This window comes from Amblyomma americanum, chromosome 1 (genome assembly GCF_052857255.1).
Source record: "Amblyomma americanum isolate KBUSLIRL-KWMA chromosome 1, ASM5285725v1, whole genome shotgun sequence".
In the NCBI taxonomy this organism is placed as follows: Eukaryota; Metazoa; Arthropoda; class Arachnida; order Ixodida; family Ixodidae; genus Amblyomma; species Amblyomma americanum.
This window is the reverse complement of record NC_135497.1, coordinates 102,683,972-102,823,869: the sequence shown is the minus strand read 5'-3', so window position 1 is coordinate 102,823,869 and position 139,898 is coordinate 102,683,972. Positions and strand designations below refer to the sequence as shown.

General features: G+C 47.1%; 2 protein-coding genes, 1 long non-coding RNA gene and 1 pseudogene across 4 annotated transcripts; 2 read left to right on the top strand and 2 right to left on the bottom strand.

Annotated features, from left to right (window-relative positions):
• Positions 1-20,391: 20,391 nt before the first annotated feature.
• Positions 20,392-21,735, top strand: LOC144134656 (uncharacterized). The gene is made up of 2 exons (XR_013315196.1): positions 20,392-20,517; positions 21,235-21,735. It is a non-coding gene; the product is annotated as an uncharacterized LOC144134656 (long non-coding RNA).
• An 18,344-nt stretch (positions 21,736-40,079) lies between these two features.
• On the bottom strand, positions 40,080-52,318 carry LOC144112970 (ATP-binding cassette sub-family A member 17-like). Its single transcript, XM_077645823.1, has 6 exons — positions 52,143-52,318; positions 49,766-49,970; positions 48,666-49,024; positions 46,158-46,331; positions 45,087-45,309; positions 40,080-40,521 (listed from the first exon to the last, which is right to left on the bottom strand). The coding sequence occupies exons 1-6, from the start codon at positions 52,316-52,318 to the stop codon at positions 40,276-40,278; spliced, it is 1,383 nt and encodes a 460-aa protein (XP_077501949.1). The 3' UTR covers positions 40,080-40,275.
• Positions 52,319-58,381: 6,063 nt separating this feature from the next.
• Positions 58,382-76,818, top strand: LOC144113374 (uncharacterized). Its single transcript, XM_077646425.1, has 2 exons — positions 58,382-58,749; positions 76,396-76,818. The coding sequence occupies exons 1-2, from the start codon at positions 58,402-58,404 to the stop codon at positions 76,588-76,590; spliced, it is 543 nt and encodes a 180-aa protein (XP_077502551.1). The 5' UTR covers positions 58,382-58,401; the 3' UTR covers positions 76,591-76,818.
• A 3,904-nt stretch (positions 76,819-80,722) lies between these two features.
• Positions 80,723-138,358, bottom strand: LOC144113369 (conserved oligomeric Golgi complex subunit 4-like; annotated as a pseudogene). Its single transcript, XR_013310750.1, has 14 exons — positions 138,149-138,358; positions 137,544-137,619; positions 133,966-134,080; positions 124,165-124,266; positions 123,995-124,070; positions 123,010-123,185; positions 105,029-105,091; positions 104,858-104,914; positions 97,568-97,714; positions 97,412-97,504; positions 93,438-93,537; positions 86,475-86,603; positions 83,418-83,509; positions 80,723-80,964 (listed from the first exon to the last, which is right to left on the bottom strand). The product of XR_013310750.1 is annotated as a conserved oligomeric Golgi complex subunit 4-like (transcript).
• Positions 138,359-139,898: the final 1,540 nt, after the last annotated feature.

Here is a 139,898-nt window from a genome sequence, read left to right as displayed (position 1 = left end):
TTTAGCATCGGATATGACATCACGGAGGGCGAACTTTATGATTGGACAAAGAGTAAAGGTATTGCAAATTGTGTTAATAACTAGAGATACGTTTTGTCAAGTTTTTGTGTTTTATATTACATTAACAAAACCAACTTGTTTGCCCTAGATAAAAGCACTGTAAAGCAAGTAAAACAAAAATACACCACTAGAGGCTCTGGCTACTTTTTGCATCGACGGACTTTGCGCCTCTCTGTAAACATCCTACGACCTAGCACTAACACTTCTGGGTACTCTCTATGTATCTGAGAGCGGCTTTGCAGAGTTGATCCGATCGAGCCATTGCACTCTTTAAGCGTTCGTTTCGGTCACAAGGAATGATGCGTTCAGTTCACATTTAGCAGACAGTGCGCATCGTAAGCTTGTGGAGGATCACCGGGCGGTGGCGCCAGATGGCGCCACGCTTTCGTCAACAGCGCGCGCTCCTTGCTCGCCGTGACCAACCAGCGCGCTAGGGGCGATGGTTGGCGGTAAGCAGTAGAGGTACGCGCTATGCTAAATGTGTCTGATATCTTGCGCAGGCTGCCACACCATCGCAGTATCTCGCGCTCGAGACGGGATCCATAAGTAACCATGTTGTAGCTTATGGAACGGTTGTTGTAACCATACAAACGGCGCCGCCAGCCTTGGCATGAACGAGTTACAAAGAACAGGCAACCATGGAGTGTAAACTTTCGCCACGTGCTAAGATAGGCTGTTTTGATTGGTCGCACAGTGTGTCGTCATTGGGAGAGTGAAATGAGAATGGGAAGCTCCCGTTCCTATGCATCGATTCTCGTAATTCTTTTTGAGTCATCATCTGTGTGACATAAAGAATCCATCTGAAGTGTAACTGGCATCCGTTCAAGCGGTGTTTCGCAGCCCCTTTAACTCTATTATGTATACACAGCAGTACTAAACGCGCGCCGTAAAATGCTACTCTCGGTTAAACCGCTCGCTTATTCGCGCTGGAATTTGACGCAGAGATGACGTATGACAGTCTTGGTTTTTAATTATGTACTTTCCTGATTTGATCAGAATCAGTTATAAATCAGCGTTATCTGTAGCACTGACGACCCCCCCCCCTTTCGCATAGTGCGCGTGGTTCTGCACCGCAACAGCCTGATGTGGCCTCTACCAATCAGCCTTCGTTGTCCACCGCGAAAACCCTGGGTTCGGTTCGCACCCAAACCCAAATGAACCCAATTGTATATATTTCGCTCAATTTTATTAATTCTTTGCTTCCATCGGGTCCGTGATCGGGTCTCATCGCGCATGGAATGGCGACAGTTATGTCAAATCACGTTGATAATTTTTGTTACTTTTTTTACTCCATTTTCCCTCGGTTTTATAAATTGTTAATCTATTCCTGTTTTCTTTTCTCATAATGCTATTTTTGTATAAGCATGTATTATTGTCTTTTTAAACTTCGTTGTGCCATGCCAGGAAATAACTCGGTGAAAAAAAAAACCCTGCTTGCCGATATGTTTGTACCAGGGGTCGAGGGCCCGTCAAGCTCCGTGGCTTTTTCTCTCGACTCCTTCTCATACCTGACAGCATGAATAAAGATTATTATTATTATTATTTTCATCATTACCCGGAATTGTCACCTGGCGCCACCGCATTAGAACTACAGTGCTAGAAAAACACGCCCCACGAAACACGCAACTTTGAACGAGCCGCAAGGCATGCTAGGTACTCCGATTTCCCGGTCTTTCGGCGAGTTGCGTGTATATAGCGCTTTGCTTGAAATGCGGAATTGACAAGCTTGGATTCGTCTCTTCATGCGTTAATACGCACGAATCATGGAGGAAGGAAAATTTAGTTTTCCTTTCTCTATGGCGCGAATGAAGCCGTAAAAAAGGCCAGGATGCTGTACGTGCATTATTATGTCCGCGCTCGACGTTCCGTTTTTGAATTAATGGCGAAAAAGCGTTGCAAGTGCGAACGTTTCGGCGTGCGTCATCTGTTCGCGCAGAAGTTTAGAACGCTTCAGTCACTTGCTAAAAAGTTCTCCTGTTGTTACTCGGCTGCTGCATTCATTAATGTTAGGGAACATATTTCCGGGAGGTTTCGCGCTAGCAGGCGCTCAATATATATGGACTACCAGCAAACTGAGTGGCTGCGACGGCGAAGAGCTTGCATCATACAGATCCCCGGAGGACTTCAGGTACTTTTTCTACACCAGCCGCGATGGCCTAGTGGTTAGCGCACTCGGCTACTGAGTCGGAGGACCCGTGGGCACCGCGGGTTCAATCCGGGACGCGGCGGCCGCGTTTCGATGGCGGCGGAGCACGAAAGGCGCGCCCGTGTGCTGTGCGGTAGAACCGGACTAAACTAATCTGAAGTTCTTCACAAGTTTCACACAACTATTTTGGGTTTTGGGGAAAGGAAATTAATGGCGCAGTACCTGTCTCACATATCGTTGGACACCTGAACCGCGCCGTAAGGGAAGGGATATAAAGCAGGGAGTGAAAGAAGATAGGAAGAAAGGTGCCATAGTGGAGGGCTACGGAATAATTTCGACCACCTGGGGATCTTTAACGTGCACTGACATCGCACAGCACGCGGGCGCCTCCGCGTTTCGCCTCCATCGAAACGCAGCCGACGCGGTCGGGTTCGAACCCGGGTACTCCGGCTCAGTAGACGAGAGCCTTTCACACAACTGCTGCAACGTTTTCTTGGCTCATGTTTTCTTTTTTGGCCGCTAGATGGTGTCGAATGTGCGCGATGTGGCGTCGTCTGCCTGCTCTCTGCGCGTCATTTCGATCGCAGCGCATCTAAAGTTCCGGAATGGCTCAATCAGACCATCGGTCTCCTGCAGGTCCTCATGTTTCGCCACACCAGTGCCTTATCCTAGTCGAATTCATGAAAAGGCTTCCTTGTCTAGTGAAAGGATTTTCGGTGTTAACATCGGAGATAACGAAAGCTGGTAAAGCGCTGTTGTGGCGTGAGCTTGCCGCAGCTTTGAACGATGAGGGGCCCGCAGAGAAAACAGTGGAACAGATGCGCAACTTCTGAAAAAGTAAGTTTACAACTCTCGCCACGACGCAGCCGTCGTGGCCGCCGAACACAGGTAAGCTCTATGATCGAGTATGTGCCTCCGCTGTTGTGTACGTAACAGGCGCCTTAATTGTGACTCATAGGGGCACCGGCGGCCGACGTTTGTCCGGGCTACGGGGCCGCATCCTCGCCCTCATCGGCCACTCAAGCGCCGTAGGTGTGTGCGGCGGATTTTTTGACGAGGTATGTTCGACAAAAACTGCATGTTTCCTGATATCGATCTTGGCTGATTAGAAAATTGATTTCTTAGGTCTGCAACTGATTGCAAGGCCCCTGCATGCTGAGACCGGTGGCGATCGGTTGACCATTTGATTAGCATGACGAAAGTAGAGAAGTTTGGTCATAATTTTCCCAGAACCAAAATCTATCTGCATGAAAACAAAAATAAGACATACATGAGCACATCAATTTTCAATATATAAAAACATGAATAGTCCAATCGTTAATTATGCTTGCTGTGAACAATGGTCAAATGTATAGGATATAGTAAAGAACACATTAAAAAGGTAAGTGTCCAAAGCCCGGTCGTAAGACAAAGCATATATACAGCAGCACACATTTTTTAATAGACTAGCGAGGTCAAGATGCATTAACTCCCACAGAATACATAATGAACAGCGTCCATTTTCTGTTTTGACTGTCCACAAAAAAGTCACCTGCTAGAAGGTCTGCGATTTACATTGAGTGACATGTTTAGAAAATGCTAAATAGATTATCTGCTCAAAATGTGCTCGCAAATATGGCTTCAATGCATTACAGTGTGAAATATTGTGAATGTTCATGTACATTCAGTGAATTTGTCTGGTTCTTAGATCTAATCTGTTTGTGTTTCATTTACTTTTTGCTTTGCTGCAACACTCATGTGACTAGTTGAGATTATTTATGTTGAGAGCAAAATCACAATACCGATATTCATTGTGGTCATCTTGTGCACTCAGGATAGCAGTCCACCACCTTCTGCTGCGCAGTCGCTGGATGGGAGCACTTCATATCCCCAGCGCACTTCCCCATCAGCTGCTGATGTGCAGCCCGTGATGTGCAGCGCACAGCCTGCTGCCCAAGTCACGTCCTCTCGGCGGCAGTCCCTGTCCCAACATATTTCTGTTGGGGAACAGCCAGGGATCGAGTGGCTCGTCACGTAAATTCAACCATGTGAATGGCTAGTTACCAGTGGTTACAAGCTTCCCTGCTGCACGTCATTGTGTACACTGCCATCTGATGAGAAGATCTACACTGCAGCAATTGAGCACTGCAAGAATGTCTTTTCTGTGTATATTCACCGCGTTCGCTGATGCTCGTCGCGATATGCTCGCGGCCTACAGAGAGCTGGGCCTACTCCCAGACTCGCTCAAGACACTACTGTGGCCGCAGGGCAGTGCGCGCACCCGTGAGCGAACAATGGTGAGCCTCTGTGCATTTCTCGAACAGACGGTACAGACGGGCTTGACGTCCCGTCTGTTCTGCGCCAAGTAGTGATGCGTTGTGACGGAACGCTCCCCGTGCACTACCTCGGACGCTTAACAGCTGGGCGCCCCACCCCAGCTGTTGTGTGCAAAGTGTTGTGCGCGTGTGTTTTTTATTTTTATCATTTTCTGTACACGCGCACGACCTGAACAACTTTATTTTGACTCTTTGTAAATATTGTATATATGACCCCTCCCTATGTCCTTTCTTGCTGTCCCCTCACCTCTTTTCATTTCCCTTTTTCATACTGCCTTCTATCCTTTATTTCTACTGCCCCAGCTCAGGTGCCGCCGACGCAGTGATGGCAGATGCCGGGGTGAGCAAAAATCTTTTAACTTCCTTTTTATTTTATTTTTGATTAAACACTTACTACTACTACTACATATTCTTAGGTTCAGGCCAGCAGGAGCGGCGCTCACCAGCACGCAGGCCAGCTGCAGAAAATTTTCCCGGCATAGCAGCTAGACATGAGAAGTCCTTGGAGTTGGCTTCCGAGATCAAGTCTGTACGTACACGTTTTCCTATTTACTACATTCTTGTTAGCAATGACGAAGAATGCAAAGCCAGATGATGCTTAGCCCGGTGATGTTTTGCACTATGTGCTGACGTGCTATGCAGAGTTCACAGAACACAATAAATAGAGTTATCTAGGAGCATCGGCCTGGCTGCAGCTTGGCAATGCAGCAGATCATGATGTTGAATGATGATTGATGTATTTCAGTTTGGGACAGACATCTTAGCATAGTCTGGAGAATAGCATGCAACCCATGCATTAGCAAACTTTTGCACTACCTGTCTTGCATAAGATTGTGAGCTAATATGCAGGTCCATGATATCGGCATTCTTTTGCAAACAGGAGTTACAGCAGCTCAAAGATGTGGCAATAGTCGCCACAAGCTCACACCGACTGGTCGAGACCGCCGTGGGCCAGTCTGCGGCCCTGCAATGCTTGGCTGCCGCAGCAGAGGCACAGGCTGATTGCCAGGCCGCTGCGCTGGAACGCAAGACAGCAATTGCAGAGCAGCAGCTGAACAGCACGGTTGCATCCCAGGCACGCCTTGTTGCTACAGCTGAGCGGCAAGCGATCATAGGCCAGCTGAATGTGCAGCAACTACAGCGGCTTGCCGCAGTTGCCAATGGTGATGCTGCACCTCCGGGAGGGCAGCAACTGTAGTTAAACAGCATCTTGTGGGTTTCGTTTCCTATTTGATTTTTAATATGCTATATTATCCAAAAGAAAGTTAGTACAAATATTTGTTATATACATTGTGGCGACCTGCCCTGCAGCCCCCCGTGTTTGCTTTCCCGCGAGGCACCGTGCAGAAACAGTATAACCTCGAGGATGAACGCATTCCCTTGTCAGTTACATTAACTGGCAAGAGAGGGCGCCAGCGTCGCTGTCCGGGAGACTGCTGAAGCCCGCGCGCTGGAGATGGGGGGCTTCGGCGAAAAGCGGAGCCGCGAGCGACACATCCGCTCGCGGCTCCGCTCTTCTCCGGCGGGGCGAGGAAGCGACGGGGAGACAGGCTCCCGTACTCGTCCCGCCCGGCCTTCGGAGTATATATCCCTTGCCCTAGCGCGGGCGAACATTCGCTAGGAACCTAGCTGGTGAGTCGGACGTCCTCGATTCATTAGCGTACCTTGTTGCTAGCAGGCGTTATTGTTTCTGTAGCAATAAATGCCAGTTTGTGTCAGACAATGTGTCGTTCCTTTGTTCCCTCGGAGCAAGGCCCGCCGTGGTCGGCGTACGCGATCACGGGGTGGGGTCAGGGCGACTTTGAACCGTGTCAGCCGCGATTGAGTGGGGAGAACGTACTTATCTCCCCAATTCAACCCCACAACATATAGTCAAGAGTCACTACCTCATTATTTTACATTATCACGTTACTACTCTCATTTCACTTTAGTATGTTACTCCATTTGACTGTGATAACTTCACGGTAGTGTGTTGCCAAGATTAATGGCAAGTCATTCATTTTATTTAACTACATCTTTTCACTTCTTTATAATGTTTACCCAGCCAAAGACACTGCATGCAATGATTTTGTAATGATGTGTATTTACAAAGAGTATCTTTGTTCATATTATTTTTATACGCACCCCAGATTTCATCAGTGTACAGTGCAATAATTTTTAGTCGTGTAATGAACATTGATTGCATTTATTTCATTTTAATCTACTGCTACCTTAGTCAGACACTGTTATAATTTCATAATGATGCCCACCTGGAATGATTACCTTCTGTTAATTTTACTGTGCTATTTCATTTTACTTACCATACAATTGTGTCTTGTTAATATGACCCCCAGTAATATGCCTTACCTTATTTGTATTAATATGCAACTATGTATCCCAGAAATTATCAGTGCTATCCTATACTGGTTATGTGTATAAGAGAATCCCCCAAGGTGGAATAGATTTGCAATAAGAGAGTAATCACTCATTAGCATCACCCAAGGGCATCCATATGACTACAAAGGAAAGCTGTACAGCTTGCACATAAGATTTGCAGTTAAGTAAAAATCTGTACTAGTCCAGGTTTCGAACCCAGGACCGCCACCTGTCCCGGGCAGCTGCTCTACCAACTGAGTGATAAGTGCCGTGTACCCAAGATCATGTTATAATAGTAGCAACGATGAATTTTATATGTGCTATAGTACAATTTACAGGCATGGTAATAAGGCCAAACCGGGGCTTAAGTTTCAGTACATGGCAATTGAATCAGGAAATCATGTAAATCAAACTTTTCTTAGATGTCATTATAAGAGCAAGAAAATATCTCGTCTGGCTATTTAAGTGGAAGAGGCACATTTATTTCTTTATTCGGATACCTAGAGTATTCTTGTGGGCATTATTGTAGTGGGGGGAGCAAATAAACAGCTTCAGAGCAGATAACGTTAAGCATGTTTAGCATATTTGGAATGCATCCGGTGCAAAGCAAGCTGTTCACATAGATGTAGAGCTCGCCCAAGCACATAAGAAATGAAATTCTTGGGTTCAGACACATTTCAGTATTACAGCTGCAGGAAATTTCAGGAAAAAAAATGGCTGTGTCTTGTTCCCTATAGTTGGGTTCCTTTTACCCCTTTCTCTTCCTTGATGTCAGCCCGAAGGGGAAAGGTAGAAGTTGTTGGATGCCGACGTCTTGAGGTTCTAAACTTGCTCAGTCACATTACTCGTGGAACTTCAGGAAGTAAACTGTTTAATCACACATAAAATAGTTAAGACAGAACGGAAGGTACAACAAGGAGAACAACTATGTACATAGTGATTGATCCGCAGAGTGACCAGACGAAATCAACCCCCGGTCCCACCAAAACGTCTTCTTTTAATCCCTAAGCCCCCGCCCTCAGTGGGGACACCAACCAATTAGGCCAAACACAAGCACGCATCCAATCAAGGACCGGGGAAAGGAAAACACATCCAATAAAACACATGGGAGAGGAAAACACATTGAAAAAGAGACAGAGGAGCGTAAAACACGCCCAATCAAAGATTGGGGAGAGGGGACAGGTCATTGTCACGAATACTAACAATTCCCCTCTCGGATCACTCCATCCTCCCCCGCGGGGCGGCATGATTACTCGCTTAAAGAGCATGCGAGGGCCGCACAGATTGTCGAAAGCCGTGCCACTTAAGGCGCCATCGCTCCCCAATTCTTCCTGATGCCCCACGTGTACAGGAAGTGCCTGGCAGTCATATGGAGCTGATAAGCGCTCACAGTGAACATGAGGAACGCGTCTTCAAAATTTCCTCCCAGCCATACACTGAACGACCGCCGCCCGGGTAATGGCCTTGGGCAGCGTCGCCGCGGTAGGGATGAAAGGCGACGCGCCTTCGTTGCTGCTTCTCGGAGCGGGGCTGCGAACAATGGGGCCCGGCCAAGCTGGGTCGCCTGCGCACCCCGAACTCCCCTCCGTCGCCGTCCGCTTGACTCGTTAGTTCCATGTGGAGTCAAAAGGAAATGGATCACAGCGTACGCACTCTTGTCCACATACAGGCGGCGTTCCGTACGTGATTACTTGGGGCTCCGGATGTGTCCAATCCAGCCGCGCACGACACCTATGTTCGCTACCGCAGTGCATCCAGCTGCATTTTCCGTGTGTCTCATAGTTGCCTTGTTTGCACTGCTTCATTATTGCATGGCTGCGTACATTATTTTTGTTTCACAGAATTCACAAAGTGTACTTTGCATAGGTTGCTAAATGACTGGAATCATGGTAACTGTGACATATTCCAACTGCTGGCAGCCATGCGTCTTGTCATGGACTGCCAGCCAGTTTTATAAGGCTGCAGCTTCACGTAGTGACCTTTTACCGTGACAGTACAACTTCTGCTGTGATTTTTCTGAATACAAAGGTCATCAAAGCTACCATCTCTACATAACGGAATTGTAGTTGGGCAGCATTTCCCTATAAATTGAACAGTTCAGTATAAGAAAGTATTTTTTTGGTTACGCACATTCAGCATTTTTACTTCAACGGTGCTTAAGAAGGCTATATTGACAGTGAGTCATTTGCACATAATAAACAACCACAAGGATTGTGGTAGAATTAAGGTGTTTTGTTTTCAGGCACCTTTATTTCTGCCACAACCGATAGAGGATGCTGACGAAATCCTCGGACGAGCTTGAGCTTGACAAGCTTCTGGGTCCCATAACATTTTAGATTGTAACAGCAGCAAGATTAATATGGCAATATATAGAGAGGCAAAAAAGAATACAAGCACACATAATCAGAATAAAGAATGATTTGTAGTGACAAAGGATGTAATAATGATGTTTATTATCGCCAAAAAATGCATTACAACACAAATAGGCCAGCCTAAGCCTTCAGCTCGCTTGCATGACCGTGCCCGAGTATGGCACACGTGGTGAATCAAGTACTACAGTGACTATGGGCATATCGAGGTGAAAGGGGGAAAAAGGTGACAGGATATGGAAAAAACGGTTACATTTGACTAGTCTACTTAAAACAAAACAAAGAACTGAAGAGAAAAAGTGTTGTTAACTAATTTCACCATTGCTGCTTCAATCACTTCATATTCGGAGGTGTCAACCACCGAATAAAATCAGTTGTTAGTTGTGCTTGTCATGTCGTGCTCTTTTTCTTGTGTAATTCTTTTTTGTGCACAAATTACCATGCTTTTACTAAAACTTCTAAGACCTGAAGGCGATCATGGTGCCCGGGTTTCAGGTCTTAGAAAAATTTTAGTAACACCTTAAGCCCGTGTTTGCAGCATTATGCCAACCGTATACTGATAACTGTGTACTGTGCGATTTTGTTAAGGTAACAAATGATCGTTAAGAGTAACAGAGTGAATTCCAAGAGAAGACAAGCGTAGCAGGGGGAGGCACAGGGCTACGTGGGCGGATGAGATTAGGAAGTTTGCAGGGTTAAAGTGGCAGCAGCTGGCACAAGATCGGATTAATTGGAGAAATATGAGAGGGGCCTTTGCCCTGCAGTGGGCATAGTCAGGCTTATTATGATGGCAATGTGCGGTGTGAGTGTAGTACATTAAAAATTCTAGTATGTCAAAATTAATTTGGGGCACTCCAATGCAATGTCTCACATAGCCCATGTGCAGCCTCAGCTCATTAAACCCCCATAGCACAGCATACCTCGTCCATTTAAGTTGTGCTAGCATTTCTGAATAATTAATTAGACTAATAGAAACTATTATTGACCCATATTTTGTTAGATTATAGCAAATGGCTTTACAAATTAAAATCTTACCTATTGGGAAGACATAACTTTCTCTTTACTGGATTAAGATGAGGCTAAAAATAAAATGTCATCTCAAGACAAGATAAGACAAGATGTTTGGCGTGTCGGTGATCGTATTCCATAATTACAGTGTGATCATCTAGACACTGGAGAAAGGATACAACACAGCACTGTGTTGTATGTTTTCTTCTGTGTCTTGTCCATTACGCTGTAATTATTAAATACTGTCATCTAAACTGCTGTAGGCATTAGTGTGACGGGTGCCGTCGCTGCCTGGCCAGTTGCCTCGTTAACTGCCGACGTACGCGCCTGAGATGTGCAGTGTACTGGGCACGCGTCAGAGAAAAGAGGTGCACGAGGTGGCTGCACACCTCCTTTCCTTTCACAAGGGTTGAGCAGCTAGAAGATGGTGGCTGCACACCTTGCGCAGCAGTGCCGTCTTCCTGCTAGTCACCTGAGCGGCTATGGTCGTCATTGCTGCTCCACGAGCTGTCAACTGCACCACCCTCTTCCAGGCACAAGTTGTGGAACGCTGCGCATGCTGCTATTATGGTAGCAGCACGCTTGGGGCTGTAATGTAGAGTTCGGTACCGTTACAGGCATCGAAACATGCTTTTCAGCACCCCAATACAGCGCTCCACAACAGACCTCATTGAGGAATGAGCGTGGTTGTACTGCCCTTCAGGTGTTTGTAGACCGGGATGCCCCGCCAAGAGAGTCATTAGCCATGGCTTCAGTGAGCAGCCGCTATCCCCTGCAGAAAGAAAAAGGGGCATGCTTAATATCTGTGGTTGCCTGTGTCACGTAAAGACTGACCAAGCAGCCCCTCCTCAGAGATCCGATGGCGAAGCGTAGAGTACTTCCAGCCAAATGAGTTTTGGCTTAAGCCTGTTCAACGCAGGTCAATGGCCAGGATTTTGTTATTGGCATTGGAGACCTGCAAAAATTTACAAAATAGCATGAAGATCAACACATGCAGGAGATGATTACTACCTCCGAAAAACCGCCTATAATGTGCACTGCAATTTACGTATAATGCAGTGTACTGTCAGGTCCACCTTGTGAAGCAAGCTGTTCACTGAAAGCTTCCCCGTGCAATGCTGTAAAGAGGTGATAACTGCTTCAATAGCAAATGATGCATGCACTAGCCTTCCTGAGTGCACAATGACAGATATTGCCGATACTAATTTAATTAGAACACGCTACCTGGGTGTTCTCTGGTTTATAGCTGCAGACAACATATTCCTATGCAGAATGAAACAAAAAATGTAAATATTCTTGCAGTATGTGATATTGAGAGATTTATGCACAGCACTCAGTATAAATGATTTCTTTCGCCGCGATAGGCGATAGGTTAAACATATACGTTAAATTCGTAGCACAGTATATGTCTACTATCATTCCCTGCTACGCAATTACTGCTTATGTACGCAAACAATGGGAACTTAAAGCATTCGTATGCATGGAGGCCACGCGGGCTGTTGCTACTTGCGAATCTCGAATACCATTCTGGACGCATGTATGAATGCAGACGTGAACAGCACTCGCCAGCATCGTGTAGAGGGCATAGTAGCCCTTGATGGTCATGAAACTCCGAGTTTCGCCCGGGTTAAGGCCCCTCGGAGCGCTGATAGCAATCAGCGTCCCATCGACACAGCCGACAACCCCGGGGGTCCGGCCGCGCTCCAAGAAGTCAGCCACGGCATGCGCTGTAGTCGAAGGAAAGGACACCCACCCTTTGCGCTTGCCAACGCGGGTGATGGCCACAGCGTGAAGGCTGCGGCTGACCGAGGATTGCGGGAGCCGAATGGTGACCTTGCTGCCGACATATGTCTGGTAGCTCCCTGTCGCAAAGAAGCGAAGCGCACAGAGCACTTTCGCTTCTGTTGTCTGGCCGGTCGACCCCTCCGTCCCAATCTCTCCTTCCAGATCAGCACACAGCCTGCGTGCGAGTGCCTTGGTCAGCCGAAAGTGTCGGCGAAAATCCACCGGCGTGGCAAATGCATCGTCCGGCTCTTCATGCTGCCTTTGTCGATTGCAGCCGCAAAGTGCCGCGAAGATGAACGCCGTCATGGGTGCCGCCATGTTTGTTGACAAGCAGAACTCCCGGTTCGCGCCGAAACGAACCTTCCGTCCACGGTTCCTAGCTGCATTCGATTCATTGCTGGTTCACGGCACCAATTCTGAGAAAGTGCCGCTGGTGCCAGTGCGGTGCAGAACAAATTCCGTGGTGCAGGTGCAGCGCGTCACCAGCGCCACGCCTCGTATGTGCGACCGTTTTCAATCGAGCTCGTGCAGGCAGGTTTTTTTGTCTGCTCACCGTGGAGGTGTTCAGTTCTTGCGTGCATTTTTTGTGTGCATTCGCTTCCATGCCTAACGAGGCTTGAGTCGGCCATGGAGTTGGCCATGGTCGACGACGACGACATCGCATAGTTCTTGTTACGGAGTAGTTCTACTCTTCCCACAGTGAATACGAGGAAACCGACTCCGTGTTTTCATGCCGCTACTCACTTGCTTGGGCCGACGGCAGTCGAATTCCGAAGTGCTGTAAAAGCGTGGTCGCAAGCCATTTCAATCACAAATTTGCAAGGCTCTTCAGACACTCAGAAAGACGCTCGAAGATTTTTCGTCACGCTTGAATTCAAGGCCTCTGCATATTTCCCGACGCCTATGGGAGGCCGCCTGGAAATCACCGCCGAGAACCCGCCTCGCTAATTTAGCTCTTTATAAGCAGTGATAAAAAAACAGTCCTTCAGCAGTACCAGAAGCCTTCACAGCTGCTTAGCGCTATCCCCGGCATCCCCGTAGCCGCAGCAGAATGGCCAGGCAGCGTCAAATCGGCAGCATATGCATGCACGCTTAACGCGCAGGAGGCACAGGTACCGGTGCCGGTTGTAGCAAAACACGCTCGGATTCGCCCTGCCCGCAGTTTGCTAACATCCCACACACCGTCGTAAGTTTCGTGTGAACTCACACGCACACGGGCAGCCTGTCACAATTAACATAGCAGCTACTGCACAAAACGCAGAAATTTGCCAACTGTCGCGTAGGTTTCAGCTCCATTTTCTCGCAGAATGACATCGAACCCGTCGACTACAGCGAAAACGTCCCTCAATTCTTGTTCAATATTCACGGGCTAACACATGCGTCGTATGCGCGTCGTCTGCTGAAAGCCGTCTGCACGTGCACTTCTTTTTTGCACCGCCTTGGAAGCTGGTGCCGCGCTTCCTTGCACAAAACGGCACCAAATTAAAGCTGCACACAAATAAATTGCGGGCGGCGGTGCAGACGGCGCTGGGAATCGAGGGCTTGGTGCAGTGTACCATGAACTGGTGCAGGCTGTGCAGTGAACCACAGATGAATCGAATTCAACCCCTGTCTCGGCCGCTAAAACGGACCCTTTCGGTTTCGTGGCCCCGCCCCGGGACGTAAACGGAAAACGCAGACCCTCCTCCGGAAGTCATGCGTCACGCCGGCATGACGGCGGCCGGCCAATTAGAAGCGACGAAAGGAACCAGTTGCCGAACGGAAACGTCGCTGGATCTGGCCCCTGGTTCCAAGATCGCTCGGGACAGTCTGGCCGACTCGTCAGGGTAGAGTTCCAAATACGAAACGTACTCTTCTTGAAACACCTGTGAACAAGATCGTTTGTCAGACCCCGCAGGGGGGCGCCTGCAGCTTGCAGGCGTCGCGATGGTGAGTGGCGACACCGCGGGTTCCCGAGCATCCGCAGGGACATCCCCGCAAGGGGATGATGGTGAACTGTGCATCACCACGGACCCGAGCACCCGCGCCTCGCCGTGCGTGGCATCGCCGTGTCCGGGGAAAAGGGGATCCTGGTGGTTGAGCCGATGCCGAGCGTTTGGACCCTTAAGGCCCCTTGGCGGAGGCAACACACCACTTTGGCCCCAGCTTCCTGCAGACGGCACCTCCGGCCTGACCCGACCGGGGGGAATCGGCAGTCGCCTTTTCCTATCCTCCTCTTCATCTTTAACTTTCCTTTCTCTGTCTCACAACTCTCCTATATCCTACTCGCTTCTTGGTTTTTCCTTTTTTCCTGGTGGCGAGGGTTAACCTTGTGTGACCAACTACCCTGAGTTGCGTCATATTTGGTTATAGTGGAGGTGTACAGCTGGCGTGGGCAGGACTTGTCCCGTCCCCTTGTTGGACTCCGTGGTGGGTGGCTGGCACCATGACCGAAAAACAAAGTTTTTTTATGGCTCCCCAACTTTCAAAACCTGATCGCTCTCTCAAAAGAGGGCGGAACGAGGCAGACAACTTCTTTTAAAAAAGAAAAGTAACTTTCCCCAAATATCATGTGATCCACAGTGAACAACAAGATAAACAGGCAAGAATAATATCCCCCTTCCTTGTGTCAAAGTGCTTGACTGAAACCCTGGGCATTGGCTATAAGCTGTCAAAAATGGCCAGCGGCGACTTATTGCTCGAACTGTGTGACAATGTCCAGCATTCTAAGCTCTCCAACCTAACGTCCATAGGGGAAATCCCGGTCTCCGTGTCTCCTCATCGCTCACTAAACACTGTCCGAGGCGTAATATCGGAAAATGATTTTCTTCACATAACTGAAAAAGAAATGCTCGAAGGGCTCATCGACCAAGACGTCATAGATGTCCACCGAATCAAAATCCGGAAGGACAACAAGGAAATAGACACAAAACACATGATCCTGACGTTCAACACCAGCACCCTGCCCGACACAATCGACGTGGGATATTTGAAAATCAATGTAAGACCATACATACCAAACCCTCGCAGGTGTTTCAACTGCCAAAGGTTCGGCCACGGCTCACAGAGCTGCCGCGGTCGTAAAACTTGCGCAAAATGTGCCTCGAACGATCACCAGTCTGATGTATGTGACGCAGCCCTGTGCTGTGCAAACTGTGAAGGAGAACATGCTGCATACTCCAGGGCGTGTCCGTCCTGGAAAAAAGAAAAAGAGATAATCACCATAAAGACAAAAGAAAACATTTCTTTCAAAGAAGCGAGAAGGCGTATTGCGCTAACAAACACATTCTCCTTCACAGCAAAACAAAACTTCGCTGATGTGGTGCTCAGGGGCGTAGCACCACACAGCACTCCGGCACCTGCCAAGGCCGCTCCCACCGAGCCTATGGCAGGGCCATCCACGCCCCAGGCAGGGTCAGCGAAAGCTGCCCTGTCACTGCCAAAGCAGGGACCGCCGGTCCATGGGTCGGCATCCCGCAGGACCTCCCCCCGTCGGGAGAAACCTGAAACTAACACAACCGCGACTGCGCGGTCCTCCAGCACCTCTGTTGAGGTGATGGATACAACACCCACTCCGCCTCCATTACAGCGGCGGAACAGCTCTCGTGAGCGAAAAAAAGACAGGCCCCTCATAACGGGCCCACCACATAAGTAAATCCCCTTTCATTTTCTCTCAAAAACACAAGCATGGCATTTTTAATTCAATGGAATTGCAGAGGACTTATGCGGAATTATATTGACATAACACATATTTTAGGGTCAATGTTACCCATAGTTTTATGTCTTCAGGAGACCAATCTTGGTCCACAACATGTACATATCCTGAAACATTATCAAACTTTTAGACGCGATCGCGAGCAGGCAAATCGACTCTCAGGAGGCGTCGCAATTGTCGTCCAAAGCGGCGTCCCTGCTCGAGAAATCAAGCTCAATACAAAACTTGAGGCGGTTGCAGTCAGCATCGTCAGCTATAAAACACTAACAATCTGTTCCGTATACATTCCTCCACATTTTACATTAACAGTCCATGATCTAGAAGAATTGATAGATTAACTTCCAGAGCCATATCTGGTAGTTGGGGATTTTAACGCTCACTCCCCTTTTTGGGGAAGCGAGCGCTGCGACTCTAGGGGGCAAACAATCGAAGATTTTATCCTCTCAAATAACATCTGTCTTTTAAATACAGGAAAAGCAACTTATTGTTGCCCAAGCTCGGCAAAAATGAGCTTTCTCGATTTAGCTTTCGCATCACCATCGCTTTTTACCGATTTTAAATGGGATGTTTTAAATGACCCTCTGGGAAGTGATCACCTACCTATTATCATCAGCCTCTCATTGTCTACTGCAGTCATCCCCACAAGACCACGGCGCTGGAAACTTCACCTCGCCGACTGGTCACTTTTTACAGCTAATGCCACACTAGAAAAAGAATTTTGTGAAGACCTCACCATCGACGAAATTAACGAAAGGCTTACTACATGCATAATATCGGCCGCTACACTAGCCATACCACAAACAACAGGACTCGTACACAAAAAACATAAAGTATGGTGGACACAAGAATGCACATTGGCAAAAAAACAACAAAATAAAGCTTGGGGCTCTCTGCGTCGGTATCCCACAGCGGAGAACTTGATTGTCTTTAAGAGGGCCAAGGCCAGAGCGCGATTCGTTCGGAGAAATGCCGAGAAATCCTCGTGGCAGAAATATGTGTCCTCAATAAACTGCTCAATAACCTCAAAAAAAAATGTGGGAAAAGGTTCGAAGATTCAGTAGTGACCCTACCTCTTTCACACTCCCTCTACTGACTACACCCGGGACACAAACATCATTAGAAGAACAGGCCAACATACTAGGTGAGCATTTTGCTGAAGTTTCCAGTTCGTCCAATTACACAAACACGTTCCAGAAGTACAAAGCAATAGCAGAAAAACAAAAACTTCCATTTGCAGCAGGTATGAACGAGGACTACGATCAACCCATCACACTCCAGGAATTGATTAAGGCATTATCTTCTGGTAAAAAGACAGCAACATGCCCAGATAATGTGCATTACGCTATGCTTGCCCATCTCTCTGAGGCTGCCGTGCAGGCATTGTTGAAATTCTTTAACAAAATATGGACAACTGGAAATATACCTGAGGAGTGGAGGAAAGCAATAATAGTACCTTTTCTGAAACCCGGAAAACAACCAACAAGTCCTAACAATTACAGACCGATAGCCCTCACCAGCTGCATCGCTAAATCTTTCGAAAACACCATCCGGGAGGCGTTCATCCACAAACAGCACTGTATCGGGGTCTTCTTCGATTTGGAGAAGGCCTATGATACCGCGTGGAAGTTCGGCATCCTCCATGACCTAGCAGAGCTAGGGATCCGCGGCAGGATGCTGAACTGCTTGAACGACTTCCTGACTAACCGCACATTCAGAGTCCGTCTGGGAGCAACTCTATCAATGACATTCACCCAAGAGAATGGCGTACCCCAGGGATGCATTTTAAGTACGACACTCTTTATAGTAAAAATGAATTCTTTGGCCAAAGTAATCCCTAAGTCCGTAATGTATTCAGTTTATGTAGATGACATACAGATAGCATACACTTCTTCCAACATACTGTCCTGCGAGAGACAAATACAAATCACACTAACCAAACTGGCTGCTTGGGCAGAGAAAAATGGATTCAAGTTCTCCCCTCAAAAAACAGTAGCTGTTTTGTTCTCATTACAACGAGGCCTACAGGTAGATCCCAATCTGTGCTTGAATCAAACCACACTGCCAGTCAAACAGGAACATAAATTTTTAGGCGTCACTTTTGACAAGAAGCTTACATTTCTGTCACACATTAACAACCTGAAAAAGAAAGCATCCCAAGCCCTCAATATATTAAAGGTACTCTCGCGAAAACGGTGGGGGTCCGATAGAGCATGCCTATTGCAAATATATCGCTCCTTGGTGCGCTCCAAGCTGGACTACGGGTGCGTGGTATATGGTTCGGCAAGAGCATCCTACTTGAAACGACTGGACCTTGTTCATAATCTTGGTTTGCGCCTATCAACTGGAGCATATAGAACATACCCGGTAAGTAGTCTTTACGTTGAAGCTAATGAGCCCACACTAGAGGATAGAAGAGTCACACTAACATGCACGTACATCCTAAAAACCCGTTCTCTCCCTAAACATCTCTGCTATCCCATTGTTACCAAGTGCCCATCTAGGAGATTATTCAATAATAAACCACATTTTATCAGACCACTAATAATGCGCTTTGAAGATAAATGTGAAGACTTAGCAGTGCTGGACGCCCTACCTAATATTGCACAAAGACATGAATATCTACCACCATGGTACAGCCTTCCTTCCGTGTGTGACTTCACACTGACACACGTAAAAAAAGAGAAAATACCGCACGAGCACATACTACAAGAGTTCTTTGCACTACAAGAAAAATATGACTTAAACTGAATTTTACACTGATGGCTCAAAAACAGAAAGTCATGTCGGAAGTGCAGTAATTCAAGGAACAAATGAAAAAATGATACGATTGCCACAGTATGTATCGGTATTTACTGCGGAGTGTTATGCCATCTTTGTAGCTGTAGAACAAATAGTAAAACAAAACATAAAAAATAACAACATTTACACCGATTCACTGAGTATGCTAAAAGCGCTGCATTCTACAAACGCTGCTGAACCCATAATAGGAAAAATCATACATAACATAGTTAAAATTACAAAGCAAAAACATAACATTATATTCTGCTGGGTCCCTAGTCATGTTGGAATTTTAGGTAATGAGAGAGCAGATGCTTGCGCAGCACAAGCTAGAATTGGCCATATAAAACAAGTTAACATACCACAGAGGGATTTTTCTAAATTACTGCACAGTAAACTCAGGAATAAATGGCAGATTGCATGGGACGAACAAACAAACAACAAACTACATTCTATAAAACCTGTTTTGGGAGAATGGAGATCATGTACACATCAGGAGCGTTTCATAGAAGTTATTTTGTGTCGACTACGCATTGGACACACACACCTTACTCACAACTTCTTACTGGCAAAAAAAGACAAACCTCTCTGCGAAATGTGTGGCGATGAACTCACGGTAAACCACATTTTAATTGTATGCAAAAAACTGGAACAACTGAGGAAAAAATATTTCACAACATTGTACAATGAATACATCCCACTACATCCCATGTTACTTTTAGGAGATCAAGCACTGGTTGATTTTTGAAGCATTTTTAAATTTCTCAGAGAAGCCAATGTTTTATACAAACTTTAGATATAAAAAGCGTAACCTTTAACATAAGCTCTAACCGTGTGTTTGGCGCATCATAGCCTCAGTTGCTTTTGCGCCATTAAAATCAATATAACTAACTAACTAATTGGAATGATCTCGTTCAGTGCCCGTCCAGAAATATTCTCAGTGGATGGCGTAAAGCAATGGTGTGCTGAATTCTATAAATGCAATACACAAAGGGCGAGGCAAAACTATAGCCCGAATTCTGAAACTCTCCTAACCTTAGACCATTTTCCTACCTTCCGCAGGGAGCCCTTTATGCTCCCTAAATGTAGTGCGACCCGAGAAGACCGTCACGAATTCTAAAAGCTTCCTTTCGCCTTCCCTGCGGAAGGAGTGCCTCGCCAAAGGAAAAGGACCGAAGTGACTGCTGGTTCCGAGGATACGTTCAAGAAATGTAAAAAATTCTCAATTAATTGCCAAGGTAAACTGCCGACACCGTGAAATTTACATTTATACTTCTATACCTGAGCATAAATTCAATTTGTTTTGTTAACAGGTTAAAGTTTTTTCAAAAGCTGCATTGGGCAAGAAAGCGAACTGAGGCTGGCAACTCCGGTAGCATCTGAGCGCCGGTTTTTTGGTAGTTTGGACCTCGCTTCGTTTTGTTGGTTTTGTACTGTGCTTGCATTTGCTATGCCAGGGAAGCCGTATTTCAGTGTAGAAGCAAAGGTTTTGCTGACTATTTTGTAAAAAGGTACAGCAGCGTAATCGAGTGCAAAAAAAAAGAATGCTATTTCCCTGAATGCGAAGGCAAAAACATGGGAGCAGCTGTGGCTTCAGTATAACAGCATGCCGACGTGCACCCACGGCAAATCAAACTAAAATAATTATGGGATAATCTCAAACAATAACTGAAGAAGGCGAAGGCACAGCAGACCAGGAGCGTGATGGGCATAGGTAAATTTTCTTTATTCTTTTCTTCCCTCATTTCTTCTCCCGGAAAATGTTTTCTTCCCTCAGAAAGTTGCAAGTATATATTATAAAGTTTTGCAGGCAGCGGACCACCGCCTGAAATATTGGATGACAGCCTTGCCCGAATCAAGGCACTCGTGCCGCATGTGGCGGTGCGAGTGCCAAATCCCTTCGATAGCAACAAGCCATCGCAGCCGGCATGCCAGCCAGCCAGACCGTCACCGACATTACTGGCGGCATGGTGCTAGGGAACGCGCAGCCTGAAGACAGCGACGGTGGTAAGCGAAACATCGTTTCTACTGCGACTACCACCGTATTTGTGGTTCTGCGGCCACCTTAGCGTGCCTCACTGCTTCGTATTGAATGCTCGATTGCTGCTAACGGCCAGTGCAGTTGCGATCGATAAGCAAATGGCTTGCTGGCCTCCCTTCTCGACATTACCATCCTCAACTATCACAAAACGGCTCGACCACACATGTGCTCTGTTGGGAATCAATATTTACATTTTTTGTTGCTACTGTGACTGTTATGGACATTTCCCTTTCGTGGGGCACAGTTTGCACAATCAACACATGAGCGGAATATGTAAAAAATAATAGTCTATTCCTTTGCCACTTTCCTCAACTTGCCAACTCTTCCACTGCAATATAGTACTCTGCTTCCAGGAATGCAGACAGCTGCTTTCCTTTTTCATGAAGAGCTAGTAACACTGTGTGACTAGGCAAACACCGTATGCCTGCTCTGAATGCACACTATCAAGCTCCCATTGCAACACAGCTGCGTGAGCTTATTGTGTTCAAAAAACACTGTAGAGAGTTCATCATGCATTATGTGCCATTAAGGCGGTACAGTATAGACATGCACTAGCATAATTGCTGCATTCATTTGTTCTGAACATGTGAGTTAGGTGCCATGAAGTTTGCTTTTCTTATGTGTCATTTATTGGTTTTGTTGTAAAACATAGTGAAATGTTTTATCAACACTCTTTTCTGCAGAATTCGTGATGAGCCTAGGCTAAGGTGACCAAGGAGGTTTCCTCGACAGTTCTGGTCTGAGCTCTCCAGCACCCCCTCTTAGCCATAGTGGGCCATCAACAGACGACACGGCCACAAGGGCTTCATGCAGCCAGAATACAGAAGACGGAGGAGCCCAGCAAGGCTCTTCATCTGAGGCAGTGGTCCGCCGTTGACGCAGCGCTGTCAACGGAGCTGGAGGCACGCCTTCGTTCTGCAGAAGATGAGCGCAGTCCGAGGCGCACTCAGCATGAGAAGGCAGAACATGATCAACGATGAGCATACCTTGAAAGAAGAACGCTACGCTGACGAACGTGGAAACGCAGTGGGTTGCATAATATGAAGGTTCAAGTTTTAAAAGCCAAGGAACAGGCTCAGAACTTGAAGCGAGAAAGTATGCTCAAAAAGCTGGAACTCCTTGCAGCAGGAGGCAATGCTGAACCTGTCCATATGCAGCATACTGAATAAAGTCATTTTCATACAGTCATGTTTATCTGTCTTATAAAATCAGCACTGTCTGACTTACTGGCATTAGGTTGTAATATGCAGCATTATTCGCAGTTTACCTCTACACAGTGTCCATATAGCTGTCATCTTCACTAGTGAAGCAACGCTGGATAAGGTGCCTTCGATGCTGGGGGCCCAAAAGTGAGTCGGGTTCAGGCAAATCCACACTTGCATCTTCAGGCTCTGGCTCATCGTCATTAGGGATGGGATCCTGCAAGGTACAAGCAACGTTATGCAGTACTGCACATGCCATTATTATTGCAGCTGACCGCTCTGTTAGCGTTTCCTGCTTTGTCCTCAGGAAAGCAAAACGTTTCTTCCAGACTCCAAAAGCCTGCTCAATGGAATTTATTCTTCTAATATGACTTCTGTTGTACCTGCAAGGAACATGACAGAACATGACCTTGCGCGTGTTTCACATCACTTCAGCCAAGTCAATTCTTCCTTACCTTTTCTCTGAAGTTGTTCGAGGGTACCTCAAGGGAGTCATCAAGAAGGGCAAACAAGTGTATCCTTGGTTACCAAGGAGAATGCCATTTACTGCCTCCTGCTCGTACATGACTGACACCCTGATGTTATCAAAAATTTGACTCTTGGACAGAGACAGGCAAAGAGAAATTATGCAGCCAAGACTCTACAGCAATGGCCACAAACCAACAAATGCTCTTCTGGACTTTTTGCACATTGGCAAGAAACTCGAATTGTGCTCTTGTCAATTTCGCAAGTTTCGAGAAAGGGCCACTCACCTGCACGTTTATAGAGATGACTCCTCTTCTGTTCTTGAGCACTTCGGCATCATCTCCAACGGGGCTTTTTAATGGCGCATGCGTGCAATCGATGCACCCCGTAACCCCGGGGAATCTTCCGATGGCATGGACCCTGGTCATGACAGACCTCGTTTCGGCGGCGTTTGGCAGCCGGACGTACTTCGGATAAAGACACAGCGAGATCAGCTGTGTCACCTCTCAGATGCTTCGGCAGACAGAAGGTTGAGACACACACACACAAGTTCACCTACAGCAGTTTGCATGGCACCTGTTCCCTAAAAACGCAATGTGATGAGCACCTTCAATAGAGCAGGTAGCGGCGCTCCTCTGCTATCATTGCTTGTATGCATTTGAAGGTCTGCCAGTATCGCGATAACTGCTCGCTTTGAAAAACGATACGGGGCTAGGAACTCCGCTTCACTCTATAGTCCAGCGGTGGGTTCTGCCTGCCAGTCAGATGCCGGACTGGAGTCAACGTCGGAGGCTTATTAACACTGCCGTAGAGAAGGTCGTGTGCGCGTCGAAGGAACCTTGCGTAGCTTTCAAAGCTGTCTCCATATAGATATCGCACGGTCGTCATTCTTCCTGCTATGTTTCTCACAATATCAGCAAAAATAGCACCCCCCCCCCCGCCAAAAAAACATCCACGGGACGATACCAACCGTCAGTAGACTGCGGCCATCTTAGCTGCGCACGGCACTAGTCCCACGGCTCGGCCATAGCCTCCTCTCTGCGTATCGCGTGCAAAACCGTGCGGGGAAACACGTTCAGGTAGAGGAGCGGGGTTTGGAAACGTGAAGGTAGCTAGCTTGCCGGCTCCCTTAGCGTGGGGAAGCACCAAGAAGGCCCTAACTCGGGGCCCCTTAGTAAGGGACGTTTCAGAAGTGACATCAGGTCTTCTTACGGTGCGTGAAGTGCCCTTAGTAAGGTAAGGAGAATTTTAGAAACCGGGCCTAAGTCACAATCATTATTGTCAGCCCAGCTAACCCCCACTGCAGGATTAAAGTCTCCTTTATCTGTCCAATTAACCCTCTCCTATGCCCACTGTGGCTACCTTATCCCTGCAAATTCCCTAATTTTATATGCCCACATGACTGATATTCTGCTGCCCTCTGTTTTGTCCGCCTTTTCTTGGAACACTGTCTTACCGTAAGGAGTCACTGGTTAGAATTTGCCTTCGCATTACGTGCTCTGCTCATGCTAATTTCTTCTTGATTTAGGCTAGGATGCCTTTAACCTTTTATTGGGTGCTATAAGTTTTGCATAAAAATGTGTATGAATTCTGGCCACGTGACTTCGAAAGAACAAATGAATACTTTTAGCACCATTCACAACCTCGTGTGTCAGCAGTGCTGAAAAAAGTGGTTCAGATGTGTCCCCTATGTGCCATAGCCACTCTTAAAACGTGGTACAAAAATTACCCTCGGGTCTATAAAAACAACAACTGAAACATGAAGGCCAACATACAAAAATATTTGTAAATGAAAAAATGGCTTGGCTCTGGTTGAACCTACAGGCCCATTCGCGTTGAAAGTAGATTTTTTAATGAAAATATGCAAAACATTGGATACAGATCGGGACACTGCATGTTGCACACTAACGCCCTCTGCTATAAGCTTGCTTTCTCTTGGAATCCACTCCGTTACCTTAAAGGGACACTTAGGAGAAATTGAAGCTGGCTTGTATTGATACATTACCAGCTTCTAAACACAAAATCACCACTCTGAAAACAAAGCTCGTGTAAGGTAGAAAAGAGCAAGAACTAAAATATAGGTATCGCCACCACAGGCCAATCTCGCAAGCAAAAGCGTTATGATGAAATAGGAGAAAAGACACCACAGATTTCAGGGGCTAACAAACGTACATAATGGTTACGTGTTTGATTGATATTGAAGTATATAAGTTTTGTTTTGGAACCACTAGTGCACTTTTATCACCAGAGGAAGACTGAAAAAATAGCCTGAATGTTGGAAGTAAAAAAACCTGCAATTGGCAGTGAAACAGGAGGCCAGCTGAGTTTCCTGTATGTTTTGGGGTGCACAGCTATATGCGTTCTGCGTGCCCTCATGTTTTCCTTATGCGCCTCGATTTACAAGCGCAGAGCAGCAGAGGACCTCCAACTGCCTCTCTAAGTGCTCCTCGGACGAAGTTGGTGCAGCGGCACGCAACTGCGACAAGGATGGTGGATGGAAAAACTTTATTTTCGTCAGAGAGCATGTGTGGACGATTCCGTGTCAGATGGCCATCAACCCATGGCTGACGGCGACCTGGGTGGCCCACTCCACGGCCCTGGTCTGGACGACCGGGTCTGAGCTGGCCAACACGGCCTCCCACTGCTCGAGGGAAGGATCACGCATAATGTCCGCCGGTGGCGGTGCTATGCTACAGCTCCATAATATGTGGTCATAGGTTGCCAATTCGTGACACCATTTGCACTCCGGCTGAATGTCCGGGTAGATTTTGCTCAATACGTATGGGTTGAAGAAACATCTAGTCTGCAATCGTCGCCAGACGCATTCCTGCGCCTTCACCAATTGCTTGTCCGGGGGTGGGTAAATCCTCCGCTCAAGTCTGAAATGATTAGTAATGTCATGAAAGGATACCAGCCCATCTCTCGTGGACCTTCCCGGGACGTCCAGCTCACCTACTCGGCTGACGAAACCTCGAGCATTCATGTGAGCCGTCTCGTTCCCAGGGTTCCCAGAGTGTGCAGGTACCCAGACAATTTCCGTCTCCGTAATCCCTCGCTCCGTGGCCCGATTCAGCAACCGCGCCGCTGTGACAGATATTCTGCCCCTCGCCAAATTTCGGATGGCTGTTTTTGAATCGCTGAAGATCAGGTCAGCATTACTACTAGTCATAGCTAGTGCTATCGCCGCTTCCTCAGCAGTTTCTGGGGAGCGGGTTTTGACTGATCCAGAGGCGATCAAGCGTCCTCGCCCGTCCACCACCGCAATTGCAAATGCATCCTTGTCCTTATACTCGGCGACATCTACATAGATTGCCCCGTTGTACTTCCTGTACTTAGCATGTAAAGCTTTGGCTCTTGCCTTCCTGCGGTCCTCATGATGTATTGGATGCATGTTCTTGGGCAAAGGTTTTATGTACAAGCCCTTGTGCATTTCCCGCCTCATCTGAATTTTCGTGTCACCGGCTGGAACGTCAACTCCAATGCCGATCCTTTCCAATATGTCCCTTCCTGCTTTTGTTTTTGAAAGCCTACCGAGCTGCATCACCAAGTGCGCCTCCCGTAGTTCTTCTGGGGTGTTGTGCACCCCTAATCCCAGCAGCCTTTCGGTAGACGCATTTTGAGGCAACCCAAGGGCCGCTTTATACGCCTGCCTAATCATAGCCTCCACCTTTCCTTTTTCCGCCGCGTCCAACTTCAAATAAGGCGTCGCATACACTATTCTACTGAGCACAAATGCCTGCACTAGCTTACACAAGTCTTTTTCCTTAACACCTCTCTTACGATTGGCGATTCTCCTGATTAGCCGCACGGTAGCATTGACCGTATTTTTAAGCCTTTGCAAGGACTCGCTATTCTTCCTGTTAGTCTGCAGATACATACCCAGGATCCTGATCGTTTGGACCTCAGCGACCGGTACTCCCCCCACTTTCACCTCTAAAGGTGGTGGCGGCGTATAGTGCCTCGCATGTATCCCTCTTGGTTTATCCCTCAGAACAAAAAGCTCGGACTTGGGCTGAGAGCACGAGAGTCCTGCTTCCTCTGCTAGCTCCTCCACAATATCCACCGCCTGTTGTAGAGTTTCTTCCAACTGTGCGTCACTGCCTCTTGTTACCCATAGAGTAATGTCATCCGCATAAAATGTATGTTTAAGTCCCGATATCCCTTGCAGCCTGGGTGGTATCTTGATCAAGGCGAGATTAAATAGGAAGGGCGATAATACCGACCCTTGCGGTGTCCCCTTGCCCCCCAATGGGAAGGGATCCGATTTCTTTTCTCCGACTACAATCTCCGCAGTCCTACCCTCCAGAAACGATCTGATGTACCGGAAGGTTCTACCCCCCGGTCCTATGTCTGATAGGTTCCTCAATATTGCCTCATGGGTAACATTGTCAAAGGCCTTAGTGAGGTCGAGCCCCAATATAGCCTTGGTGCCCGTGCCGTACCCAGGATCAACCACGTCTTTTTTGAGCTGTAACATGACGTCCTGCGTCGATAAATTAGCCCTGAAGCCAATCATTGTTTCAGGTATCAACTCATTGTCCTCTACATAACCCTGAAGCCTGTTCAAGACCACATGCTCCATCAATGTGGCCAAGCACGACGTTAGCGAGATGGGACGCAGATTCTCAATGCAGAGCTTCTTCCCTGGTTTAGGAATAAATGTAATCCTAGCATGTTTCCACTCTGGCGGAATCTCCCCGGCCGCCCAATATTTATTCATCAAATTCGTGAGTGCCCCCACTGACTTGAAATCCAGGTTCCGCAGCATTTTATTAGTAACCCCGTCCGGACCCGCTGCTGACGTGGTACGAAGCTGGCCCATTGCAAACTCCACTTCCGCCACCGTAAAGTCTGCATCCAATTCAAGGTTTTCCTCTCCCGAGTAATCCGGCAAGCAACCGCCCGCCTCTCTGTTTATGTAACGACTTCGGAGTTCATGTATGAATTCCCCAATCGTGCCTTGATACCGATGCACTAGCCTAGCCATTTGCCCCTTTTGCGCAGATTTGGTTGCGGCCGGGTCTAAAAGGTGCCTCAACAACTGCCATGTTTTTTTGCATCCGAATTGCCCATTCATCCGGTCACAAATCTGCCCCCACTGTTGACACTGCAATTCTAATGTGTAGGCTTCGATTTGTCGTTCTAGCTTGGCCATTTTCCTACGGAGGACACCATTATGCCTTTGTTTCCTCCACCTCCGAAGGAGACTCGCATGTGCTTCCCACATGTGTAACAATCTAGAGTCAGCCGTAAAGCCCTCCCCCTCCGTCGGAACCTCTTCTGTGGTACTCTTCACGGCCTGCTTGAGCGTGTCAATCCAGGCTCCTAAGTCCTCGATTTCCCCGTTCACTATGTCATTCCTGTATTGCCGAAATCGGTCCCAGTCCGTCACTCGAGTTCCTTTCACCGTGTCTTTGTGCTTAGCAGCACTAAATATCGTGGAAAGGATATAGTGATCACTTCCCAGTGGCTGTCCCGTGTTGACCCACTGTGCATCCCTGATACCATTCACAAATGTGAGGTCTGGAGAGGTGTCTATGCTTACGCTGTTGCCTATCCTGGTATGATCTAGCGGGTTGTTTAAGATCGTCCATCGCAGGTCCTGGGCAACCTGCCAAAGCTTATTTCCCTTCGGGCTGGCTCGGATGTAGCCCCACTCCGGATGAGGCGCATTGAAATCTCCCACCACGATGAGTTGAGACCTAGCCGCTAGCCGTTGCGTCTTTATCAGAAGGTCTGGCAGGCCCACCCCCTTATCTTTTGGAGAAGAGTATACATTAAGAACAAATAGACTCTTATCGTCCTTTCTTTTGGGCAAAATCTCCAGCAGGACGTAGTCCTCCCTGCTGCTATCTATGGTATGCTGAATCACTGTGGTGTTGCGATGGACTAACACGGCCGTGAAGACGCTCAATACGCCCCCTCGATCAATCTCTTGTGGTGTAAATGTCTTAAATCCTGGTAATTTCACCGAGCCGCTAGCCTCCTGCAAAGCTATAATGTCCGGCTTACTATCCAGATTTTGTATGTGCAACTGCAGGTTCCCCCGCTTGCGACAGAAGCCCCTGCAGTTCCACTGCCAAACCTCAATTTGCTGGCGAGGGGCCATGGTGAAGCCCTAGGTTCACTAACATCGGTTCTTGGCCGACTACGGGAGGCAATCTAACCTCTAGCATAGCATTTAGCTGTTTAAACATGTCCATTACCTGGGTCTGGAAAGCCCGCATGTCATTGGTGAAGGCGTCAAGACGCTCCTCAATGTTGCCTAGTCTAGCTTCTATCCTGTCGACCCGGCGATCCAGCCTATCCTGTCTTTCTTCCAGTTTTCCTACTCTCTCCGCAAGGGTAAGCATGTCTCTCTTAAGACAAGTGACTGTAAATACTGGCTGCGGCGTGTCCGCCGCCGAAGTTTCTGCTACTCTCTTTGCACGAGCTCCCTCATCTGCCGGAGGTGGCCTTTTGACCGTCCCCCGATTCTCCACTTTCTCCACTTCCATAGCTGTGTTATCGTCCACGCGAGAAGCGTTCGCCTGCGCCGCTTGCTGTGGGGCTTGGGCCAACGGCGTCTGTACCCTGTCTACTCTGCCGGTTTTAAGCACGCGTTCCATCTCTGCTATCCTAGCTTCCATCTTTTTGATAGTTGCGGCTTGCTGCAGCACCTGCCTTTGTAGCTCCTTCTCTCGAGCAGTCTCATTTTGGGAGCCCGCGTTGGGCCAGCTCACCTTTTTCCTCGTGGCACTTGGGCTTCTTCCATGACCGGAACCTTGCCCTCATCCTTTGCCAGGCTCGGGTCCGGGCAGTGGCGGGAAGCTGACCGGTCCCTGCTCTTGCTATCGCCTCTCGCACCGCTAGATGACCGCTTCCTGGGCCTCGAACGCCGCTCCTCCTTGCCCGTTTGGCTCTTGTCCTCGTTGCTCTGCTGCAGACCCGTCGGCTGCTGACCGGCTAGGCGAAACTTGCAGTTCCGACTTCCCGTGCTGTGCGCCCCATGACACACGATGCAGTCCGGCGTGCAGGTCAGCGACTCTCCCTCCGGTGGTGCAGGATGTTCTTTCCCGCAGCGGCGACCCAAATTAGTCTTCGGACGATAGCAAACGTCCGCCCGATGTCCCACTCGTCTGCAGTTATAGCAGGTCTCGACTAACTCTCTATATGGGATCACAGCGTACAGACAGTTCCAATAGATGACTTGCCGGGGAACACGCTTCCCCCCGAACGTGATCTGAATCGCCTTTGACTTGCCCAAAGGTCTGGCATCCAAAATTTCCATGTCTTCATTCCTCTTCAAGAATCCTGCGCGAATTTCTGCCAGTGGGCATCCGTTGTACGCATTGTAAATTACTCCGCGCACAGAATTCTCCGGCGCCGCCACGTACGCCGAAACCGCAAGGTCACGACCGCCCAGCTTGAGCGTCTTGACATTCGCATATGCCCCACTACGATTCATACACGGCGTGCTCACCGTCATCGTGTTGTTTCTCTCATTGACCCGCACCAGGCCTTCTTCCACCGCAGTCGCGTTCGTCAGCTTCGCTGCCGCTCTCAAAGCATATCCGAGCTCCCTCGGCGTCACTATGCTCAAGTCCCAATTCTTGGGCCGGCACACAACCTTGAAATCCTTGGCTGGCATCTGAAGAAACGGTCCCCGTTTCTTCCACACCGGCGCTTTCCCCCGCTTGACTTGGGCTGCTCCGTGCGTCTGGCGCCCGTCGCTGCCCGCCTGTTTCTCGGTAGGCCTACTCTCGGTGTGGTCCCCGTACACAGTCTTCTTGAAGCGATCTTGCGCCTTCAAAACCCAGGCCCATTCTCCCGCCTCGAATTCTTCGGGCGTTATAGATTCTCCCTCAACGGAGTACTCCATCATCTTTAGCCTCGCAAAGGCCCACTACCACAAGGCACGGCCCTGGAGCCCGGCGCCGTAGGCGTCGGCTCGGCCTATAGATTAGGCCTAATTGTGCCGCACCGTGGTCGAGTACAAATCGTGAAGAAAACCCCTAAAAGGGGGAACACTTGCCAAAATATGGTGTCCACAGGTACAGGGCAACTTCCTGCAGACGATTCCACAAAAAGCAAGACCAAGGCACAGCGCGTTCCACCGAAAAACGGTCTCAAGGCGGGAGCTCATGCGGAACACGTCCGCTCAGCGTCCGCTCAGCGTCCTTCCTCCTGCGACAAGGAAAAAGAGCTGTGTATAGCCAATGTTCAATGCGCCTCCACTTAGCAAACGCGCGGCTCGGCGTGTTCGCATCAACGTACCAACACGCTAGGCTGCATAACCAGCCCTACGAGGACTATCACAGAATTTAAAGGTATGCTGCATTAAATTGCGACTTTCTATCTAATCGCCATATTGGATTATGTGCTATTATCTAAAGTTGCAGTCTTTATTTAATGTGTTTTTACGCGGATGACTTTTTTTTGTTGGTTTTGTGCGGGCGCGCCAGTTGCTGCCCGCCAAGGCGGGGGGCGTACGTGACGTCACACGTCTCGTGGCGGCCTGCTCCCATCGCACCGTGTTGGCATCGGTTGAGCTGTCGCGCCTGGAAGCTCAGAGTTGGCGGCATGGAAGCGTGAAATGGATAGAAAGTTACAGCCCAAAAAGTGACAGTGGGAGTAACAATTATATCATTCAGATATCGAAATGACCATGGACACGACTACGACCCCGCCGCCTCATCGAGCGACGACGAGTAATATGACCCAGGAGGATGGCTTATCGCCCAGACGCGCGCCCTTTAGTGGCAGCTGTGCATATTATAATACAATTTGATATGACCCCAGACCAGTTTTCCTGAATTAGGTATCAAAAGATGCCCTTTGCCAAAGATAAATCTAGGCATCACCTTCATTTATTGCTTCAGCCAAATAAGAGCAGGGGGGGGGGGTGACAATATCTGAAATAGGACTTATACATCGCGTAAGCAGTGCGAACAGCGGAGTGCTCGACATATAAAGGCAGCTAATTTAATTGCATTGACATAGCGAAAAAGTATGCAGCACACATTTTTTTGTGACTAGAGCATTGTTACTACGCTGCCAGACTTCCATAACTCCCACGAACGGGATCTGGTACGCGATTCTCGTGGTATAGGCGTTTTAGTAAATTGTCTACGTTGCTTTCTGATGGCTTCGACCATGAGCGAAGAGCCTCTCCGCTCATTTTTCTTATATTTGCACATCCTCTCATGAAAACACTATTACAAGATATGTTCATTTACTAGCCGTTCATGCATACACATATATTGCCTGCGGGCAGTTTGTTTGCTGAATGTACTGCAAATAAGGAATAAGGGAGATAAGAGTGTTTATAATCTGTATGACCAACCAATTAGATAGCATGTGGTTAAAAGAGAAAACCCCGGACCAGGACGAATTGTTCTTAAACTGCGAAGTTTCTGAGAAAGCTGTACAGCTTTCCTGTGTAGCTGTATGGATGCACTTGAGTGAATGCCACTGAGCAATTACTCCCTTATTACAAATCTACTCCACCTTGGGGGATTCTCCTAAATATTTGACCAGACCCTGGCTTTCTCCACGGACCTGCGCCTGCCCAGATTCCATGCTTCAGATCATATCATTGAGATCTGGCGGGCACTCCTCGTTTTCCTCCAGGACCTGGAGGCGTCACTCGTCGGCGGTCGGCTCCGAGACGGCTACAAAAGGCGCACAGTCCCAACCTAGCTGCTCAAAACAGGCACATTTCCCCCTCAAATTTCCTTGATAATACCTCCACCCCTTCCACCGCAGTGCCTTCGCGCGTTCTAATGTGGAATAAACGTGGTTCTATTCATTCAATCACGTATTGAAAGCTAATGAGCAAATGCCTCTTTGTCTAAAATGACCGGATGAATTATTGGGAAGGGGGGGGGGGGCTGTTTCGGTAGCAGTCTTTCGCCGCTCCATTTCGCTGGGCGTTCCTTCATCTTCTCCCACTTGACACTACGCATGCGCATACTTCACGATCTCGCAGTCTTTCACCGGCGGCGTGAAGCTTGGGCTCCTGCACCTCGGTAACCGTGCGCGCCTGATGTTTGGCGCCTTGTCCAGCACCAAGCCGGATCTCCAACTTCGGCTGGTGACCCGGGCAAAGGACGTCGCGACTAGGCACCGCCAGGACGCCACAACCGGCAGCCTGAAAGCCGCCCGCAATGCTGCTGCGTAATTTCCCCTCATTTTAGGCCTTCGTATCAATAAACGTTTTTCACCACCTCTGCCCAAAGCTCTGGCCGCGGACGCGATCGGTGTGCTAATCTAGGCCGCGTGGTCTTGCGGCGTCATCACAACTTGCCCACAGGATTGCTAGCAAACTGACCACCGTGGCAGGAGGCAGTTCAGTCAATGAGTGGCCGCGAGAGGTTACTAAGAAAGAGGAACACGGCCGGATCACTCAGATCCCAGCCGCCATCGCAGTGCAGTGGCGCATCGCTTATCCGCAGCACCACTGCGCTAGGAGTGCTATGAGGACTCCCAGTGATCTATGAATGTAAAGCGGAGAATGACCAATTCCCCGTACATGTGCATTAGCCCATTAACGATATCGCCTCATACCCTTAATTAAGGCGAAGTTTAACTGTCCCTCCAATTTTTTTCCTATTTTATCCGTCCCACCATAGCATTTCTCTACCTCAGTGTCTCGAGCTCTAAGCCGAAAATTGTTTTGCGTACAACACTTAATTGTTTTAGGTCTAAGTGCTGGAAGGTAGCTCCGACTAACAATATTGTCATGCTGCCATACCAGTAGGTAATCGGTCGCTTAAAGACGGCATCAAGAGTCACATCTTTGAGGTAAATGTTGTGGTCACATTAGAAGCCGAATGGTACAAAGCTAGTTCGGCATACAGTCACCTTTCATTCACTTGCTCCTTTAACCCTTCCCTTAGTTCAGGTGTCAAACGATATATGAGACAGATAGTGCGCCATTTCCTTTCCCCCAAAAAAACCTATTATTATACAGTCACCGCTAAGAATTGGGAAAAATATTTGTGTACCTGCGTGTGTCGACCTTCTTCGGGTCGCACCAAAATCTTGAGTCGTAGTACATCTTGAGCACGGGCACTCCTATGACCCTGTCTTTTGAAAACCACGCGCCCCAATACTCGTAATCCTAGACGCATGCAGACACGCTGTACGAATTCGCATCACAGTTTCGCTCAGGATAAGGTGAGGCAAAAATGACGGGATTCTTCTTTCACAATCAGCAACACAACTGTAAGCTAAAATGAACTGGGAGGTGAGTGCAAATTCATATGCACATAAAAAAGCATTCCATGGGCTAGGATATCCACTTCTTCCGCAGAGTGAATAAGCACCCCGCCCTTTCCTATCCTATACAGAATCAACCACAAACAGAGTCAAAAGATTTTATTAAGGAGAGTGAGCTGCATTATAGCGTAATCACATGACTGCTCTAACAGGGACTCTGGTAGGCGAGAATCAGGCTAGCGATGAAGTCAAACGATTTATTGAGCAATCCTATGCCAAGTAAAAACATATACACTGTACTGATGGGCGACTTCAATACCAATGCAGGCAAGAAGCAGGCTAACTAATGGGCAGTGGGCGACTATGGCACCGGCTCTAGGAATAGCTGGGGGTGATAGTAGAGTCAGCAGAAAGAAAAAAATTACGTGTCACGAATATTTTCTCCCACAAACAAGAGAACAGGAAGTGGACGTGGAAGAGCCCCACTCTTCATAGACTACAAGAAAGCATTTGACTCGATCGAAACCTCAGCAGTCATGCAGGCCTCATGGAATTGGGGTGCAGAAGAGCCTTATGCAAAATACTGGAGCCACAATAGTCCTCCATAAAGACGGCAATAAAATTCCAACAAGGAAGGGTGGGAAGCCCGCCACGGTGGCTCAGTGGTTAAGGCGCTCGTCTACTAAGACGGAGTACCCGGGTTCGAACCCGACCGCGGCGGCCGTGTTTCGATGGAGGCGAAACACAAAAGGCGCCCGTGTGCTGTGCGATATCAGTGCACGTTGAAGATTCCCAGGTGGTCGAAATTATTCCGGAGCCATCCACCACGACGCCTCTTTCGTCCTTCATCCACTCCTTTATCCCTTCCCTTACGGCGCAGTTCGGGTGTCCACCGAGACATGTGAGGTAGTTACTGCGTGATTTCCTTTACAAAAAAAATTCAGAAGGGTGGAAAACTCGATACGGGATGTATTCTGAGGCATGGATTGGGAACAGTTGGGGATAAGTGCTAATGAAGAGTAGCTTAGTAATCTGCAGTTCGCTAATGACTTTGCTAAGTCACCCAGTGGATGAATTGCAAATTATGATCTATGACTTGGGCAAAATAGAACGGTTGGTCTAAAATACCATGCCGGAAACTAAAGTAATATTAAACAGTCTCAGTAGGGAACAGCAGTTTGCGATTGGTAATGAGGCGCTGGAAGTGGTAAGGGAATACATCCATTTGGAGCAGATAGTGACCGAAGATCCGGATCGCGAGTGAAATAACTGGCAGAATGCGGAATGAGGTGGAACACATATGACAGGTTCTCGCACATAATGAATGGCAGTTTACCAATATCCCTCAAGAGAAAAGTATAAAACAGCTTTATCTTGCCGATACCTACGGGGCAGAAACGTGGAGGCTAAAAAAGTTTGGGAGACACCAATCTCCGCCTTTAGGGGTATTCATGATGTAGTTAGCGACAAAAAAGACCAAAGTGAGAGAATAATAATAATAAATGGTTTTTGGGGAAAGGAAGGGGCGCAGTATCTGTGTCATATATCGTTGGACACCTGAACCGCGCCATAAGGGAAGGGATAAAGGAGGGAGTGAAAGAAAGGAAGAATGAGGTGCGTAGTGGAGGGCTCCGGAATAATTTTGACCCCCTGGGGATCTTTAACGTGCACTGACATCGCACAGCACACGGGCGCCTTAGCGTTTTTCCTCCATAAAAACGCAGCCGCCGCTGTCGGGTTCGAACCCGGGAACTCCGGATCAGTAGTCGAGCGCCTTAACCACTGAGCCCCCGCGGCGGGGTAAAGTGAGAGAGAGACACAACACGAGTGCTTTTTCGCAACTAAAACTTTAATGGAACAATACATTATATGTACCCATCTCGTGAAAGTGAATGAAAAGAATCATACACGATAGCATCAAGAAAAGCATACATGAGATGGGGGTGCCCAGTAACATGATAAATGGTGCAAAACCATCAAAACTTCATGACAAAAATCACAAAAAACGAAAAGCAAAACAACACAAAACATAGGGAGGGAAGGGACGGAATAAATCAGTTCTACATGTGGTCCAAATATGCCAGTTCTTTTGCTGTTAAATAAATTGACGGTGCTCTTATGCATGTATTTCCCTGCCTTGAAATATAGAAAGCCTCCGTGATTTCGTGGTGAAGTCGTTTTTCATGAGTTGATAAAATTTCAGCTTGCGCATAAAGGGGATTACATTTTTTCTTACGCACTGGCTTACATTCCGGGACACAATCGGGCTTACAATCTTTACATCCACGACAATATAAGGTGGGTATGACACGACAACGGTTTCCTCTAGCCCTCGCAGACAAGAACACTGCTTCCTCTTTCACAGTCAAAATCAATCATCAAAGTCTACAAGACGCACGTATAAAGCCCCGCTGTAACCAACACGCACGAACGTGCCTGCATGGCGTAGCGGTAGCCTGTTTGACTCGCAGCCGATGGTCAGGAGTTCGGTTCCTGTGTAGGCTACATAGGTGTTTTTACTAGGAATACAGCGATGAGTGCTTCGTAGTAGCTTGAGAGGCGACGCCTGTAGCGTGCGTCGTCGTCGGCTCCGTGTTAATGTAAGGGCGAGGAGAAAACATTGGAGGACTTCCATGCTTGACTTATAAATTGACGTGATAGTGTGTCATTTGGTGCGTCATCTGATGCTGATGAAAACTCTTTGTAATTTTTTTAAAGATTCTTTACTAAGACGACGATATACAGCGGTACTTAGCATCTGCAAACATTGGCTTTCCATTCTGCTTCCAGTCAATGGCTTCGGCCGATTCTTACGGCCCTGCTAGCGTGACAATGCAGGGAGGGGACTATCCCCTTCCATCTGCCATACATCCTCCGCCCCGGAGTAAACTGCTGCGTCGCAGTACACGTGCTCAGCGTCGGTTGAAGCAGTCATGACCTCCGCGTGCCGTGACGGAAAATCTGCGCGACGTTGCGGTTGGTTTGGGCCCATATTTCGCGGCACGGGTAACAGGCCCACGGCAGTGTTCCCCCAGTGCTGTGGTTTATCGGCGGCAGCAGTGACATGTCCCGCCCCATGTGAGCAGGCAGCTGCCGCCCCTGTCAGGTGTGTTGGAGGCGAGGTATATGGCCGGCATGCGCGGCTTCTTTGGTCTGGCGGATCGGGGGCAGCATCGAATAGCTGTACAGCTGCTCGGCTGCCGCTTTCGGCGCCCGGTGATCAAGTGCCTCGCGATGAGGAGTCTCCACTGGACCGCGTACAGGTCGTAGAAGCATGCTCTAGAGCACACGAGACGACAACAGGGCGGTCGCGAGTTGAGCAACGCCAGTGCCTTGCCTCCCATTCGAGAGATGATCCTCCGGATGAGCTGGAGCTTCTTGTACACACTAAACAAATTCTCACCCTTAAGGGTGCAAGTCAGTTTGTCCCCGGACGAACACCCTTTACACCCAATTGGGTGCTTGAAAAAGGGCGCTGAGAAAGGGTGCAGGGGTCAGGACCCTTAAAAAAGGGTGCACAGCAATAATAATAATTATTATTGGTTTTGGGGGAAAGGAAATGGCGCAGTATGTCTCATATATCGTTGGACACCTGAACCGCGCCCTAAGGGAAGGGATAAAGGTAGGGAGTGAAAGAAGAAAGGAAGAATGGGTGCCGTAGTGGAGGGCTCCGGAATAATTTCGACCACCTGGGGATCTTTAACGTGCACTGACATCGCACAGCACACGGGCGCCTTAGCGTTTTTCCTCCATAAAAACGCAGCCGCCGCGGTCGGGTTCGAACCCGGGAACTCCGGATCAGTAGTCGAGCGCCCTAACCACTGAGCCACCGCGGCGGGTAGAGTGCACAGCAAGTAGTTCAAAAGTGGTAGTAGTAGCTCTATGTTCAAAAGGGTGCAAAGGTTGCACCCTTACTGAAGGGTGCTAGTTTAAACATAACACCCTTCAAAATGGGTGTTGGAAGGGTGCTCTGCATTGATTCTTCGAAGAAACAAAAGGCTACGATTGATGCACGACAGCAAATGTGTCCATATACGTAGAACAGTCGAACTGCAGACAGTGCTGGTTGACAGGTAACTGCTGGCAACTGATATTTGGACCGATATCCGCGCATGTCACTTGTCACGCATTGCATAATGTTCTATAGCGACAGTTGTTTGGATCACAGTGCATATCTATACAGCATCATTCGAGGGCCCCTTCATGCACACATGCATGTGTACCATGAGCTACGAAGGCTGTGCAGCCATATGTCTGAGGAGCCAGAGCTGTATCCTCCGCACTCCTATGGGGCTTACTGCGCGCTATAGCGGCAATAACCGTATACGGTTCTTGCACGACGCGCATGCGTAGTCAGGACTGCGAAGAACAACGACGTGCAATCTGGCTTGAGCGTCCTCGCCGATTTAGGCGTTTAGTCCGTCGCAGCCTCCGCAGAGGAAGGACGCTCGTGACTCGATTGACCAGTATGCTGTGAGTGGCGTGCTGGGGCCTCCTCAAAGTTGTTTCCGTCGGTCGCTACGCTGCCGTTGGCTTGGGAAACTTACCTGCCGGGGAGCGTCGATGTATCACCTCCAGTCCCGCGTTGCCACGTGCGGGTGGAGCTCGCGTCAAACTCATCGAGTAACAAGAGACACCTTTAGCATACCGTGCTAATGTTTCCGGAGTGCCTAGGGCACGCGCGTCATCAGCGCGCATGCGCAGATCGCCTTGAGAGCGCCAGCTGCGCGCGCGCCTGCCGCATTGGGACCAATCAGCGTGTACGTACTGGCGGAGGGCGGGCTCTCGATATTCAGGTAACGGGCACAGAGTACAATTTATGCTGAATGTTTCCTACGTCATGCAGAAGCTCAGGCGAAGGACATGACGTGTTAAGAGTAAACAGAGCTCGCAAGCGGCCTAAGGACAGTAAACAAAACTTAGAAAAACAATCAGTACTCTAAAAAAGTATCCTTCCCATAATCTGTTTTACCTTACGGACATATAACCAGGCATTTATTCGCGACATTCAGTACTGTAAACGTCCTGAATCTTTATAACTACAAGTAAAATATTACAGAACTGAACAAAAATACCACCTAAACACAATTTACCACTTAACCCGGCTCCAGCATTTCCAGAGTCCATACCCACAACTTCACAAGCCACACTGGACTTTACCTGCTGTGCGAACTAATTACGGCCACCAAATGCTTAGTGACTCTCGGTACTTTTAAATAGATTCTTTGATTCAAATATTGACATCCTTCATGTTTATCTTTTGACTGTTCGAAGTTTCATCATTGAAAGCGTTCCAACCATTATTGATCATGAGCAACACCACCTAGGCTTGAGTGTGAAGCCCTGTATTGTGTGTTATTCTTTGTATTTTCCTTTAGTTTTTCTACATGTAGGTAGATGTATGTGCACAGTGGAAGTGTGCCATTGCTTCAAAGGTAGTGAGAACCTGGTCAGACATTAATAATATTGTTATTACTGTTTTTATTATATTTTTAGTTTTATTATGAATATGAGCCGCTGCGGTGGCTCAGTGGCTATGGCACTCGACTGCTGACCCGAGACGTGGGTTCGATCCCGGCCGCGGCGGTCGAATTTCGATGGTGGCGAAATTCTAGAAATCGGTGTACTGTGCGATGTCAGTGCACGTCAAAGAGCCCCAGGTGGTCGAAATCTCCGGAGCATTTCACTACGCTGTCCCTCATGTCCTCAGTTGCTTTGGAACATTAAACCTCATGAACCAAAGCATTATTATTATATTTTATTATTACTATAATTCCTGTTATTAGTAGTAGCAATACAATTCACCAATGGTGTCATAGAGCAACATTTTTAGAGTTTGGTTTTCCATCTTTTCACCCCCTTTTCACCCACACAGTGGTACTATACGGCATTTCTGGTGCTCCGATTTTAAAACTGAGCATGTTCCTCAGCACCCGCTTTGTTAAGTCTCCCGTTTTTGGTTCCCTCGATCAAAGACCAGATACGGCGAGGCTAGACGCTATGTAGTTTTCAATGACTTGCCGGTTGAATTTTTTTGCTACTTTTATAAATGTGCTAAAAAATCTACTTCATTTGATTTGAATACTGCACGCTTGTATTTCATTTACGTGTGTGTCTGTACATTCTGTTCACCTGTCAGGAACATGTGAACTTTTTGTCGTTAAATTGTTTGATGTATTCTGAGTGCAAAAAAAATTTGTTGCCGCTCCAACTTGCCGGGCCAAGTTCCACAAGCCGCTACTGGCGTATAAGAGCCATGATGAATATTGTAATTACCTGCGGCGGCAATGAAAATATTACATTTTTTGCAGTTTCATACCGTAGGACAATCCTCGCCATTCGAAATATGGGGCTTTGTAGTATACTGCGTAGTTTTGCTCGAAAACAGGGCACGCCACAGCAAAACCCTTATAAACACGTTTTATTGACAGTCTACAGATCTACAGACTTCTTATAGACTCTAGTGCTTTCCTATAGATATTTCTTTTTGTATATTAATAGTCTACAGACTGTGTAAGACAAAATTCTATTAAAGTGTATGGCCATACATCTATAGATTATCTATAGACTGTCTATAGGGTTTGTATTGCCTACAGACTGCTCTCTAAGGTTTGTCAATAGAGACTCTATAGACTTTATAGACCGAAGTCTATGGACAGTCTGTAGACTGTCTAAAGAAGTTTTTGTTAGGGAAGCGTGCTTTCATTACGGGAGGGTGAGAAATTGCACGTTTTGACAGCCAAAATGGGGGGGAGGCGAGAGAGGGCTAGACGCTGGAGAAGCCCTGTGTAAGAGCATCACCCAGAGGTCACGTTCAGGGGCACACAAGAAGTGAATATTGTTTTCTTATTTCGCCTAGTAGGTGCGGCGGGGCGTCTCGACGCGCGAAGGCAGTCTGCTCAGGCCTCCGCTGAGGTAGTTGTGTGGCCGCACACCCGTGATGAGGATCTGGCGCCGCGCCAGCCCCACGAAGATGTGCTCGAGCGTGATGTCGCAGACCGAGAACTCCGGCAGCTCCTGGTTGCTCTTGAAGGCGACCATCTTGGTGAAGAGCTCACTCCAGCTCGTGTACGTTTTGCCCACGCGGAAACTCATCATCCCCTGGGGGAAAAAATTGCTGAACGTTCATCATCATCATCACCAGCAGCAGCAGCCTGACCACGCTCACTGCAGGAGAATGGCTTCTTTCTTACGCCTTTCCAATTAACGGTGCTCTTTGCCAGCTGCCACCCCCGTATACCCCCCCCCCCCCCACCTAAATTTCTGCCGCCACTGCTACGCTTGCCTTCTCTTGGACTACAATCTGTTACTCTTAAGGCCCAGCGGTTACCTTGGTTTTGCATTACATGCACTGCCCAAGCCAATTTCTTCCTCTTTATTTCGACTAGGACGTTAACCCTTCAGGTACTGCGAATTTCATTCAGGAACCCAGTAGGCACTGAAACTCTCTTGGACGTCCTGTGGACGTTCAGAATGTCTCTAGGGCGTTTGCAGGACGTCCAGGGAAGGTTCAGTGCTTATTGGGGAGCGCTGGGGTTGTGCGGAATGGTGGGGCCAGTCGGAGTGCTAGTAACTCTGGGTATGAGGGCACACGGTCGCTTATCCATTCATACATATTCACGGACCCATCTATATGAAACAGGATAAAGTCATCAGTAACGACATGGTGTTTGGACCAATCAGTGACTGGAACTCTAGCCCAATTGCGTGTCGTGTTGTCACGATGCCATGCGTGACTTCGCTCCATTCTCACCAATCATACTAACTTTTACACGAAGCCATGCGTAACCTAACTCGAATGTGGCCAATCAGCCACACTGTACCAAGACTGCATGGGTGACTTCACATTGTTGCGACGAAGCAGCGTGACGCTTTGCACCTGCTGCGTTATACGCCGACACCGACGTAGCATAAAATTCACCTAACGATTATGGTACTCGGTAATGCGTTAGCGCAGCGCAGCTGTTATGGGTGAAATGAAATCACTACTTTGCGCAGGGACGGTATTTTCCCGCATAACCATTTTAAGTTATTAATGGTCATTCTTATGTCAATGCCAACGTTCTTGCTTTTTTCGGATATCGACGTTTAAATCACCGATAAGTAGCATGGAGAGAACACGGCCCCTTATGCAGCCTTGATGATGACGTACCAAATCTGAGAAGTAATAAGAGGCACCTGAGAGATCACGTGAGCGTTGGCGTCAGGTTCCTCAGAACTAATGAGAAGCGTCGAAGAGGCCACTGAGTGATGATGTGAAAGGTGTATAATCACGTGATCGGCCCGTGATCACGAAATGCGAGTGACAATGATGTCTTACTCAAACGACGCCGCTCACGCCTTGAGTGAGCCATCAGCAGCTGCGCTGCGGTACGAGAAACGTGGTGTTAACAGCTGTCGCTGTAAAATTCGGCGGACTTTTACCCTCGAGGTAATACGAATTTCAGTGACATCTGGGGTTTTGCGAAAGGCATGATATCAGTCCGAGTGTCTGTTAACTATGTGTATGGGTGTGGGATGCGTGCTGGGCTTATGTCGCTATGTACACGTAGAAGCAGTATTAAAGGGAACTTGGGAGCCCGCGGCGATGCGGGCCGATCGAGTACCAGTGGCTGTTATAAGAACTTCAGGTAAGCCCCTTCGCAGGCAGGACAATGCGTGCGTGCAGTGTTTAGGGCAGTAAGAATTTTAAAAAGTATCTCTGATTTCAAAAGCGGAACGCCCACTGAGAGAGTCATGGCTGTCACGGATAACGGCGGTAGTTGTGGAGTGGGAGGGGGCGGGGGGCGACTACAGCAACGATGATAATGCCGAATGAGGCACAGACAGCTATTGCTGTAATAGTTCGCAACAGATCACCGCGCGAGCTGCCCAGGTCAGGCTTCCTTTCGCATACGTAGGCCCTTTGTTTTCGGGTTGAGGCCAATTTTCTCAACCAGAACTTATTGGATAAACGTTGGGCCCGATTTTTATTTAAAAAACACTTTCCCGAGCATGTAGCTTCAGTATGCAATTAATCGCTCTAACTGGCATTATAGAAGTTTGTGTATAACTATTAACTTGTGTACAATTCAGTATGCTTGCCTTATTAAACTGCTGGCGGTTATGAACATGTACTCTTGTTCCTGTTTTTTGAAAACACCATTTGTACCTGAATTTCAAGTCGAAAAGAACAGACAAACTTCACTTCTGAATCATGAAAAAAAAGCTAAAAAGAGAAGGTCTATGAATAATATGCTTTCTGTTTAAAAGTTGATTGCGACCACGAGATATTGTGCTAGGCCGCCGCACAGTGGAGTGCTATACTGTCTTCCTTGGGAGGAGGGCTACAGCATAGCGAAGATGCGCGAAGAAGATTCTTGCCACCAAGATGTTTGGAGAGCAGGTTTGCTCTATGACCGAAATGCAAAGCCCAGGAGTGAATCCTGCGGCCTGCCCAATTTTGAACAAGACCGTATATTCAATAGCGCTCCCTCGACCGACCTGAAAACTATTCTTCGCCATCGAAAGACGTGCAGAGATAAATATGGTGTACGGAGCGCAGGCAGGGCCCAGCAACAAACCCCGTGTCCTGGAAACTTTTGAAAAATATACGACACGATCAATAAAGTAGCACTAAGAAGGATATGATAGCCTGCATATGCTTCCTTCCCTCGACAAAGTTGGAGGCCTACGTGCGTTTAATTGGGCACCATTTCGGACCCAATTCTCGCTTGCATAGGCACACAGGTCATTTACTGCTCGCAGGTTGTGTGGTATAGATATAGGTAATTACAAGACATTCGGGTGAACTGGTTGCTTAGGCTGCGCGGTCAGTGTGCAGTAGCTTTGCACCTCAACTCTTTCCCGTTATAAGAGCAGGTGTTGAATGGTGTCTCTGCCACAGCCAGGTATTGAATATGGTTACGGCCTCCGATCTCTGTGGATTGATCACAGGATAGCAAGCTTGAGCTTTGCGGAATCAAATTTTTCTCGGATAGAAATTTATCCCATCGAAGCCTGGATGTAGAAGCCTGATTCTCGTAGGAAGGATAGAGGCAAAGCCTGTCGGAGATCTGAAGGCGAACCACGCAGGTGTCGAGGGAGTCATTCTCGAAGGCGAAGCAGAAACACTCGGAGAGAAGTTCTGAACAGCGTAAAAGGCAATAGTAGGAAGTGCGGCAGCAAGGCACCAGAAATATCGACAGGTTGGCTGTCGCGTATCCTCTCAAGTAAATACCATGAAATGAAGATCCAGCGCATTTCCATTCCGTGAACGATACAGTGCGTCAACTGCAGGTCTTGTCTCGTGGCTGGTGTGAAAGCTTTTTAAGCGCAAAGCTTCACTATACGCTAGGTAAAGCAGTCGTCCCGTAGGCCGGAGAATGACCTTGAACGACCTTCAGCCCAACCACCTTAGCCGTGTATGACAATATGTGGCACAGTTGTGATGTCGAGCCCCTGAAATTGACCCATGACCTTTATTTGACCTCTGACCTTTGACACTGGGTGACGTTTGGGTCACGTTTGACCTTAAGAACATCCAATGGGGTGATGTGAATCCACGTGATGACATCCGACGGGGGTGTCGTAAGACCATGTGATACACGTCACAGCCACGCGGTGGTGTGGGTATAATAGAACAGCTGTCGCGAGCGTGTAGAGGAGATGCCATGGATGAGCCTCAAACGCTTAGCAAGCGTGCTTGCTTTTTGCTGAATTCCAGGAATTCCAGGGTTGGCCAAGTTAAGCCACTGACAATTTTTTTAACTGGCGATCTTTGCTTCACAGCTCCTCATAATGCAATCTATATACAGGGTAACAATCACCGCGAGCGGAAATAGTAAATTATTTGCAGGGTGCGGTAACTGCTTGTTCAAACAAAGAAAAGTAAAGTACAATTGGCTTGTATTGAGTGGCTTAAACAGCGATTTTCGCTCCCATCTCAGAAAGCAACCCAAAAGCCAACACACGCCAGGAGAAAATGACAAACGGTTTACGTGGCGTAAATATTGAAAAAAAAAATGACTGAAGATGTTCAATTAAAAATGGAATATGTTATCTTACGCGTTCAAAAGCAGTGCTATAATGCATTGCGCCGCACAGAATCGGGGAGATTTTGATTCTTCCTGTAAACAAAAGTGACATGAAATGGCTGATAGGATACTGTACTATACAACGTTACTACATAACACCCATTAACAACTGGAACTGTTCACGTCATAATTGTTCATTACGCTGCTGATGTATACTGTACCGGCCAGTGTTTCTCTGCCTTTTGTTTTCGTGCATTGTTTCTAGATTACCTGAGGGTATTGTACGTGCCAGGCCGTCATCTTGCTGTTTTCTCCATATGAAAGGAGTCGGGACTTTGTCGAGCTGTTTCACGCCAGTCCCGCACTTCTGCTTTCAAGAGGAAACAACAGCTGCTTGATTAGTATAAGCGCACTTAGCGAGGAGAACCTCGCTATAACGAAACGCTTTGTAATGAAATAATGGATATAACGAAGGAATGACGATTCCCCTTGGAAGGTCGGTCAACACGAGCGATAACGAGGCTACGGCTATAGCGAATAATCACCAGGCCCCCTATAACTTCGTTATAAGGTTCAACTCCATAGTTATGAAGCCAGAAGGAAAGAAGGGAGAAGAATATATCACAATGGGTGGAGGTACGCGGGGTGCACCTTGTAATTGTAACCGAAGCTGCACTGGTGGAACTCCTCCTGCATCATGTCTACGAGGATGCGCTGGAACTGGTAGTCGAAGCGCCTCTCCGGCGGCAGGCGCAGAGTGACGATGTAGATGCGGCCGTACTTCTGGTTCATCTGGAGCGCGTCGCCCAGCGCCTCGATCTTCCCGGCTTCCATGACGGCCACGCGATCGCACAGAACTTCGCAGTGGGACATGCTGCACATACAAGCGACGCGACGGTTCCAGGTGCGTTCCGGCACATCGCCTCTTTTCAAATGGGACGGATTCACAAGGGTTCGTCGTGGTCAGTGTAGAGTCATATTGTGGCCCTTGCAGTCAGGCCCTGCCTGTTGTATTTCCCGTACTCAATGCCCTTATCTGTGCTCTCGTTTAGCAGACAAGGTTGAACCACCGCGGTGTTTAGGACTCACGGCGTTCGTCCACTGAGGCTAAGGCTGGAAAATGGAATCCTGGCCTCGGCGGCTAGATTTTGATGGAGGCACAATTCGAGAACAGGAATATACAGGTTCAAAAACGGCAAGGCGGTCAAGATTAATCCGGAGCCCTCCAATAGCCATGTAGGCCCTCGGGACAATAATCCCGTGGGCCTACATGCAATAAAAGACGGTAAACAGGGAATGAAGTGTACAGAGTCGATCACACTTGTCTAGAGCGCTCGGGCAGTGTGCATCAGAGCAAATGAAGTGAAATCTTTTCGCACCTGCTTTGCTAGCGGCAAAGCGCTGGTGCCTGTGAGGTTCACGTGTCTATTCTGCTGCTCTACAGCGCAATCATTATCAGTGAAAGTCAATACCTGCTTTAGAATTCTGCTTTATTTTCCCCGGATGGAACCTATCGAGCACTCTAGACAAGTGTGATCGACTCTGTACTCTATAGCACTCCCTTTTATAAAAGGAAGTATTGTACAGGACAGCTTACTCCTTTTTAATCGAATATAGACGTATTAATGTTTAGAGTGCACATATCCTATCATACCGTGCCGTAAATCTCCCGTGAAGGAAACTTTGCGGTGGTAACCATGCGTTGACGGACGCGGGCCTTACCGGTGCGAGGTCATGATGATGGACATGGCCTGCGCTCCCTTGAGCACCTGCACCATGCGGATGATCTCGTTGCGGTAGAGCGGCTCGACGTCCGAGTACGGCTCGTCCAGCAGCACAACGGGCGGCACGCCCATCACCGCCGCTACTATGAGCAGCATCTTCATTTCGCCGTGGCTGCAGCACCATAGTTTTCAAGCGTTGAAGCCTTTGAGGCGAAGTGTGTGACATATGAAATTACAGAATCCTTATGTCGGCCCTGTATATACAGGGTGCTTCAACTAAGACTACACAATTCTCAACGATAGGCTTTTGAGTTATAACAGTGCTTTTTTCGGCATAGCATTGTCAACGGTGTAGTACATCAGCATACAACTAAGACGTGCTAACTAGCAGGTGGTTAATATTGAATAGTTAACTTTTAACTATTACTGTTAGGCTTCTTAATTATTGAGAGGTGTGTATCCCACTGTAAGTAATATCCATATCAGATTTTAAAAATTCCAAGACGCGGTTATTCTCGGCGCTGTGGCCCAAAAAATCATGGCTACATCGCGCCAAAATGCATGCGCTTTCGTGAAGCTTGCAGGCAAAGCAACCTCTCCAGTGCACATAACTCGTCGAAATAGTCCAGATTTGTTGGACCACGGCGCCGGTCGAGGGTAACTTGCGCTTTCGAAATTCTAAAATCTGATATCCATATTACTCACGGTGGGCTACACGCCTCATAATTAAGAAGCCTAACGGTAATAGTTAAAATGTTAACTATTTAATATTAGTAAAACAGCAGCTAGTTAGCACGTCTTAGCTGTATTCTGATGCACTACACTGCTGACTATGCTTTGCCGAGAAAAGCACTCTTCTGCCGCAAAAAGCCTCTTTTTGAAAATTGTGCAAAGTCTTAGGTGAAGCACCTTGTATATCCAAACGTCTGCTGTCACTCGACTTCCGCGTTAACCCATTTGTTTACATGGTCGGCAGTTTCAGTTGCATCGCTAGCTTCATGCCTCTTTCTCTGAGTCTAGAATATGAATTCTCTATCGTAAGTTATTTGCGAGACGTCAGTCACAAGTGTGGTTATATTTTACATGACCTTGTCTGGCGGTAGAGAACGAAACGAGTGGAATGTGCAGCATACTTTGTAGCCGTGCAAAGACATGCAACCTACTGACACTAGAAAACGCCTTCCAGAAAACCCGCAGAGAAAAAAACAGGCACTATTAGGATAGGCCGAAAACATTTAAAAGATCTCTAATCCAAAAGGTCTCGAATAATTTATCTACGAAAACAGTTTTATTGAGGTGTCAAACCGTGGGCATAAACAGCGACTGCACAGCTGATAAGATCAAAGTTTCAAGGTACAGAGCTGCAGCCAGAGGCTAGAAGAGTATTATATAATCTCATGAATAAGCAGCCTTAGTAACCACCCGAGGCCCACTGTACAGTCTTCGAACCACTTTGAAGAACTGCAGACAGTACTGCGGTCACCTCGGCCATTGCTCGGCCATACTTGCAATGTCCTATACCCTGATACTGTAACAACTGACAAAGTCGCGAAAACTTGCCTCTGCCTGCATCATGAGTCCGGGCTTGTAAACACTGGATTCAAGGTCACGAATTATGCTAAAGATACGCTAGGGTTGCCGAGAAAGTCCATTGTTCATCATTTTCATCATCCTTCATCGTTTTCTTTCTGGAATAGCTTACCAGTGGAATTTAAAAACACAAGTCCGATATATATGGATACAAAAAGGACCTGAAAAGTCTAATTGTTGATAACAATTATTAAGCTGGTTTGCAAACCTTACAATTAACTGCACAGGGTAAGAATAGCGCTTTTGTGAACTGTGCATTACATGTTCCAATCGCAACTTTACCGATTACTTTTTTCTTGATTGTTTCTTGTTTTGTATTGCATAACTTCTTTAACTATATACTACTTGTATAAGCCTATGTTTGTTTGCACATACCTTCTCTTTATTAACTGTACCGCCGCCTATAGCAATAAATGAACAAATCTTCATTGTGTTTTATTATCGTTTCTGTGTATCATTATTTACTACAGTTTCACTTGATATAGGAGGTGCCAATACAGTCGATCACTACGGGACCTCCTTCTGTATAAATTTGTCGATGTTATTTCTTTTCTGTACCAACAAATTAATTCTAATTCTGATTGTCAAGACGACCCAAGGGGGCACTTTTGTGGTGTTGCGCGAAGCCAACAAAGGAGCCGCTGCCATTATAGGACTACTGTTCTCATATATATATATATATATATATATATATATATATATATATATATATATATATATATATATATATATATATATATATATATATATATATTGCCACTGCATGGTAAAGGCTGCAAAAGCGCGAGTGACTCCTACACCTATCGAGTGACATCGTTACTTCAAGATCAAGAGAGATGCATCACATACAGGGCTTTGTATGCGGAATATACTGGGCGTCTATTAGAAATATCATTGACGAGTTTGCGCGGCACACCTGCATTTATTAATCATCTGGTCTTCTTTGAGCCTCCCAACGAGGGACAGTGCGCCCAGCACAGCCTGGCGTCTCCACAAGACACCGCGCAGCCTGGCCATCAGATCCAGCAACTCGCCCACCGTGAGTGCCGGCATGTTCGCCTCGCTGATGCCGTCCGGGGCGTAGCCGATGCACTGCTGCAAGGCGCGCAGGTCCACACCCAGGGAGAGGGCCGCCGTGTGGGCTCCACCTCCCGTGGGCACCTGGAGCCCCACCAGCACCTCCAGGAGCGTGCTCTTGCCCGAGTTGTTGATGCCCACCAGGCCGAGGCACTCGCCGCGATTGAGTAGGATGCTAACGCCATCCAGGACCTTGGCCTAAGAGCGCAGTGCACGGGCGTTGCCACAAGTGACGCTGAATACGATAGCGCTGGATGCAGTGGCGGTTACGAGGAGGAATAGTGAAATTGAAAAGTCCAAGAATTCTTATCAGCGCTGTACAGTGGTTGCTACAAAGACCATGCAAGTTGCCGTCTACTGCACGGAACGCAACGTGAGACAATCCAGGCATTCAGAAACGCATGCTGACATTGTTAGCACGTGCCCCATGGCAACAAAAATGCGCACGAAATGCTGTGGCAATTTTTTGTATAAGTTTTTTCCGGTTATATTTAAGCCTGATGCTCTGACTTAATCTGAAGCTCTTTTGTCTTTGTTGCCTACCCTCCATCCGCCGCAGTGGCTCAGTGGTTAGGGCGCTCGGCTACTGATCCGGAGTTCCCGGCTTCGAACCCGACCGCGACGGCTGCGTTTTTATGGAGGCAAAACGCTAAGGCGCCCGTGTTCCGTGCGATGTCAGTGCACGTTAAAGTTCCCCAGGTGTTCGAAATTATTCCGGAGCCCTCCACTACGGCACCTCTTTCTTCCTTCTTTCACTCCCTCCTTTATCCGTTCCCTTACGGCGCGGTTCAGGTGTCGAACGATATGAGACAGATACTGTGCCGTTTCTTTTCCCCCAAAACCAATCATTGTTATTGTTATTATTATTATTATTATTGCCTAGCCTCCTCTTGTCAAGTAGATACCAGTGAACTCTCGCCACCAGCATTGTGCGCTCACCGGGGTGATAAAGCCTACGGCCTTCTGCATGTTGCGGATAACCATGGCAACGTCCTTGAAAGCCTTGGTTCGGCAGACCTGGTTGACTAGGTTCCCTTCCCTCTCGACTTCGGGGTCCATGCTGACGGCGACGAGCCGGGGGCCCCTCTGCTGCTCGGGTGCCTCGTCGGACTCCTCGCCACCATGAAAGCGGCGGGCCAAGTACCTGCCCGCCGACCAACACGGGTTAGGCAGCCACAACTTTTCCATGCCCACGTTGGTTATCCATCGCACAACTTTTCCATGCCCACGTTGGTTATCCATCGAAATCACGTATTATGCGACAGCACAAGATCCCCATGTCCCCTGTCCACTGCCGGTGTCACACTTTGCCACCTGCCTGCAAGGTTGGCAAGTGGGTGAAAGGGAGAGAGGGAAATCCCCCTCCTCACTTGTATGGTGTGTGCTGTCGTGCATGGCAGCTCACAACTAGGTTCTTGCACGTGCTATCGCAATCTCACAGCTAATCGTAATTAGGCATTCTGAATTTGTTTTTTAGACGCAGAACGACAGCACAGGAAAAAAAAAAAACTTTGCAGGACAGAGGGCTAACAACTCGGGTTTTTATTGACAGACCATTTGATTTTATACAGCAGCTCTTATCAACAAAGGGAAAGAAAAGAAATCGCACAAAAGACACATCAAATTAACTGAGATCCCTCGAGGTGGTTTGCATAGTTCCAATGCTGTTGCTGCGCAAGATATTTGAGTTCTTTTTTTAAAAAATAAAACTGAGAGATTGCTGACATACGTGTTGCCAGCTTTTTTAATCTGACCAGCTTCTGTTACCCCTCTGCCTAGTTGCGTCTTGGACCTGCGCAACACTGCGGTGTTGCTCAGGTGCCAGAGCAGAGCGCAGCACTGCGGCGTTGCGCTCTATTCTGTCAGGTTCGTTTTTTCCTGTGCTGTCTTTCTGCGCTTCAAAAAAAAAAAACAAGTCCAGTAATGCGCCAACAAGCCTGTAAAAACGTCCTCGTAATTAAGCATCCTGCAAGTGTTTCTTGCATCGTCCAAGGACATGTGTCCTTATGTTTCAGCTGTTATGCTGTGTGTGAGGCACTTTACAGGTTTGCTGCAAAATGACGTGCACCAAGAAAACTGAACACTGACTGTAGTAGAAAGTCGACGCCGACTAAACAGGAGGTTTCTACACCAATAAAACGGGTTAATTATTCATTGTTTGGTGGCATACGGAGTGTGCTGAACAGGCTTAAGAATTTTTTTTGTCAGGAATTCAATGATATATAAAGCAGCGTTACATTTCACGAAAGTTATTACTGACAGTGAAGCTGTTAGGGGAAAATACGGAGAATGTTTTTTCAGCACCAGTTACAGTAGTGTAAATAATTTTTCAGGACTCTAGGACTTCGCGTACTGCTATGGCGTGCTATATACTTTCGAATGAACTGAGCTCTTATGATTTCAAAAACAAATAAAATTAGACTGACGCACTCCGCGTCCAGTGCGGTTCTGAGCAAGGCTGTAGTAGTTACGAGTTTGTCAAAGCATCAAACTCAGTTGTCGGCTTCCTGCGCATCGTTTCTTGCGTACCATTAGTGGCTGCGCGCTCAGATGCGTATAGTAAAAAGCCTTATAAAACCGTCGCCTAGCCAGAATTATATCCGCATACTGCACCTTTGTTGTATTACGTTATCATTAGAGGGCTCTGTGCAGCGGAAAGGGCGAGCTTTCAGTGGCAGGTGTAGCAGGCGGCAACCTGCCCACCAGGCTACGAACGAGCTTAGCTACTACTTATTCGAACTTAGTATACCACCACGGATATAATGAACCTTAGTATCCCACCTCGGATAAACCGAACTTTCGTGTCTGTACCTCGGATGTAATGAACTTAGTGTGTTGACATCGGATACAGCGAAACTAAATGTACCACCTCGGATATAATGAACTTTAATGTGTCAACATATAGGATATAACGAAAGTTGGCTGCTAATGCATTGAAACGATCCACTGCGGATCACCCGTCTGTGTGGATCGCCTCAGAATATTTTATTTCTGCATGAAGCTGCCGATATGATCGTTCACAATCTTTTGTAAGTTTTCTATTAGACGCCGCAATCCGATACCACATAGATTAACTTTCCATGCTTACTGTCTGAGAGCTATTTGTATATTTCCAGAGGTCTCCAAATAGCAAGTTCCTGCGCGGCCGTCGAGTTATTAAGCCTATTTTGTCACGTGCCGTTCAAAAAGAGTTCCATAAGAGAAAACACGTCTAAAACCTTAAGAACTATCTTGCTCGCAAGGGTTGGCCATCCAGTTTGAGGGCTCCTTGCTTTTAACATAAGCTCGTCTCAACTATCCGACGTCCGGTGCTCACCAACGCAAGTTGTAGAAGGCCTGCGCATCCGCCAGCGAGAGTATGGCCGGGTAGAGCGTGCCCTGGATGACCATGCTTACGGCCTCGTAGAAGCCGGTCTCGTGGAACGGCTGCAGCGGGTACAGAAGGCGGGCTGTCTTGTTTTCAGCTTTTGCTGCGATGTACACGGGCATCATTATGGTCGCTAATAGGACATCATGCGGGAGCGCTACCGATACTGCTTCAGGCTACTGCGCCTGTAGATGTGGCGTTGTAACGTGCACAATGTACGCCGCTGCATGGTTAGCAAAACAGGATGTATGACTATGTTTCTCATTACTGCGTTCCTCAGCACCTCTTTTTGCATCAAGCGTGGCTAAATTCTAAAAGTGAGTTCGCAGTTCAAACAGAGGCGTCGAGTAGTCACGTGATCTTTTTTAAAATTTTTTTTTGAGTAGTCACGTGATCTTCGAATGATAAGCTGACTTGGACGGCTGCATCCTCGCGTTGACGCCATGGAGCAGGGTCACGTGTCCTGCGCTGGTCACGAACATCCACGGATACAGCGGATATGATCTTCTAACAGACCCGCTGTAAACAGTTCTGTGCAAAACGCAAATACACTCCGCATTTTTTTAAACAAAATGTGACGCCCTCTAAAGAGTGGCGAAAATCCGTCTGCTACTGGTTCAAAAGAAACGAACGAGGGATATGCAGGCGCAGACTGGTTACTCGGGAAGCCAGCTGCGTCTGAGTGACAAGTGTGTGACTGACAGCTACCGCCATCTGTCGCATGCTCCTGTCACTAACATGAACTACGCATGCGCAGTAAGAGCAGGCGGTTTCATTTTCAAGCAGTAAAGCTGAGAAGAGGCGCGCATATGCGCAGAGCGGCCTTGTGAACAAAGGAGGAATAGGGCGTGGGATGTTGGTAACCAGTACTGCCATATATATATATATATATATATATATATATATATATATATATATATATATATATATATATATATATATATATATATATATATATTGATACGGGAATAAAAGAAGAGGCGGAGAGCGAGCGCGAGCGGCGAGCGCGCGGCTCTAGCACGAGGGAGATAGAACGAGAAAGCTTGGCCACCGCCGGTCGTGCTTCACCGGCTCTCCTCCGTACTGCTGCTATATTTCTCTGGGCGGGCCCGTGGCCACCCCGTGGCATCCCACACCGTAATATTTTGGGTGGCAGCGGTGGGATCATGCCGCTCACCCGCTCCCAGAATCAAGCACCCGACGTGCCAGACGACAGGAGTCCACCACCAGCCGATAGCGCCGACGACGCGGCGGCCGGCGCCGCTAGACCTAGGCGCTCGGAGAGGCTCGGAGAGGCTCGGCTCTTCGCAGCAGCCGGACGCCGGTGTTGAGCGCCTCCTGGATACAGTCACCCAACGGATGGACGCATGGGAGGCCCGTCTGACTGCCCAGGCTGGGGAGATGGAAGCTCTCCGGCGCGAACTCCGTCGCCTGGTGCCAGCCGAGCCGAGCACAGGTCAGGTGCCTTTGGGCGTCCCCGCCGCCGCTGTTTACGGCTCTGCCGTCGCTGGGCCTGCGGTCGTGGCCGCCAATGGCGTGCTCGGCGCCGGTGCGTCCTCGCCGCAGTGTTCGTTGGACGTTGTGGAATTGCCCACATTTGACGGCACCATCTCGTGGGATGCTTACCGCATCCAGTTGGACGGTATTGCGGCGGCGAGAGGCTGGGACGAGCAAATGAAGGCATGGATGCTCGTTGCAAAACTGAGGGGCCGCGCCACCGAGCTGCTGCAGAACGTGCCGCCCGACCAGCTGGGCTCTTACACTGTTCTGGCGGGCCTCGTCGCCGACCACTATGGTGCCTCAGGTCAACCCCGTGTGCAGTACCACCGCCTGCGAGCCCGCCGTCAAGAGCCCGGGGAGACGTACCAGGACCTCGCCGCCGCCATTGAGCGCCTGGCTCTGCAGTCGCTGCCGGGAGCGCCTCAGAACGCCGTGGCCCTGGTCGGCACCGAGGCGTTTGTCGACGCCATCCGACTCCCCGAGGTGCAGCGCTTGGTCCGCTCTGGCCGTCCTGATTCCGTCCGCGCCGCCATGGCGCTCGCCATCGAGGCGGAATTGACTTTGCTGGCCACGCGGGGGTCGCCACCGTCTGCCGAGCGCAGCGTCCGGGTGCAGGCTCCTCGGTCCGCAGCCCCAACTGCGGCCTCTATCCGACGCCTGCGTAACGACGTCCGCATGACCTGCTTCCGCTGCGGCCTGCGGGGACACTACGCGAGGGACTGTGCCGGCCCTCCAACGTCGGGAAACGATTTGGCGGAACTCCGGGGGCACCGTTCCGCCGAATCCACCTGCACGTCCACGTCCACGGCCACGTCCGTCCCCACACTCCTTCGTTCTCCGCGTCCCCTCCTTTCGTCGGCTCCGATTACCACTGATGCTCCTTACGTGCTCGTCGACGTCGCCCTGCTTGACCGGCACGTAAAGGCCTTGGTTGACACTGGAGCGGCTGTCAATGTACTGCACAAATCGTTTGTTGCTAACGCGCCCCACCTGCTTCTGCCAGCCGCCAAAACCCGGCTCTTAGCTTTTAACGGCACCCCTGTGGAGCAAGTCGGACGTGTCGTCGTCAACCTGACAGCACTCGGAAATACCATCTCCACCGAGTTTGTTGTCGCAGACAGCCCTATTTGGCCAGTGGTGCTCGGGTGCGGGTGGTGCCAGCAAGCCGGAGTCGTCCTTAATTTTACTAGAACCAAACCACGGGCGAGCCGAACTCTCTGTGGGCCGGGCTGGCTTAGCCGGGTTTCCAGCCTCGGTGTCGCCCTGTGGCAGTCCCTGGTGTCGGCGGCCAAGCGTGCCTCAGCATCTCTGCGTGACCTCGCGACGAAGTGGCCGTGTCGAGTCAAGCCGTTCGACGTCACTACCGTGACTGTGGCGTCCGCCGTGACCCTGCCACCGGGTGCGGCAACGTGGGTGTATGCCAAGCTTGACAGTCCGGTGACAGCAGACGTGCTGTTCGAACCTATCCGGTGTTCAGCTCCAGCCCGTCAGATGACCTCCCCTCGAAGCCTTCTGCCTGTGCTCAAAGGAGAGGCCCACGTATTTATACTCAACATCAGCAGCGTACCTCTCGCGCTGACTCCCGGCACGCAATTGGGTACAGCCTCAGTTTTGGACCCCGGGTCACCAGTGGCGTCTCTGCAACCTGAAGCCCCGCCTCGCCACCCTCCAGCACCGGCGATCCTATCATGGGAAGAATTTAACTTTGGACCCAGCCTGACCTGCGCGGAGCTCGCCTCTCTGAAGACCTTGCTGCTCGAGCATCGCAGTTGCCTTGCTCTCAACGCCGGTGAACTCGGGTGCACTTCCTGGGCTCAACACCGGATCAACACCGAAAACCGCGGGCCCGTTCATCACCAACCTTGCCGTGTAGCGCCAGCCGAACGGAGAGTCATCCAGCAGCACGTGTGCGACATGCTTGACCAGGGAATCATTGCCGCTTCTTGTAGCCCTTGGTCCTCCCCTGTCGTCCTTGTGCGCAAGAAGGATGGAACATTCCGCTTCTGCGTTGACTATCGGAAGCTAAATGCTATTACTAGTTGCGACGTGTACCCGCTGCCTCGCCTCGACGATGCGCTTGACCGCCTGAAGGGGGCCCGTTATTTTTCCACGCTAGATCTGCTCTCGGGCTACTGGCAGGTGCCTGTTCACCCCGATGATGCGGAAAAGACGGCTTTCGTGACTCCCGACGGCCTTTACCAGTTCAACCGTATGCCCTTCGGTCTCTCGAACGCTCCAGCCACCTTCCAGCGTCTCATGTGGTGTGCGATGTCAGTGCACGTTAAAGATCCCCAGGTGGTCGAAATTATTCCGGAGCCTTCCACTACGGTACCTCTCTCTTCGTTTCTTCTTTCATTCCCACATTCCTCCCTTCCCTTATGGCGCAGTTCGGGCGTCCACCGAGATGTGAGAGAATTACTGCGCCATTTCCTTTCCTCAAAAACCAATTTTCCAATACTATACTGCTTATGAAATGCGGCGTTCGAAAATTACAAAACACAAAGCGTATTCGGCAGAACTGGTGGTCAAGTTACCGAAATACAAAATTTTTCGTGAAGTCGATTTCTCAAGTGGCCTCATCTGTATTTCCTGGAACCTCCCAGCAGTCTAGGCCATTTTCCGTAGCATAGGGCATTTTCCGTTGCTTTGACAAGGAAGCTTCCCCTAAGTGCAAAAAATTAAAATTAAATAAAACCGTCACAAATTTCTTTCTTACACATCTGAACGTCTTGGCCAGCAGCAGGACAGGCCGGACCAAACAAAGCTAAAATATGGCATAAACAGACTCTACATCGAAAACCTGCGCACCTGACACGACGACAGGATTTTGACCGGCGGAGTGGCCAATTTCTATGCACCACGGCGGCATTCACACGAGCGCCGATTAAGTGATCGACATCCGACAATTTCTCCGCGAAAAAGCCGAAAAAAAATTAAAACAATGCAACTTTTACGCAGAAAACGTACGTACGGACGTTTTTCAAGTTATTTGTCTTATTCGCAGCATAAATATGCACCTCCCTTGCAACCCTTCCAGCCAAGTTATGCCGCGCAGCGACGCATGAAGCTGCCTTAATGAACAATGGTTTAAAATAATGACACGACCGTAGTTTCCAGTAGTGTTCCTGTATATGCTCCCACAGGGAGCAGAGTTGCGCGTCTGTTTTCCCTCGCCGCTCCGAACGCCATTCGCCGAGAGGCGGTCACATGATTTTCGTGACGTGAGGTGTTCAACTTTCCGCGGGGAAGCTGACTTCACAGGCGCAGTGCCGAGCGACCACTCGGCAGCTCGACGCCTCACGTGAGCCCACGCTGTCGGCTATATTTCACACATTTCCTGTGCACACCTGTGGCGTCAGGTTTGTGGTTCTGCTGTGGCACTGAGCCACGCAGATGTCAGCTATGACTGCGTGCAGTTCGCCAAACTGCAGCAACCGCACTGGAAACGGCAAAGCGTTTTACGAACTGCCATTTGGAAGTTCGGCGGCTGAAGTGAGTCGGCGATTAAAGTGGCTTTGGAGAATAGGAAGCGCGCCCAGTTATTATAATTTAGTAACTCAGATGAAAAGATAATGCTTTTTAATAAAAATTGGGAAAGCTAATAGTATCAACGTGAAAAAATACTTTCAGGGTCCTTTAAAGATTCGTCATTTCACTGCATTTAGAAACTGGGTACATTTTGTGAAATGCTTTGACGTAAACAATTGATTTTGAAATTTGTTCTTTAGGTCAGATTCGGCTGTTCAATGGAGTCTGCTTGCCTGCAGAAAGCTGCAGTCATTTTAATGTGGTCCTAAGGAGATGCGTTTTCGTATTTTCCGCGCATAACTTGCAGTGAACACGTGACGGTGCTAGTTGTGAAAATGAAAAAAAGTAATTTATCGCTATACTCTCTTTTTTTTTCTTAATACGTTCACCGAGGGAGACAGGACAGACGCTATCCCATCAGAAGCGGGACTGCTTGTTCATCTGAAATTACGTGTTCCAGAAAGAAAAAAAAAAGCTCGCAGGCCGTTACTGTTAGTTTTTCGTCAGATTGTGATGACTACGATTTGCTGTTAGCCTCTGGCATTTTTTTCATGCTGTATGCACCCCCTCGCCAAATCGCAGATTAGTTTTTGGCGCTAAAAACTGCGATGGAGGGCAATTTGTACGCAAAAAAAAAAAACAAGCCCAAGCGCTATACGCAGCGAGCCCATGAACGCTGCCCCTGTAAGCACGAGCAGTGGCTTTCCCGCACAGCTTGGAACATGATGGCGGACCTTCGCGCAACTCTGCTCCCTGCGGGAGCATATACAGGAACACTAGTTTCCAGTACATCTCAACGTCCCCCTACATTGCACGGCGTGAACGAAATTCCATTACACGCGTAACGGAAGGTCCTCGCAATCTACCCACGAGAATCCGCAACAGCCTGCCGGCGGCAAAGAGATGAGTGGACACCTATAGACCGCCGCTAGTTTAGCCAACTGACCGCCACACATTCTTAAAACTCTTCTCCATTGACGGAAGGCGGACGCGTAAATAGTTGCGATTTGCAGACTGGGTTTTCGCAGCGGCTCCTTGGGGGCACGACCGCCCACGGCCGCCGCCGCGCGAAGCTCCTCTCTCCACACCGCGCGCGCACGCAGCAGCAGCAGCTCGGGTCACGCCGCCGCGCCACGGGGGGCTGGACACGACGCGCATCGCGAACGCCATCGTGGACGAGATGCTGCGCGTGTTCCGGCTGAACGCGGCGCTGGTGCAGCGCCTGACGCCGCTGCGCGTTCCGGGCGAGCTGCGCTTCCCGGGCGGCCGCGTGCACGACGTGCGCGTGCTGGGGCTGCCCGCGCTGCAGCGCCACGGCGACGTGGCCGCGTCGCTCAAGGGCGGCGTGCTCGGCCTGTCGGGTGGCCTGGGCCTCGACGAGCTGCTCGTGCAGTGCCAGTACACCGCCGGGCCGCGACGGCCCCTCCAGCTGGCCGGGGAGGTGGACGGCCGCGTCACCAACCTCACCGCCCGCATGACGCTCGGCGTCAACGTGGCAAGGGCCACAGCCTCCCTGGACGTGTTCAAGGTGCGCGCTTTCCGCACACGCCGCCGCAGACATGCACAGGCCCAGGCGTTTGTTTCTGGATGCCGGTGAATGCGGTTCCATAACACGATGCATTTGATAGCCTTTAACTGCAGGGACGAAATGTCACTCAGGTTGCAGCACAATAAAGGCTGATTGCGAGAGTTTCAAATAGGAGATAAACATCGCAATCGCTGCCAGTACTACGCATGGCGTCGAGGCAGCGTTCATCACCATCATAATTTATTTCTCCTTGAAGGTTCCTTTAGAGACATTACATAAGGGAGGGAGGCAGGGGGGGGGGGGTCAGGAGTATCAAGCGGTCATACGTAGGCTTACAAAATGAGAAATAATTAGCAGAACAAAAATATTATCAAAAAGGGCAGCAACCAGGGACTCCGGACCGTGGGGTGAAGTGGTCTCCGCCCCCCCCCCCCCCCCCCGCCCTCCCATCATTTCTTCAGTGGGGGCAGTGCCACCCAAATCTCCAGCTGCTGGAACTCAGATAAAATTTCTGTAAACGTCGTTAATAACGCACAGCACAGTGGGGCTCCGTAGCCAGTCATAAAGCATTTCGTTTGGGTAACCTAAAACGACCATTTCCCAACAGAAGTCGTTGATTGACTGACCCTTTTCATGAGCATGGCTGGCAGGATCGAAACAGACTACGGGCAAACTTTTTAATGCACTCAATGACTTCTCTATAAAGGTGCCCATTTCAATTTAAGTATTATACGCATTAATCAATACACCTTTGAACAATGCAAAATAAGAAAAATATTTAGAAAAAGTAAATTTAATAAACCTTTGAATGAAACGTGAAATAAATGCATAAATAACAAAACAAACTCAGATTCTTGCCCCTCCCGAAGCCACACACACACTAAAAAAAGTTCTCGAGTTCCTGGTAGAAACGTCAAATAATCAAGCCAAAACAAAATATCGCAAATCGCGTAGCAATATATAAAAATCGAAAGTAATGCAGTAATACAGGGAAATTGGACTGCAGTAAAAAAAAAAGTGGCGAAACAACTAGAAACACAGAAAAAATAGGTGATATAATGCAGTAACACAAGCAGATCGGATTGGCGGCAGAGGAGCGCGAGGGAAAGTATACAGCTTCTGGAGGTTGAACTCAGTTAGTATAGTTACCTAAATCTGGAATGATTATAAACGTTTTCGGGAAGGTTATTCTATTCTTATATGACGATGAGAAGGAAATATTTGTTTAAGGCGTTAGCTGACCTGTGCAAAGGATGCGCGCTGAAGGAATTAAATAAGCGACGAGATGAGCGCAAAGGAGTTGCCGTTGTTGTTGTTAGTGGCTCTTTATTATTAAAATAACAATGGAAGGAAAAGGTGTTGCTAGCCGCGGCATCTGCCATCGGAACCTGAAGCACATGGGCTGCGACTAGCGGGAATAAAAGGACAGGGAGTGGACAGGGAGACGGAAAGAGGGGGGAGCGATAGTAAGAAAGGATAAAATAAATAATACGGAATTAAATGCGGGATGCTGCGCCGCGCATGATAGGAGCAATGTAGCAAGTTTGCGCGAAGTGCAGGAAAGTTAAATTACAACTGGCGCGAAAGGCAAAGCACTGAATTTGTAGCGCCCTCCGTCCGTGCCCTGATCGCTGTCGGCTGTCTTTCCCATCGCTCGTAACTACTCGTAACTACCGGAGCCGCAAAGGCCGTCTGCGCGGGTGGTGTGCGTGTGTTTCTCTCTCGCCGCGAGAGAGGGAAAGGAGGCCCCGAGCGCGGAGAGCCAGAGACGAATAGACTCAGTCTTTGTTCGGGAGTCACAGCTCTCAGTCTGGTTCTCGACCCGCGCTAACGTCCCAACAAATTTTTCAGCGGAATGCACAGCTTTAAGGTCGAGAGATTATTTCATGTCAGTAACGCTGCGCCGAGATGTATGCTGAGAATTGATGAAGCGTGCTGTCCGGTTCTGTACGGCTCCGAGCGAGTGAATCAAGTAGTCCTGGTTAGTGTACCATATTGCTGATGCGTGTTCCCGTTTAGCGCGATTGTATGTTTCATATGCTAGTTGTCCTATGTATGGAGGGTACATGTTCTGGAAGTGCTAGCTACCATACAGTTTGGTGATGTGATACATCTAAGCTAATTTGGTCGTTACCTCAAAACCTAGGTACCTGTATGAGCTTGTTTGTGACAGCAAACAAAATCGATCGGCAGCAAAATGCAGGAGTTAAAATAACTACCGGCTTATCTCTGAATATTATAGGAGCCCCTGACTAACTGAAGGCAGCTAGTGAGGCATCACACGTGTTTACGTTCTGACGCTGACGTAACGTATCTGGCGTAAACAAAACAAATTTGTGGGGTTTAACGTCCCGAAGCGACACATGGCCCATGAGGGACGCCGTAGCGGAGTGCTCCGGAATAATCTCGACCACCTGGGGTTCTTTAACGTGCGCTGACATCGCACAGCGCAATGGCGCATTTTGCGTTTCGTCTCCATTGAAACGCGGCCGCGAATGAACACGTGACGTAAAAGTCGGAAGTGTTTACGTTGCGGTGGACGACAGATGAGCGGCGGGCATGCGGCTCTGTAACCCCAGAGCCTAGTATAAGCGACGCAACTATAGAACCCCCCCCCCCCCCCCCCCCCCGCCCCAGTTTCTGAGGACCCGCGTGCACGGAATTGGTTCGCCTTTTCACACTGGACGCTAATATAGGTGCGTTCATGTATGCCCGGTGTGGTCAGACAGGCACGTGCGAAGAGCCGCACACACAGACATCTTTTTAGTGAAGAGCCGCAATATAAAGGGGGCGTGGCAATTTTTTTGTTTCCGAGTAATCACGCGCACAACCTGGACACATTTCTTATTGTGTAAATAGCTTGTACATACTACTTCTCCCCCTATCCTCTATTGCTGTCCCCTCACCTCTTTCATTTCATTTCTCCATTCTGCCTGCTGTCCTTTATTTCCGCTTCCCCAGCTCAGGTGCTTCAGTATCGATGGCAGATGCCGGGGCTAGCAAAAATCTTTTCCTTCCTTTTTACTATTATTCTTAATAAAACCACTACCACCACCAGTTGCAAGAAAACTGGTGGCAACAGTGAATCCCACTCATGTAGCAATTGCTCCCTGTGCCTCTGCATTGCGATGCCCCTTTCGTGAAGCAAGCAGCTTGAAGTTTGGCTGGACCGGCTGGACCATAGAGGTAATATCTAGAAAGTATGAGCTGCACACATAATTTTGCGGCTTCTCCGCAGGATGGCGCCAACTCGCAACAGCTAGAGCTAGAGCTATAGCTAAGGTGCGAGTCAAGCCAAAAGGGAAAAGACACAAACCCAAGAGTTCGTGGGATGAGGAGGTCAAGAAGGCGATAGAAAAACGTTAGGAAGCGTCCAGGGAGCACAGATATTCCAAGAAGAGGGGTGAACCAGAAGCTGAAGTAGACAGAAAATGGGATACCTTCATAAAGTGTAGAAGAGAAGCATCCTATTTGATTAATGAGAAAATTAGAAGAAAGGGTGTCCAATGGATGTCAAAAGTAAATAAAAAGGATAGAAAAGCAGCTCAAAAATTCTGGAAACATCTAAATACGATGAGTAATAAGACTAGGCTAGGGCAAATGTTTATTGTTACAGATCAGGGTACTCGACTAGAAGGGGATAAAGCATTTAAACACATGATGACAGAAAAATCTAAAGAAAGAAATGTTGCACATAATTTATCGAAGGAGGATAGACCGGTTACTGCAATTGCTTCACTTGAGCAAAGAGAGTGAGAAAGGGCAGAGAAGAAGGTTCCTAGTGGCACGTCGACAGGACCAGATGGTATTCGATTATGTTTATAAAGCAGCTAGGACCAAAATCCAAGCAAACATTAATACAGGTAGTGAACAAAATGATAGTGGATGGCAAAGCCCCCGATGAATTACGATTAAGTATAATGAACATGATATATAAGGGAAAGGGGGACAAAGCTGACATAAGTAACTACCGTCCCATAACAGTGACATCTGTGGTTTACAGGGTGGTGATGTAGATTATAAAGGACTGACTGCAGGCTTGCGTGGAGAACGAGGGGTTCTAGGGGAGCTACAATATGGGTTCCGGAAACAAAGGAGGTTGGAGGACAATCCGTTTTATTTGACGCAGTGTATAGAGATTGCTGAAAAGAAACACAGGCCCCTATGGCTAGCATTTCTGGATATTAAGGGAGCCTACGACAATGTTATTCAAGAGGATTTGTGGGCCATTCTGGGCATATTGGATGTGGAAGATGGTGTAATTAATCTTTTAAAAGATATAAGGGTAAAAGAGTGTTTATAAAATGAAAAAAAAATGTATCAGAGCCTATAGAGATACAGCAGGGGCTTAGGCAAGGATGTCTTCTGTCTCCGTTGTTGTTAATGTTGTACCTGCAAGGGTTAGAGACCAAACTAGAGAGGAGCGGACTAGGTCTCAACCTTTCTTTTTTCAAGCAAGGAGAATGGATTAAACAGTCATTACCGGGACTAATGTACGCCCATCATATAGTGCTAATGGCCGAGAACGTGGAAGATGAGCAGAAGTTGATAGACATTTGTGGTACAGAGGGAGATAGATTAGATTTCAAGTTTAGTAAGGAAAAAACTGCAGTCATGATATTTCATGATGAGGGCGACGAGCATAGAGTACAGGAGTTCACGCAAGAAGTAGTGGATGAGTACAAGTATCGTGGGGTGTGGATAAATAATGGTGCTGAGTATGAAAAATATGTAATGAATAAAGCTAGTAGGAATGCAGCTGTCATGAAAAATAGGGCACTGTGGAATTACAATAGGTATGAAGTGGTAAGAGGGATATATAAAGGCGTGATGGTTCCCAGCCTGACTTTCGGCAATGCAATCCTGTGCATGAGACCAGAGGTTCAAGAAAAGTTAAAAATCAAACAACGCGGCGTAGGCAGGCTAGCTTTGGGAGCACATGGCAATACACCAAATCAGGGGGTACAGGGTGATATGGGATTTGAGGAGCGATTGAGAAAAATGGAGGAAAAGCAGTGGGCTAGGAATGTTTTCAGATACCTGTACATAAGAAATGTTGACACGAAATTGAGAAAGCGAACAAGAAAATTCACAAGAAAATATCTGGACAGCAGTAGGGGGCAAATCAGCAATTATCGGTCAAGAAAAAGGTTGAAGAAACCGAGATAGCTCTGTGGAAAACAGGGATGCTGACGAAATCGGCACTGGGAACATACAGGATCTTTAAGCAGGAAATTTCCAAAGAAAATATCTACGATAATGGTAGGGGAAGCTCTTTTTTGTTTGAGGCCAGGACGGGAGTTTTGCGGACTAAGACATATAGAGTCAGGTACCACGGGATAGACACGTTGTGCGCTGCGTGCGGAGAGGAGGAGGAAACGGCTGAACACTTGATACTTTCCTCTAAAGGGCTTCACCCTACTGTGGAAAGTAGCGGGGCTGATTTATCCAAAGCATTGGGGTCTAAGGGCAGTGAAGTAAAAGTAGATTTTAAGCGGGTAGAAGTAACCAAGCGAAGGTTATCTGATTAGTGGCTAAAATCAAGACAATTAAGAGTAAAATTTCACATGTCATGGCTAGGTGGCTTGAACCACCGCCCGATTTAAAGGGTTCAGCAGCCGTCTGTCCGTCCAAGCCTGCGTGCTTCTCTTCTAGAACATAAGGGAAGCTCTCTTTAAAGGCAGAAATAGGAGGGGGTACAGATGCCAGAGAGTCGCGAGCCGCACTTGGATCCGCGAGGAGCAGCATGCGGCTCGCGAGCCTAAGTTTGGTCACCCATGGTGTATGCAGTGTGGCTCAGTGGTTAGAGCGCCCGTCTATGAGCCGGTGTACCCGGAGACTAGCCCGACCGTGGCGGCCGCGTTTCGATGGAGGCGAAACGCAATGCAAAGGCGCCAATGTGCTGCGCGATGTCAGTGCACATTAGAGATCCCAGGTGGTCGAACTGACACCGGAGCCCTCCACTACAGCACCTCTTTCTTCCTTCTCTTCCTCCTTATCCCTTCCTTCCGGCGCGGTTCGGGTGTCCACCGAGATATGTGAGACAGTTACTGCGCCATTTTCTTTCCTCAAAACCAAATTTCCAATTTTAAACGTTCAAAACGACGATCACGGCGGCCGCGTTTCGATGGAGGCGAAAGGCTAACACGCCCCTGTGCTGTGCGATGTCAGTGCACGTTAAATATCCCCAGGTGGTCGAAATTATTCCGGAGCCCTTCAATACGGCACCTCTTTCTTCCTTCACTCTCTCCTTTATCCCTTCCCTTGCGGCGCGGTTCAGGCGTCCGCCGATATGCGAGACAGATACTGCGCCATTTCCTTTCCCCCAAAGGCAGTTTTCATTTCTACAACGTTCAAAACGAGCTCTCGATGTTTCGTTCTGTCAATAGCAAGAATACAGCGGTACAACCACAGCCCCAGGAAATATGTATTTATGCCAAGAGGGGTCTGTGACAACCTCATTCCAGCCGCAAACACCAACTGCGGCCAGTATGCTACTAGTAGCTATACTGGGCGCGAGCGCCACCACTGGAGTGAACGACGGCTCTGGAATAGATCTTGCGCAGAAGGTACGATTGGTACGATCACGATCGAGGCTCTTCACTGCGTCAGAAATGGGAGCTCGACAGAACTGCTGCGTTTTAATATATGGAGGTTACGTTGTTCTCTCTCTTTTTTACCTGTTGTCGAGTACCTGCGTTACATATTTTCATCTTTAATCGTCGCGGTACCAGCTCCAGGTTATGTAGTCGAGGGTTTGACGGCATACCGTCTGGTCAGGAATCATGTTGATGCAGATTGCTGGTCACTGGCCAAAGTCCAAAGATAAAAAGACGTTTCGGGAGCACTACGGCTCCCTTGTGAACAAGGGAGCCGTAGTGCTCCCGAAACGTCTTTTCATCTTTTGACTTTGGCCAGTGACCAGCAATCTGCATCAGCTCCAGGTTATGCTTTTGGCGCGGGGGTTTACTGCTTATTGCCTCAATAAGGTTTTTAGCATATATGTAGGAGACGTATTAGCCTGGACATGTACCAGCTTAGCGGTCATCTATAGCGCATGCGCAGTGACAGCGCATAGCCCCACACATGCCACTGCGCGGGCGCCGAAGGCATCCGGTAAGTCGGTTACCTCCATGCTAATTCGCCTCCGGTATGCTAAAAGCCTCTAATGCCAGACGTACGCGACGGAACCAGATGTAACCTTCGATTTCTATACGAAAGACAGGAACCTTCGAGAAACACGGTTAGTCAAGCTAAAAATAAGCAAAGTGCATAGGTGTATACGCTGGCGCGTGTTCAGCAAGCGCTTCAGGAAGCAAGATTACGTGTACGGAGCTGGCGCTTCGGTAAGTAGCAGGCAACGCTGGAAGAGCCGGCTGAAACACACCTCTGCATGGTCTATACGCACTTAAAGAATGCTCCGAGTCCAAAGGACCAGCCCAACGGCGCCTCATCCGTCGGCCTCCAACCCCAAAGTGATCAGTGGTTTTACTCGCTGCTAAAACGGCTCAACAACCGGCACTCCCCAGGCTAGACATCCTACCCAGGCGTCTTTCAGTGCATAGGTTGCCGCCACTGTCTCCACTTTGAGGCTGGATGGCGTATCGGTCGGGTCAGCGCCTCCTCTATATTTTAAAGAGGAGGCGCTGGTAGGGTGCATTGGGCACCCGATCGTGAAGCCACCGGAAGTGGCCATGCCCCGGATGTCAGCCTATGGCAGTGTACGAAATGGGACAACAGCACCATCAGCACGGTGTTTCAGTTTCCGTTTTTCCACTTCGCATTTGTTCTTTTCGCCGTTCTGGTCTTCTTCCACGACAATTCGTACGTGTTGCGCATACAGTCAACTGCACGAGGGGGCCGCCGCGGTGGCTAAGTGGTTATGGGCTCGTGCTGACCCGAAAGACGCAGGTTCGATCCCGGCCGCGACGGTCGAATTTCGATGTAGGCGAAATTCTAGAGGCCCGTGTACTGTGCGACGTCAGTGCACGTTAAAGAACCCCAGGTGGTCGAAATTTCCGGAGCCCTTCACTGCGGCGTCCCTCATAGCCGGAGTCGATTTGGGACGTTTAACCCCCATAAACAATAAACTGCATGAGGAGACCAGCGAAGTCTTCGGGAAAGACATTTCAGAAAGAAGCGTCCTTTGCAGCGCAATAGGAACAGAGTACAGGGCGTGGCTTCACACAATACGTATGAAGCCTTGTCTGCTCTGCTGTGTGTCGTCCCGTTGCCCTATAGCGTCGCCAACGCTGAGCTTTATTGCGATGCATATTTCCGCGCTCTAGACCCATGTTATACCACCAATGCGTGATAAATTAAAAAAAGGGGGATAAGTGGAAACCTTCTCCAGGCAGGCGACTTTGCAGTGACCACTTTACCGAGTTGTGCTGTGATCGAACCGGAGCGAGGACGCGTGATGGGGTGCCGACGGTGCTCTGGTTCAATGAGCGCCTACAGAAAGTATATATGGCACTGCTTTTCCAACAGAGAGTACGAAGTAATATTTCGTTTTGTACCAAGTAAACGGATATATCGAATCCGGATATTTCGAATTATTGGCTGCATGCCGAACACAGATTAGCCATATGAAAATCCTGGGCAAAAGTATAGAAAAGTCTCGTAGTATATCGAATTTTGTCGGTCGTTCGATTTAACGAACTGCGCGCCGCACCCCTGCAAATGGTGCTTCACCTAACGGCGCTCTTCGATCATTTTTCGCGCTGTGCGGCCTTGGGCCCCTACTGGCAGCACTAATTTTTGTTACCCTCACACAATTGCACACGCCAACGCAGGGGAATTGGCCAAGAATTGGGGGGCACAGAGAGTTCTTCAGATAAATCTTTTGATGGATGAAAATAAAATTAATGCTGATGAAGGAAGAAGTAAACAAAAAGAAACAGCGAAATTAAACGGGAAATGCATAACGCTGGCCACAGGAGATCGACAGAGATTTATAGCCGAGTGGTTCAATGATAATTGTAATAATAATAATAATAATAATAATATTAATATTGAAAAATACTTCAAGAGGAATAACTTTATTGTCGTTGACTTTGTGGGGTTGATTTGGGGAGATAAGTATGTTCTCCCCACTCAATCGCGGCTGACACGGTTCAAAGCCACCCGGACACCACCCGGCGATCGCGTACGCTACCGAGCGCACGCCAACCACGGCGGGCCTTGCTCTGAGGGAACAAAGGAACGACACATTGGCTGACACAAACAGGCATTTATTGCTACAGCAACAATAACGCCAGCTAGCAACAAGGTACGCAAATGAATCGACGTCGTCCGACTCACCAGCAAGGTTCCGAGCGAATGTTCGCCCGCGCTAGGGCAAGGGATACTCCGCACCCCTAGACGGGACGAGTACGGGAGCCAGTCTCCCCGCCGCTTCCTCGCCCCGCCGGGTAAGAGCGGAGCCGCGAGCGACACGTTCACTCGTGCCGACGATCCCAGCCGAAGAGCCTCATGCCCCCTCTCCCGCGCGCGGGCTTCAAGCAGTCTCACGTGCAGCGACGCTGGCGCCCTCCCCTGCCAGTTATTGTAACTGACAAGGGAATGCGTTCCTCCTCGAGGTCAGGGTGCTGCTGCACGGTGCCTCGCGGGAAAAGCCCCATGGAAACACAGGGGGCTGCAGGGCAGGTCCCCACAACTTCAGTGGTCTACTGACATGGGGGGTGTAGCACCATCAAGAGAGAAGTGGCATATTTTAGCGCTCAGCCACTTCTAAGGCTCGTGTCACGGCCCGGAGTTGGGTACCCCCCCCCCCCCCCCCCCACTGTTCGGGATTAGATAACAGCAAGTCCGGCGAAGGGGGCTTTTGAGGGCATGTACTCCATAGGATATGGAGTACAGGTGCATATTGACCACATAGCTTACAGGAGGGCGAGTAAACCCGGGGCTATATGTGAGCATATATATATACCCAGGAAAGAGTTGGTTTGGAACTATTTATGAGGTAGTCTTCGATCCCTTGTACTCATTTTCCACGTCACATCACTGTCATGCTGTAAAGACAACCTATAATCATTACTAAAGCCTTGAGGAGGCACTCGCCTCGTGTTCTTCGCTCGCTTCGCTGCCGAAGGCGCGTTGCGGAAACCAGCTCTACCTTAATTTTAATAAGCCATGTTATAGCGTAATTTTAACAGGGTTAGGTATTTTATATGTAGGCAGTGGCTAGTTCCAAAGAACCGCCCACTGCGGCTTCAATGCGAAGCAGGTTAGGATTGCAACGCATAGCTATGGTGGCTGGAAGAAGTGCGTGACGCCAACGGGCGCCGCTCCTCCGTTTCATGCATCACGTAGGTAGGTGGCGCTGTTCTCTGCAGAGCGCTAAGGCTCGATGCGCGGAGCGTTCAACTGGCTCAACGCGCTGGGCCAGGCTGGCTGCGCGGCCAGACTCCTGCTTCGCCGCGCCTGCTATCTGCATTTATTTCAGTTCACGGTGCGTATTTCAGCGCCGATTAGTTATAAGCGGAAGTGAGAACTTCTGGGTATTAAAAGTTTACAGTTTCAGCTTGCAAGGGTGATCGACTATAGCCAAGCAGTCATTAGAGAGGAATCTCGCGATTCTCATGCGAATCCAGAGCTTTTTGAAGCAGCGAAAGATGATGATTTCTTGTTGGTGCTTCACCGGTAGGACCCTGATTGCATCCGCAAGCGTTGATGCTTCGTTTTTTCTTCTATAGCCACCATAGCCTAGCGATCGGTGCTCTGCCAGGACGTCGAAGGGCAGCACGTCATTGCAAGAACCACGGTACTAGCGTAACTGATACGCATTCTTGCTTCTAGGTAACAAATTAAGCTTATCTACTGGCCTTTCCCATATATAGAATTATCGATATATCGAACTTTTTCGTGACCCCATCGAGTTCGGTATAACCGGGCCGGACTATGCCTTAAAGGGACTCTGAAAGGGGCTCTAACAAAGTTGCTGTATGCCTGGGATGTTAAAGCACGCCGCTTCACGAATATTGTCCAGGAAGAATTTTTTAATACGCTTTGTAGAAACAGTTATCTGTAGGTAAAATTTGAATTTCAGCGCCTTCGCGCCTTTCCCTCTCCTCTCGTTACTTTTTGCACGCTGGAAGGCCAGCGCTCCTCCGCCAACCCCACCTCCGGGGGAGGGCTTCCTCACCCTTCGGAGCTACGCGGCTTATTGGCCGCGGCCATTGTAGCTGCCTGACGTCTGAAAGAATGTAACCAATAGCCATATTTCTCAACATGTATATGCAGATGCGAGCAATGGAGGAGGGTGCAAGGAGGAGGAGGAACAACATTTACTTCCACCGAATATGGCGCGGCAGCCACCTCCGGGTCCGCACGCAGGCGTCCGGGGAAGCAGTCTGTCGCACCGCAGCAGGAGGACATCCGACCCCGTCTAGGACAAGAGGTCTTCAGCCTTGGCCGCCAGACGGACGGCGAAGCGCTGAGTTTTTTCGTCGGAGCTTCTTAGCGTGGTCTCCCATTCATCGCTAGTTTTAATCGCGTTGCGCCCTGGGCCACGAAAGCATCTCCATATTATGTGATCTAATAATGTTGCCACGTGGCCGCAAAATTTACAAATTCCGGTTTCTGCACCGTCCCTCTCCGCAGTCTGGCACTCGTCCAACTCCTCCACAGGGGCGAGAAGAAATTTCCAGCTTGGAGTCTTCTCCAGTCGTAGGATTCCTTTTTACTTGGGGATCTATCCGGTGGCGGATATATTCTCCTGTCTTTCTTCAGATTGTCGGTTAGATCCCTAAACGTGCCAATACTTTCTTTGCTTTTAGATGTTGTTGTGGAGGCGTCCACAGCACCACGAAGTAGTGAGGAGCGGGCGAGCATGTGGGCAGCCTTGTTTCCGGCGAGACTGGCGTGTGCTGGGGTCCAGATTGTAGTTACGCTTCCGGCGAGACTCGACTCGTTCAGAATTTTGGCAGCACGATTGCTAACTATACCCTTGCTAAAATTCCTAACCGCCGCTTAGCTATCGCTGACGTGTTTCACGCCTGGTCGTGCAATGGCAATGACTATTGCAATCTCCTCCGCCTCTACCGGCGTTAGAGCTCGGTTTCTGTCGATTCCTATATTGCATGAAAAAGTCGCCGGGAAGGGCTCGCCAACTTTCGCTCGTGATTGTGGCTCCTCTGCTGCGTGTAGAAGTGTATTATTTGGCTCAGGTGTTCATGGCAACACAATGCACTGATTGAGCAAGGTGATGTCCTCTCCTCGGAAGGCGTTTCAGAGCCCCTTTGATGGGCTTTCATTCGTCATATTTGCTGCAGTCGACTTAGGGGAAGGATAAGCGCCGTTCTTTCTCGTTGGCTATTTCTGTCACGCTGTGCGCATCTAAAAAGGCACGCGCCGCAGCATTCGTCTTTCTCGTGGATCGTCTCTCGCGTGCTGTGCGCCTCTAAATATATACTAATGACCATAGCCTGAAAATTATTTTGCGCGCTTCTTAGGTGCCGCTGTACAAACGTGACTTTGCTGTGTAGATGGGTTAAAAGCATGCCCGGTAGGAAATAATGCCAAAACAATAAACACATTCCCCCCCATCGCTGCGACGAGACATTAAGTGCCTGCAACTCGAAATTTCAGCCATCGTTCCCTCCTTTGTTATGCAAAAGTTCAGTTTTTAAGATGACGCTAACCTCATCTTTTCACCAGCACGCTCTTTTTACTCGGAAGGCAAAAACCAGATAAGAATGCAATGCATTATGTACATACCCCTTTAACGCGCCAAGGTGAAACCTGCATGCCTATTTTCCTCGGTTTCTCTGAGCATCGTTTGGAGAAGCCTGTAATTTCACATTTCTCGTGTTCAGCTTGCGCATTTATTTGATGTAACAGCAGATGAAACACGAGAACGAAAAAAAAAGTGAATTGAAGGACAAACGACACAACTTATTGCACTGAAATACACAGCAGACACCCCACTTCTGGGACAAGCTGTCCAACTTTCGGTGGCTTCACTCACGCTCGCCTCGGAAAGCGGGAATGCGGCATCCAACTACCTAGTGGAGATCCGTGGGTGGAACAATTCGTTTACTCGGTGAAGTGCTTTATTACAGAAGTCGACTGAAGGTGGGGTGAGATTATGAACATGGTTTTCAAAGACTGGCTGTAGAGTAGCCGCAATAAAAGCTATAGATATGAAATTTGCTAGCAATGCAGCTTGCATAGAGCATGAAACTAGATTAAAATTCTGCCTATATTAATTTTTTCCCACTTGCATTCCTTTTTTCTAAAATCTAATGGATGCAGAATCCTGAAATTTTTGTATGGGATTAGAAATGTTTGTTGCACAACAGGTCAAATTATTTGCTTTGAGCAAAATGTAGTTTATTTTCTCACTGCTGTAAAATCACCACCCACAAATGTTTCTTTTATAAAAACACAAACTTCTTAACACTAGTGATTCTAGTTAAAGTCATGCAAAAGGCATTGATTCGAATCTTTCGAAAATTGTTTTCTTACGCCTTATAGTCCCTATATAAAGTTACGATAAGAAAGGGTGTAAGGCAGGGAGACACGATCTCGCCAATCCTATTCACTGCCTGTTTACAGGGGGTATTTAGGTTTGGTTTTAAGGGCTTGATTTTAAGGGAGTTTAACCTCCCAAATCAACTCAGGCTATGAGGGACGCCATAGTGAAGAGCTCTGGAAATTTCGACCACCTGGAGTTTAACGTGCACCGACATCGTATTCAGAGGCCTAGATTGAGAACAGTTGGGGGTAAGAATTAATAGAGAATACCTTAGTAATCTGCGATTCGCTGATGACATTGCCCTGCTAAGCCACTGAGGAGATGAACTGCAAAACATGATCTGCTAAGTCACTGAGGAGATGAACTGCAAAACATGATCAATGAGTTAGTCAGGCAGAGCAGTACTATGGGCCTAAAACTTAATATGAAGAAAGCCAAAGTAATGTTGAACAGACACGGAAGGGAACAGCAGTTTCCAACTGGTAGTGAGTTGCTGGAACTGGTAAGAGAATACTTCTACTTAAGGCAGGTAGTGACCGTAGCTCCGGATCACAAGAGCGAAATAACTATAACAATAAGAAAGAGGTGGAGTGCATTTGGCAGGTTCTCTCAGATCATGAATGGCAGTTTACCAATATCCCTCAAGAGAAAAGTATATAACAGCTGTATCTTAGTGGTACTATGGGGCACAAACGCGGAGGCTAACGGAAAGGGTTCAACTTAAGGATACTGCAATGAATTATGTAAAGAAAAACGATAGGTGTAACGTTAAGAGATAGGAAGAGGGCATAGTAGGTCAGGGATCAAACGTGGGTTAAAGGGACTATGCAACGAATAAAAAGTCACTTGTAAATGTTTTCAATGCTTAGAAATGATGCTAAGTAGCATTCACACCAAGTATGAGTCTTCAGAACTGAGCCGGCAAGATTATTGGTGGTGGTAGTGGTTTTATTAAAAATAATAGTAAAAGGAAGGAAGATTATTATGAACTTTTAAAAACCGTGTTTTTCAAAATTCGCGGGCCGATTGGTGTACTCGTAGTGACCGATTTTGGAACTAAAATCGTGGAACAAAGACGTCACTGTACCATGACGTCGCCAGGCCACCACACGCTCTCATTCGCTGGAGCCACGGCAGCCACGACGTCACGGGCACACTTCCGGTAGCCGTGAAAATCGTCTGCTCGTGCCGCCGCGTGACCCTCTCGCGCAAGCGCGAGCAAGGGCATTGCCTTCGCGCATATGGTTAAGGGCACGAAACTTGTCGTATGTGTTACTTTGCTCTGTCCTGTTTTCTCTGCGCAAGTGCATTATTTGTTAGAAATGAACCAACTCGCCCAGACAAGAGTGTTAATTTTCCTCTGCCGCCTCCTTCTGTAGGGAGTTCCGGAGCCACTCGCACGGCTCTTCGCGGGCACGCATAGGGCTCGATGCCCATCACGGCCGTAAAAGCGAGCAGTCGCACCTCGAGGTCCGGGTTTATTACTGCTAATTACCACAGATGACAAGCAAAGAAACCCGACGCGCGACGCAATCCAGGAAGGCGAAGAGACCGGAGAGATACCGCCACGCCGCCGACGCTGCTGCTGGCGGGCTAGGAGCGAAAACCGGAAGTTGGAAAATAAACGTCAGCGGATGACGTATTCACCCCGCCGCGGCGTGGTATTGGCCGCGGTGGCTCAGTGGTTAGGGCGCTCGACTATTGATCCGGATTTCCCGGGTTCGAACCCGACCGCGGCGGCTGCGTTTTTATGGAGGAAAAACGCTAAGGCGCCCGTGTGCTGTGCGATGTCAGTGCACGTTAAAGATCCCCAGGTGGTCGAAATTATTCCGGAGCACTCCACTACGGCGTCCCTTTCTTCCTTTCTTCTTTCACTCCCTCCTTTATCCCTTCCCTTACGGCGCGGTTCAGGTGTCCAACGATATATATGAGACAGATACTGCGCCATTTCCTTTCCCCAAAAACCAATTATTATTATTATTATTATGACGTATTCATGGGCGGGACCCAGTCCCAGAGCTGTTTTCTTTATTTTTTCTGGTGCTCCTCGTGTAGGAGTTGAGGGGGGAGAGGAGGAGCGTAATTTTTAATCGTCTATATCTTCGCTGTTGTTGATGCTAGCTCAAACATTCTTGCACTGGGGTGACGAGTGATCGAATGCCTATCTCTCTTCTGTTTTACATAATCTCAATTAATTTATTGCAGTCCCTTTATTGATATCCTAGACGAAATCAAGAGGAAGAAATGGGCTTGGGCAGGGCACGTAATGCGAAAACAAGGTAACCGATGGTCCTTAATGGTAACAAGACTGGATTCCAAGGGAAGAGAAGCATAGCAGGATGCAGCAGAAAGTTAGATGAGAGGATGAGATTAAGAAGCTTATGGGGACAGGGTGGCCGCAGCTGACACAGGACAGGGTTAATTGGGGAGATATGCGAGAGGCCTTTGTTCTGCAATGGGTGTAGTCAGGCTGATGATGTTAATGACAGTTCCTGAGAAAAAGATCCATCAACCTTCAGAAATGCTGTTTTGCGAAAAATGCAGATAAAGCCTCTTAAAACTTCAACCTTTCCACTCAACACGACCATGAACGCAAAAAGGAGTTTTGAAATCGCAAACACCCAAGTGTAATTTATTACCTGAAAGCTAAAGAAATGCTCTATCAGAAGGTCGCCAAATCTAGAATTTTTTTTTGCAAAACAAACTGGGATGAGAAAAATTCAAATAGCGCCTCTAAAAACTCACTTTTGCGCTTGATGTCATCACGAAAAACTACTATAAAAGCATTTTGAATTCTCGACTACCTAAGTGTGTTACATTTTCTCAAAGCTAAGAAATGCTCTATCAGAAGGTTGTAAAATCTAAAGATCTAAGTTTTTTTAAAAATACAGTTGCACTGCCCCTGAACGATAAGTATAAGTTACTATGATAATAAAGTATGATAATTACCATCTGTTTTTTCCATTAGCAATTTGAAAGTCAATGCTTTTCAGTCACCTAGTTCAAAATCAACAATTTTGGCACGTTCCAAGCTGTGGAACTCAACCCACATGCTAGATGTGTAATACTATGCCGTGACTTTTAAATACCGTATCTATCAGCAATGTACTATTGGGGTCAGAAGTTTCCGGGGCGAGAGTTCTAGTGAAAATGTTTATTGTAGCTCCACCTCGCTACCCAGTCGCCTGATATTGTATGAAGACATTAAAGGCCTAAATGCTCCTTCCTCTCTTCACAATATCAGGCGACGGGGAGCTGGGTGGAGCTGCAATAAACGTTTTTCCTCGAACTCGCGTCCCGGAAACTTTTGTCCCCAATAGTACAAGTGTAAAAATGCAAAATGCATCCCATCAAATGCTGCTTCTTATATAACTCTTTAAATATTGGAGTGGAGAGTTGATACATTTTTTTCTTTCCTGCCTCTTGTTGATTGAATACAGTTTTCAGAATTAATTTATATTCATCTACAAAGCGTATAAAGAATGAATATGTAGAACTTTTCTTGCTTGGGCAACATACCCACAGCTTCATGGTCTAAATAAAATGAAACGAAACTAAACGTACTAGTTTGCAACACAACCATACAGTTTATTTCGAAAGCAAGGCTTGACTCCTTTGCACATACACTTTCTGGTTCTTTCCACCTTTATGGCCTAAATAAAATGAAATGAAATTAAACATACTAGTTTGCAACACAACCATACAGTTTATTCCAAAAGCAAGGCTTGACTCCTTCGCACATAAACTTTGATTCTTTCCACACGTGGTCAGTTGAGAACAAAAACTATTACCACCCTTACCACTCTCATCTGAACAAGACAAGCTGGAAATATGTACAGCAGTATTCGAACTCTGTTGCCCCAGTACACCAACAGCAGGTGGAGCACTAGTATGCCCTGTATTCACTGCAGGCTCAGCTTTCAATTTCTTTGTGCAGCCTGGGATAAGTCTGATCATTTTCTACAACATATGCAATGCAACTATGTTTATTTTTAAGTTTACAATGAAGTTTGCAGTTTATATACCTTCTTGCTTCAGGATACACCATAAATGTATTACAGCATCAGGCACCCTGACAGCCTATAATGTTGATATGCCATCGTTTCCCCTTCAAACTTTTTTGGTACAGCATTACAGTTAACAATACTTTTTTCTGTCTGGCGCAGTTCCGCAACATTGGCAATGTGCAAGTTACACGGCTGACAGGAGTGACGCCACCATTCAACTGGCTTGGAGTTGCCATCATAAACCTGATACTGCAAGACCAGGCTGACAGATTGCGCCAGAAACTGGAGGAAAAAGCCAAGAAGGCTCTCAACGAGTCCCTTGAGAACACCAGAATTCCAATTACGATAAATTGAATGTAGCAGCTACACTGCAGCATGGTTAGCAGGCACATAGCCAGAATTTTTTGTCAGGAGGGCCCCCAACGTAATTTCTTGCATGGAAGTGGGTGCTGTACGATGCAAGCCCAAGAGCACTGCTAAAAGAAAAAACTGCGGGGGGGGGGGCACCCCCCTTTACGTTAACATACTAAAACCAGATTGTCCACCTGATGGCTAACATAATAAAAGAAGTTTGATAGTTTACTGGTACTTGTGTTCATAGGAGCCAGAGCACAATATGTTTTGGCCTCACTGCAATATTAGAGAGTTATAGCATAGCCCGATTCACTACAGTGATCAGCTTCCGTGGGGCGCCACTGTACATGTGCAGATTGTCCTGAGGGCGCCAGATGGTGCCAGGTGCTGGCCAGCTACGTGAACACCTGCTGTGTCTGAAACAGTCAGAGTGTATGTACTGGCAGCGTGCAGAAGCGGATTGCGCTATGCTATAACTCTATTCATGGAACATTCAGCCCGGTACTTTCAATGAATAGCTCTTGCACATCCACTAAAGGATGGTCCTACTTAAAGAACATTTGTACCATAGGTGCTAGAAAATGTTTCTTTAAACTTATAGTGCCAATAATTGCATCTCCATGCCCTCCATTCCTGAAATCACGTGACCCTACCGTGCTAACACAAACATATCAAGCAGGCACCATGAAATACTAGCCCTGTGTGCCTAAAATTTTCTAACACTGAATACAAATAGATCAGAATATCGATAAACGAATGGAAATCTGTTAAATAGAACCACTGCTTAAATGGAGCACCTGCCTCAGTGTTAGCTGGTTTTCTAGTAGGGCACTGTAAAAAAAATGAATCGGAACAAAAATTTTCTCACCAGGGGGGTAAAAGGAACCCGATACAGAACCGAAACAGCAACCAGCTGGCCAAGCTCAGGGCTATCGGTCAGAGATATCATTATTCTCTGGTTCCGTTTTGTTTTTCTCTGGCTTCCATTTCTGCTGCAGGCACAGGCAGCCCAATGGTGAAGACTGTAGGGGTGCATGAATTTTTGGAATTTTGAATATGAATCGAATATATCTTTTACTCAGGTCATATTCAATTCCAAAAATGAGTATTCGAAAATTTCCAAATATCCAGCACCAACCAAACACTGTCGACTTTCATAAATCCGACTGTGGTAACACCATATATATGGAAAAATTATCCGAAGTTTCAGTCTACAGTGCCGGAAAAGCAGTACAAAGGTGTTCTCTTCATTATCTTCTCCCTGGTTTATCGCATGGATCAGTCACATTCAGGCGCTGCTTGGCTTCGCCCGCACATGAAATTTGCAAAGTGGTCTTTCCTACATACTATGCTTGAAAACAAGATGGTCGATCACTCGCTTCGAACAAACAACGCGAAAGCATGCAGTTTTTGTTGGATCATTCTGTATTGTGTATACTTAAGGCCACACCCATGGCACTTGCTCTGTTATCTTTGCCAATCGGAAGCGTGAGCTCCACCATAATGATATGTGGGAAAGCCCACTTGCAAAATTTTGCAAGGGGCTCCCAAAGAGACTGAGTCTAGGTATGACTAGCAAAGATTGTGTTGTAGTGCCACCACATGGACTGGCACTTTGGAAAAAGAAGAGGAGGTGCCAGACACACGCCAGGTGTAACGTTGAAGGCACAGCTGCAGAGCGGACGTGTTGTTTGCTGGTTGTCGCTGCTCATCGGGTCTCAGCTGTCCACAATAAATGTGGTGCCGTGTCTAGCGCCCACAGTGTAAAAATCCGGCCTACTGCATGGTGGATTGTAGCCCATGTACATCTGACATGCCTGTAACGGCAGGCGTGACGATGATAGAAGGGACTCTGTCTCCAGGCCAAAATATAGCCTGGCTGCATAGTTTCGTTGCCAGTATGCGGCGATGGCGGCTATCGGCCACGCAATAGCCAGCTGTTCGAACAGAGCTGCGCACCACTTTCGGACGCAGACGAGCGCATCGCCAGCGATTTTTAAAATTTTTACAGGCAATCTCGCTGTGATGCCAACGTGCGTTCCCCCTTTCTAACATGCTGCAACTGCGCCCTCATCACCGGTTGTTACTGCTTGTGCGATGAAGCCTCCGGACAAGACTTGACTACATTTTCGGCAGTACATATTTTTTTCGGGGGAGGGGGGGGGGTGCATTTGATACCTCAATCTTCCAGTAATTCAGGCATCTCTTCCAGTCCCTTGAAGTCAGAATTAATATAGTGTTACTACCGATCACATTATTTTCAGTTTCTAGTCATGTGTTAATTGATAAATTTCATTTTTTCAATCATTTTACATGATCACATTACAGGTTGAACACTGCTATACTGTCTAATCAAGCAATACACATTTCTGCGGAAGTTAAATTTTTTAATACATGGTACTGTGTCAGTCCAGTTCATTTCATTTCTATTGCAAAGAGTGTACACTATTTTGAAGGAAGTAAGGCCAACATTTGTCAATTTATCTGACATTATTTTTTTTCATACTGAACAGATATTCGACATTCGAAGGCAGTTTTGCTTCATATTCATATTCTATTTTCACTAGAGAATTTCAGTATTCACACACCCCTACAAAAAAAAGATTCTCTCAGCAAAAGCAAGGCACACAACTGTTTGTGCAATCTCTCAAGTTTGGGTGATACCATTCAGAAAAAAATAGCTGAAAAAGCTAAAGTAATTGTAAAATATTTTTCACTGTAAGTGGCCATTTATATTTTATTTGCAGGTAGAAGAATGATTGTAAAATTGATAATTTTTTATTTTCTTTCATTTACAGTACTCTGTAAAAAACATTTTCATCCACTGCTACTATTTTGCAAAGAAGTTTATGGTGATAGTGCGCCATTCTGCTCGTTCTCTTTCCTGATAAATGACGCATATTTTCCTGGTCTCTTGCGGATTCGTTCCTTTTAAAGAGAGTCCTCAACTTAAACACTTAAATTGCGAAAAATCGTATTTTTGCATTAAACAGGTCTGACAACCCACACTCATGAAATGTATTTCGATGCTCCTGAAAGCTGGAACTGGAAAAGATACGTGTATTATTCACTGAATGCATTAGAGCATTACAGTTTCCTGTGAGGCTTCCTTGTGTTTCAAGAGGCAGCAGGTGCACAACACACTTTCTTATACCAGTTTTCATTGGGTGAACAGGAACACTTCTAATTGTGCTCAAAGTGCTCTCTCAAGTTGCTGCATTCCAATGGGCGAACAGGAACAGGATACCTGTGATCCAGTGGCAGAACAGGAGCAGTTTGGCTATGCCGAGAGCAGTAGAGAGCAGTTCGAGCTGCTCCCGCACGAGAAGTGAAGTGCGGAGGAAATCACGAGATACAAATGCGTCATATCCTTTTGTTCTGGTTGCGTTTTCTTCATTTCGTCAGCAATGACGGCAGCAAAGAGTTGTCAAATCGAGGATTTACTTGTTGAAATGGACGATGGCAGCAGTGATAGTTGCTTTGGCTCGAGTTCGGGCAGCTCTAGCAGCGATGAAGACAACGAAGTGTAGGTTAAAATGTTTGAAGAACCCTTCTCACTGCCGCAGAAAAGACCCGAAGTTGAGGCATATGTCAAGAAAACAGTGTCTGCCAATTCGGATGAAGAGGTGAGTAGTCCACATTCTAAGACTGAAAGATCATGAATGATCTGTTAAAGCACCTAATTAGTGAAAGCAGAATCTGTTTGGCCTCGATTTCCATGGCAGCGGTTCAATGCCAAACAGAAACGCGGAATAAACTTTCTGCACAAATTCGCGTCGTTTCAGCCAGCTGTGGCAGGGATGCTGGGAAGGCATGCCCCGTGATACACCTTCGCCTTTTCGCTGCTCTTGGAATGCATGGAACATTCCAATTGAGTAGCAAGAAGTCGCACTCTCGCTGTGCTACTGCTCTGCTCCTCACTGCTCGTTGCCTCTGCTCCTGTTCTGCCAGCGTAATTCGCCATCAGACTCCCCGAGAGGATGGAGTAATTATTTCATTGCATTTGACCTCCTTTCAAAAGTTTGCTCATGGGCTTTCATTCACATTCTTTGCTCCTCAATCAACTACATACAATTGCTGCAATGTAAGAGGATAAAATAAAAAGAGACATGCGTTGAATACCACAACGTGGCCTTTTTATTTCCTTTTTAAATAAAGTTAAGCAGTACTTACACCTTCCATATCATGCACAATAAGTGCATACACTGCATGACTTTGGTCTATGCACCATCTGTCACAAAAAATTAAATGTCACCTGCACTGGCCAAAGCAATGCCAGCCTTTCCTTTTTATGACACAAAGTACAACAATAGGCTCAGTGTTGGATACAACTAAAGCTTCAATCTTCTTATGTCCTCTTGACGGAAATCATTTCTGTAATTGCAAATGAAACAGGTGCTTCACTATTGCATAGTGGCAGTAAAGAAGCACATGAAGTACAAGTGGCATATTGCAACCAAACCTATGAATTATGTAAGTAAAATATAGAGGAATAAAGTGGAAAACAGGCTTTTTGCTTTGCATCAATTATATGAGCGTTGTGACCTGAAAAATGAGAGCTAATAAGATGTGCCGATGATAATTTGAATTGAATGGCCTAAAAGCAGTTTCGGCATTGAGCATCATGACAAATCCGTTTTTGGACCAATTTTTCATGAAATTCATCCCGGAAAAGCCAAACACCAGGCCAGTGTCAGCATAACAGCAGTTACAGCAATGAACTGAGTTTTTCTATAACTTGTTCCAATGGTACTGCTGCCACTAAGGGACAATATACCGGGTGTCCCAGCTAACTTGAGCCAAGGGTTAAAAAATCGCTTATTAGAGACAGGCGAGTGAAACCAGTTGCATATTGGTGGCAGCCATCTTGCGCACCACAGCCAATTTCCTGTTTCGCAAATAATTAATAATTTAATTGTTTAATTATCTAAATTAATAAATATTGACTTTAGATGACAAATTGCACTTGAAGAGTTGTCGAGCACCTTCCGAAACACCCATTCCACCATTTACGATAAGCAAATCCTCGCGTGCGTCTTTTTTTCCCAGCTCCAAAGAAAGTCCGCGAAATACAAAAGAAACCACGTGACTAACGCACTTGCGCGCCATGATCGTGCTGCTCTCAAGTGTGGTTTGAGCAAACGAAATCGTCTGCAGCCTTTACTCGACGGCCCCGAAGCAGCGGCAGGCCGATATGTTGGCGGTGGTTTCTTGTCTGAGTCAGCCAGTGGCACACATGACGGTGCGAGTTGCCGCCGCCAACGTATCGGCCTGCCGCTGCTGCGGGGCCGTCGAGTCAAGGCTGCAACGATTTCGTTCGCTCAAACCACGCTTGAGAGCAGCACGATTGGGCGCACAAGTACGTCAGTCACGTGGTTTCTTTTGTATTTTGCGGGCTTTCTTTAGAGCTGGGAAAGAAAGACGCATGTGAGGATTTCCTTATCGTAAATGGTGGAATGGGGGTTTCTGAAGCTGCTCGACAACTCTTCAAATGCAATTTGTCATCTAAAGTCAATATTTATTATTAAGATAATTAAACTTAATTAAATTATTAATTATTTGCAAAACAAAAAATTGCCTGTGGTGCGCAAGATGGCTGCCACCAATATGCAACTGGTTTCACTTGCCTGCCTCTAATAAGTGATCTTTTAACCCTTGGCTCTAGTTAGCTGAAACACACGGTATATTAGAGCTACATTTACACACTACCGGCACACTACAAGGAAGGAAAGGCTCACTGTAATATATACAGATGGAAGGACATAATCAGAATCGTCATCATCATCATCAGCCTGACTACACCCAGTGCAGGGCAAAGGTCTCTCCCATGTCTCTCCAATTAACCCTGTCCTTTGCCAGCTGTGCCCGCCCTATGCCTGCAAACTTCCTAATCTCGCCCACCCACCTAACCTTCTGCCGCTCCCTGCTATGCTTGCCTTCTCTTGGAATCCACTCCGTTACCCTTAAGGACCAGCGGTTATCCTGCTTTCGCAGTACATGCCCTGCCCAAGCCCATTTCTTCATCTTGATTTCGACTAGGATGTCATTAACACACGTATGTTCCCTCACCCACTCTGCCCGCTTCTGGTCTCTTTAGACAGTCAAATAAAACTCAAGAACGGAGCGGCAAACACCCATTAAAGAAGGCCATCCAGGCAATGGTGTATCATTGCATCAACCATCCCTTTTGGTAAAAACTTAAGAGTGACTTCAGGCTCCTGCCATGTTTTGTTGTCATGCCAGGCTTTCTGCCAGTTTGGTATAGCAAAGAAGCACTTAATTTTTAATGTCAGTACTACTCAAGATATTTCAGTGAAACACAGAATTTAAGTATTCAACTACTTCCCATTAAGCATGTCAGATTTCATTGCTCTACACCAAAAAATTAATTACACCTCCGAACACCGCATCCCCCCCTTCAGCCATGAGCTCAAAAGAGGGGCACCTCTGAAGGGGGTTAGATGTCATTAGTCTTAGTTTGCCAACTTTTCGAAGAAAATGTCAGTCATTTTCTGAGAAGACATCGTATTCAACGTCAAAGACTTGTGTAGTTATGGGATGCCACAGACTCGTGTAGTTAAGGGATGAGTGAGCAAGTTTTCAGTATGGAACAAGCAGCAGCAGCCTGAGCACATGTGGTACTTCTGTAGTAGTGGTGACACTTTCAATTAGGATCCTCATGACATCTCTTCTGAATCAAAATTTTGTTCACATGCTGCACCAGTTTCATCAACATGAAATAATGAGTGCTAAGCATAGACTGCTGGGCTAGTTGGTTCTCAATAAAACGATGTTTCTTAATGCAATAAGGAGTAGTACCAGTTTACCTCAGACTCAAGACCTGTCTCACTTCTGTGGGGGTAAGCCTCCAAGTCATTGGTCCAGCATTGGTTCCCCAAATATCCAGGATTTCAGAAACCTGAAATTCACAGCAGAATATTTAAGAGGGTGTCCTCTAGTAGAAAGTTTGAAGTAAGGATTTCAGAATGTGATGAATGCATACCCTATAAACGTGTGTAAGGGCCGCACCCGTGTATGGGCCACAGCCCGTTTTCCCCAAGGAAATATTTAAAATATTGGCAGTGGCTTAGCTCAGCTATGCCATGATATATGCAGCAAAAGCTAAGGCATAGCTTGGTTAGCCTTGGTTAATCTTGATTGCAAGTCAGGGTTAGTCTGGTTGTCTGGCTAGTTGTCACGTGATTTGCAATGCGGTTGGTCACATGACCAGTCACGTGGTTGGTGACGTGGTGTGGTGTGACCACGGAAGAAATGCGAGCATGGAGAAACTGCGAGTTCCTGGCCAATGTAGCTTTCGCTACAAAAAAAATAATATCCATGTAAGGGACGCACCTAAACTTTCCATGACGCAGACGGGAATAGCCTTCGAAACGCACGTGCCAGCTCCGGCTGCGAGCAATGGTGCGCTTGATCGCAGAGGCGACGCATGCACACAGGAGCTTCCAGGTGCCGCCCACAAATGGCACCCAAGGCCGTGGCTCATCATCATCATCGTCAGCTTCTTCCTCCGCCGCAAGCTCTCGCTATCCATATTGGCATCAGTATCACCAGCTCCAGCATTTTGTGGCTGTCAAAGGCACGGGAGTTGTGGTTTTCGCGTGCTGCTACCAAGCGCTGCAGTTTTAGCATGGTGAGCAAGTACCTTAATAGCTACACGGCTGGGTTTGCTGTCGAACATGGCAAGCGTGCGGCGGGCAGAAATTTGACGTGGTTGAGAAGTGCGTTCGACGATTGTGCAACCAAAAGGATGCATTGAGGGACACAAGCTGTAAAAAGCGGGCTTATCGAGGCAAGCCGTGCAAGTTTCCCGAACTGGAAGAAGAGCTGCTCTGCTATGTGACGGAAGTGCGGAACAACGGCTACACGTTGACAGCGGACATGCTGCGTGACTTCTTGTGGGATGAGCGTGCACCAGAGCACAGCACCAGCTCAGAGTCAGAATACTCCGCGAGTAAAGATTGAATGTAGAATAAATGCTGCTCATTCCCTGATTGGTGTGTTCTTTAAATTTTTTTTTTCGCACATCGCGTGTATGGACCGCACCCCCGAAAATTGGCCTGAAATCTAGAAAAAAAAAGTGCGGCCCTTACAAGCGTTTATACGGTATATACATAAAAAGTAAGCCTTCATGGTGTAACACTTATGTCGAGAAGTTTTTAATAAACAGTCCAGTTTCCAACAATCTTCAAAATTTTGTAAATGTTCTTCAGGAGTGTAGTAAGACATTAGGAAATGAGTGAAAGGTGCAAAAAGACATGGGAAAAGTGTTTCACTTAGCACTGCACCATGCAGACTGCTGATAATTCATGCAATCGCTCTGATTCAAGGTTTTTACAATTTCTGCTAATATTCCATGCACACAGTCTGTGACTGTAATGGGCAACATGACAGGTGCACTTTTTCTTTTTTCAGTTTTCTAATGAACAAGCAGTCTAGGAGTGGTGCAATAACAGAGTGCTCAATTCATATCATACTGATCCACTGATCTCTAACAAAAATGAGACTCTCACACTATGCACATTATTATGCTTTGTTCCTATCAAAACGCAGTCACAGGAGCCAGGTACTAAACACACTTGTGTATTTAGTAAGAAAATACTCAGCCACTGATCCACAGTAGCTATCTCTTAGCGTGATTCTGAAAAAACAAAAAAAAAAACAAAAAACCCGCGAAAATAGATGTTCTGCTCAGCGCAACAGGAACCGACTGAGCATATAAAGCAATGCAGCACTCCTATGCAGCATTTACAGGGGGCTGCAGATCTCCTTTGTTATTCAGTCTTCAAATGAAACCTTTGAATGTGGCATAGGAAGCTGCATTTCTGACAGTAGGCTTCACACTCCGACATGAATGTTTTAGGTTTAGGTTTATGGGGGTTTAACGTCCCAAAGCGACTCAGGCTATGAGAGCAGGCTATGAGGGATGCCGTAGTGAAGGGCTCCGGAAATTTCGACCACCTGGGGTTCTTTTACGTGCACTGACATCGCATAGCACACGGGCCTCTAGAATTTCGCCTCCATCGAAATGAAACTGCCGCTACTGGGATCGAACCTGCGCCTTTTGGGCCGGCAGCCGAGCGTCATAACCACTCAGCCACCGCGGCGGCTGACATGAATGTTTTTTGCATGCTTACGGTAGCCTCCTTGCTAAAGAATCTTGTGCAACTTTTGTATCAATATGTAAAATTAATAAAAACTTGAGAGAGAAACATTTAAACAGCCACAGATACATTTAAACAGCCAATTTGTATCTATCGCTCAATGATGGCATACCGCGGATACTGGATAAACAGAATAACAGGAAAATTTTATTAGACTGTATTCAATGTTAGCAGTGGTTTACGGCTATACCCTCTTGCTTGAGCGACGAAAAAGAAGCTGTAATGAAGTGACCTTACAGACACTTTTGCTTGGAGGAACAATAAAGCTAAACTTAAAGCTAAATTGTGGCAAACAGAAAACAGAGTGATTACATAATAGCTGCTGTGAGGTGACAATCTGCTATAGTATAATGCTGCAAGTACTGCCTAGAAGTTCTGTTGGAAGCTGATCAACGCCTGCTACAGTGGGTACTCTGCTCCTGCGCATGAGGTTTCACAATCGATCCCAGCTGTTGCAGCTGTATTTTCATGGCGGTGAGATATAAAAACACTCCTGTACTAATATTTCAGTGCATGTTAAAAAGTGCCATGTGATTTAGGCTTACCCAGAGCCCTCATCTCTGGCATGTTTCATAGCTCAAGTGTATACGTGGCATGTAAAAATCTATTGTCAGAAAGCTGACAAAACAAAATCTAAATGAAAGATTTGCAAAGGTAAGTGAGCTGAGTGAATCAACACAAAAACTTTTGCAGTCTACTCACCATTTCCATGTTCAAGAGAGTAGAAATCTGTGACACCCTGGAATATTTGTCTCTAATTGACCATGTAGTGACAGATGTCATGTAGCTAATCAGGTACCGCAGTTCCTTGTCAAACTGGAGGCCCCCAAGCTGCAAATAATTTTCAACAATAAGACATAACAATGGTCTTCTAAAATACATAATGCAAGCACAAAATACAGAATGAACAAAAGCAGACAGCGGAATGAAAAGAGGTGTGCGTTATAATATAAATGACGGAAGCCAACAGTCACCAAAACCAAGAACCATAGGGGATGTCTTTTTAAAAAAATAATTTTGTAGTTTTTATTAATGGGAGATTAATAAAAGCAGAAGAAAAAACAACCACATGCCGCCAGTGGCATCTGAACACATAACCTCCGAATTTTGCGTCCAGTTCTCTATCAACTGAGCTACTGCGGCAGCTGTCCAATCTTACGCTTTCGGGAACCTTGAGAATGTTCACTAGTGCGACCCTCGTCCATAGTGACGGACGTAGTACGTCCTGTATTGCCGCAAGTGTCACATAAGAACGTGGTCGAATGGTGAGGGAGGAAGCTGTGCGAAACCCTCTTATGCTACCTATAGCACCAAGACTGCCAGATTAGAGGCCCTTGATGAATTATTCAGCAGACAAGGGACTGGAAAGAGGTGCTTGTTATGACATGCATGACGGAACCCAACAGTCACTGTAACCAAGGAGCATAGGGGAAGTCTCTTTAGAATGAAGAAAAGGTCATTGCGTATTGTAAAGCTATACCAATTAATGGCAGTGTGCAGTGCATTTACGGTTGTAATGCCAAGAAAAATGAGGATGTGCAAAGCTAACATTTGCAGTGTGCAACTGCTGGAGACTTTGTGAGCAACTGTGCAATATGTTACCCTTTTTCACAATATGTTCATATATTACCTACTTTCCAGCCTAGGGCCATAAGACCTGCCATTGATTGACATATAAATTGTGCTTTACAACTGAAGCAATTCTTTCTTGTTCTATTTTGTTTCAAGTGTAATTTCCACTAGTGACTAAAAAAATGAACATGCATTGCAACAGTCTGCATCAAAGCCTTAGCAGCGTCGGTAAATGAGTAGATGTTGCACTGTGTTCGAGTTTTATAACTGCGTAGCTAGCAGCATAAGCATTTCACCCATCACAGGTATTTTCACATGCAACACCATCACTGAGCAATACCATGAGATATGGGCTCCAACACCAACTTGTCCAATATGCCACCAGAATTGTGCCACCAGAATCTAAATGACAAAGTCTGGCAAATATATTCTAGCATTTCTGGCTTCTCTGACTATTGGTACTTCTACCAGAAGAACTTAAAAGAATGCACAATGCCACAAATAAATAAAAGAAAAAGAAAATTGGAGGGGACACTTAAGCTCCGCCTTAAAGGGGCTCTGAAACGCCTTCCGAGGAGAGCACATTAACTCACTTAATCACTGCACTGTGTTGTCATGAAAACCAGAGCCAAATAATACTCTTCTACACGCAGCAGACGACCCACAATCACGCGTCAAAGTTGGCGAGCCCTTCCCGGTGACTTTTTCATACTCGCACCCTTCTCCGACCCCCGCATCTGCGTAGACAAGGTGAGAGGTGGCCATTGGTTAGATTCTTTGAGATGTCAGGAAGCTACCGCGGCCAATAAGCCTCTTATTTCCGGTGGGTCGGGAAGCTCCGCTCCCAGAGGGGGGTTGGCGAAGGAGTGCCTACCTTCCAGCGTGCAAGAAGTGACAAGAGGAGGAAAAGGCGCGAAGACGCTGAAATTCAAATTTTAACTACAGATAACTCAGCTTTACAAAGCGCATTTAAAAAAATCCTTGCTTGACACTATTCGTGAAGTGGCGTGCTTCAATATCCCTGGCATGCCGCAACTTTATTAGAGCCCCCTTCACAGCCCCTTTAAGGGTATGACACGAAAACTTTGATGGGTTAATGCTGATATATCTAGAATCCGTCATTCTCCCTTGAGATCTATGGGAATCTTCATACCACTCCTGACGCAGTGGCGCAGCAGTTAAGCAATGCGCTACTACCCTGCAATGGCAGGTGCTATCACTCGTAGGGCTTGCACAACCTAGGCTGCTCTTCCAGAGCAAACCAATAATTAATTTAACTACCACCTGCCACAGTGTTCAGTTTGCTCACAATCCAGTGGGCAGGCTGTGATGACACCACAAGGTTACTTCTTATGTGACCTAGGTGGCCCACCTGCCTCCTAGCTTCTTTGGGAAATTTTGGAGGAATTTTCGCTCACAGTCAACAACGCCGACACCGGATTTTCAGTGAAACGAGCTCCTTCACACTCCTGCATTAAAATTACTTATTTGAAACAGCAAAGGCCAGCTGACAGTCACAGCAGCAAGGAAACTTACTGAGCACTGCTGGCAGTAGATATTTAGAGCAACACTGAAAATTTTGCACTCAAACACGCATTTTTAATATATCTACACACTGGATGCATACAACCGCATCTACAGCAGTTAACATAGGGGATGCGGAGCCTCAGGTTTACTTGGTGCTGCAAGATGTCTGCAGGGAGTGTCTCCCGAAGCAGGTATGCCATACCATGGTGCAGGACCTGCCCAAGGAGACTAACTTGCATTATTGTGCACATTCAATGAAGAACTGCTTATCTTAAAGGGGCGCTGCAACACTATACCACAGAAGCCGATTACTCGGTGATGAATGGAACATTCGCTGCGCAGCTGAGGGAAGTCACGACCGCTTGGGACAGCCCACAAATTCGCACCAAGCGAGGCCTAGTCATTACGCCATCAGGACGATGCACAGCGCGAGTGACTGTCAAGGGACATACCTATCCTGCTACCTTTGCTGTGCTACGCAATGTTCCTGTGAAGTGATCTTGGACATGGATTTCCTTAGTGAGCATAAGGCGATCATCAACCTGCAATCCAAGCTGATCACGCTTTCCACGGACGAGGCCATCCCATCGATGAGAACTTCGGAAAATCCCGTTGCTCTGAGTGTCCTGGAGGAACAAGTTAGCATCCCACCGCGCTTAAGCGTCATCGTAAGCACCACGAAAGCCAATAACACTGAAGCCATCACTGAGGGGAACAAGCAATTGCTTCTAAACCGAGGAATCAGCATCACAAGAGGCACCGCACACTTCCGCAATGGCAAAATCAAAGCACTGCTGACTAACTTCAGTGAAGAATACTGGCACATTAACAGAGGAATGAAGACTGCTTTCTTAGACGAAACATCCGACATACGAGACGCCTTTGCTCTCTCCAACCAATCTGCAGAAGAGTCGCCTGACCAAGAGAACTTGCCTACTTTCTACATCAACCCAGCCCTGTGCTGGAACAGACAACACCAGATCCGCAATCTGCTTTGAAGCTACAGCGAGTGTTTTTCGTCATCCCTGAAGGTCAGACAAACGCTGACTGCCAAGCATCACATTATAACCAATCAGCACGCCCGACCTCTCCGCCAAAGCCCCTTACCATGTGTTGGCACGATAACGACAAGCCATCTGGGACCAAGTGGAAGAAATGCTTCCCAACAATGTCATCCAGCATTCAAAGTGCCCCTTGGCAGCACCGGTTGTTCTAGTGAGAAAGAAAGACAGAGCACTTCGATTCTGCATTGATTACTGCCACTTGAACAACATAACAAAGAAGGACGTCTTCCCTTCTCTCGCATCGACGACACACTGGACCGGCTCTGCAACGCCAACTATTTCTCATCGATGGACCTCAAGAGTGGCTACTGGCAAATTGAGGTCGATGAAAGAGATCGCATGAAGACCGCATTCATCACTGCGGATGGCCACTTCCAAGTTCAAGGTGAGGCCATTTGGTCTCCATTCCGCACCAGCGACGTTTCAATGCGTAATCGATACAGTGCTGGCAGGCCTGAAGTGGCAAATTTTTCTGGTATATTCAGACGACGTCGTTATCGTCGTCTCGAACTTTGAAGAGCACCTAAAAAGTCTTCGAACAGTACTAGACATAATTGGACTACCCTTGAAAGCAGAGAAGTGCCACTTTGCCTATGAAGAGCTGCTGTTTCTAGGCCACATCGTTAGCAAGGAGGGATTACGCCCAGACCCGCAGAAAACAGCTGCTATCGCACTGTTTCCTCCACCGGCTGATAAGAAAGCTGTGCGCAGATTCCTCAGACTGAGCGCGTATTACCGACGATTTGCCAAGAACTTTTCGCGCATCACCGAGCCTCTGACCCACCTAACAAAGGCAGATGTGCCACAATGGGAAGTGCCACAACTGGAAGCCTTCAAGGAACTTCAGTGTCGTTTACAGTCGCCACAGATCCTCGCACACTCTGATGAAAACGGCGAGACTGAAATTCATACCGACCCAAGCAGCGTGGACCTAGGCGCCTTCCCCGTTCAAAAAACTGACAGACTGGAGAAAGTAATCGCATACACTAGCCGTTCCCTGTCCAAGGCTGCGGCTAACTATTCGACAACTGAGATGGAGTGCCTTGCCATCATCTGGGCTACGTCGAAATTCCGTACCTACCTTTACGGATGACTGTTCAAGGTGGTCAGTGATCAGCATACAATGTGCTGGTTAGCTAGTTAGAAGGACCCTTCCAGCCACCTCGCACGAGGAGCCTGTGCTTCCAGCAGTTTGACATCACCGGCATTTACGAGTCCGGACGCAAGCACTCTGATGCCAAATGCCTGCCGGAGCCCCTATAGATGCACTGCTGCCGGACGACGATGAGGACACCTTCCTGGAACCCATCAGCTCCAGCTCTTGCTCAGCAGCAATGCTCGGACCCCGATCTAAAACGCCTCATCAAGTACTTGGAAGTCAAGGTTTCTTCACCCCCATCATCTTTCTGAGCACAGAATGATGTCCTCATGAAGAACTTCGCAGCGAACAAAACAGCCTACCTTCTTGTACCTGCAAGACTGTGCAAGAAATTCTTCAGGCTTCACACGACGAGCTGACAGCTGGACATCTAGGGTTTTCTCGCACCCACCGCCGCATTCAAGACAAGTATTACTGGCCGACTATCTGCCGATGTCGCACATTATGTGAAAATGTGCCGAGACTGTCAGCAACGAAAGACCCCTTCCACCTGACTGGCAGGATTTCTGAACTCCATTGAACCTCCCTCAAGGCCCTTTCAGCAGATCGGCATGGACTTGCTTGGCCCTTTCCTGATGTCAACGTCTGGAAATAAGCAGATCGTCATAGCGACCAACTATCTGAACCACTACATCAAGGCAAAAGCCCTACCGAACGGAACAGCAGCAGAAGCCGCCAAATTTTTCGTGGAGTGCATTCTTCTGCGACACGGCGCCCCCGATGTGCTCATAAAGGACAAAAGAACAGCATTCATGGCAGAACTGACACAAGCCATCCTGTATTACAGCCAAACCAAATCACCGGAGGACAACAGCATATCATCCGCAGACCAACGAACTGACCGAGCACCTGAACAAAACCATCGCCGATATGCTCGCCATGTATGTCGATGCCGAACACAAGACCTGTTCTGTCCCGTCGTCTGTGTGCTTGTCTTTTTTAGCGCTGTGGAACTTTTCTTTTATACAGCATGTACCAACTAGCCCAGCAAATGGTTTTACTTTTCCTTTATTCAACAAGACCCGGGATGCCATCTTTCATTACGTCGTCTTCGCCTAAAACACTGCAGTGCAGGAGCGCACCCAGATGATACCTTTTAGGTTCGTCCATGGCAAGGAGGCCCCGAACACGCTAGATGCCATGCTGCCCAACGTTACCGAAGAAGATAACGCCGACGTCGCCGCCTACCTTCAACGCGCCCGATTACGGATCAGAGTCCAGCAGCGGACCAACGCTAGATGCTACAACCTATGAAGATGCAACGTGAAATACAAGCCAGGAGACCGAGTCCGAGTTTGGACGCCTATTCGCCGCCGCCGCAAACTGAGTGAAAAGCTTTTGGGCCGCTATTTCGGCCGTACAAGGTTCTTCGTCGGTTAGGTGGACTGGACTATTAAGTCGCCCCTGACGAGATGACTCCATCCCAGCGATGCCGCATACGACCAAAAGTTGTCCATGTCGTCTGTCTAAAGATTATTATGCGTGCTAAAAGTTAAGGACGCTGTGTTCCACACTCGGTGTTTATTCTGCACAATCCGTTTTGTTTCTAGTCACCTTATGTTTTAAAGCATCGGGTCAATGACTCTGAGAGGGGAGTAATGCCACGAATCTTCGTAGTGTATGTTTGTTCATTCTTCAAAGCTGCCGGAACGCCACTTTAACGCTTTGTTTGCGATGCAAGGCACGACCAGGAGCTGATTCTATGTTGTTGTAGAATGTTGTAGTAACTTTGCATGCTTTATCTCAAAGTTCACTATCAGCTTTAAATTGAGCACGGCCAAGAGCGGTGGGCATTCTGTTCAACGACTGCCGAGCATGCTTGCTGCTGCGCCGCCGCCGAGTGATTCAGTCCATTGTGGGCGCAAGCCAGCCGAAATATAAAAAATTTTGTTTAGACGCCATTTTCGCTGTATTTATGCTCTCCGGATATCACTCACCACTTCGTGACAATATCAAAGTTTCAAAATATGTGTAGCGTGCAGCATATGTGCATCCCTTATGATGTAACCTAATGCAAAAATTTTTCAAATCTCATCTGCATCACCGAGTTAAAAGTGATCAAAAATTACTTCCTAGTCCTCAGTGCTTCAAGGTCTTCCATCTTTTTTCGTCATTCCCACTATGCTGGAGGCTACATGTTTCCTCCAAAGTTGCAAGGACAAAACACAAGCCTCCCAACTAAATGCACAGCACATATGTGAATGACATGTTTATCACAAAAAGCTTGTGCTTGTAAATGAGGGTTGCAATGACATAACTGCAACCCCTCAGGAATATAGCTGAAGTACCTTCCAAGATATTGAGCCTTACATACATGTTAAGGTTATGTGAAGTTGCTCTCACCCGATTCAAAGAACACTTGGAGTGCTTTCTCAAGCTGAAACGTGGTCTCCGCAGCCGTGAGATTCACCAGGCTGTCATAGTTGGCAGGAATGAGGTCAGCCTTGGACAAAAACAATAAAATATAACAATAAGAACTACATTTACTTACGCCAGGCAACTACAGGATGTACTAAGCTGTGGACATCATGGCGGGTCCAGTGCAAGGCAGATGCAGTGATAAGGAATGTAACCTATATCCTAGTTCTTAATAAAAAAAATTCTTTGTTATCAAACAAAGCAGCCAGCCAAGCCAGACTTCTGAGAGTTGCAGAAAATGAAGGGAGGTATGCAGAAAGAAAGAAAGAAAGAAAGAAAGAGAAAGGAATCAATTGTATACATAGCAAATCTAAGATTAACTCTAATAAATTGTGCTACACTTTGGCCTAGCAGTTTTGCACAAGCACTGGAATGTTCAATAAGTACACTTCTGACCGGATGTATTGCCCAACATTAGAGGTATTCAGGGGTACTTAGAAAAAATATAGAAGCAAACACTTGCTTCCTAACAGCTGCTATGTAACTTAAATGGCTAAGCTCCAACAACTACTTCTCCTGCCCTCTTCCCCCCTTCCAATCTCGGCTTTTTGCACATGTCCACATGTGAATTAACACTAAAAGTAGTAAAACCTGTTGCTGGTGAGATGACATGCCATGAGGAAGTTGCACGCACACACTCAACTTTGGACACGTGTTTTTGCCACCTTTGGGTGGCACATGCGTGCGCTTTTAGACCACTGCAGTTATCTCGCCTCAAAGTAACAACTCTTGCATGCAAGTGCTGTATTTACTCGCATAATATGCGCCCCCTAATTTATTACCCGGACTGCACAAGCACACCAGCATGCACGTGGGTGTGTGCAGGGAAGGCTTAGGAAGATCTGAGTGGCCACATCGCTGCATGCAGCTATGAAAGGTGAGTGAGTGGTGTCAAAAAAGTCAGTACTACAGCCAAATCCTGCTACAGCCAGCGCCGCGACAGTGAAACAAAGTATTTCTCATTCCTCATCAGCAAACCATACAAGGCAATGCAATTAATTCCCCCACAATGGACAGTTTTTGGAGCAAGGTTCAGCTTCAACGATATTTGTCTGAGTAAGCAGCTAATTTTTTTTTCTTGGGGGGGGGGGCGGCTGCATCCACATGTGCCCATATATCTCCTTCTGTTTTACCAAAAACCAAAAAATGGCTGCCGAAGACAGCTTGTACTTTCAATAGTGCAGCTTCCCTGTGGAATCGGAATTAATGTGCAGGCATGTATGCACAAAGAGCGATTCAGCACATGACTGCTTGCAACAGTTTTGCCGATGGCTCGAACTCCACACTTGCGAACAGCCGTCGTTGGTGCAAGGCGGCTTTCGGCTTTTTTGCTTGCTCCACTGACAACGGCATAACGGAAGCGTTCATTTCAGTGCGAAGTTACCGTGTTGACGGAAACCGGTGAAACGTTTTGTGAAAAGCAGTGGCTAGTTCCAAAGCACTTCTTCTGAAGCTTCATTGAGGAGCACGCTAGGCCTAGCGACAACGAGCAAGCGGTGCGCAATGGTCCGCTGTTGGCTGGTGTGCTGGTGGGCAGCATGTCATTGCAAAAAGCCTACCGCCGGCTAGGGTGCACTGTAGTTGCACTTTTGTGCCGCAGGCGAGCATCGTGATAACACAATTTTTTTTTCCTCCTGGTGTATCTGAGCACTAACCTAGTACAGGCACTGCGTGTGACAGCGGTTCTAGGCAGAGACTCAAAAGAACGACACTCCGCCGGCTTGTTTGCACCACGTGTCGCAAAACGTCTTCGAAGACTCCCAGCAACCGCATTTCTTTTCTGGCACGTTGTCTAAAGAATCGATTTCAAGGCGCACAGGACCTCTACTCAACACGCAGTGATGCAGGTGCACGTGCGCCTAGTCTATGCCGAAATGCCTCTGGGCATTTCGTCCAGACAAGACGAAAGTAGAGAGGGCTTTAAAATGCGTGCGGAAAAAATGATAGTTTTGACAGCAAATGTAGCGGGTGCATTTATTACCCGAACACGTCCATCTTCTGAGATTTCCGGAGTACCAAGAATATCGCACCACAGCGCCGACTTCGAAATGGTGAAAGACTGAAGCTGGCAGATTTTTCGGAAAATAAATGTTCATGAACTATCCAGTCCAATCAATCAATGTTCTGGTTTCACTACGAAACTTCTGCTTCAACAAAAGTTTTTGCGAGTCACGTTAATTTCGCTTGAAGCAGGATTCTACGGTAGCTCACTGAAGTGGGATTCAACTGTAATTCGTTTGTAAATTGCTTCCGGTAAAGAAAAGTCAACTGCGCATTGTTTACTGTACTGGCGGTCACTCTTTTGTACGATAGGCTCGACAGAAAACTTCCGGTAACCTCCAGAGCATGTGTCGTGGCAGAATTTGGAAGGAAGTACTGAACTGTTGGCTCTCCTGTTAGTCGCTGCTCAGCCAGGCTATATGCGAGGGTTCCATTTTGTTGCCTTGTATCTCCATTTTCCTCTGACCGCTGGCTTTGTGACTAGAATTCCGTGTTTATTGCTTTGAGCTGTGTATGCGCTATAATGCCATCACATGGAGAACTACATAACGTGGGTCTCGGGGGGGGGGGGGTAGAGTTGCAGAGTTGACTAATACACAACAATATACCGTATACATTGTGTGCTACGACCTTAGTGGAATTTTTTATATCGCGTTCGCAACATCTCCACGCAATTTGTGCACCCCCTTTTATGAAGCCTTAATTTTTAGAAAGTGTGCAAATTAAGCGAGTAAATATGGTAACTGAAGCTGGCATAATTTACTTTCTACAGATCAGTGGAGCTCTCAAGCTGAAGTGTAGCCACTGAAGTAGGCAATCATGGGATGGAAACTGATATACAGAACTCGTCTATAGTGAAGCCGCGTGGACCAGCAAAAATCTTTGATATATGAGCGTCTTTACTATATCAGTTGTTGGTGATGGCATCGCTCTGAGGAGCTGTCTGGTAACTTGGTATTTACTAAACAAAATAAAGTTGGTTTAGAAAAGAAACGTTTAGAAATAGCTTTCATCTTGCTCTAATAGTCTCATTAATGCTACTGTTTTTTTTTCATTTTATGTTATCACTTTTCTTGAGTTCGTCCAAGTCTTGTGGAAGTACCATATTTGCATGAATATAATGCGGCCATGAATATAATGTGAGAGGGAAGTTTGAGTCCACATTGAAAGGCTAACTTTGTGTGAACGTGGCACTGTCTCCCGTGGTCTTAATGTCATTTGAAAGGCAATAGCCGAGAAGTGCGTGTGACAATCAAGTGCGGCAAAACCCCCACACAGTGCTGCTACGCCTGCCCTTCTTGCCACTGATTTGCCCTGCCAGTGCTATGACTGTTCATCCCCCTTTTCCCTTCCCTTACTCATGAGCCTGATGTGCGTTCTTTCCCTGTTCAGTGCCAGCTTTTACTCTCTTCTTTGTTTCACGTGCATCGTGCGCTTTGCCTCACGGCGCCGAGACCTTGGGAAAGTTGGCTTCTCGCAGCCAATGAGCCTGGTGGTTAAGCTGTCTCAAAGAGTGCCGTTTTATCGTTTTCGATAACTATTTGTGTCCAACTGTTGGCCCTGTGATTATGCTGTTACGCGTCTATTGCTCTGAGATGTCTTAGACTAAGCGATGTCATAATGTCATCACTCCGTGGGAAGTATGTTGCCATGACCAAACGCTCTTTACTGTGCTTTTAATAAATATTAAGTATTTTCTACAAGTGAAAAAAAAAATGTACAGTCATCGATGGAAAGCAAGATGGGCTGCAGTTTCAGTTTACTACATTAGTATTTTTACTATATGTGAGTTTAGTACAGTGGGGTTCCACTGTATAACGATGCTGTCATTACAAAAAATACTGGCATGCAACTTCTTACAATAATGAATGCAAAGAAGATGCACTTATAGCACTCACCTTGAATGCTTTTAGTGCTCCATCAAGCGTGACAATGAATGTTTGTAAAAATGGTCTGATTCCATCATTGGCTTCGTAAGAAGTGAAGTCATCCTACAAAAATGAGCACACAGTTATATTCGTCTTTAAAAAAACTGCCTTGCTTCATGTACTCACTTCTGTCAACGTGTGGTCAGTTGACTGGAATGTGTCTGCCCATGACTTGATGTGTGGCTTGACTGCAGCATTGCAAAGCTCTGCCACTCCATGGCTTAGAAGAGATTGAAACTTCAGTGAAGAGTTGTTCAGGTCAGTCAGGCAACTCTAAAGGACAGCAAAGCTGCACAGTTACTGTCACTTTAAAAAAGTACTGATCACAACTTACAAGCACAATGGTAGAAACCAATGTGTAATGATGTGATAAATGCCTTCAAGCAGTAGACACTGTGGGTGCCCTAATAAAAACTAACACGTTAAAGGCATGCGGCTACCACATACACTGTTATAAAGAACAATTCAAAAGAGAAAAAGCTTCTACTGTGACACTGTGGCCGAAAATTGTGTTTGTATTGTACTGTATTGGGTTTTATGGCACATAAGCAACTCAGGCCATCATGTGCCAAACACATGGTATAATTGCTTTCACAAATTGGGCATCCTCAGCGAAAGTCCTTTTCCGGACAAGGACTCCGAGGAGCCAAACAAATCAAATAAAGACCTCAGCCTTCTTCTCAGGCCTGAGAAAATAGATGAGGTGCATCACAAAGTGCGTGGAAGCACAGGGTAAGAATTTTTAGATATTATGGTTTTTGTGTTATTATAGTTAAAGATCACTGCTTCTTTCTGGAAACTAAAAAGCAGATGAAATATCTACAAGTGAATTATTTCCTAAAAGTAAACTTGGGTGGAAAGGAATGTGTTGATTGTAAAATACAGTAAAAAATTTTTTTTCTTAGCCGTTCGAGCCCTGTACACAAAAATAAAATGTGATTTACTGTGATCTCACCTCCACATTTCTCACAATGAGGTATGTCTTGTTTTGTCAGTAGAAAGTTATGTCAGGTGTGTGTGTCCGATATGCATGCAGCATAAAATTATCTCTATAAAACGTTCCTGGCGTTTGCACGATCTCCTTTCTCCCAGGATAGGTTTTACTAAACATAGTTTGTTATTTTCTTCGCTATTCTATATAGACTGCCATTTTTCAAGTTTATTTTTACTAACTTTATGCAATCTGGATAGGGTATAGTATTTACAGTCCTGACTTCCTTATGGTGAGCTTGAGCAGTGCACGCGTCAGCTCTCTCGTTGCCACTAATTCCAAGATGGCTTGGTACCCAGCAGAACTTAATTTCATATCCTTGTGTTTCAGCAGCTATTATGTTATGTATTATATCTCCTATTAAAGGCTTTCTTACATTCCTGGCATGCAGTGCTGTGATTGCACTAAGCGAGTCTGTGTAGATGATGCTGTTTTGAATGTTCTTTTTGAGTTTTTTTGCGACAGCCACGGAAATGGCATAACATTCGGCTGAAAAAATTGACGCACACCATGGCAACCTGACTACCTTTTCCCATTTATTTTGTACTACAGCACTTCTGACATAAAATGCTGTTTTATAACAGTCTGTATAAAATGCTCTGTACTCTTTGTATTTTCCGCCTAGTGCCAAAAATTATTATATGTGTTCACATGGTGTTTGCCTTTCGTGAAATTGTTTCGGTGCGTAGTCCCCTACTGCGGGAAAGGTGTACCAAGGTGGCAGTGGTTCGGGTCTCTGGGCAACATCAGGTTGTGTGTCCAGAATACCTAATTTCTGGGAAATTTCTTCAAAACGGAGGATGAGAGGTTTCACAGCATTGGGTATGTTAATAAAAAGCTGCTTTGACGGGCACTTTGCAACTGGAGTAGCGAAGATGTTTTGGTAGTGAACGAGTTTTTAGGACGTATGCACATGTGAGCATGGCTCTTCTATCTGCAAGGTGTGGTTCGTTACATTCTACATATAGACTGTTTATTGGCGATGTCCTGTATGACCCACTTGCAAGGCGCAGACTTGAGTTATGTACTGGATCTAAATGCTTCAAGTAGGACTGCCGAGCTGAACTGCACACTATGCACCCATAATCTAGGCAAGAGCGAGCTATGCTGGGGTAGATGTGTAAAAGGCAGGTCCTATCAGACCCCCAGCGTTTGCGTGAAAGCACCTTTAAGATATTTAATTATTGAGAAGCTTTCTTCTCCAGGTTCCTTATGTGGGGTAAGAAGGCCAGTTTTTTGTCAAAAGTTATGCCCAGAAATTTGTGGTCACTCTTTACTGGTAACTCGGTTTCATTCAGGTGTAGGCTAGGATCTGCCTGTAGGTCACGTTTGAGTGGGAAAAGAACGGCCACTGTTTTCTCTGGGGAGAACCAGAAACCATTTCAGTCAGCCCATGCTGAAAGTTTATTTATTGTAAACTGCACTTGTCTTTCGCATGTTGATATGTTTGAGGACGTGCAAGCTATCTGAAGATCGTCGACATAGACTGAATACATAATGGACCTTAGAACTATTTTACTAATAGAGCTCATTTTAACAAAAAAGAGGCTTGTGCTTAAAATACACCCTTGAAGCATTCCATTTTCCTGAGTGAAAATTCTTGAGAGGGTTGAACCGAAGTGTACATGGAATGTACGGTTTGACAGGAAGTCTTTCAGGCAGTTCAACATCCTGCCACGAATGCCAAGTTCAGCCAAGTCCTAAAGAATCCCAAACCTCCAGGTCATGTCATATTCTTTCTCTAAATCGAAAAAAAAAGCAGCAAGACTGTTGTTTGTGTACAAAAGCTTCACGGACAGTATTTTTAAGGCGAACTAGGTGGTCTGTTGTGGAGCATGCCTTTTTGAAACCGCACTGATGAACACCGAGAATCTCACAGGCGTCTAGCACGAAGGTTAATCTAATATTCACAATACTTTCAAAGGATTTCGCAATGTAGCTGGTGAGGGCTATGGGCCTATAACTGGTGGGAGAGGGTGGTGGTTTTTCGGGTTTTAAAAATCGAACAATGATGGCCTTCTTGCAGGATTTGGGTAGTTTACCCAATACCCAAACCTTATTAAAAAAACTTAAAAGTCCGCCAACTGCATGCTCAGAGAGGTGGTATAGCATTTGATAGTGTAATTCTGCCAGGGCCGGGCGTAGTCTGTTTACCAGCAGACAGGACTGTGCTGATTTCTTGAACTTATCATATGCTTCATTTGTACATCCACTTGTAAGGAGTCTGTTTCTCAGCTGTGTTTTTGTACTTTAGAAATGATTGTGTGTAGTGTGATCAGCTGGAAACCGCTGAAAAATATTCACCTAAAATGTCTGCCTGTTCTTCGATGTTTGTCTGTATACCAGGGGCTGTTAGACGGGGAAGTGTGAATGGGGAGTATTTACCACTCAGCTTTCGTACCTTCTCCTACATTTCTTCTGATGTGGTTGGATGTCACGTAACTTAGCCACGAAGTTTTTTCGGCAGTACGGCGGATATATTGATCGGGCTTATGCTCTTGCCTTTTTAATGTTTATGAGGTTTTTCTGCGTGGGGTAACTGGGAAAGGTTCCCCAAGCTTTGTTTTGTTTCTTTTCTGCTACTCTACATTCTTTTGTACACTAGGTTTTGTGGTTTTGTTTCACCACTCCAGAAGATTGAGGTATAGCCAGGTGGGCAGCGGAAATAATGCAGTTTGTGAAAATTTCATTAGCTACACTTAAGTTATCTGGGTCTATTTTTTCTAGGCTGGCATTTTCTTGAAACAGCGCCCAGTAGGGCAAATGCAACTTCCAACGCCATGGTTTTGCTAGAATTATTTCCGGAGACGATGTTAGGTTGATAAGAACGGGTAGGTGATCGCTGCCATACGGGTAGTCCAAGACATCCCATATAAAATCAGTAAAAACAGAAGGTGATGTATGAGACAAAGCTACAAAACTCCATTTTCCAGAGCTCGGAGAGCAGTATGTGCGTCTGCCTGTGTTGAATAGGCATATATTACTGCACAGAATGAAATCTACAATACGGCCTCTAGTGTCCGTTTGTTCGCTTTCCCAAAAATTGGAGAGAGCATTTAAATCCCCGACTAACAGATATGGCTCTGGTAATTATTTTAAATGTTCTTTAAGTCAAGTAGTCTTACTGTCAGGTGTGGTTGGAGACATTCGAAACATATTGTAATTGTTTTAAAATGTACAACAGTTACTGCAACAGATTCAAATGCAGTCTGAAGCTTGACTTCGTGCACGGCCACACTACTTTGGACGGCTATGGCGGTACCTCCAGAGAGCCTATTTGCTTGCTCTGTCGTGGCGAAAGAATTTATAGTTACTTAAAATATTTTTATGTTTTGATTCTAGGTTTGTCTCCTGGAGGCGTAAAACAACCGGGGGATATAAAGTTAGAATATCTTTTACATCATAGTAGTTTTATGACATGCCTCAACAGTTTCAGTGAATTAGGAACACCACATCTGATGCCTTTTGGGGATGTATTTAAAAGCTTATGCTGTCGGTGTTGTGGGGCCCTTTATTGAAATTTTCCCTCCCTTTCTGTGTTCAAGGGAGTTGCGCCGTCGCTGCTGCGGAGGCGGGCTACTGTTTGTATCTGTCGCCTCGCAGTACGCAATAGATTTCCGTGGGGAACCCGTGGGGGTACAAATTTCAAATTTGCGGCTTTTCTCGATGGGGGGAAGCCATGCAGCCTGCCGGCTCAGGGGCCAGCGAACCTTTTTTTTGAAATGGCAGGGCAGCCTTGGCTGCCCCTGTCAGAGATGTGGATGGATGGCCCTGCCTGGGCAGGGGCCTAAATTTGGAGTGGTGTATTACCACTCCCACTAAAATTGGTTGTCCCAGAGGTCGCCGTCAGGTGCACCTCTGGGATGTCAATGGTGCCGACACCGGAGTGCCGTCCGGGTGGGGGACGGGGCAGGCAAACATCAACATTGGTGTACTGTGTGCCCACTGTCACCACACGCCGTTGCCCCCCCCCCCCCACGCGCATAGCGTCAACATATGACCTATATGTCTGTTCACTGAACTTTTTTCGTGTCTCAGGGTAGGATATATTTTCACGTACTTCAGATTGATTATTTGCTTTTCTTTTTTAAAGACCTCACTGGTTTGCGAGTAGGTTGCTTGTGGACCTTGACAATTTGCGCATTTTGTTTCAGTTGCTTGGCAGTTGTCTGTATCATGATCAGTATCGGCACATTTCAGTTTCGGCCCCTCATGTCTTGCTGCTATGGCCATACCTTTGGCATTTGAAACACCACCTAGGGTTAGGAATGTATGGGCGCACTGGGCACCTGATGAATGCAACCCGGACAGACGCGGGCAAGTGAGTGCTGCCGAACGTTAGAACGATGTGCGGTGTTATTTCTTCACCTTTGTGCCTTACAGTGTTGCAGCGAAGGGATGTTACCACCTTGGTCTACCAAATTCTCGAGGACCTCGTTGTCATCCTCCGCCATTAGCAACCACTCAGAAATTACTCCCTGAATGCTGCTGAGGCTTCTGTGAGATGTTACACTAATGTCAAGGTCACACAGTTTCTGTTGTGTGAGTAATATATCACTCTGCTTCTTCGATTTCACATGCAGAAGCAGATCTCTGGAGGAGAGTTTTTTTTGCTTCATATTCCTCGCCTATGTTGGTCTCTAGACATTTTTGTATTATGAACACTGATTGCGCGGCCACTGGAGCATTTTGCTCAACAGCATGCACTATCAGGAACTGGGGAAATTTTCAGGAGATTTAGAAGTTCACACCTTCATTCCTTCGAAGTGGTACTGTTTCCGGTTCCAATCTTTTTTTTTTCAGGGGGGGGAAATTGAGAATCCATGCAGCATGTATGGATTAAGGGTTCCTATTCTGTCACTTGTGCTTCACCCTTATAGACACAAGAAGGTCCCGGAGCTCCCCACCTGGTATAGAGATGGGGAGCCCGTTGGCCGGGGCTTGACCATGGCCCCTGACCGTCACCGTTCATGGTTTCTGCCCTTCACCTTACAACGTATCGCCACGGTGCAGATTACAGCTTCAGTATGGAAGCTAAGGGTCGGTGGTGGCGCCAGGCACCATCACCTTGAGACTCAAGTGCCCTAGCGGGACTGTGGCCAAAAATATTCCTAGCGATGGCACCTGCAGAAATCTACCAACCGTTTATTATACTTGGCTTCCTGGCTGCACTCTCTAGGAAATGCATCAAAACTTAACTAAACCAAGCCAAAATCAGTTGGAACAAATCTAGATTGTTCCATGGACAAAAACAAGAGAGTGTGTGGAAGGGAGAAGAGCAAGCACTAGAATTTGAAGAAAGTTGTTTGTTTTCTTTCATTAAGTATACACAAACAAGCATGCACGTGTGATGGTATAAAGAAGAGGTCATAAAATGATGTGCGAATGGAGCATGCTTCTGGACCAGCTTCAACAAACAAGTGCTAGTTTCTCATTTTCTGCTGGTCTTGCATACAGTTTTCTAACACACTTTCTGCATACACTTCTAGCCGCTTACGAGTTCATACTTAAAAAAAAAACTGCATCACCTAATTCATCAGTGCCTTTATTTATTTTTTATTTACAAGATACTGCAGGCTAAGTGCTCAAGCAGGAGTGGCTTACAGATATATATAGTATACGAAGAATGAAAAATACAGCAGCATAACTCACACCAACCCATATGAGCAACAGAAAGAAACTTGTCATAACACCTCAGTGACAATGAATCACAGATTTGAAAAATTTTTGCACGACACAGTGTTCAATGTCACTAAATAAAACCTAAAAAAGTATGAACACCGATTTTGTGGTTACATATTTTATTCTCTGCAATGATGCGCAAGACAGCAAACATGAGTCACCAGATGGAAATTGCCTGTGACAAGTAAATAATTTATAACTGAATTTATCTCTCACATTATTTTAATTTCAACTGCGATACGGTGGCTATGAAATCGAATTTCAATTAAGGTTACATGAGCAAAACGCTGCTTTGTCATTTTAATCCACTAAAACTCTTATGCTAGCCTGCCCCAAAAGCCGGAATGGCAAAAAATGAAGAAGCAGCTATAATATCGGTGTTTTCATATGCCTCATGTGACCTGAACTGAACTTTGACAACACAGTCATCATTTAGCTGTTTGAACTGAAACTGAAATAATGTGTGAGAAGAAATTCAAATATAAATTATTTACGAGACATGGACAAGTTCCACATGCAGAATTATGCTTACTAATGTCCTGTGTACCACTACAACAAAACAATATAGAATCAAAATTTTGCGTCTCTACTCTGTAAAGAATTTGAATGCTTGACGGCAAGCTTGAGACCAAATTTGTAAATATGAAATAAATAAACTTGCTTCCTCATCATTTGTTATGGTAAATAAAAAAGCCACCCAACCAATATAGGAACAGACACGAGAAACCAAACTCAAAACTCGCCTCCAGTTTAGCTGTCTCTTGTTCAGTGGCTGAAGAAAAAGATTTGGAAAGGTCTTCCTGTGAAAACAAACAGAAAATTAGATCAAACTGGCAATTCATATCAATAACAATGTAATAAAGCATAAATTGAAATTATAGAACGTATGTCTTAATTTCAGAAACCCTGCTCACCTGAAGAGAGCTGGCAAGTGTTTTAGTGTATTCCCGTGCCATTTCCACATTGTTCAATGTCGTCTGCCAAAAAAGAATAATTCACTCAACTTGAGGTCAAATACACAAGCACACAACAGATGCTTTGGCATACAATGCAGGTAAAAAAGATCCTCCAGCATAAAAGTATGCATATCAGCAAATATCGAAGTTAACAGTAGCTGATTCAAGCTATCAGTCGCTTTTTATAAAACAGCCTGCCAGGGGTTCTCAAACTTTTTTGCCTCAAGGAGGCCCCAACAGCTTTCAACGTTTCAAGGAACCCCCAACCCCCTCTCGTCACAATCGGGCATAAGTGTCACAATCTGGCGGTGTTGCTTATGAATGGAGAACTTTTTTTTTCATTTCGTTCATTTTTGTAAGTATCTGATAGTTTTCGTACTTTCAGCCATCACTTTTTTTATTCAATGCCCATGTGCTCACCCTTCCAATCCGAACGCAAGAACTCATAACACAACAGTAACAAGACAAACGTTCCCCTACATTCACACACTCAACTGGCTGCGCTGCGCACAGAATCACGTGTCGCCTCATCCGGCTTTCATCGCCTATCTGCTAATTCCTCACTCCGGCATCAATGCGACTTCTGTTTTTTTTTCTCCCTAATTTTGAAAGATACTGGCTTTTCGGGAAAAATGGGCTTGCCGGCAGCAAAACCTCACCCCAGTGCCACTGACGCCATTCAATCACCCAGTAATACGCCCGATGAGATGCGCACAGTTTTTTTTTTGTCTTGGCTGGCCTTGGCTAGCTCGGCGACATGGCCCACACTTTCAGTCGCTACGCGCTGCGCCGCCTTGTGCGCCATGCCCCTTCCACAACATCTTACTGGCATTCTAAACATATGTGTATTGGCGCAGCAGTGTCTCGGCACGCTGCCAAGTTCACTGGGCGAGCCACTGCTGCTGGCGCTCCAGTCAAAACAAACATGTGGCTCTGTTATTGGTGCACAACATCTTTGTGCGCTGTCAAGGTCTGTGCTGAGGATGGCACTGACGCCGACAGCATGAAACTGAGAAACGAGCTAAGAAGAGCTAACGTTCTGAAATCAGCTTTAACAAACCAGGTACTGCGTCTGCTTTGCACATGCCCACCAGAAGTTTACTGGAAAGGGGGGACTTGCCACTGTGAATGCTCACGACACCCACGAAAGCAACCCACAGAACCCAGTTTGAGAACCCGTGACTGCAAAAAGACGTGGGCACTTTTCCTTAATAAAGGATCCCAAACTATATGCGACCAAAAGGTGACTGCAAAGTTACCATTAGAACTAAATTATTAAAGTTGACTACTATTGGCTAAATTTTGTCTCACAAGTTGTTGCAGCGTTGTGAACGCTGCGGCGAACTGAGCCAATCAGAACAGTGTATGCTATCAAAACGTGTTCCTCCATTCCCCTAGGCTTATGACTGGTGGCTCCAACCCTTGGGAAGGAAAGAACAGCACTGCCCAACTGCTGCACGCAGGAGACTTGGCTGACTCGGCGACTCCATGTTAACGAATTGTGTCACACCACTTCGCAGCAGGACTCCACAGTACTGTGTTCGTGTGGACTTCCTCTGCTAATATAACCAGCAAACAAAATGGTCGCTGTACTTTAAAAACAGCATCCTGAACTACTGTAAAAACCGGAATATAGGTCGAACGTTTTTCAAAACACCATGGTGAAAAGCCGACCCCCGTCTTATATACCGGTCATTGGCAGAAAAACTACGGAAGTCTTGCAACAATGGGTGGCTGAAGTAAACAGCCTCCATCGTCATAAGCAGCAGTGCCACCATTTTGTGTTTCCGTAGGTGCAAAGCGGACGCTGACAGCAATTTACCGTCGCCTTCAAGAAAAACACTACTGAGCACGCCGAAGCTCACGGCAACCTGGCGGCACAGCGCGAATTTGGAGTATCCAAAAAGAGCATTCAGTACTGGTGGAGGCAGAAGCTGCGTATTACAACTTGCAGCAACCAGAAGAAAACATCATTTCGTGGGCGGACCGCAGCGTATTCAGAATTGCAAGAAAAGGTTGCACTGCACGCAATATCGCTGCCTGTGACTGCCGAATGCATCCGCGTGAAAGCGGTAGAGATCGCGCGTGCCTCTAGACTCATGAGGGCACAATTCAAAAACTCGCCATCTTGGGTGCAGCAATTCATGAAGAGGAAGGGCTTTCTCCATGGCGCCGTATTTGCGTGTGCCAGAAACAAACAAGCGGGTCGATGGGTGCGCGATACTGTTAAATAATTGGCTGGGTGTGCATACGAGCAGCATTTAAATGAAAACAAATACTGTCACCATTGTGGAACCTGTCGAGTCACATTTGTTTCAAGGTAAGGGTGTCTTTCGGTAGTTTTTCCATTGCAAAATATTTTTTTCATTATTAGAATCTGTTAGTTAGGGGGTCGACCTATATTCCGGTCCGACCTATAGTCCTGTTTTTACGGTACCTTTTCAATTACTGCAATAATTGTTAGAGAAATAGTCACAACACTGCTCAAATATTTGAGGGACTATTTCTTCTCTTCCTTGGCCCTGATCAGATGAAAGAGCTCTACCTTTCACATTGCTGCAATCAATTTGTAAGATGAAGTATAACATATGTAGTGCAGTAACACTGACCTTTTTGACTACCAGACTGATGGCCTTTCCCTAGAACCCGTAACGTCTTACAAATACATACCTGGGTGTTTACTTAATTAACTAACAATCTGTCCTGGCAAACACATATAAAGTTGATTTGCAGCAATGCCAATCGCATGCTTGGATATTTAAGGCGAAATTTTACTATGGCACCGTCCTCTTTAAAACCTCTACTCTATAAATCACTCGTACGACCAAAACTCGAATATGCATGCTCAGTGTGGGATCCTGGTCTCGAATGTCATACTCAAATGTTGGAGTCTGTGCAATATCGCTGTGCAAGATTCATACTTCACAACTACTCTCGTCTATCAAGTGTATCAAACATGGAACCTACTTTGAACCTCCCCAACGTTTTTATAGAGGGGGCAGCACCTCCCCCCCCCTCCCCAAGTATTGAATTGCTTGTACTTGGATCAGATTTCTGACAATTGAAACACATTAGTTCTAGGACTCTTAATTCAAAGCACAGTGGGGCTGAGCTGCCCTCGTAGCCAGTTGTAAAGCATTTCGTACATCAGTAACCTAAACCTGTCACGTCCCAACAGAAGTCGACTGTCTGACTCGTGTACATGACCATGATTAGCAGAATTTGAACAAACTATGCACAGACTTTTTTAATGCAATTGATCACTCCTCATGCATGAAGCTTCCAACCTATAAAGCTCCCCATTTCAATTAATTTTATATTGCCATGAATCTGCACCGTTTCTTCGTTCACACTCACAACCACCGGCACGCGGTTTTATCATTTTGTTTTGTAATGCAAGATGCGACCACACTTATATCCATTGATCGTTGCCACGTGCAAATGATTTCTACATTTTTCCAGATTCTTCAAGTTACTTTTGGTTCTTTATCTCGAAGGTTCCTTGCCAGCTTTAAATTGAGCACAACCAAGAATTGCATGGCATTCAGTTCGATGAATGCCGAGCACGCTTGAGGCTATCGCTGCCGCCGGCGTAATTCAGTTATTAGTGGGCGCGAGTCAGCCCCTTAAATACCGAATTTTGGAAGCCTTTTTGTTCTCTTCCTGACTGCTGGAATGTCATCATCACAACGTGACAGTTTTCATCACGTTTTGAACTTTGGAAAAAAATAATATATATATATATATATATATATAATTTATTACGTAAATGAGCATTAAATAAATAAATAAAATAAGCCCCCCCCCCCAAAAAAAAATGTTCCGGAGTCCCTGATAGCTAGTAAAGGAAAGGTGCAGTGTTGTCTCTGCCAGATTACAAGAAAGTTTAATTTTGCGGCACAAAGGGTATCACATTTTGCCGTCATTTAAAACTATGCCTGGTACAATGGTACTAGATACTTGGGCCTGTAAAATGCCATAGTCAACCATGGTGTGCTGAAGGATAACCGCCTGTGCTGAAGGATAACCGCATTTTAAGATTAAAGAGGCTACTTTCAATGAAAACGGAGCATTAATGACCATTACATAGAAACGATAAAAAAGTAAATATTGGTACTCCTAAAACCATCCGTTTTTGCAAGCAACCTCTGGCTACACCAAACAGTTTATATATGCAGATCCCCGACGCTATACTAAACCGCCATAAAAAAAAAATTGTAATATAGACGATTACAACAGCAAGTAATGTGAAGTCTGAGCGCAGCTCTTCACGTATTTTAGTTTTGCTGCCCTTCGGGACCTTGCCGTGGCAGCCACCTGTGAGCTGCCCATTTCTCCCCTTTCGTTGTGGCAGGTGGCGTTTTGCCCTGCTACTACCTGCTGCAGTTGTCAGGTGGCGTGTCACACTGCTTGTCACCCTGCGGGATTGTCCCATGAAAGCCACCTTCCAGGCTCTCTCTCTTCTACTTGGACAACTGGTTACGCCAACGACTACACCAACAACGCTGACGACTACAACATGGAAGCCAGGAACGGGCACATAAGGACTGCGCTTTAGAACTGGACGGAGTTGTCCTCAGTGCTACATTGAAATGACCCCAAACCTTGCCTTGCCAATCAAGAGAAGTACCATGGAGACTACAAGATGCGATAAAAGCAACGTTATCCAAAAAAGTTTTTTCTTAATCTGCAACCGGAGAGGAAAAACTAAATGTCACATTTAGTTTTAGCCACTTCCCCCAGAGGTCTTCTCCTCTGTCTTCCCTCAGCTTGTGCCTCCACAAGCATCACCCCCTTACTAAGGCCGTGGCGGATACTGACCCAACACTTGCTGCATTGTTACATCATGACATGCTATGTGCTGTGTAGGACTAGCAACTTGGCAGAGATCTTCACAATGGATCAGTCTCTCTGTTGCACATCAAAACAGACATGCACTTGAAAACACCAGATGCAATAATGGATTAGACATATCGGCACTTGTGCAGGGAAATAAGCACTTACCCAGGGCTGCAGTGACACAGCTGAAGGGCTAAGGTGGCAGGTTAGACGGTCAGAATTTTGGCAACATGAAAACATGTTTTTTACAAGCATCACACGAGAAGCACTTCCAACACAGTTTGTGCACCAAGTTTAAAATTGCAGTGGAGAAAGAAAAGAAACTCATCAACAATCTCAAAAATAGGAACAACTTCTTTAATGCGCAAATTTTTTTACCCTGCTACATCAACTGCCTTTCATACTACTGTTGCAAAGTGGGCCTCAGAGCTAGGGATTGAAAAGTTAACCAATTTTACTAAACTAACAGAATAAGACGGACCCCTGCCCCTTTGTTTGCTGAGCAGTAATTATACAGAATGAAGATGAAATTCTTGTAGCAGCCGCACACTTTTAAAAATAAAAGCGCTGTTTCCATACAGAAAAAATTTCCTGCCATGAACCACTGCAAAAACTCCTAATGCCATGTACAAATCTTTACTTAGCAGCAATACTGCATTACGTCCTCTACAAACACCAATTTGCTGCTGCACAGGATGAGCCACTCTTAAGGTAAACTTGCCGCCGCGGTGGCTCAGTGGTTATGGCGCTTGGCTGCTGACCCGAAAGCTGCTGTACAAGGTGAGGTGGGCCACTCTTAAGGTGAACACGTGAGGATGTGGCCGCGCTTTTAAAGTGCCAGTGCACCCATTCCAGCCATGCATCAAAACGAACTGGCAGATGGTGCGAAGCATCACCTCCAGGTCCTTTTGCACCTATACCAGTTTGATTCAATATGTGGCAGTACAGAACAAACGGGCATTCCAGAGAGTGTGGCTACACACTGGTGTGTTCACCCTAAGGGTGGATCACCCTGCAAGTCTACATATACACTGCTGCCAGCATTTCCACTACGGACAGTCAACACTAATGGTGTCCTGACTGTGCAAAATGCTTTTATTGTCCCTCTAACAATTACAGTAAAAACTCGTTAATAAGAACTCTGTAAATTCAAGCTTACGGCTAATTTGAAATGACGCCCGGATCCCGGCACAGCCCTGTGTATCTCAATGGGGAAAAACTCCCTGTAATTCGAACATGTCGGTATCCACAATGGTTAATCCATGGTTAATCCAAACTAGAAGCCTCTGCCTTACACCGCTCCTCGTAGATAGAAGTCGGCCCATAGTTGGTACCAACAAGCTGCAAATTTACTAGAGACGCAAAACAATGAAAAGAGAAAAACAAGCCACCTGCACAAGGCGTGATGTGCACTTGGCTGGGGGAGTAAGTGCTAAGGTGCATGCCAAGTGGATCTTAGCTGCTAGATCACTGGCTGGCGCACTGGGCATCGCTCATGCTACCAATGCTCCGGTGCAAGCTGTTGCAGATAGTAGTGTGAAAGCACTACCCCAGATATACCAAACCCGCGCAAGAATCTTGTCATCTTGCCTTGCCTTGTGCTCTGAACTGACCCGAAGCAGGTGTTCATTTTTCTATTGGAGGAGACACTTAAGCTCCGCCTTCAGGGTATGATGCGATAGCTTTAGTCAGTTAATGACCATATATGCAGAAGCGGTCATTCCCTACTTAATATTCATAGATCGCGGCAAGTCCTCATACCATTATCAGCACAGAGGCACAGCGATTAAGCGATGCGCCACTGCCCTGTCAGGTGGCTTGTTTTTATCATAGCCACCAGAAGGGATTGTGCGACTTGTGTTGCTCTTCCCAAGCAACCTCTCGCAACCAATCATTAATTTAACTGCCACCTGCCAGGGCAGGTTGTGATGTCACCACAAGGTTACGTGACCTAGGTGACGCGACACCTCTCTCCCATTGGCTACAGCTTGCGTGACGCTCCTACCCGAGTAGCCCAAGTAAGCTAGTAACTAGGGTAACTGGAGTAACTCGGGTAAGTTACCCAAGTAATTCAACTTTCTCAATTTTTAACTAGAGACCCCGCTTACAATTTGTGACGTCACTGTTGCAGCATTACTTAGTTCTAGTGCAGGTGACATTGGTAGCCAGTGCACTGACCGTGAGGCCTCTGGTATGAACAACTGCACACGTATTGCAATAAGACATTTAACATGCATTCTGCTGACTAGTGCGTGACTGTGCAGCTTAATTACAGAAACTACATTTAAAAATGAAAACTGGTTCTTCTCCAGGCTTCTAGGTGCCCATGACACTCTCTCCCGAAAAGAACGTTGGGACCCAAAAACGCAAAAGAAAAGGGCAAGACACTGCTGACAAAGCGGCACAGTTTCCCCAAATGCTGCCATTGAAAACGCGCATGCCTTGAAAGGCAATACCCACACTGGTGAAATACTAGGGCAAGCTTTTGAGTTAACATCGTACTGTGCATGAGGAGGAATGGCAGCGACTGGCGGAGACCCTTTGCTATTGGCAAGTCTCGCGCACTGCTATCTTTCAGGAGCTAGGTTTACGTACGCCACAGGACGAACACAAAGGCCTAAATAAGTGTGACATTCCGTTCTCAAGCAACGAGCGTACAACCAGCATAAGTTCCAACGACGTGGTATTGCGCACAATTTGCTCACTGAGTGACTTGTTGAGTTCAAAAATACAAGCTCCTATTCGTGCTTGATATATTTGTAATGCGCCACGTGACACCCTCCTTGGCTGTGGTGACAACGTTCTTCTCACCATCAAATTTCGAGCGCAAGATTCAGCCACTGGACAAGGGCATCATTCCTGCGCTTAAGATGCCCTATCATGTACATCAGTCAACTGATGCTGATAGCAATTCACACACCACGTGGTGATGTTCTGGTTTGGATATCTTTGTATGCTACTGTGAAAATGATTAAGGCCGTGTGCATGGGACTGACTGCGGAGCGCACCAGGAATTGCTTCCGTAAGCATGTGTTATGGGCCAATGAACGACTGAGAACACTGTTGAAGATCTACGTGATTAGATGCATGTGGATTTGTAGCAACGCGTTGTTGATGCACAGTTGACCAGATGTGATTTCGCCTGAGGCGACTTAGTTGTTGTGGATTATGAGGCCGGGCATAGCAAAGTCATAGACTGACGAAACTGCGAAGCATGAGCACGACCCGACTGCCGAGAATCACGTAACGATGACAAGGAGGCCAACCTGCCACTAGTTACCGTGAACAGGGGTGGAAGCAAGCTCCAGCATTTTGGAGCAGGAACTGGAGCAGCAAAAGTCTTATTTTGGAGCAGCAGTTTTTGAGCAGCAAAAGTCCTATTTCGGAGCAGGCTTGGAGCCATTTATAGGCATTTCGGAGCACTTTTGGAGCAGGCTGGCAACATTAAATGCGACTGAGAGCAATTTTGTTTGCAACTTGTCCAAAAACTGCATAAATATTGATTGCAGATCCCACAGGCCATAATTAATTAAAAGGACTGCAATTGCTCACAAGATTTTTGCTTGAGTTCATGAAAAAAAAAAGACATGTGGCAGCTACTACAAACAGTAGTAACAATACATTAGCTGTTGCTTACATTATACATTAGCTGTTGCTTACATTACGTTTGATACCAAAATCTGTCCCTCTAAATCCACTTAATTGCATCACTATAGTGAAAACTATGAAGAAAAAAGGACCTGCACTGTTTGCCCGATTCTGTCACATAACACTTTAAAGCCTTTCAATTCTGCATAACTTTTTAATAGCAACAACCAAACCGCCAAAAGTGTACAGCAGACTCTCGTTTATCTCCACTGGCTCCTGACTGCTGGCTCTGCGATTGTATCGTTGCGCGTTTATTGCTTAGAGCTGCACACGCAGCATCATACCATCCCGCGGGGACGAGGATTGCGTCGACCTGTACACGATTGCGTCCGATTGATGGATCGATCGATGCACGGACGGACGGACGGATGATAATGGCTTTACCCTTTGTATCGGGCGGCAGCTTCCGCCACCTAGCCTATAATTCCTCCATTGTTAATTTTTTTTCCTGTTCCTTCTATTTCGCTTTTAAAATATCTAGTTGGACTATCTTTTTCCTCTCCAAATTCACCCCTCCATTGATTTCCCCCACCAATCTTTTTTCTCATCCACTCGCAAGTCCTACCCAGCAAACCCCAGCGCTCTCTCTATGTCTGTTGCTGTTCCTTCGGGTAGGGCTGGGTGGAGTTCAGCGCACCTAAGTGCTCTATGGTCTCCGTTTCAGTTCTACAGGCAGAGCACAAAGTATCCACTGCTTCAAATTTAGAACTAAACGTTTTTGTTCTCAGAGCCCCTGTCCTAGCCTCGAAAAGCAATTAACTGCCCCCCGAGTTATCAAATAACCGCGAGTTATCAAATATATATATATATTATATATATATATATATATATATATATATATATATATATTGTAACGGGCTTAGGTTAATGCTGAAGTGGCGGCGAAACCACAGTGGCGACCGAGTCTCTCATCTGTTCAGGTCAGCAGGTGCTCGGTCTGAGCGATGGCAGTGCGGCTACCTCTTCTTCTTTTCCTCAGTAAATATAGGATGATGCCCTTCTTCTTCTTCACAATGGCCCTGGGGAGAAATGAGGGTCATAGTATGGCTTGAGTCGTTGGACATGCACAGTCTCGCGACCACGTCGGCGAAGATCGGAAGACGGTGTGAGGGGCTCAATAAGGTAATTCACGGAGGATGTGTGCTCCAGGACGTGGTAGGGGCCATGGTATTGCGAAAGAAGTTTCTTTGAGAGGCCAGGAGCAGTGGAAGGAATCCACAGACAGACAAGTGAACCAGGTGGGAAATCCAGATCAAGCTGACCGTCGTCATGGTGGTGTTTCTGGTGCCCCTGAGTGTCTGCCGCGAGCGACCGTGCAATCTGGCGGCAGTCTTCGGCGTGCTGGGCAGCTTCAGAAATAGTTGTACGCTCAGATGAGGCAGGGCGGTATGGAAGAACTGTGTCGATGGGAGCGGATGGATGTCGGCCGTAGAGCAGAAAAAATGGGGAGAAACCGGCGGTGGACTGAGTAGCAGTGTTGTAGGCGTACGTAATATAGGGTAGAACGAGGTCCCAGTTCGTGTGGTTGGCAGCAACGTACATCGCCAGCATGTTACTCAGAGTGCGATTCAATCGTTCACTTAGACCGTTTGTTTGCGGATGATAGGCTGTACAAGTCCGATGAATGATATTCCACTCGGTGAGTAGAGATTTAACAACATCAGACCAGAATACGCGTCCTCTGTCACTGAGGAGTTCACGAGGAGCACCGTGGCGAAGTATAAAGCGCTGCAATATGAAGGACGCCACTTCACGAGCTGTAGCAGCTGGGAGCGCAGCGGTTTCTGCATACCGGGTCAGGTGGTCAATGGCAACAATGACCCAGCAGTTGCCAGCAGCAGTGTATGGCAGAGGGCCGTATATATCGATGCCAACACGGTCGAAGGGGCGAGGAGGACACTGCAGTGGCTGCAACTGTCCAGCAGAGTGATGAGGCAGTTGCTTATGGCGTTGGCAATACGGGCAAGGAGCGGACGTACTTAAGGATGAAATTATACATGCTTCGCCAGTAGTACCGGAGACGGATGCGATTGTACGTCTTGAAGACTCCAGCGTGGCCGCATTGGGGGTCAGCGTGGAAACAGGTACAGATTTGGGACCGGAGATGTCGGGGGATGACGAGAAGCCATTTCTGCCCATCAGAGTTATAGTTGCGCCGATAGAGTAGATCATCGCGAATTGTAAAATGTGAAGCTTGGTGACGAAGGGCGCGGGATGCTGGAGGCTTAGATGGGTCAGAGAGAAAGTCAAGAAGAGAGGCAATCCATTCATCTTTATGCTGCTCAGAAGACAAGTCGCAGGTGGTGAGCGAAGGCGCAGAGGATTCGAGGGCGGAGAAGCTGGCAAGCTCGGCCGGTATCGGGGAGCGGGGGACAGGGCATCAGCGTCCTGATGCTTGTGGCCCGACCGATATAAGACACGCATGTTATACTCTCGGAGACGGCGAGCCCATCGAGCCAGGCGACCGGAGGGATCTTTGAGCGAAGAAAGCCAACATAGGGCATGGTGGTCGGTGACCACGTCAAACGGACGGCCATAGAGATAAGGTCGAAACTTTCCAAGGGCCCAGACAATGGCCAAGCACTCTTTTTCCGTCACGGAGTAGTTCGATTCAGATTTCGTGAGGGTGCGGTTCGCGTAAGCAACCACATATTCCTCGAATCCAGACTTGCATTGGGCGAGCACAGCCCCGAGGCCAACGCCACTGGCGTCCGTGTATACTTCAGTTGGGGCTTCCGGGTCGAAGTGACACAAGATGGGTGCTGCCGTGAGGAGACTGCGCAAGGTGTTGTAGGCGTTGTCGCAGGCAGGCGACCAACTCGAAAAATCCACATTGCTGCCGAGAATCTTAGTTAAAGGGGCAGCAATGGCCGCAAAGTTGCGAATAAAACGTCGAAAATAGGAACAGAGGCCTAGGAAGCTGTGCAGTTCCTTAATGCAAGTAGGTTTTGGAAACACAGTCACAGCACGAAGTTTGGCGGTGCCGGTGCTGACGCCCTCTTTTGACACAACGTGGCCTAAAATTGTCAGCTCACGAGCAGCAAATCGACACTTTCTTAAGTTCAGCTGAAGGCCGGCGTCCGTAAGGAATGTTAAGACGTGCTTCAGCCGGGATAGATGAGTGGCAAAGCCGGGGAAAATATCACGATATCGTCGAGATAACACAGGCACGACTTCCATTTCAGGCCACACAGAATGCTGTCCATCATGCGCTCAAAAGTAGCCGGAGCATTACAGAGGCCAAAAGGCATGACGGTAAATTCATACAGGCCATCAGGGGTCACAAATGCGGTTTTAGGGCGGTCGTCGGCTGCCATGGGGACCTGCCAGTACCCGGAGCGTAAGTCGAGAGAAGAGAAGAGTTCCACTCCTTGAAAGCAGTCCAGAGCATCATCAATGCGCGGAAGAGGGTAAACATCCTTTCGTGTGACCTTATTCAGGCGACGATAATCAACGCAGAAATGAATAGAGCCATCTTTCTTTTTCACGAGGACCACGGGCAAAGCCCAGGGACTGTGTGAGGCCTGGATCACGTTGCTCTGAAGCATGGTGTCAACTTGGTCTTGAATAACTTGGCGCTCACTGGCTGAGACACAATATGGGCACTGACGCAGAGGGGCGTGGCGTGGTCACCGGTGTCGATATGGTGGGCGACAGTCGACGTGCGGGTCAAAGCGGGTTGGTGTAAATCGAAGGAGGAACGAAATTGATGAAGCAGAGCGAGAAGTTGAGTTCGTTGAGGTACAGGAAGAGAGGCGTCGATGGAGGGAAGGAAAATGTCTGGAGACGAAGTGTCGGGCGCAGGAACCGGCGGGCTGAAGGCATCGACGTCAAGGGACGGGGAATCGCCATTTTCATCGCGGTAGAGAATGAAGTAAATGATTTGCACGGTACCAAGGCACACACCGCGACGCACAGCGGAAGCATATGTAAACAGATTGGTCACAAACAACGCGCTAAGGCCAGCTGACAGAGTGAGGACGGCGTAAGGTATGGACAAGTACTTGCGGCACAGAAAGAGGGGCGATGGGGTAAAAAGTATGTTGTCGTCGCGAACAAGGTCAGAAGTGAGGGGCACAAGAACAGAAGAACAGGCAGGCAGTTCAGTGTCTTCGGCAACGATGGCTTTGGCAGGAGCAGCAGAAGGGGCATCGGGCGGCGAGGAACCGCTGAGCGCAAAGAACTCAAGTTCAGCACGAGCACAATCGATGACTGCATTATGGCGCGACAGGAAGTCCCAACCCAAGATGATCTTATGAGAACAGGTTGGTAAAATGACGAATTCAATCACGTAGAGGATTTCCTGAATAATGACGCGAGCCGTACACGCCGCTAATGGCGCAATAGCCTGCGCGCTTGCGGTGCGCAGCGAGAATCCAGAAAGTGGGGTCGTCATTTTTCGCAAGGAGTGGCAAAAGGAGGTGGCCATGGCAGAAACAGCAGCACCGGTGTCGACAAGCGCCAGAACAGAAACACCCTCTATGGAAACAGCGATCAGATTGGCGGGACATAACTGAGGCCTTGGACATTTCGCTGGTGGCGCAGTTCTCGCCTCAAGAACTGCGGCGTCTAGTTTTTCTCTTGCGAAAGATTCGGGTGCCGACGCATGGGAGAAAGGGAGCGGCAATGAGGAGAAGGTGAGCGCCAGGTGGAGAAGGTGGCGCGATCAGGGGAAGGCGGGCGACTCTGTGGCGGCTCGGCTGGCGGTGAGTAGTCACTGGGAGGAGGCCAGTAACCGGCAACTGGGGAGATTGGCGCATGACGATGGCAAAGCTGGGCCACTTGACCAGGCAGTCCACAAGAGTAACAAATAGGCCGATTGTCACTGGTACGCAAGGGATTGCCGAATTATCGAAGCGGTCGCAAAAAAGGCGTCGGAGTGTGAGGAACTTGAGGCACAGGCGCTTGAGGTGGAGCGTAGGTTGGGCGTTAGTTAGGCGGCTGCGGCCGTGCGACGGCGACAGCATAGGTCAGGGGTGCAGCGACAGGTGTGGGCGGCTGTGCTGGTGAGGGCGGAGGGACCGGTGGAAGGGCCTCAGCCACTTGTTCGCTGATGGCAGTGCGAAGGTCGGGCGCCAGGAATGGAGATTGCACGAAGGGGGATGGCAGAAGCGACAGCTGACGTGCAACTTCTTCACGCACAAAATCTTTGATGTGCGCCAACAGTTGCGAGTGGTCGGGTGCAGCCGACAGGCCGGCAAGCGACTCAACAGGCGCTGCTGCGTGCTGGCGAGTGATGAGCCTCTGCTTGCGCAGCTCGTCGTAGCTCCGGCAGAGACTGACGACTTTGGAAACGGTGCGGAGATCTCGCGACAGCAGCATCTGAAAGGCGTCATCCTCGATGCCTTTCAGAATATGCTCGATCTTGTCCGCCTCGGACATCTGGGCGTTGACGCACGAGCATAGGTTGTCCACATCTTCTATGTAGCTGGTGAACGTCTCACCTGACTGCTGAGCGCGCTCGCACAAGCGGTGTTTGGCGCGTAGCTTGCGCACAGCAGGACGGCCGAACACTTCAATGAGGTTCGCCTTAAAAGCAGTCCACGTGGAGAAGTCTGCTTCGTGGTTTCGAAACCACAGGTTGGCAACGCCGGCCAAATAAAAGATGACATTGTTCAGCTCGGTGGTATCGTCCCACTTGTTACATGTGCTCACCCGCTCGTATGATGTGAGCCAGTCTTCAGCGTCATGATCGTCAGTACCGCTGAAGAGTGCCGTGTCCCGCTGCCAGAGGGAGCCGGAACAGAGGATTCGTGAGCCAACCTGCACGGCTTGGTGGTGGGCGGCTTCAGGCATAGCGGGGGTCGGTAGCGTGCGGTTGCGCAGGTCCAGGGAGGTACGAGGATGCTAAATTGAACCTCCACCAAATGTAATGGGGGCTTAGGTTAATGCTGAGGCGGCAGCGAAACCACAGCGGCGACCGAGTCTCTCGTCTGTTCAGGTCAGCAGGTGCTCGGTCTGAGCGATGGCAGTGCGGCTACCTCCTCTTCTTCTTCTTTTCCTTTTCCTCAGTAAATATAGGATGATGCCCTTCTACACAATATATGTACCCAGTGTTGCTCAGCCGACAATAACACATGGCTAAATTTGGCCGTGTATACTTGCAATGGGCGTAAATTGCCGTTTAGGCGCAGCAGATCAAATTGGCACAGCATGGTGCAATTGGCGTAGGACTTCCACCCCTGCGTGAACAGTTTAATTGCGAGTTATATCCTGTTCTTAAAGTAGCTTGATTTTTGGCAGCTTAGGGCCTTGGCGAGGTACATTAACCATGACTGCTCTTGAAGCCTAGGAAAGCGCAGTCATATGGTCTCCTTTAATTGAAGGAGCCAACATACATAATTTTTGTTACAAATAAATGCCAGTTTCGTTGGATTGGATTTGGCATTTTTGGCTGTGAAATGAGAAGTCCGCTTACTACGATCCTCGGATACAACGAATGCACTTCGTGTGACCTTCAGGTTCGTTGTAAGCGGACTTGACTGTCTTTCACTTTCAAGAATACCTTTGTTAGGCATGGAAACTATGCAAACATACAGTGCAGGTGTTGATGCACCAAGTAGTTTTGCGCACAAAGGAAAGTAACAAAACTCAAGGCAAATAAATTCAATATGGTTTGTAAGCTGCTTGAAGAAAAAGGATAACATATTTTCAAGAGACACAAGAGTAATAATGACCACATAAGCTTTACAAAGTGCTGCTACAGACGTGTGGTGCAAATGATCAGGTTTCACATTTTTTAACTTCACTGCATTCTGCATTGTTACTCCGAGACAAACTATTGCAATTGTGAGCATCGTGCCTAATGTACGATAGGTTTTGCTTCAGGCTGCAATGAAGGCTCAGGTAGGTCATCAAAATGTGCAATAGGTGTGATGCACGAGTTATCAAGCAGTTATGTTTCTTTCAGTTCTTTGTCATCACCAGCACCTGGAGTGTCATGTTACAGGAAAACGTTGGTCTTTTCCTGTTATTTCTCATCGAGAATAACTAACCACTGTGTTATGCTGTCTGTAAAACTACTATAAGCATCAGTGCACCTTAGCTAGGTGTTACGTACGGAGCATGATTTACCATATTTACATGCGTAACTTGCACCCTCGTCTAATTTGCACCCCACTTATTTATTGCCTGGGTTTATAAAAAAACTTTTACTTGCAATCAGGGCATTAAACTTTGGACTGCACCTCCATCTTCCATGTGATATAGCGCGTCGCAAAGCAACATTACTGTGCTGTCCATGGCTTGGCGTTGCCTTCACAAATGAATATGCTTTCCGGATCACGATGGCCGATGGCCCTTCTTGTGTAAACTGTCTTGTGTAAACTGTGTGAAGAGACAATCGGTCATCTCCTGTGTGAGTGCCCTGTCTTTGTGAACGAAAGACGTAAGCTGTGTTGTGCTCTGGACCGCCTTGATCCTCGCCCTTTCACAGAGGCCAAGATCCCTGGTCCGTGGCCCCAACAGTCGACTGCCATCAGGTGCTGTTTTGTTTTCTGCGAGAGACTGCCTTGATCGACACATTGTGACTGTGTTTCCCGTTCCTTCTCTCTTCTCTCTTTAATCCCCTCATTTCCTTCCCCAGTGCAGGGTAGCCAACCGGAAACCTTTCTGGTTAACATCCCTGCCTTTCTCCCCTCTCTGTATCTATCTTTTACTTGCAAATTTTATGCTCCTTGCAGTGCCAAACCATCAGCATGCATGTGAATGTGCACAAGGGAGGCCTGGGAAGATCGGCATGGCCGTTTCGCCATGTGTAGCTAAGAAAAGTGTGAGCGGCAAGAGGACGCCCCCATGGCCGCCTCAAAAAATTTGTATTACGTGCTGTTTACCCGGCTTCCTCGTGCCGGCAGTCCCTTTCCCGGACGAAGAGTTATGACCTGCCGGAAACCACCAGTGCGTGGCGAAGTCTGAAACTCCGAACTGCTTGCTGTTCGATCTGCTGCGAGTCAGCCCGGCCATATTCAAGAGCGTCATTTCAGCTCCCTTTATCTCCATTAGCCCCCGACTGCTGGCATTGCGACTGTACCATTTTTTCGGCCAGTGAGGGGTGCAATATATATATATGCTGCATAATGCCACATACAGGTGGAAATATGCAGCATATATTTCGCATTATGACCTTTGTAGTTATCTTTTAGGATGTGTCAGTGAAATCTGTGTCATTTGCGCACACCCCTTTTGAAGTCTTAATTTAATAAAAAAAAAGTACACACATTAAACGAGTAAACATGGCGTGTTAACAAGAGGCTGAAACTGATAAGCTAAACGCTGATTCCAAAGGAGATTCAATGTGGCTACACCTCCTAGCTTCCATCACCATCTCTCTGAGCCTTTTTTTTTTCTGTTTGACATATGCGTGTTCAGCTCATGTACATGAAGAATGACAGCGCTGCCTCCATTGGAAAAATCTGAGGTATGAAAAGTACCTGTAAGGCTGGCTGAATGAACAAACCACTCCACTTCTCAAGCAGCAACACTTTTTTTTTCCTTTTTTACCTTGCAATTGAATAGATTCCACAATGAATCCTTTTCTCAATCAAGCAACGTAGGCACGTTTGCGATGTCCTTGGACTAGGGCATCATGACATGAAATGCTTGAAAGATGGCACCAATCTCTTTTTTTTTGCGTGTGTATAGCATGTGTTTGTTAGCATCAATGAAGGAACTAGTTTTAATGCTAGTTTCTTGAACACTTCATTGGTATTCAAACCTTTCCTCACCACATATGAACTTCTACCTGAGCAATATCAAAAGTGAGAAGTCCATTGTTATTTTTCTATTATGCACTGACCACGTGGGCAGTACACATGGCTGAATGGTACTGCAACAAAAGATCTGCCTATCTAATACTTCCTGAAACTTGTGCCTAAAAAGGGACCAAACCAATCCCCTGCCAGCGAAGTGATTAAAAGATGTCACATACACACATGAAGGTTGGGGTCCCGTCTATTAGTTAAAATATGAATAGCTCAGGTGCGTCTGAACCCATCTTGCTTTTCCTGCTGTTATTTGGGTTGTGTAAACCATACTCCCAAATGCAAGTTTTTTTTTTTTCAAAATTAACACTTCACCTTTCACATTCGCTCGGTGAGCGAGTGCGAGCTCCCAGTTAACAAACCCCAGCCAAAACGCCAACTGCACTGCTATGCCTTGCAACCATGAACCAAAGATCTCACTCTGTCACATGTGACATCATAAATTTAGCCTTGAGTGGTATGACCAAGAAACTCGTTCTTCAAAGGGGCCCTGAATTATGCATTAAGCATGGTGAGCTATGTTTAAGAAAATTTTCTTTGATGACATCACTTGCTAGGTGCCCAACAAATTCACAAGGCATTTCTCGTGGTTGCCGAAGAGGTGTTTCCGGGTCTCTTTAAATTCAGCTTGCTCAGCAAAGAAAAAAGCCACTCGGCACCAAAGAAGAAAGAAGGAAAGATGCTTTTTTTCACCTGTGAACTCAGGTAAAGGGAGAACTTGTGAAGCCCTTCATCATGCTGGTTGAGAAGTAGAAAAATTTTATGATATCTCCTACATTGACCGCCTCTTTAAACTTTTTCATCACTATCACACGAAGCCTGTTTTTCAGCTGCACGGAGTGACGAAAATGCCTCTTCCAAGCTGCTACCTGGAAAAGAAAAAAAAAGAAACCGACAATTGCAAAATGTAAATTATGGGGTTTAATGCCCTGAAGCATGTGCTGTCATCGCGCAGCAGATGGGTGTTTTTGTAATTCACCTCCACTGAAATTCGGCCAAGGCGGCCGCTACCGAACTTGTGACCTTGGAATCAGCAACCAAATGCCAAAGTCACTGAGCCACCATGACGGGTAGAAAAAGAAATCTCTTGCAAGACAAATTGATTTAGTGATGATTTAGTAATGCTTTCCCACTGCATGTGAAAAGACATTACGTTTGTCATAATAGCCCATGCTTTGCAATTAAGAATGAGATTATTTAAACATATAACGTTGCCAAACCTACAAATGGTGATAAATTCTAACAAATTATATTCTTCGAGGATAGTGCGCTAAAGAAGTGTGCTTACTTGACGTTCTCATTTTTTGCTACAGTATGTAGAGTTTAATGTCCCAAAGCCACATATGGTTATGAAAATGGCATAGTGAAGGGCTCCAGATTAATTTCAACCACATGGGGTTCTCTAATGTGTACTAACATCACACAGCATACGGGCACTTTTGGATATCGCCTTGAATGAAATACCACTGCCATGGCCGAGGATTGACTCAGCAGCTGAAAATCATAGCCACTAAGCTACTTTTTTTTTTACAGGTTCCAAATATTACTTGCACTTAGAAAGTTAAGTTTCAGGATGCAGTAGACACTTTAAAACTTTCAATAGTATTTTATATAACCACACTCACTTCATATGGAGGTGCTGAACTAAGCACTTATGCTCAATAAAATGTACACTGACCTTCTTGAATATCAGCTGTGGATCTTTTCAAGAGAGACTCATCCAGGCTCAAAAATCTATGAATGTGTGCTGCTGCCTGCACATCACATACATCAAACATGAAACAAATTACCGTGAAGTTTCACACCAAAATCTTTTGTTCATCGTGAATAGTGATAAAGAGAAAATACCTGTTCATAGTCCTCATTCTGCAATGCAGTCTGGACACCATCAGTGCAGAACTTCAGGTCCAAGATATCTTCAACCCTTTGGACACATTCAGTCACTCGGCTCTGTGCAAAATGGGGTTAGTTTAAACTGACAAAACAGATGTCCAACTGTCTGCAACATTTTTACATTTTTCATTCATAATTCAGTCACAGCAAAGCACGAAAAAACAAATTTATGCAGCTGGCAACCACATGCGGCATTTTATGTGGTGTTACGAACTGCTTGCGTGGATTACCATCTGCACTAAGAACATGTCTAATACCCCTGCCACACGGGCACTTTCAAAGGCTATCGTGTCGACAGCCTTCGAGTTTCTCAATCATTATTGAAACTCAAAGGAATTCTGCCGCTGTTACACGGCAAACTATCACCGTCGAGAGTTTTCGTCATCTCACACCAAGGTGTTGTGGCGCCACCGTCGCCACCAATAATTTTGCAGGCATGCTAGCAATGACTAGCAATCAGCTTACAAGTTTAACCTGAGAGGGTTAATCACAAAATTTTTATTCGTTATGGTAATATTAATCACTTTTGAAATGAACTTTGTTGTCTTTGACAAGCTGTAGTAGCATTATTGCCCTTTTGAAGAAGCTGATGTCGGCTGTTTTTGTACCACTGGCAACACTGGTATTAAGCTTGCTGCAGTGTTTTGTAGCTCGGCCTGCCTTTTTTTCAGCAAAACAAGCTGTATATTTTAAGGTCCCATGTTTTTCAGAGGTGATACTGCAGTGATTTTATTCCCCAAAGTGTTGCTGTGTGCACTCCATGTCCAAGGGTGCACGCAACCCCCTCTCGAAGGCCTTTGAGATTTTGATAGAGTTCCACAGTGCTACGTTGAGTCGATAGACTACTGACTGGATGACCATCAGAGCCGCTCATGTAGCAGTGCTCAAGTGGCCTTTGAGTCTACTGACTACCGGTTCGGTAAAGGACTGAACTCCTTTTGAACAGTGGGCATTTTAGGATGAATTCTTCAGATGAGTCCCATCATAAGCTGGACAACTTGGGCACCTGTGTATGGTACCCCATAGATGCAATACAAAAAAAAAAGGATAGCATACGCCAACTCAAACCCATCGTTGAACACAACTTTTGCACTGCTGTGCTCACTAGCATTTCATTGCACCAATTTATGCAGCTGACACATGACATATTAAAACATAAAAACAAATGAGGAGAGCACCAACCTAAAATTCTGGTCTATGAACTCAATAACTTTTCAAGAGCATGGGGGCAAAGAGCACTGTTTAGCACTACTTGATCAGTTGCCATCCTATATCCCCTTCAGGCACTGTGTCCACATATGTGGACACGACCTAAGCATTCCCATATTTTCGTACACAAGGTGAATCTCCCCCTTTGAATTCCGTGCCCTTGACATTTCAGGTCCTCCCTATGAAGTTGGTGATGCCATCTCTTGCAGCTACTGCGAAATGTGTCTATAAACAACAAGTAAAGATGGACTTTTTTTGGGCGGGATGAGTAAATAGCTTTTATTTTTGCATGCTCTCTTTTCAAATGGTCGTGAATGATGCAATTTACCATTCGGAATGTGTCAATAACATGATGTAGAAATGGCACACTAATTTTCACTGTCATAGACGAAGAAAAAGTGGTGTGGTAGATGTTCAGAGTGGCGTGTCCACAAACGTGGACATGGCATCTTGATGCTGAAAATATCAAAATGGCGTTTCCTGGCCTCTACGCGCTCCTTTTTTTGGCCAAGTCTGGTACGAAGTGGTCTTATTGCTCACAGATGTTAAAAGCCATTCTTCTACAAGGTGAACATTGAACGATTCCAGTGCTGAAGCGTTGTTCCTGAAAAAAGCAGATGGAGAAGTACCTCCAAAGAAGCGCGGACAGCCGGCCGAGCAATGAATGCCCACATTTTGTCACAAGGAACCCTCACAACACTGAACCATTGCCGACAAACACAGCTGCTATGATCAGTGCATAAAGTCAGGGGGGTCTCGGAGTGGCTTAGATGCCCTCCAATATTGAAAAGGGATCTGAGACCCCCCATGCTTGAATGTATACTGCATGAATCCAAAGCAAGCTACCATTTTTTATGCTTCTTGTCAGTGGTGGTCGGTACATTTCTTCTTGTTTTGAAATCATTCTTATCATTTTGATAATTTCCCTGCGGTCGTTAGCAAGAATCATTAACATATTTTATAAAACTCGAGACAGAGAAAAATACATAGCGGGGGGCTCTACACAAGGGGTGGATGAAAAAGGAAAACCCGTACCCTCCCACCACGGGTCAGTCCAGAGCTCGTCGCTCAGCTCCAAGGCTACACAACAACAATCAGCACTCTGGTAGAGTGTGGGGATCCTTTAAGGTCTCTGACACAAACTGAGCAAAGAATGACCTTTAAAAATGATTTCTCCCCCTTGTAAAAACCATGTGTAAAACAGGCCGGAAGTCCCTTCCTCTCTCCCTCTCCACCTGTGCTCAAATCGCTGAGACCCCTTCGACAGAGCCTGACAGGCTATGATGGAAGCAACGATTGGCCCTAACTTCTGAACACTTTAAATGCGCAACAGTGCAGACATGAAGGCTATACATCCAAATGCCGCATTCGGTGCCGGAAATGTGAAATTTTCCTTTGCCTGTCGTCACAGAACGAGTTTTTTATCTGTTTCATAGTCATTAACTAAAGAATAACTCTCTGAAGCATATACTCTCATAGCTAAACATGTCTAACGATCAGTTAGAAAAGGCAAGAAAATGTTGCAGTTGTAAGGAAGACGACGGGCATGTGAGCGAGCCGCGTGGCCATCGCCTGGTGCATGCTCCAGGCTGGACTAGCTGACCTCAAACTGCTGTTGGCCCTGCTCCAGTTAAGAAGCTTCTCCGAATAAACCCCACCTTACATTTGGTGGAGGTGCGGGCTAATATCCTCTCACCCTGCAACTCCGCAGCCGAATGCTACCCCTTACCGTGATGCCTTCGGAAGCCAACCGCCAAGCCGTACAAGTGAGCCCGGCCGCCATCATCTGTGCTGGTTCTCTCCGCCAGCGAGACCCCGCTATCTACAGCAGCACAGACGACCATGATGATGAGGACTGGCTCACATCATATGAGCGGGTGAGCGCATGCAACAAGTGGGACGTGGAAACCAAACTGAACAATGCGATTTTCTATCCGACAGGCGTGGCGAATCTGTGGTATCGGAACCACGAGGCGGACATTACATCATGGTCCGTTTTCAAAGCAAACTTCTCAGAGGTATTCGGCCGTCCAGATGTCAGAAAACTCCGTGCCGAACAGCGCTTGTGCTGTTCCTCCTACCTGCTGCGACAAGCGCAGCATGTAGGAAAGAATTTCACGAGTTACATCGAGGATGTCGCCGATCTATGCATGCACAGGTGAACGCACAGATGTACGAAGCCGACAAGATCAGGCATATTTTCACGGGGCATTAATGACGACGTCTTTCAGATGTTGTTGGCACGAGACCTGGGCACCGTCGCGAAAATCGTCTCCCTATGTCAGAGCTTCGACGAACTCCGCAAGCAGAGGGCTCTGACACGTGAACACACCAGGAATGTCGACTCGCTTGCTGGCCTGAACGATGCAAGAGACCAGTCATCGCTCATGCCGCACATCAAGAGCTTCATCCGTGAAGTTGTTTGGCAGCTCTCGCTTTCACGCCATCAAGAGCCATCATCACACATAACTCCGAATCTGCGGCACATCATATAAGAACAGGTCGCTGTGGCTCTCCCGCAAGCCCCTCAGCCCACACCTCTCGCGGCCCCGCTGACATATGCGGACGCTGTTGTGTGACCTCGCCCACCTACCTATGTGCCGCCTCCTGGTCCCGTTCGAGAGCCCGCTGCTTTTATTCCATCGCCTGCTCATCTGCGAACCTCCTGGGGCACGCTTGATAATATTCGACCGCCTGCTCAACTGGGAAACTTATGGCCCACGCCTGACAACCGCCAAATCTGCTACTTCTGCAGCTTGCCAGGTCATGTGGCGCGGCTTTGCCGATGACGCATGCACGTCTCATGACCACCTCCTGAAGTTTCCGGTTACTGGTCCCAGCGTCAATACTCACCTCCTGCTGAGCCGCCTTTAAGCTGTTCTCTGTCTCCTGAGCGCATCACCGCCTTCTCTGGACACCGTTTGCCTTCTCCGCGTCGCCGCTTCACCTCTCCGATGCGACGGCATCCCTCGACCACTTAAAAGGAAAACTAGGTGCCGCAGTTCCTGAGGCGAGAATTGCGCAGTCGTCGAAATTTGAAAGGCCTCGTTTGTCTGCCGCTAATTTAATTGAAGTTTTTCTAGAAGGCGAATCTGTAATGGTGCTTGTCGACATTGGAGCCCCTGGGCCTCCCCAGTTGTCCTTGTCAAGAAGGATGGCTCCGTTCGATTTTGTGTCGATTAACACCGCATTAATAAGATCACACGCAAAGATGTGTATCTTCTGCCTCGTATTGATGATGCTCTGGACTGTGTTCAAGGCTCTGAGGTCTATTCTTCCCCTGATTTGTGCTCTGGTTATTGGCAGGTCCCAATGGCAGCTGCAGATCATGTCAAAACCGTGTTTGTGACCCCTGACGGCCTCTACGGGTTTACCGTCACGCCTTTCGGCCCTTGTAACGCTCCTGCTACTTTTAAGCGAATGATGGATACCGTTTCACGTGGCCTCAAGTGAAAGACATGCTTGTGCTATCTAGATGATATAGTTATCTTTTCACCAGACTTTCAAACGCATCTATGTCGTCTGAAGCACGTCATGACATGCCTCACAAACGCAGGTCTGCAGCTGAACTTAAAAAAATGCACCTTTGCTGCCTGTGAACTGACAATTTTAGGCCACATTGTGTTGAAAGACAGTGTATGCCCTGACACTGCGAAACTTCGTGCCGTGGCTGAGTTTCCCAAACCTTCCACCACCAAGGAACTTCACAGCTTCTTAGGGCCCTGCTCTTATTTTAGGCGTTTCATTCGCAACTTTGCCTCAATTGCTGCCCCTTTGGCTCAGCTGTTCGGCACTAATGTCGATTTTTCGGCTTGGTCATCCGCATGCAACGACGCCTACAACACTTTGCGTCGACTCCTCAGGGCACCACCCATCTTGCGCCATTTCGAACCGGCGGCCCCAACTGAAGTCCACACGGATGCCAATGGTATTGGTCTCGGTGCAGTGCTCGCCCAGCGCAAATATGGATTCGACGAATATGTCGTTGCCTATGGCAGCCGCACACTTACCAAGACTGAGTCTCACTACTCTGTGACTGACAAAGAGTGCCTTGCCATTGTGTGGGCCTTAGGCAAGTTTCAACCTTACGTGTACGGCCGTCCTTTCAATGTCGTTACAGATCATCACGCCCTTTGTTGGCTTTCTTCACTAAAAGATCCTTCCGGCCGCCTGGCGCGATGGGCGCTGCGTCTTCAAGAATATAACACCCGAGTCATCTACCAGTCGGGCTGCAAGCATCAGGACGCCGACGCCTTGTCTCGATCCCCGCCGAATTTGCCAGCCTCTGCGCCATCTCCCACCATCAGTGACCTGCCTTCTGAACAGCGCAAGGATCCCTGGATTCGTGCTCTTTACGACTTTCTTTTCCAACCCATCGGCGGTTACACCATACCGCGTGCCGTGAAGTCAAGCTTCACATTTGGAGATCAGATATAACCTGCTTTATCGCCGTAATTATCATTCTGATGGACGAAAATTGCTCCTTGTCATTCCTCGCCACCTCCGGTCCAATATCTGATCATATTTTCACGCTGACTTACAACGCGGCAATGCGGGCCTTTTCAAGAATTACACGCACCTCCGCCTCCGCTACTACTGGCGTGGCATGTACAATTTCGTTTTGAAATACGTACGCTCGTGCCTTGACTGCCAACGACGCAGGACACCCACTAACCGTACTGCTGGCGAGTTGGAGCCGCTATCTTGTCCGCGTCGCCCTTTCGACCGTGTTGGCATTGATTACATGGGCCCCTCCTGTATACTACTTCTGCCAAACGATGGGTCATTGTTGCCGTTGATCCCCTCACGAGGTATGCTGAAACCACCGCGCTCTCTGCTGGCACGGCACAGGATGTGGCATCCTTTCTTCTGCGTCGGTTCATCCTTCGACACGGTGCCCCTCGTGAACTCCTCAGCGACAAAGGCCGCATCCTCCTATCTGATGTCATCAAAGCTCTGCTCTGTGAGTGCAATGTCATCCACCAGAATTGCACCGCTTACCACCCTCAGACCAATGGCCTCACTGAACGCTTTAACTGCATTCTGGAGGACATGCTGGCTATGAACGTCTGTTTGAACCCACACACTGGGGTCTTATTCTCGCGTATATTATGTTCGTGTATAATACTGCTACGCAGTCTACAACAGGATTTTCTCCTTTCTTCCTCCTTTATGGGCGACATCTCTCCATTCCCACTGATACTGTTGTCCCCTACCCCCCTGACACATCAGAGTGCACCACCATTTCTGAAGCCGCCAGGCACGCCGAAGATTGCCGCCAGATCGTTCAGTCGCTCACGACAGCTACCCAGTCCGTTCAAAAAAACACCACGATGAAGATCAACCTACGCAGCATTTCTCGCCCAGCTCACTTGCCTGCTGTGGATACCTCCCCGTACTCCGGGCCTCTCCCGGAAACTGCTCGTTAAATATCAAGAACCCTATCGCATCTTGATGCAAACATCTCCCATCAACTATACTGTTGAGCCCCTCACGTCGTCACCCGATCTCACACGCCGCGGTCGTGAGACTGTCCATATCCAGTGCCTCAAGACATACTACTACCCCGCTATCTTGTCCGCCCCTAAAGCTGCCAGGATGGCTCCTCTTCTGTCCGGGGGCCATTGTAAAGAAGACGACGAGCATATGCGCGAGCCGCATGGCCATCGCCTGGTGCACACTCCTGACTGGACTAGCTGACCAACTGCTGTTGGTCTTGCTCCCATTAAAAAGCTTCTCTGCATAAACCCCCCCCCCCCCCTTACACAGTGTTTAGGTTCTTGTAGCAGCTTTGAGGCACTATGTCGATATATGTGGATGCGAATAAAATGGGCTCAAATGTGAAAATTCTTGTGTCATTTTTTACACCTTACTTCTGCTTGGTCTACTGATTGTGATTTATGCAAAAAAGATTTTTCCTTTCAGCAGTTTTAATTGGTGTCTGAAGGGGTTATGAGAAGAGGGGCAAATATAAAAAAAACTAAAATCTACAACAGCTGAATGGCTCTGAGGAAGTGCTTTAAGAGATCTGTCTATAAACTTTTTTCTTCTGAGTGTACAAGAATTTAAAAAATTTTTCTTTTTGCACTTCTTCATTCTGAACTGTTATGTAACTATACATTTCAGGGGCTTTTACACGGCTGAATTGCTGATCCGCTGGAAATATATAAAAGGTCTCTGTCTTTAGATTTGCCGCAGAAGCAGTCAACTGTTTTGAAGTACACTGGAAGCGTTAAAAAACTGGAGGGGACACTTAAGCTCTGCCGTAAGGGTATGACTTGATAGCACTAATAGGTCAATGCCCATATATGCGGAATTGGTTATTCTCTACTTTATATTCATGGATCCCTGGGAGTCCTCATACCACTCCTGGTGCAGCGGTGCAGTGGTTAAGTGATGTGCCACTGCTCTGCGATTGTAAGTGCTGCCACCGGTGGGGCTCATGAGAGCTAGGTTGCTCTTCCCGAGCAAGGTCTTGTGCCCAATCAATAATTTAAATACTACCTGCCATGGCGGGCAGTTTGCTCACAATCCGATGGGAAGGTTGTGATGTCACAAGGTCATATGACCTAGATGGCCCGCCTGCCACCTAGATTGCTTCTCTGGAGAGTTTTCATGGATTTTTTGCTCGCGGCCAATGGCCCACCTGCCACCTAGATTGCTGCTCTGGAGAGATTTCGTGGATATTTTGCTCGTGGCTAATGGCGCCGATGATGGCTTTTCTGCAACACGTGACCCTTAACACTATCGCATTAACAATCAATATCGCAATGGTGATCCACAATGTAAAACAACATCAGCAGAGTCTTGCCTAGGCCAGGCTATTCATAACACGACAAACAAAAAAAATACCATCAAGACGATACTTTTAGCTTCTGTGATTCACTTCATAGGCAGTGTCAAAGCTCATTCCAAAGTGAACGAAGCCTGGACTCCATGTGTGCGAAAGAGCGAGCGACGCGACAAGGTGGCACGGCGATGGTCACTCCGTCGCTTGTGGGCAACCTCCATGCAAGCGAAGGCGGCAGGCGACGCGCACCCGCGACGTGCACAGCGGACTCCGTGCTTTGCACACTCAAGCTTAGAAACATGCCCGTAACCTGTTCTCTCTCTTAAAATTTTGTGAGTGTGCCTCACAGTCAGGGCCAAAGGAATATTTTCTCTACGGCAGCGGTGTAGCGGCAGTGGAGATAACCAACGGCGTGCTTGTGGAGACAAAGTCACATCGCGGATTCACAGGGGAGGCGTGCTTTCGTTCGGTGCCTGTGCACTCCGGCTTAGTAAAAACACTCCCATAAACTGTCACCGCAATCTGATTGTTAGTGAGTAAACTATAATATACCAGTGAGAATGCACGCCGCGAATGTTTCTGCACGTATATACAGTAGGAGTGCAGCGGCACGGTGGATCGAGCGCCGGTATCCGCGGCACGACACACATCTCTCCCTGCAGTACACCCGCTCCAAATGCTGGTAGCCCTCCGCAACCAACAAGTGGATTGTTTTAATTATTTAAATCATGCGGGTCTGCCTCTCAGCTACAAATCCAAATATTTTCTCGACGGTGGCAATGACCAAGACGGCGCGCTGGTAAGGTTTCGTGAGATGTACTCGTGACAAACCATGGACAAACCGGAAACGGCTTTGTGGGGCTCTGATTTGCCAGTCGCGTGGGGGACTTCCGGGCGACGAGCGAAATTTTCTGTGGGTGCAGATCCGAGCGACACGGCAAGCGACACATGCATTTTGCTTCGTGCGACGCCGTCACTCGTTGCTTGCCGCCGTCGCCTTCACGCGAGTTTTCGCGTACATGGAGTCCAGGGTTGAACAGTCAGGAGTAAAACTGATGCGCACAATGGAAGCTATTATTTAATTGCAATGCAACGCCAAGTTATCAGCATTTTCAATACGCAGGAGCATGACTGATAAGAATGAAGAAACTGACATGACTGCAGATGAACACAGTCCACCTTCGGCTATGTCCATAGCAGGTGCCACCATGATATGGCGGTACTAAGCTTGGTTAAACCAAAGCTTGCATAGTGTAAACCACTTCTGCTCTCAACAGCATGCTGGTCATCAGTGCCAACTTTGTAGCAGCAAAGAAAAGTAGAGACAAGACAAGTGCTGTTCTATGAACTGAAGGTTCCTGCTAATGCAAGAAAATTTACAAATGTACACTGCACCTGCAAGGAAAGGCTACAAATAGTTATACATTAAAATAAACATCATGACAAGCAGAACAGGATATCCTACACACCTTTGCAGAGATGGCTAGTGGAGAAAAGAATAGCATTTGCACTTGCATATCGGATAAACGACTGGCTTTGGAAAAGTGACCTGAATCACAAAAATTATGGCTGGAGCCGATCTGCAACTCCAATAAAAAAATAAATTCCTCGTGCTGTATGGATATCTTACAAATCTCTTCTAATGTTTAAGACTATTCCATCAGTACTCTTGTGTCACAGATGCAGCAACAGAAATCCTACAATCACTAAGATAAAATGCACTACAGAACTACAATAAATACTGCCAAATTTTTCACCTTTGCTAGGTCCAACTGTCGAACTTTGCTGCTAATGTTCTCGGCAAGTGTAGAAGTAAACGATATCATGCTTGCAAGCTGCTCCGCGTCTCCATAGACTAGCTGAAACGTTGGCCTGAAAATAAAAAATATACTGAGTGACATGCCATTATTTGCATATGTGTGCACACTGATGCCCCCCCACACACTTTACATGCTCATTGGCAAATACGTAGTGGACCATACATTCTGCCTGATAAGCTACTTCCAGCACACACAATCACTAACAGTAAGTGCTGCATTACTTCACCACTGCAGTGTGTAGGAGCTGTTTAAACAAGAGCCGCAGCTCATATCTACTGCTGCTCATTGCTATAGGGATGAACAGATTGAAAGTTTGGTCGAGTTTACCCGACTACAAAGCCATAAAAACAAAAATCTAAAATGTTTTCACTGTGTGTACACAACGAAAAAAGGTCTACTTCTCAATGGTTTTATAAACTGCACAATCTGGGTGCTCCACTTTTATGCAGGACAATCAGTTTTGCATAAAAACTTCACAAACCCATTGATGGGAGCGAGCACTTTGCAGCAGGCTGCGTAGAAAAGTAAATTTAGAGCAGCTTCTTTATATCTGGCAGCAGCAGTCTGATGGAGAGAAATAAAAGAATGCATATGAATTTATACTCTAGATTATAAAGGTGCGCCTTGAGGAGAAGTGAACACTTCAAAGCACACATGTGAAATGGAGAGCTTAAGGGCATCAGCAGAAACTGCCCGGGAAGTAAGAATATGGACAAAAAAAATGGGCTGCATGAAGCAGTAGCACCACATTCATTCCTTTCGCTTCTGCACAACCACTGAGAGTGAGAGATACTAGCAACCATTCTGTCTCTCCAGTCAATACTGATTACCTGCATTTAAACTCATTGCATATACCTCAATGAATCAGCTGCACCTTCCTGGACTTCCATTCTACCTTAGTTGCAAACTCTTTACATGTGGTAATGTTCATGTCGATAGCGTAACCATAAATTAAGGCTGAAGAGGAATTAGTGAAGAGAAAGTGGACTGACAAGATCATGACAGGGCCCAAGCCACATGAGCCTGACCACGACGATAGAGGGCCACAGGGGACAAAGGCGCAGAACTGTCTTGGCACGTGGGTAGGTCTGTACATGAGAAACATTTATTCATAGACCACAAGCCCAGGAATACAACGGAGGGGGGATTGGAGGTGCTACACGGACTGAGACGAGCACCTCAGGTGTGGCATACCTAAGCATGCAAGGTGGTTCCAAAGGCCGAAAAGTCCATCAATTAATCCTTGAGACTACAGCAGGTAAAGGATGGGAGGAGAGAGAGGAGCTATACAATAGCTGTGAAATGTGGGTGGTGCAAAAGAATGTGAAGGGTGTCCAGCATTAGTATTACACTTGACAATGGAACGTGGCACAACAGTGGCAAACATGCCAAAAGCCAAAGACACAAGGAGCACTCAAAGAGTAACCTTAATATTTTTCCATCTGAAAGGAATGAGTTAGGCGGAAAAGTATTTTATCATTTTCCAAAATAGTCCCAAGCATGTTCAATGCACCTGAGCCAGCGCTCCATTAATGCCTTGATTCTGGAAGAAAAAAAGTTCTTCAGGTTCACTGTGCAGCTACAAATGCACTTCTTTCACATCATCCGCGCTGAACTTGCCACTGAGCACTCGCTGAAGAGTCCCAAAGTTGTGGTAATCACAAGGCGCCAGGTCGGGTGAAAATGCCGGTTGTGGAGGAACCCCAGATGGCAATTTGTGATCTCCACAATTGCACGAGCAGCTTGGTTCATGGTTTGGTTTATTGGGTTTAAGATGCCAAAGCTATTCAGGCTATCAATGATGCCATAGTGGAGGCTCTGGCAAATTTCAACCGCCTGGGGATCTAAAAGGTGCACTGCCATTGCGCAGTACACAGGCCTCTAGCATTTTGCCTCCGTTGAAATTAGACCACCCTGGGCGGGATCGAAGCCGCGTCTTTTGGGCCAGGAGCTGACCATCATAACTACTGAGCCACAGCGGCGCCTCAATTGCACGAGCTGTGTGTAGCAGTTCATTATCATGCTGTAATAGCACCACAAGTCAGCAAGATGCGGCATTTTGACTTCACTGCACGTTTCACGTTTCAGGTGATTCTTCAGCAGATCACAGTATGAATCCCTATCTATAGTGAGTCCCATGGGCATGTAATACTTCACAATTGTCCCTGTACAGTCAGAGTAATGACAGTGTCAATGCGCTGGCCGACAGTGCTGTTTGAAATTTCCGTTTTAGGGACAACAGATTTCATGACACACAACTATCTGGCCAGAAGTTATGTGCCCAGCATTAACCTGCTCAAATTTACTCTATAGGAAAACACCCACTTGAACTTCGAAGTACCACAACAGCATCTCTGAGGTGCCCATTCAGTGTTCCTTCAGTTCAGAAGTACGGTATTTTGGAGCCCACCAAGTGGAAACTGTGATAGTGTAAGTTGTTGCATATGATTTGATGCACATAGCCACGACTAATTTAAAGTCTCTGCACCACCCTGTCGATAGTTTTTTGCCAATTTTCATGGACAATTGCACCCACAGGACAAATAACACCAGGCATAGTTAAGAGTGTGCGCATTCAATGCAGGTTGCAGCAGTCCGTGCTGAAGCTGCACTTTTAAACTTCATGCCATTTATAAACCAGCTGAAATGACGGAAATACATCCTCACACTGCTCCTCGATTCTTCAACGAAAACCAAAAGGCTTATCACCCTCAGTAGAAAACGAATTTGCAGAGTGTGGTAACAAGACAACATTGGCTGCAGCAGTGGCTGTGCTGTCGAGTAAAAAATGCAAAATATGCACACACGCAGTTACTGTCCACAATAAGAGCAAGTGAGTAAGTATCCATTTGAATAAGTAAGTATCCTGTTCCATTAAAGTCCTTCTCAGCCTTCTCCTAAGAGCAAGTGAAAAAGTTTATGAAAACTAAGTGGGACTGGATTTTGTCAATCGCCCTTGCCACCCTCTTCATCACTTAAAGCAAATTACGCACCAGTCATGCCCTTTGCAGCAGGCTTGTTACTATGCGCAGGTCGACTCTCTGGTTGTTGGATTTCTATAAAGGTATTAAGGCATAGCTCTCACCCAATATCACCAAGAATATTCAACCTGTAGCAACACATAGCATACTATGTGAAATGGCACAGTATAGTGCCGCAGTCCAACCATTCCTAACCCATTCCAGCAAGAAACAATTTTCAGTTAATTTGTTACATCTTCTTTTTAACCTCTGACTGGCTTTGTACATATGCATCATGCACACATAAAAATATGTATCAGAGGCTTGTTTCCCAAACGTAAGAGGGAAGCCTTGCCGAGGGGCGGGGCACACAATGTTACGTCAGATAACAGCCAGCAATACATTCCCCTAACGCCACATTTCACAAGGTGCACTGGACTCTAGGCTGCATGCATTGTATACCTCACAAGGTGCACTGGACTCTAGGCTGCATGCATTGTATACCATATGTTTGTAAGGTAAATGTAGGCATAAGATCATAGCAACTGAGCTTACAAGATCTTGTGAATGTTGGTGATCTTTGCCTCCAACTCTGCGAGACCAAGCCATCAGGAGTCTTGGTCGCCTGTTCCTAAGACAGAAAATAACGTGCAAAAAAGATTTTTCAAGCACAACAGCAACCACAAGATCAAATATCCAGCAACTAAATGGTAAGTAGGCGAATTCATATTTGGATACAGGGCTGCCTAAAACTTGTGGAGACATATTTGACGCTGACGGGTCCGTTACAATATAGTTCGACCTTTCTTTTTTATGATGCTCCTTGCGGGACCTCTCCTGATGCTTAACCTCTGCGCCGTTAAAACTCGAACATGAAAAGTATAGCACCAAGGAGAAAATGAAGCACAGAGCACGCACTCATACGGAGACAAATTCACCCGGTCCAAAAAGCAGTGCATGACAACTGCTGTGATTACGTAACGAATTCAGAACTAAACGGGTATATTAACTGCTGTCACTGTTGCAGAAAGACTATAAACAAAAATTAATAAATTATGCAAAACTTCGTCGTTTCCCATCCGTGCATGCATACGTGCACCAATATGAAACAGTCTCCGTTCGCAACCGCAGGTGCCTGTAGATTAAATGCAATACTTGACCTCTTCTATGCAGAGCTGTTTGTACATAGCTTCAGCTTCTTCGACAGATGATACATGGTAAATTGGGTCGCCACTCATTACTAAACCGTGCACGGAAAGGGCCGTAATAACACGTGACAAGGTTTGAATCAATATTGCTAAAGCTTTAGGTAAAATGGCGTCAAAAGTAGCACATCGCTTGCACGACTTTTCAGAATGTGTACCATCATCTCTTATTTAGACTAGACAACTATAATTTTTATGAAATATTGTAACGATGAGCACGTAATCACCCATCACACGAATCAACGCGGAACATGCTGGAGCACGGAGCGAGCGGCGGAGCAGTCAGTGGTGCAAAAAAGAAGGTGGGAGGCGTCCGCTACTGGCGATGTGCGTTCTTCGGCCGCTCGTTTTGTTTTTCACCGTTGCGAGTTGCAACGTAGCGTTTTCACTTCTCGCCTGCATCCTGACGTCCGCCACAACCACCACTGACACTGGTATGTGCACATTCATCTTTTGGCCTCAAAGAGCATATATACTTGTGGGTTTTGAGGGTGTTTTAGGGTTTCACATCCCAAAGCGAGTCAGGCTATTAGGGACGTCGTAGTAGAATGGCACCCGATAATTTCGGCCACCCGAGGTTCTTTTACGTGCACTGCCGTCGCACAGTACACCAGCTTCCAGCATTTCGCCTCCATCCAATTTCAATAATTTTTAATACTTTCAAACACTTAATGAAATTACCTTAAAAAGTTTTCGTTAAAGCACTGCCAGTGTCGGTAGGATTTCGTGAGTCGTACCAGTCGTCTGCTATTCCAATGTCGCCAGACTACACAATTCTCAGTGTCGTGATCCCCACTTGAGGCTTGATAATATTTTAAGCGTATATTATTGTACAGGATTGTTCTCACCCGCTTTTGAAATACGACATAACAATTTCAAACATCTTTTATGCGCGCTGATCTCTTTCAATTGTACTATACTTTTTCACTGATCGTCACTGCCATCATTTTCGAAGGACATCATTTTCAAATGACATTATTTTCGAATGGCATTAGGTGCTAATGTCATTCGATAAGAATGACATTAAATTTTCTCTTCCTTTATTAATTTTTTCTCTTCCTGTATTTCCTTTCGCTTCCGCAGGGACTTATGATTTTATGTGCCGGATTTAAAGAAAATTCCTGCGCGCAAAATACTGGCCTAATTGAGAGCAAACACAGCTCACGAGGTAGAATATTATTGCCTAAGTTGTTTGAGATCTAAACAAACATCGATATTTGCCTGTATTTTTAAGTGTAGCGGAGCTAAATTTTGGCGTTTTATGGCCAGATAAACGAGGAAGGCATGCAGCATTACCTGTAGCTTTCTCATGCCGCTTGCGAGCTAGACTGTCCCACTTTTCGTGCAGAATACAGCCAGCACAGATGTGCCAGGCCGAAGTATGGGATGTCCTCTCGGCTGACTGCTCAATTTCCGGAGCAATCCTCTGGTGCAAGGCATTGGCCGCGGCCTGGTGCCAGGTGGCTCCGCGGAGGGACCGCAGATTCCTAGGCAGCCACGCACTGACTCACCAGGAAGCCGGGCGACGGCAAGTCTGCCAAGGGTGAGTCTTTCCTTCGTGTGCACGCTAGCCGTGGAATGTGAATGCACCAGAGGGGGTGCAAGTGCAGTGTGTCATGTAAAAGGCATGTGGTGACTGTAGGTGGTGTGATGTTACTGTGAACTACTGCTTGAGTGAACTCCATGAAACATGAAAAAAAAAGGC

What these genes read in the sequence shown, in the direction of transcription:
- LOC144112970 (XM_077645823.1), bottom strand. Translation starts at nt 52,318, where the DNA reads ATGATGCCCGTGTACATCGCAGCAAAAGCTGAAAACAAGACAGCCCGC. An exon ending in GCCTTCTACAACTTGCGTTG is followed by an intron (nt 49,971 to 52,142) that starts GTGAGCACCGGA and finishes GTCGGCGGGCAG; the next exon opens with GTACTTGGCCCGCCGCTTTC. An exon ending in CAGATGATTAATAAATGCAG is followed by an intron (nt 46,332 to 48,665) that starts GTGTGCCGCGCA and finishes ATGGTGCTGCAG; the next exon opens with CCACGGCGAAATGAAGATGC.
- LOC144113374 (XM_077646425.1), top strand. Translation starts at nt 58,402, where the DNA reads ATGCTGCGCGTGTTCCGGCTGAACGCGGCGCTGGTGCAGCGCCTGACG. An exon ending in CCTCCCTGGACGTGTTCAAG is followed by an intron (nt 58,750 to 76,395) that starts GTGCGCGCTTTC and finishes TGTCTGGCGCAG; the next exon opens with TTCCGCAACATTGGCAATGT.